Source organism: Gigantopelta aegis, unplaced genomic scaffold (genome assembly GCF_016097555.1).
Source record: "Gigantopelta aegis isolate Gae_Host unplaced genomic scaffold, Gae_host_genome ctg2167_pilon_pilon:::debris, whole genome shotgun sequence".
NCBI lineage: Eukaryota > Metazoa > Mollusca > Gastropoda > Neomphalida > Peltospiridae > Gigantopelta > Gigantopelta aegis.
Genome location: NW_024532861.1, coordinates 22852 through 167030, shown reverse-complemented (window position 1 = coordinate 167030; position 144179 = coordinate 22852). Strand labels below are relative to the sequence as shown.

The following is a 144179-nucleotide window of genomic DNA, read 5'->3' as shown; positions in this document are numbered from 1 at the left end:
AATATATCACTCTATTAAAACTGATTGATTTTGGTAAAATCAAACAATCAGTTTTATAATGATTATATATATATATATATTATTAAGAGTTATGTAGCTAATTCCGTAACAATACAAATTAAGGGTAAAACTTGTGTTATTTGCACATATTATGAATGCAGATGATTGATATGATTCATCAGGATTATAATAGCACTTTTGTCTAATAACTGGTCAATTTTCAATTTAACAAGATCTATAAATTAATTCTTAATATAAAATAATGATAACCTGTCTTTGTTGGTGTGTTTTGGATGCTAAAAATTCAAATTATATGTGACTGTCCTTGTTGCAACTTATGTGACTGATTTTCATTGTTTCTTATGAAAGGTACTCCCACTCAAAATAATAACTATCTACCAAGTGTGTTGTCTATGAAAAAAAATGTAGCAGATGACACTGCTTTAATTTGTAATTCAACTAAAACTGGAGGCAGAGGATGACCCCATATATAAATACCCTGTAATATATAGACATATTCTGATGCTTGCATTTGATGGTATTTCCTTTGTTTGTCACAACTTAGTGTGGATATTTTTAATGTATTACTTCTAAGCTTTTGTAAATTACAAAAATGCTGCTTATTTGAGAAATGATGTCATTATGACATATATTATGATGTATAAAAATATTGCAGCTATATGTGAACATCGTGTTGCAACTTAGTTAATGTAACGTGCTACATTTCCAAGCAATAGTCATCTTTTCACTCAATTTTATATTATGTGTGTTACAGTATATGTGACCTGATTTGCAATAAGGGATCACTTCTGACAAAACATTTGTGACCTGATTTTGAAAAGGCCTAGGAAACACTGTTAAAATACCTCAAAATAAAACAGTTTTGTATACATACAGTTACTATTAATGGTAAACTGTATGTATACAAAAAACTTTTTTTGAGGTATTTTAACAGTAGTACCTTTTCATAAATTATGTGACATATGTTTTAGACAGAATTGGTCCTTATTGCAAGTCAGGTCACATATTAAGAACTGATCGCATGCTGTTTATTTTAAAATGATGTCTTATGATGTCATGTAATTCTTGATGTCTTACAAGCTTTTAAACTGTAAATAGTAAGTTAATAATGTCTTTTTGTAATTATGATCTTGAAAATTAAAATGTATAATTCTTTATTAATCTTACTAAAACAATAGAGGTATACTCTTCTTCTGCTAGTTGTGGCTAGAGTAAAAATCGAGTATAATGAAAAATAGAATAACTAAAGCCTATTGTGTATCACTACACACGTAATCATCATGATTATAGCTACTTTGTATGAAGCTCAGATACTGACATTACGTTAGCAAGTTTGATAGATGAGATTTTTGAGATATTGTGGTTTAAAATCAGAGAAAATCAAATGAATAAGCAATTGCTCAGAGTTCAGGCTAGCTATCATAATTAGTTAGAAATAAATCCAAAACAAAATGTGGGATATAATAGGTAGGCAACTGACTAAAGAGCTTGTTATATGAACCTACCAAATAGTCTATAAATCAAATTATGACTATGTATATACTAAGTAAAGTATATTTCCATAATTGGATGATGTTTTATCAAATTAAGTTATTACATTAATCTTACAATTCTAAGTAGATTACCTGTAATAATTATGGAATACAAAGTACATCAAAAATAGTGTTCAATTCACGATATTGCTGCTACTTTTGTCGTAGTTCATATTCCATAGGGTTATCAACTTATCCTAGTTTTCATTAATGCAATGAGCAACCCAATATTACTTTATTTTATATAAACCCAAAAACTAATGTATACTGCAATAAATCAATAAGTGTGTATTGTTCAATAATTAAAGCATGTAAAGACATGGACAATCAAGCATTTGTAGCTAACTAGTAATCATGCATCAACATGTTAAGATTGTAAAGTACAGCATAACATAGTAATTGCATATTTGTCTACATGGGTATATACAAGGTTAATCACTGTGACAATAGTCTTGCGCGCTCAGAAGGAATCTCTCAACAAAAAAAACACTGTTGGCATAGTACCTGTTGTACATCAAGCTAGCTGTTATGTAGAAAATATAAATAAAAGTAAGAACAAACAAAAAAAATTAGCATTCATTGATAGTAGCATTCATTAGTTGGTAGTAAAGAATATTGTGTATACTATTACTAAAATACTTAATAATTATATACTAAAGTTTGAGGCAAATGAACTGTGACCTCTTCTTTGACTATATGACAAAACATGACTAATACACATAAAAAAATGTGAGCAATGTTTACAGCATTTGTCATTTACCATTATTATAGTACTAGAGTACTAGAGTAAACAACAACATAGTAGTAATTGTTATTACCATAAAAACATCACCACACTATAGACACTATGATACAACAGTGGTTAACTGCACTATTGACCCTAACAACTATAGCACTAGGAGAGGCTGTTACATTTGGTACTCTACCTCCTCGACCTACTACTGGTACAATATTATATTATATGTTTATATTATAGTATTATATAGGTGTGAGACTTTATCTAAGTTATGAGAATAGAGTAATACCTAACTACTTTATGGTGAGAGGTAGTCAGTTCTATGATGTGGATCTAAATAGTGATGGTCAAAATGATGGTATATGGTGTCAGAGTGCTCTAATGAGAGTATGATAGGTGTCTGGTACTTACCTAATGGATCACCGTACTACACAAAGTGGTGCTACTCCATTACAATCATTAATACTAATGTCCCTGGTCAAGTGGGTCTACTTAGACGTGGTGGGATAGGTTCAGTTCAAGGACTATTACTCTTGTAATATTCCCTAATGAAGAGGAGTAAAATCAGACACGATATGTAGCTCTATATGGAAATAATGCTTTTATAACAGTGGTGAGTTGATTACATTAAATAAGTACAATATATGTAGTGTTGGTTTAGTTTAGCTTTTATAATTTAGTTAGTTATAGTTAGTTTCTCTGCCAGTGGAATAATTTTAGTTAGTTATAGTTGAGAAAGTTAGTAAAATTTAATTGTTATTAGGCTAAAGATATGGCTTGTTTTCTTAAAAGTATTTTTTCTTTAAGTTTGTATTGCTAATTGTTTCTTCTATCACTTGGATGCATACCCAGCTTTGGAAGGAGAATCTTGTTCATTAGTAGATCATGAAATTCCGGGTGTGTGCACTAGAATTGTTGCAACATGTGCACTACCAATTGAAAGTAGCTAACTTCTCAGTTATTTATAAATATTTGATGTAAGAAGATTTATACAGCATCAAAGCAAGGCTTAGTTGCCTGGCGTTGTTTTGCCATTACCAAGTAGCTTTATTATCTGGTTAAAATTCTTTTCTTTCCTCTTGTAACTTTTCTTATACGTATCAGCAAGATCTTTGGTGCAGGTGACTAGTTTAAAATTAGTGGATTTTTCCTTTTCCTTTTATTATTATTCTCACATTCAACCTTTTTGACACCCCCACGGTCATCAAATCTTGCCAAAACATTATTGTTTAGTGCGTCATCCTCAGCAAAACGTAATATTCCAAAACTGGGCGTTTCTTTTGGTCTGTCCAGTTGACATTAGCAGTCAAACAGAAGTTTCAAGTTCCTCACTTGTTATGCTTATGACTTATTTTTTTGGGGGCCCCCTGCCACATGGTTACAGTGTGCTTTGACAATAGCTTATTATACAGCCAGGTGAAAGGTATACATGTGATTGTAATGAATAGGCTATTTTTAGTTAGTTCTAGTTAATTTATCACAGTAACTTATCATTTAACTAGTTGTTTATCTTGGTGCAGGTAGACAGTTATTTATTTGAGTAAAGGATCTATATTGTGTTTAGGTTCAGTACTATCTATAATGATTTAGTTATAGCTAGTTTTCTCGGTTTCAAAAAAATTTGTAGTTAGTTTTAGTTAGTTAATTGTCATGAGGGAAAAAAGATTTAGTTATAGTTAGTTAACTATAAGTAAAATAGGCTCAACTAAAAGTGGTTTATTATGTACACTGTATGTATATCGTGTTTGGGGGCCAATAACAACCGTTAAGTTAGCAAGTAAGTTAAGGTAGTACTATGCAATTAAACCATTTGCTTTTTTTTTGTTAACATTGGTTTTCTATACTACACACTCTTATGAAACATGCTATACCCTTTTACACTTAGAAATCAAAAGTGGTCAAAACTTATACTGGCTTAAACCTTTGTTTTTTTGGTTAATTATTCTTTTTAAAATTATTATTTTTGTAGTTGGTCATGTAGTGGATTATAAAAAACTGTAACGTTTATGCTGCTCACTCCAAAGAGATGCTAATCTCAAGTGTCATCTTTCTGAACTTCTGAAGTCACAAAAAACCCACCTCCTAAACAGTAACATGTTTATTAAATAACAATACATCAATATTTAATGAGCAGATTTAAATCATGTACCTGAAATAACTGCTGAGCCTATTCGAGTTGGGAAGTGACTGGAACGATAAGGAGGAGAAGAAGGTGAATATTCTTGTACTATAAGAACAATATATTCAGTATCACCGCTACATTTAATCGTACCTACTTACTACCCTGGTATAGAATATTAGTGGTAAGATATTATTTTTTTATGTTATAATGTTGTATTATCTATTGTAGTAACTACTAATACGCCTTCTAAAGTGACATAACCAAAAACTGTTCAAACTTATAATTTTCTACTTGTCGGGTCACTTCCCAACAGTAATACTTCAACAGTAATAGGTTATGAAGTGTTTTCTTTATTAAATCTATCGTATAAGAGTGTAGTTAGTATTGAGACAAACTTCTATAACTAAATATACACCTCTTTACAACTCAATGAAAGTTATAAATTATATTTTAATTTAGCCATATGAGGAGATTTAACCTAGTATCCTCGTAGTGCTATTGTTATATCCCCAAGGTAAACAAATGTCGTATTATTAGTTCTAATTTATCATTTCCATCATTGTAACTGCTACCAATTAATTACCATCACTTCTACTGGTACTGGTGTTGTATTGAGAGAGCTTAATTGTAATTGTTTCAGTAGATGTGAGTAATCTCTACATCATATTTTGATACCAATATAGTCAAACTTGGAGAACGTGTTAATTAATTCTTCAGTGGGTTCTATATAATAGCATGTGATCTATATATTAATTTATCTATTGATGACATCAAATAGTGGACAGTAATCAATTCTAATCTAGTAAACATAAGTCAGATTGATATTAGTTACAAAGCTTATAAATTATGATATATTCACTATCACACACACTAGTGATTTGTATATAATCAAAATTACATTTTTAAAATCTGTCTATTCAATTACTTAATTATTGTAAAACGTATCATATAATATATCAGACTCAATATTTTGGCTATCTATAATCTACAACCAGGTTGTATGCTGTCATCTTATATTATTATATAATTTAACTTTATAAATTTATATATCTTATTGTATCTATATTATTCATTTAAATTTTTATATATCGTTTATGTTTTTACTTTAAAATAATATCTTCTACTATATTAGATTTATAATCTTTTTATTTTTAGATATTATTTATTCTATGACTATTATTTAATTTATATTCTTTTGACTATCTTCATTATTATTCATTCATATCTAATTCTTCCATATTTAATAATTTTAGTATATACTTGATTAATTAATCTATGTATCTGTACTGTATTTGTATTTATACCATCTCCTATATTTCTATAAAACCCTTTTACTCTCAGTTTTATAACATAAATGTGGCAGGTATTATCCTTTCTGTTTATTTTAATTAATCAACTATATTAGTATTTATATATTATTAAATATAGTTTTAATAAACCTAAATACTAAATATTAATATATAAAATTTTATTAAATATAATGTTAATAAATATTATAATAATATATCTATAATATTTAAAATTAGTTTTTTAAAATTATTATTATTTATTATAAATGATTTTTCTATATTAATATTATAAAAATAGTTTTTTTATATTTTTAATATATTATAAAATAAATAATAAAAAAATACATTTATTAAAATATATTTAGCCATTATATATTAAAATTTAAAAATATAATTTTTAGAATTTATAAAAGTTATTATTATTTAATTTAATACAATATAGAGTTAAGAGTTTATAACTTGCATATTCCTCTATTTTCAAATAAATAATTTCTGCATTTTCCTCTGTTTTTAAATGTGAAAATAGAATACATAAAATATAATATATATTAGTTTTATTTTTATATATAAATTCAAAATATTTTAAACATTAAAATATATATATCATTTTTATTATATCTATAATTATGTTATTTATTATGTGTGTAATCTAATTCTAGTATATTAAATAAAACTACATATACTCTAAAAAATAAATATAATAAATAAGTTTATATTATAGTTTAATAAAAATTTAAAATAAATAATTATGTAAAATTATATTATGTTATAAATATTAAATATATATATTATTTTTTATAAATAATTATTAAATATATAATAACATAATTTTTAATAAATTTATATTATTAATTATAATTATATATTTATATAAATTTAAATAATAATTAAATAATAAATAATATTTCTTAAATACTAAATCAATCCCAGGTTAAATAATAAAATATATTATATATCAAAATTATAATATAATTCATTACTAATTTAAATATAATAATAAAAATTAATTTTATTATAGGTTTAACATCTACAAAAAAAATCTAAAAATAAAAAACTTTTATAAACTATATATCAAATAATAATGTAATTAAATTCTGAATATAAATTAAAAATAATAAAAAATATTATATAAATATAAAAAAATACTTAATACCCAACCTATAATAAAATAAGAAAAAATAATATAATAGAAAAAATACAAAAATAAAAATTATAATATTTAAAAAAATAAACTAAATTACAATAAAAAAATATTTAATAATCAATAAAAAAAAAAACAAAACTACAAAAAAATAAAAAATTATTATAAAAAAAATAATAATAATTTAATAAAATAAAATAAATATAAAATTATAAATAAAACTATATATTACATTAAAAAATATAATTAATTATAAACTTTATTAAATAATAAAATAATATAAATAAAAAATTTATGTTAATATTATTTTTAATTTTTAAATAATAATTTATTATAAAAAAGTAAATTATTTTTAAACTATGAAAAATAAAATATACTATAAAAAAAAAAATGGAATTATAAAATTATATAATAAAAAATCTAAAAATATAAATATATTTAATAAAAAAAAAACGATTATAAAATATTTATAAAAATAAAAAACAAAATAATAACTAAAAATATATAAAAAAAAATAAAATAATAAAAAATATAAAAAATAATATAACACAAAATAATAAATATAATTTAAATAAAAATAATACAAAACATAAAAAATTAAAAATTATAAAATTTATATAAAGAAATAAATAAATATATAAATAAAAATAAATAAAATAAATAATCATTATAAAAAAATAATAATATAAATATAATTAAAATAAATATAAAATTAATATAAAAATTAATAAAATATAATTTAAAATATAAACATATATAAATAAATTAAATAATTTTAAAATAAAAATAAAATTAAAATTAAAAAAATTTAATAAATAATATTATAAATATAAAATAAATATTTTTCTAAATTAAAAAATCTTAAAATATAATATCTAATAAATATATTAATATTTATAAATTTTTAATCTATAATTATTCATATTATAAATAAAATAAATATATTAAAAATATGTTAAAAATTATTAATAATTTAAAATAAAATAAAATAATTTAACTCTATATAAAAAAAAATAAGAAAATAGAATAATTAAATAAAATCTTTATAAAATATTAAAGAAAAAAATCTCTAAATAAAATTAAAAAAAAAATATATATCTATTTAAATTATATAAAATAAATTAAAATAATATAAATAATAATTCAATCATAAAATAAAAATACTAATATATAATTTATAATAATATTATAAATAATTATATTTTAAATTTATAATAATTAAATAAAATAAAACTAAAAAAATAAATTATAAATAAAAATTTAAAAATATATAAAAAACTAAATAATAAATTATAAATTATAAAAAAATATAATATATAAATAAAATTTTATTATTAAATAAATAAAAAAATTATAAAAGAAAAAATTAAAATTGAAAATAAATAAATAAAATAATTAAATTATTTTTTTCACTAAAAATAAATTATAAAATAAAGATAACAAAACTAAAATCTAAAAAAAATATAAAATAAAATAAAAAATATATTAATAATTAATGAAAAAAAAAAAAAAAAATAAAAAAAAATAGATAAAATAAAAGGCATTAAAAATAATTATAAAAATAAAAAAAAAGAAAAAAAAAAAAATAAAAAATTAAAGAATTAAATAAAAAAATTAATAAAATATAAAAAAAAAGAAAAAAAAAAATCAATAAAAGCAAAAAGAAAATATCAAGTAAATAAAAAAAAAAAAAAAAATTTAAATAAATTATTAAAAATAATACTAATTATAAATATAGTTTAATAAATATAAAATATATTTATAATTATATTATTTTATAATAATTTAATTAAATACATATATTCTTAATGTTAATTCCGATATATTTAAAATAATAAAATTATTTTTTTTATTTTAGTTAAAAAATAAAATTAAGGAAAATTAGAAATAAAATTTTAATATAATAAATTATAATTAATAAAAAATTTATAGGAATAACCTATTTAATTTTAAAATCTAAAATTAAAAAAGAAAAATAATTAATTTATTTAATTATTAAAATAAATTCTTTAAAAATAAAGCACAGGAAATAGATATAAAATAATTTAAAATTATTTTAATAATATAAATAAAAAAAGAATAAAATAAATCTAATTTTTAAAAAAATTATTTATTTAATAAATAAAAATAAATTAACATAAAAAAAAATAAACAATTAGAAAAATCAATAAAAAGGAAAAATTAAACCTATGAATTTATGTTTTAAAACAGACAAACAACAAGAAAATAATTAGAAACCCGTCTATTTTGTTAAAATAGAAATACGTTCAAATAAATGGCCGGTGTGACATTAAAAAAGAGGAAATTTATATATTTCGTGCGTAATTATACGTGATAATTGAATAAAAAAATAAAAATCGTTGATAATATTTTATTAAATATTTATAGCCATATAATATATTGAAAATATGTAACTATAATTCTAAAAATATTTTTATTTTTTTTATAATATAAATTATAAATTATTAATTATATTTATTTTATGAATATTATAATAAAAAATAAACCCCCCCCCCCGGGACGTCGTGGTTACGGTCGGTTATATTTTTATTATTATTATTATAGTTTATAGCATTATAAAAGTAATTTATAATTAATTATTAAAATAATTATATTATGTATTTTTATATAAAAAAATTGTTAATATAAAATTTAAAATAAATTATAAATATTATAATATAATTCATTAATATATAAATATATAAATATAATATAAAAAATTATTAATATATAATAAAAATAAAAATTAAAATAAAAATATAATAAAATATATTAATTAACTCCCACCCAACCTCCCTTTCGCTCTCAATCTTTGCTCTCTTCTCCTCGTCCTTACTTCCCCTCCTCCACACATCCCAAACTCTCCCTCGCGCCCTTCCGCCACTTAACGCTCCCCTTATTGTCATGTACTAATAGTATTATTGGTATTAATTATTTATAATAGATTTCCTGATTGAGGCATGTGATGTTGATCTGTTATATTCACCACAACCCATGCTGGAGACCAGTTCACAATGACTGTAATATCGAAGTATTCCTGCAGACTAGTACATATCTTGCGGAGATTGTGAATAGGAGTTACGATCTAGCTAGACTACAAAGAGTTGACGTAATAAACAGTGATACTACATAGGAAATGTTACAAAGATTGGTAAATTCTTATAATTGAGTAATCTGCTATTAAATCCAGTGAATAACATTGTGCTTGAGGTAGAAGTTTATTATGGTCAGTGATATTAATGATTTAGGAGTTAGTGAATCATATCTGAGAGATCTTAGTGTCAAAGTAAGTTATTTGTTATTAAAAATCACTTTTTTCTTTCCACAGTCTCCAACAGCATTGTTATCATTATAGTCCTACTGGTCCTATCTATGAGAGGGGTACTAACTTCAACCTGACCTGTATGGTACATTACATAGTGGGATGGACAACAACAGTGTCAGCTATGTAGTCTGGTTTGATCCTCAAGGCACTATTATCACTGGTGAATCACGACGTAATGATGGACTAATGTTAATAGGAATGGAAACAATAAGGTTGAGGGAGGACAGCTAATGGTTCTACCAAGTGATAAATGGAGATCATATAATAGTAGCTAATGACAAGGAAACATAGAACTTGTAAGATGACTATAGTTCAAGTGATACTTTAATTATTACTGAGCCTAAAACAGTTACTACTGACACCATAACTGTTCAACGTACGTAGTCTTGATTTGTTTCTAGTACTAAATTGATCATATATACTTTCACTTTGGGGTTAAATCAACTATTGTTTTTAAAATTTAGCTGATCTGTCTCTCAAGAAATTTATCAACACAACGTCCTGGAAAAAAAAAAAAAAAAAAAAAAAAAAAAAAAAAAAAAAAAAAAAAAAAAATATATAAAAAAAAAAATGACGTACCTGTGTTACATTAGCTTGGGACCCTCAGATCAATAGAAAAGATAATAGCAAATAACTTGGACTTGCATGCAAACAAAGGACCAAAGTCTCTGGACTGACAGCTACTCAAAGTTTACAGAGAAATGTTTAATATTCCCGTATTAATTCCATTTACGGAGTACACTGGTAAACCTGTATCTATTAATTGTTGGGGTGTGAAGACCAGTGACACAATATTAATTTGAAACCGCACAAGATATAAGTTCACACCACAATATCAATTTTTTAATCTCCAAATAGGGACATGATGATTATCCTCAAAACCTTGCATCCCATTCACAACTAAGACGGGATATTAGATTTTACTGGACCTTCCAGTTTTTCCTAATGGCATTATAACCAAATATAAGATGAGTTATTGTTGTACTTTTAGATAAGTGGTCGTTTAAAAAATACTAAACACTAGTTATGTTACTCTAAACCAACCAAACTGTGTCTTTAATCATTGATGGATTCTCACCATATCAAAATTACACTTGGCGCTGTTTCAAGCTACTAAGAGTTGGATATGGCCTAGTCTACTAGTGAAGGAAGAACGGATTCCTGATAGTAAGTAATGTTATTATGTACTATTCCCTTTTAATACATTTCTCTAGGTATCATCTGAACCAGTTCTATTATTATAACCAGTTATTATTAGTAATATCTTTGTTGTAACACTATACCAGTAGTTAATTGACACTGCTGTTAACCTTACTTGGTTCACCACTCACACCTAATGGAGATATTTGTAGTTATTACTATTAATATCACTGGTGAAGTTATCAGGTCATTAACAGTACGGTGATCCTCAAATACATACTTACACAAAGATTATTGGGAGGGAGTTACGTAAAGCCAATTATTTGCACTAGTAAATGTATTGTCTGCCAAGATCCAGGTGTCCCTTAATATATCCATTGGAGCAGTAAATGAGAGTAGGGAGAAGGTAACAGTACATCAAGTTACTGTCTTCCACTAAAAACTGAAAGTAGGTCCAAATAAAATTTTAAGGGTAGACTATTTACTTACAATTTGCTACAGCTCCCAATAGGAGACCTACTAACATTACAACACAAAGGTCATATGAGGGTAGTTCTATTTACATGTATGGAGAAAGGTTGTCAGTAGAAGAAAGCTCATGGTTTCTTTGAGTATATTATAGTATTTAGAGGCTGTCAAATAGAGGACGTAGACAATCAAGTGATCTAAACTGTTACCTGTTCCATTTAATAAGACATCTATCATGTAACTGGTCTAAATCCTCAATTAACAATACACACTTTACTATGAGAATGCAGTACAAAAATGAAAGTGGGACTAGTTATCGAAGGACTACAAGTATACCAATAAGGATTAGGGCACCATGTGGAGTACTATCTTCTTTATATATTTGACTTAAAACCTTTTTAGCACCAACCTAATCTATAATGGAAGTTTTAGTACTGGGTTATAATTGTCTAGCAATAACAAATCAATTATATTAATTGTTATAACTATACTTGTATTGTTGTTATTTCATGTTGTTTAAAAGGAAGTCAAAGAAGATAACTTTAAATCTGGGTATTTAAACTATTCTATAGGATTATTAACCCAATGTTATATTCATTTTATAGGGACAGAATGAGATATTTGCAAGACTATCCGTCCATACTGATAAGATAGGCAATACAGCTAAAAATATGGTAGTGCCCAGCCAGCAGTTACATAATAGTATTAATACTGTATCACTATATTACCAAACTCGAGCTGCGGGAGCATATATGAGAGGATGTCTGATGAAATGAAAGCTCCTCCAAATTATGATATACTAATGTTACAATATACTGATACGCAAGTCTATGAGCCTACCAAGTAGTTACTACTGATATATCAGGGAATTACTAATCCAGTTATGGCTACAGACAAGGTTGGGAGAGGCTCAGCAGCCCGACACTTAACATACATAATTTAAATTTTGGGCTGTAATGATTTTCCTTTAAAATATTTTTTTTAGATTTTTTTTTCGAAGATTTCATTTGCTAAGTTTGTTTTAGTATCATTGGTTATTAATCATTATAAAATAGATTGTTTATGTTTTATTTTGATATTTTTTACAGAGTTCTACTTGTCTTTTGGTACCTAGAATAAAGCATTAATATCTGTGTGTTAAGTCAAATAATTAGAATGGATCGATATGATATTTTTAAAAAGAGTCAAAGTGTGCAATTCTTTCTTTAACTATACAAGAAAGTAATTTCCAATGTACCAATATAGTTAATATAGTCTGAGCTACAATGTATTTGTTGTGCAGTAATAATGATATATAATATTCTATATAAGTGTTATATAAAAAAGGGAATATGTGATAGTAAAGTGAGCTATATAACTGTGCCATTCATTAGTAATGCGAATTGTAATGTTTACTAAAATGACCTCACATGTAGTCGTATTATATGAATCAAAATTATATAAATGAATACATCCTATAACCATCAATTCAGCTTTTCACCAATCCATTTATTCTATTCATCTATAATTTCTCCATCCATCCATCAAACAAGAGATGAGTGAACAAGGGGGTAAAGGTAGGTTATGAAACTGATTGATGAAAAAAATAAAATGGATGGATAAAATGATTATAGTAGCAAAAGAGTAATAATAACATTTGAGTTAGTACATCAGAACATGAGACTGAAAGTTTTTGTCTGCCCACTAAGATATAAGGTGTTTAATTATAAGGTGATGTCACGGAAGGAAGGTCCTAAACACTGGAATGTGATAAAACATGAATAGAGGAACGAAATCAGTGAATCTAATAAACATATATTAATTGTATAATTAGGTCACTAACATCCATATATATTATATAATTATATTAATTAAAAAATCATAATAAAAACTAGTACTATGTATTCCTAGTCAAAAGGGCATGGACTGTCAATGAATGCTACATTGTTATGGAATAAAACTCATGTTACTTTGCTGCTCAGTTGCTGAATTAGTCTGCCCCCTCATTGGTCTCGTGGACTTATCATGCTGTTAGTAAGTAATCAATGTATGAATATATAACAGATTTGTCACTAAAAAGTGCTTGTTAGTTATTGTCAATAAAGGGACTAAGATCCTTTTGATGAGCAGTTAAGGGGGCTATACCCCAGGCCCCCTCTATTCTGCTGCCTATATTGGATATATATTCAAGGTAAACATATTTAAAAGCCTTTCATGGTAGAACACTCAGTCAATTATGATGTATTCAGTAAAGAGTTCACGCTCATATCATTCATTAACAAGAGATAGAATCAATGGGTTGCCGTGAAAGAGGGATTTGTGTTTAGGTTTGCTTATGTATGAAATGCATCATTGGTCACTTTAGGTCTTTAGTATGTCTTTTATAACCACAGAACACAGAATATACCAATTCAGTGTCAGCTACCTGCCGTGGTTTGTGGTTATTGGATTAATAATATTGACATATATAAGGTATGTACAACATAAGTCAAGGAACCATATAGTTGTAGATGTGGTGTCTCCACCCACAAAAACAGAAAATGCTGAAAAAAAATTTGGTTTAAACCTACTAACATTTTATTATTATTGTGGTAATTAAAATACACATGTATTTTGTTGAAGTTGTAACTGGTCTAAATCCTCAATTAACATACACACTTGACTATGAGGATAGCAGTACAAAATTGAAAATGAGAGAAGTTTATAGAAGGACTACACAGTAGGACCCAATAAGGAATGAGGCAAAATATGAGTACTATCTTATTTATATATTTGTACTTAAACCTTTTTAGCACAAACATCAATCTACTAATGGAAGATTCTAGTACTGGTTTTATAATTGGTCTAGCAATAGCAGATCAATTACATTGAATTGTTATATTTATTACATATTGTTGTTGGTATCAGTTTTGTTAAAAGGGAAGACAAAGAAGTAAAAGTCTGGGTAATTTATTCAAATCTACACATCACAATTTTACTCCAAATTATAGTCCTTAGTGAGACTACTATTATTCATTATATAGAGACAAAAACAGAGTTATATTGCAATGGCTATCAGTCAAAGTAATCTCTATAGGCAAAGACAATCAACAACATTGTAAGTTGACAGCAAACCCATATTAATACAGTTTGTTTATCACTAACATAGAGCTGAGAAGCATTCAATGAAGGAATACCTGAGTTGAACTGACAGTTCCTCCAAATTTAATAACCACGTGTTACGATTACTGATACACGAGTTCTTCCAGATGGTGATTATACCAGTTGATTACTGATAATGAAATCACAAGTACTCCAGCTGGTACTACTGATAATACCAAAACCAGCTTATGGTTTACTACAATGTTGGTAATGCTCAGCCAACCAGACACTTCTCACACACATGTTAATGTACTGATCAGCAACAGGACACATGGCATTTTATACATATGTTATATTGTTGCTGAATATAATTTCATTTAATATTTGAGGAATTTCCTTTTCAAGATTTCATTCAATCAAGTTTAGTTTGTAGCATGTTATTATTATTTTAAAGTGATTTTTTTCAGATTTTTCCAGTAACACTCAGTTAATGAAGGGTATATAAAATGATTAACTATAATAATAGGCAAGTTAAAATTTTAACTGTAGTATAATATAGCTAATATCAACCATCAGTTACAATGTCTCAACATGAATTTTTTAAGAGTAATATTAATCAGAGGCTATACAATGTCTCCATAGTATATTAAATACCTAATATATGATATATAAGGAATCTGTGAGAGTGAGATAATCTATTAAACTATTCCATTCATAGCAATGGGTGTGTACTGCTTACTAAAATGGACATCACTGTATCGTGTATTATTAATTATCTATTATTTAGTAATACATCTATCCATATGTCATCTTTCTTACCAATCATAATCACATTATTCCTATTCATCTGTTCCTCCATTCAATCCTCCATTCAGTGATGAATGGAGGTAAAATTGAAAATGATTGAACAATGAAATAAAAATAAATGGATTAGATCAATGGATTAACGATAAATGGATTACACTGCAAAATTAATATTTCATTTTAACAAACTAATTGTAGTACATGGATGGATTACTAGGAATTTTAGAATTCGTGAGAATTGCTCACTATGCAATTGTTGGTATGTTGTATGTTCACATACAACAAATTATACAATGAGTAATTCACCATAAATTCTACATTCCATAGTAATCCACCCATGTAAACTACCAAATTAGTTGTTTAAAATGACATATTAATTTTATAGTTGTATACACATGCATAATAGTAAAATCAATTTGATATAAGTACATCATATGTAGACATCGTTATGTTTCTGTTTAGTTCTGGTTATTGATATAATATATATATATAATATAATAATATAATATCAAGATTATTTATATATTATGATCATTTATAATATATTGTAACAATGGAATATAGCTTCAATGGTCTGAAGTTGATAGAATATCAAAATAAACTTATGTAAATAAATTAAACACTTATGATAGGCACTCAGTCTCGAATGAAGTATTATATTTAGTAGAGCATCCTGCTCATAACACTTTAACCACAATAGAGGAACACAAAAAAAGTATTCCGAAACAATGTTAAATATGTAGTATGAAACAATTTAGAATGTTGTGGTAAACAATAATTAAGTTTGTTGTTATCACAAGAGAAATATGCTAATCCAGTTGGCCGAAAATATTAAATCTCTAAGCAAGTATCTTTACCATATATGGTATGGAGTTCTTTTGTTATCTTTTGTGTTTGATACTCTATTATTACTACTAGAGCTGATAGTGATTGCATGTTAAGTCGTGATATCTAAAGAATTTCTCCTAAACTGTGGGTGGCAGCCGCTTGAATAAGTGAATGAAATTAATGTTTCAGAACATAGTGAAAAAGGTTTCTGAAGATATTAATACACATGAATTATTTCATATTCAATATTATTACACAATCAATAGTAATATAATATATACTAACAATCAATAATTAAGATAATATTATTTACACAATCAATATATTCATTCAATGTTCTCACCTTCGTTGATATAATACTAGAGTATTAAACACAAACAACAAGTCTTTCACAGAGATCTTGTCAATGTTGTTGCTAGGGTAAACAAGTACTAGATAGTAGATTGTCTGAATTTTAACAGGCACAACATATGGGTCTTACTCATGGGCCACAAGGAGGGAACCCCACATTCAAAGATACCGGGAATTAGAGTAAGTTCCTTACTTAACCCAGAGTTGACTCTAGACTCATGCGGTGGATCCTACTTTGTTGGAGTTATGTCTTGCATTTATGGGACCACAGCAATGTGGTTTGGTCGAGTGTTTATTAAAAACTGGATACAGCCAGATATCATCCTTACCAGAACAGGTTTTTGGACAGTCTTGTCTATTTTTTGCAACATTTAAGCTTCTTTTCTTATAAAGGGGTCGTCTAAAGTTAAAGAAAAAATTCCGGAATATCTAGTTGGGAAACTCACTGACTTTGTCATATTCTTGAATTAATAAATGCAGTTTGACATATAAATGTATTTACATTACTTTTCTTTTAACTACTACTAACACTCAATAGATACTTGTTGTATTGGACTTAAAAGTTTTTTAAAATGCTTTTTTTTCTTAAACTAGCAAACTGACTAAAAGAAAAGTACAATTTTAAGAATTTTGAACTAAAATTAATTTTCATTTTAAGTACATGTACAGATAATTAAGGAAGGAAATTTTAGAAAATTTGCTGGGGAAACAACGTGATAAACGTTTGTACTGGTGTTTATAGAGAGGAGTTCCTCTAATTAACTATATAATAGCCAGGCGTTTCATCTATTTTTAAATCTGCATTTGAGAGCTAAACTTGCCCAGTTGCTCTCTTTAATGATACTAGGATGAAGAACAAAGAACAACAATGTTTAGTTTATGTGCTATAATTTGTAAATAGAATTATGGGCTGGTTTATACTGATATTTTTAGTACCAGGAGGTTCAAAGATCACTTCATTGTTTGAGTTGCACTCTATTGCATCACATTATTTTGTTTCCAATCTCTGTTAAAAATATTCACTGATATAGATCATTACTGGAGAGTCAATGAAATTGAGATAAAAGATAAACTTTCATAAGAACATTATCACTAAATTAATTGAGTGTATAATTATTTCAATATTTAGAATATCAACTCTCCTTGTTACAAAATACTCCAATTTTTTTTTTGGAGATCAGGTGGTCAGAACAATAACTTTATTAAGACAACCAAACCACGACTCCTTTTTAGGAAGTAGCGGTACAGATTACATTCGATGATTCTATTGTTTTATACAATTTCTTATATGTTGATAAACGATGCCACAATGTATTTCACTGAAAAGATTATTGGTACATGTGGGCAAGTCAATATTTTAAGTTAACAATAATATGTAGAACTTAGAAAGTATATGAGAGATTCAATTATTAACGGCTCAGCAAAGTAGAGGGGTTTTCTGAAGTTGCAAAGAAACCTCATGAAGAGAAATTGGAGGAGTCTGTTATGTACTCTATAACAGGAATACATTAACTTTAAAAAGAGTGAACACTTGCGGCTTGATTACAAGTAACACTTTGTCAAGTGAGAGTTTCTGGACTTCTCAAATGTGCTGTACTATTAAAATAGTTAGTATTTTATTAATATGTGTAGCTAAGAATAGTACAAAATTTATGATGTAATGGTTTTACTAGAGATTTGGAAATGTTGCCAATTAATACTATTTTAGATAACATTGTCATGGTGTTTTTAGAAACATGTTGTTTCATGTTGTTTGTAAAAATACAATGCAATTACTGGTAAAAAAGGTTTAAGACTCTTGTAAAAATGGTGAGATATCTTTACTGGTGCAGAGTACAAAAACCCGGAAAAACGTGATATAAAAGAAATCAAGTGCACTGTGGTCTTCACTGGAAAGCTCAGTTATTATTGGTCCTTGGAGACAAAGTACGCACTTTTGAGTTATTGGCCTTCAGCTATCAATTTTTGACTAGGACCATTTTTGTAGATTGGGCCATTCAATTTTTGAGCATAAATCCTAAACTATAGAGCAAGAGCCCATAGACTTGCTAAGAGAGGATATAGCTAACTATTGTGAGTTTGAGCATGTAGGCCAGAGCTTTTATCCCATCTACTTTTTTGCCTGCTTTTTTCTGCGTCACATAATAGTAGTTTTGGAATTTATATTAAGAAAACATTGCATGCTCTTAAGGGTATGGTGGTTGATATATATACGAATGTGGAGAATCATTATTAAGAGAGAAACTTAAACTATGTAGTATGATAAAATGTTCAGAACTCAAAATACTCTGTGGCAATTAATGTGCCTAATTTATTAAAGATGCAACTTGTTCTCCATCCTGTCGTAGTGTGGTCTTTCAGTAACCACTACATGTAAGGATGTTTCATATGACAAAAGGATACCTAATAGCAAATATATAATATTAAGAGTACAACAATATAATACATTTAAAAAAAATACGATATATAAATAAAGATATAACAATATAAACTAGACTACTGAACTAAATTGTTAAGAAATGAATAAACGGTATTATATGACATGTGGTTTCTTCATCCTATATTTAAAAGATTCAAGGAATTGCTGATTTGACATAGAAAGGAAATGAGTTCCAGAGAGAGAGAGAGAGAGAGAGAGAGAGCTGAGGGAATAAAATGAATTTTGTGAGATGAGAGGCAAGTGAAAGAAAGATTTAGGAACAACGCAAATATAAATCAATAATGTTAATATAAAGGAGATTTAATATTAGTAATTTTGGAGACGTTGCACGCATTTTATTTTTTATCAACAGTCAGTATGGTTATTTTTAATATATTAATATGTGTGTTAATTCAATTTAATAAAACCTTTTGTAATGGAGATAATTTTAAATGATGTCATTATACGTCATTAAATTCTTTGTCTCTTGATGGGTGGTTCTGTTCTTGTTGTAACCGTAAGTGGTAAGTTTAAAGTAGAGTTATTAGTTGCCGCTATATAAAATAGAATTATGTTTCTTTTACTAGTTGTGACTATTAATGTATGTAGTAGAGAATTAAAAAATAATCAGAAACGTGGTAGCAGTGCCTACGTAGGAATGGCCTGGATAGTGTTATTGGGCAAAAAACAGAGAATATGTTACCCAAAACTTATCTAATGTCTCAGTACTTATCAGTCTTCCTTCCTATGATAGTACCAATGTTGTTAACTGATTTATAGTCACATTAAAATCCTATTGTGTATCCATTAACAAACCTAGCGGTATAATTATAGCTTGTATTAAACCTCAGAGGTTGATAATGCTTAAGAATTGTAAAGATGGGAATATTAAGATATATATTGTATATTGATTAAGATATATTGTTATCAGAGAAGCCAAATAAAAAAAAGATAAATGTTAGTGTTCATATTACCTATAATGGATAGGAAATAGGAACATATAATTTTTCTCTTTTTTCATTACTCCATAGTAGGCTATACAACTAGCATATTAAAAAAAACACAATTTGTTTATCAAAATAAGTTATTCTTTCATTTCTAAGTAAAATGCCTGTCACAAATAGCTGTTGCAAAGTACATGAACAAACCCCATTCATTGTATTATAACATTCACCTACACAGTACTGTGATTGCTTCATTCATAGTACCAAAGTTTTGTCAATGCAATGTCAACAATATTATTAAAGTTAAATGCCAAAAATAATTATAGTAAACCTTGTTCAATAATTGAAACCACCATATAAAGAATTTCACAACAACCAGGCATTTGTAGCTAACTAATAGTCTTGTATCATTAAATTAATCTTTATAAGTATATAGTTTCATGTAGTGACCTACATATTTGTGTAGTAATAGTATTAGTCTTGTATTCAAAAAGAAATGTCTACACCATTAGACACTGTCTGGATATACAGAGAATGTCTGTTGTAACTAACTGTTACACATTTTAATCCAGGCATAACAAAAAAATCAAATATAATCACTGCTCATTGATAGAAATGCTTATATATGATATGGTATCTATAATTGCTTTTGTTGCTTCTTTTAACATTGTATTGATAATATGTAAATTGCACAACAACATTAACATCACCACACTATAATATCATACTCTATCATATTAATAAAAATATATACATATATACATTGAAAGTTTGAGGCAATTAACTATGACCGTTAATCTAATTAACTGACAAAATGTGGACCAATTCATAAACTAATGTACACATATTAACTATATTAAGAGAAATGCTGATATTCTTGTATGTTAATTCTATTAACAATAATTGATGCTAGAAATGTATGTACACAATATTGTGATTTGTTTGTCTAATAATATTTAAAATATATCAATTTCAATTTTCACAATGAGTTACATTTCTAGTAATTTAATTACTTAACTAATGATTGCTGATATTCTTGTATTTAATATTTTTTTTTTTTTTTTTTTTTTTTTTTTTATTTTTTTTTTAACAATGATATGATTGTTTTTATAATGTTTTTTTTTTATTTAGTTTTATTGTGATTGTATTAACTACTATTAATAGTGATCATTTGTTAATAACTAGTTAAAAACTACTGAAGTCATTATATATTTTAAATCATATATCTGTTATATCTAGTTTGTTACCTATATATCAGTCACAGACTAAATTGTCACACTACTGTTTGATATTGATAACAAGCGTTTCAATATTTAATTTTTAGTCTGGATCTGCAACATATATTCTTGTGGTCACTGATAATGCATTGCAATCATTAATATTATCACTGTAATATCCATCTTAATATCTAGTGTATCATTCATATCTGGTCAATTTCTGATAGAATAGATATATGGTTACTTATCTCATTTGGATGCTTAAAATAACATTCATTCTATAATATATTTAGTCTAAGAATATTGGTAATGATATATTTAATATAATAACAGTATTGGAGTTTGTATCTGATAAAACAACATGCTCTTAATTGCTCTTAAATGACATCCTCATATGTAATATATCTTTTGAAGAAAAACTTTTTAAGTCATAACAATAAAATTTACTTGTGTATAGTAGTTCTACCTACTTTCTTGTGGTTAATATTTAGATTAAAATGACAAAATCATGTGTTGTCTTTACAACCATTCATTTTAATTCTCTTAAAGCCTGGCAGCAGCTCTTGTGATAGTAATTTTCTAATGCTTTATTGTACAAAATATCAGTATATCACTCTACCAGTGTTATCAGGAACAAAAAAAAGGGAGCAAGTCTATAGCTACATAACATAAACTCTTTATTGTTAGTACATGAGCCCATTGCTGTCAAAACGTTAGTGGACATTGTTAGTTTTGCTTTCATTTGCTAATTATGGCAATTAATGTGTCAGTTGCTTCATAATAGCACTCTAGTGTACCACTGACATACCTACCATTATGATTATAGTTTCTATTGACATTGATAATTCTTAATGTGATGTTATCACTTTTTCATTATATTTCTAAGTAAAATATTTGTCACATAGCTAGTTATTATCTGTCAAAGATAATATCAATGAGAACAAACAAATTTTAATAGATAGATATTAATGTACATACCATATATATGATGTTGAGAAATGTATTGTGTAATAACACTGTATAGACAATTTATATACAACTTTAATGTCATACATTATATTATACTCTACCAAATCAATAAAATACCTAATATAATATTTGAGACAAAGAATTGTGACCTTTACTCTGACTACATGGACATAATGTGACCAATACATAAAATAATGTCAATAATGTAGTTATACCATTTTATCTGTAAGGACAATTTTTATAGTACTAGAGGAATAGAGTAAAACAATATAGCAGTAATTATTAAAATATATACTTTACCACATATAGACATAATGATACAACAACAGTTAACTGGACTATTGATATTCATGATTATAACACTAGGAGAGGCTGTTACATTTGGTACTCTACCTCCTCGACCTACTACTGGTAACAGTACATACAATATTATATATTATTGTTTATATTTAGTATTATATAGGTGTGAGACTTTATCTAAGTTATGAGAATAGAACAATAGATAACTATGTTATGGTCAGTGCTGTCAGTTCTATGATGTGGATCAAAATAATGATGGTCAATAATGATGGTATATGGTGTCAGAGTGCTCTTAATGAGAGTATGATAGGTGTCTGGTACTTACCTAATGGATCACCAGTACCTACACAAAGTGGTGCTACTCCATTACAATCATATAATACTAATGTCACTGGTCAAGTGGTCTACTTAGACGTGGTGGGATAGGTTCATTTCAAGGACTATACTCTTGTATTATTCCTAATGAAGAGGAATAAATCAGACACTGTATGTAGCTGTGTGTTATAGTTGTGCTGGGTTTGATAATAGTGGTGAGTTGTATACATTTGTAATGCATAGTCATTTGAAGCCAATCAGTAATAGCCATAAGTTAGAGAATTGTATTTATCCATATAACACTATATGTAATAGTTATACATTTATATTATATGTACAACATTATTGCAATGTATGTACACTAGTAAGTTTTGTATATAATATTTGAACTGATTTACAATAGGGTTCACTTTATCAAAAACATTTTTATAAAACACTCACTCAGTAATAAGCATTTCTATTTAAAGAATGTTTGCTAAATTTTGCATTCAAGTCATTTTATTGTTAAACTAAGATACAATTTAATAAAAATCAAATGAAAAATGTATGGTTGCATAAGAATGTATTATACCTTTATAGGTGGTCCTATAGTGGGTCATAACAAAGCTCTAATATTTACTCTACTTTCTACAAGAGATGCTAATCCTCCAGTTTTCACTCTCTACTTTAATGTCACAAACACACCTCCTACAACAGTGACATGTTCTGTTAATAGCAATACATTCAATGTTACTGAGAAAGATTTAAATCGTGTACCTGATATATCTACTGATCCTATTAGAGTAGGTGTGGTTGTAACTATAAGGAAAAGAGATGCTGGTGAATATGCTTGTACTGTAAGCACAGACTCATCGATAAAATCATTTCCTACTACTTCTACTCCTGGTATTAATATTAGTGGTGAGCTACAAACTTTAATGTTATAATGTTATCATTATGATTTCTAGTAACTAATACACCTACTAATCTGACATATACCAGAACTGGTCTAACATCTGCTCTACTTACCTGGTCACCTCCATTAATAATACTCCAGTAGTATTAGGTATGAGGTGTTCCTTGATATATCTAATGGTACAAGAGTTAGTGTTGAGACAAATACTACAGAACTAAATACAACTTCACTACAACCTGATGTCAATTACACTGCATTTGTTGTAGCCTATGGAGGAGACTTACCTAGTGATCATAGTAGTACTATTCAAGGTAAATAATCATTATTAAAATTCTATAATCATTTGCATAATTATAGTGCTATCGCTGATTTCTATCATTACTTCTACTGGTACTGCTGTTGTAGGAGAGAGCTATTTCTGTAGTGTGTTTCAGTAGATCTGGGTAATAACTTCTATAATATTGTTGTAAATATCACTATAATCAAGATTGGAGAAGGCATGGTTAATTCTTCTGTGACCTCTGGAGATAACAGTGTATCTATAATCTACACTCCATGATGACATCACATAGTGGACAGTATCAATGTGTAGTGAATATCACTCAGATTGATATCAGCTATCAAGTCTCCTATGTTAAACTTTTCACAATCAACATTACTGAGTGAGGTTATAATACATTCTTATAATCATTGTATGATATTGTACAGATCATATTATATAATGATATAATATATTGTTATAATTGTATGATATTATACAAGTGTCATTGTAATGACTTACCAGATCATCAGTGTAATCCTTAACTGTATCCACCTCTAGTTCCAAAACCAGCAGTTACTGTCTCTATTGATCATGTTGATCCCAGTTCACTAATAGAGGCAACATATCTTGATATAGTATGTACTGTTAACATCAGTGATACTGTTAATATGGAGTTAGTATTGATGTTGAGTGGTCTCATAATGGTGGTTCTCTTCTCACTAATAACAGTGACTATACTATTAGGTTCACTGACTATGTGTAGGATCACACATGTACACTAGTACATTACATATTGAAAGTTTGAGTAATACTAGAGACAATGGTGCTATGTACTCTTGTACTGTGAGTGTTCTACCATCTCCTGTATCTTCTTATATTACTGGTAATGAGAATAACAAACAATATTACTCTAAATGTGGCAGGTATAATAATTAATTGTACATATAGTAATAATAATTAATTATTGTTATAATTATTTATAGATTTCACAGCTGATCATGTGATAGGTTGATGTTCTATTTCCAACCACACCCACTGCTGGAGACCAGTTCACAATAACATGTCATATCAGTATACCTGAGAGACTAGTATATGATCTTACTAGACTTGTAGTAATATGGAGTTATGATCTAGCTAGAGAACAAAGAGTTGATGTAATTAACAGTGATACTACAGTAGGAAATGCAACTAAGATTGGTAATTTTATATTAAGTACTCTATCAATTGATCCAGTGAAGACATCTGATGGTAGAAGGTATATTGTTCAGTGATATTTTAATGATTTAGAAGTCAATGATCATGTATTGAGAGATCTAGTGTTCAAAGTAAGTTATTTGTTTCGAAATCAAATTGAATATGGTTATTACACTTTCCACAGTCCCTCCACCCAGTATGGATATCACACGTAATTTTTCTACTGGTCCTATCTATGAGAGTACTAATTTCAAACTGACCTGTACTGGTACACTACCTAGTGTAGTGGATACAACAGTGTCAGCTACTATAGTCTGGTTTGATCCTCAAAACAAGGTCATACCTGTTGAAACACGACGTATGATCACTAATGTTACTAGTAATGGAAACAATGAGTTTTGAGAGTACACTAGTATTTCTACCCAATTGACAATGGAGATCATAATAGTAACTTTAATGACACTGGAACATATACCTGTCAGATGACTATTAGTTCAAGTGATCCTTTAATTATTAGTGGAATAAACAGTACTACTGACACAATAATTGTTCAAAGTAAGTACTTGTATCTTCTTCATTGCATAATTCATTTTCAATCTTTAATGTTTCAGATATAACTGATATGCTTTAAAAATATCTACTGTGGGATCTACTGGAGTAGGTCAAAACCTTAATATTACTTGTACAGTGAGAGTAATAGAAAGATAATTGTGACACCAACAATTGAGATAATGATAATGAATGCTACAGATATATATTTACTACAAGATATAAAAACTCCCTTTACTATTACCACTGATGACACTGGGTCTGAAACTAATTGGACAATAATAATGGAACCAGTGAGGTTTGAAGACAGAGGAGTATATATATGTATAGCTGATTTTAATGTGACCGGTGTTAATGGAACTAATGATCCATCAACTGCTACTTATGATGCTCAGTTTTCTGAAGAGGACTATGAACTGATTGTTGACTGTGAGTTACACAATAACATTTACATTACTGTATAATGTATTGTTATTATTTTGTAGTTCCTCCTGTGACTCCAAACATCTCTCAAAGTCATCATGGAGTACTCTATGCTGGTACATCTTTCTTTCTCAGATGTGTGATTACATTGAATGATCTTGTGACAATACCTGTTATTATGAGAAGTCAATGGACAAGAAAATGGCACATCTGTTCCTAGTGGTCTTTCAAATTATGCTACTATCACAGATGGTCTCACACAGAAAGGGTCTCTTTCATTATGAAGCTACACTTCTCTTTAATCCATTGGATAATACTGATGATAGTGGAAAGTATTCTGTGTAATTTTAATATTATAATCTAATATCAGTGACTATGAGTATGTAAGGAACACATCAGCTAATACTAGCACTACTATTACTGTACAAGGTACATTGTATTAATTCCATTTACACTGTATATAATGTAGCTATAATGTTGACATAATATGATAGTACTTTCCTATCATCTTATAGCAATCCCATCTCCAATAATGAACATTATGACAACTGGTATAGCCAGATCTGGCGAAGAATATAATATTACTTGTATTGTTGAAGTCATTGACAGACTTATAGTGACACCAACTATTGTATGGATCAAAGATAGTGTTAATACATCATTAGTATCTGATGACCTAAACACTATCAGTGTACCATCAGTACTTAGTAATATCTCAGATACGATGTACTCTCTGTCATTGTTTCTTCTCTTCACTTAATACCTCTGATGCTGGACAATATAGATGTCAAGCTATCATCACAGTGAATAACATTAATGTCACAGTTAGTACCACTAATTCATTAGACTTGCCACTACAAAAGTAAGTTCTTAAATATTACTAAATGCTTTATATATTGGCATAGTTTCACAACCATTTGTTGATGTATCCACTTATCCTGTAAATGCTAGTTCACTAATAGAGGCAACATATCTTGATATAGTATGTACTGTTAACATCAGTGATGCTGTTAATACTGGAGTTAGTATTGATGTTAAGTGGTCTTATAATGGTGGTTCTCCTCTTACTAATAACAGTGACTATACTATTAGTTCACTGACTATGTTAGGATCACACATGTACACTAGTACATTACGTATTGAAAGTTTAAGTAAAACTAGAGACAATGGTGCTATATACTCTTGTACTTTGAGTGTTCAAACCATCTCCTGTATCTTTTTATATTACTGGTAATGAGAATAACAACAATATTACACTTAATGTGGCAGGTATAATACTTAATTGTACATATAGTAATAGTATTATTAATTAATTTATAGATTTTACTGCTGATCATGTGATAGTTGATATTCTATTTCCAACCACACCCACTGCTGGAGACCAGTTCACTATGACATGTAATATCAGTATACCTGAAGGATAGTACATGATCTTACTAGACTTACAGTAATATGGAGTTATGACCTAGCTAGAGAACAAAGAGTTGAAATTGTTAACAGTGATACTACAATAGGAAATTTGACTAAGATTTGTAATCTTATCTTAAGTATTCTAACACTTAATCCAGTGAAGACATCTGATGGTAGAAGGTATTATTGTTCAGTTATATTTAATGATTTAGGAGTTAGTGATCATGTATTGAGAGATCTTAGTGTTCAAAGTAAGTTATTTGTTTAGATATCAAATAAATATTGTTAATCCACTTTCTACAGTCCCTCCACCCAGTATGGTTATCACACATAGTCCTTCTACTGGACTAATCTATGAGAGTACTAACTTCAACCTGACCTGTACTGGTACACTACCCAGTGTGGTGGACACAACAGTGTCAGCTACTATAGTCTGGTTTGATCCTCAAGGCAATACTATACCTGTTGAATCACGACGTATGATCACTAATGTTACTAGTAATGGCAACAATGAGTTTGAGAGTACACTAATGTTTCTACCAATTGATAATGGAGATCTAATAGTAACTTTAATGACACTGGAACATATACCTGTCAGATGACTATTAGTTCAAGTGATCCTTTAATTATTAGTGGAATAAACAGTACTACTGAGACAATAATGTTCAAAGTAAGTAATATTTAGTTATTTACATATTGTTAGTTATCTTTACCAGCTTTACCTGATATGCAGTTAAATATCTCTATTATTGGTTCTACTGAAGTAGGTCAAACCTCAATATTACTTGTACAGTGAGAGTAGTAGAAAGATTAGTTGTTACACCAACAATTGAGATAATAAAAATGAACACTACAGATATATATTTACTACAAGATATAAATGTTCTCTATACTGTTACCACTGATGATACTGGGTCTGAAACCAATTGGACAATAATACTGGAACCAGTAAAGTTTGAAGACAGAGGAGTATATATATGTAAAGCTGATTTTAATGTGACTGGTGTTAATGGAACAAATGATCCAGCAACTGCTACTTATGATTTTCAGTTTGTTGAAGAGGACTATGAACTGATTGTTGGCTGTAAGTTACACAATAATGATCACACTATAATATTGCTGTACAAGGTAGATACTTTTTTACATTTTTATATCTGCTATAGTCATAGAGTCGGCCTAATCATACACTGTACACATACTATATATGTCGTTTTCTTATAGCATATCCCATAATGAACATTATGACAACTGGTATAGCCAGACCTAGTGAAGAATATAACATTACTTGTACTGTTGAAGTCATTGACAGACTTATAGTGACACCAACTATTGTATGGATCAAAGATAGTGTTAATACATCATTAGTATCTAATGACCTAAACACTATCAGTGAACCATCAGTACTTAGTAATATCTCAGATACAATGTACTCTCTGTCATTGTTCTAGTTTTTGAGAAATTGCATTACTTTTCTTTTCTAAATGCAGCCCAAAGAAGTCCACATGCAGCCATTGATATATCATCAACAGTTGGACAGACTAATTGTACTATCTACTTTACTATTCCATCTATTACTTATACACCTGAGATATATCATATCAACTATATTGGTCTAGAATTACAGAATACTTTAACTACTAGTTCTAGTCTAGTGGGTACTAACAACATTACTGCTGTTAACTTGATGTATCAGATCGCATTAACTAATCTAGAGGAAGCTAACACTTATAACTTCACTGTTGTATCTACTAACTTTATTGGTAATACTAGTAGTGAAACAATGAACTTTACTACTTTACCAGCAATGTAAGTTTATCATTCACACTTAATTTAATTTTTTTTTGCAAATTTAGTACCAATTGCTCCTCCAAGGAATTTTATCAACACAACCTTCCTTTCACGTAGTGCTACATTAGACTGGGATCCACCAGTTAAAGTAGATCAAAATGGAGAGATAATAGGATATAACTTGACTTGTATACAAACCAATGGACCTCAAGTCTCAGAACTGACAGCTACTCAGAGTTCTCCAGAGACAATGTTTACTATTCCAGTATTAATTCCATTTACTGAGTACACTTGTACACTGTCATCTATTAATGTTGTAGGTGAAGGACCAGCTACACAATATACATTTAAAACAGCTCAAGATAGTAAGTTCACATTATAATATCAATTTTGTATTCTCCAATTAGGACCTGATGATGCTCCTCAAAACTTTATTTCCATTCCAACCAAGACTGATGTGACATTTAACTGGAGACATCCATCTACTCCTAATGTGTTATTATCCAGTATACACTAGCTATTGCAATCAATGTAGGAGCTGACTTATTTAGAAGCATTACTAGACTAGTTGATGTGACCCTTAACCACAAGACAATATCTATAACTATTGATGGATTCTCACCTTATCAGAATTACACTGCTACTGTTTCAGCTATACAATAGTTGGATAGGACCTAGTGCTATTACTAAAGGAAGAACTGATCCTGATAGTAAGTGTGCATTATTTACTATCCTCTTTACATACATTTCTCTAGTATCATCTGAACCAGTTCTTATTGTTATACCTGTTATTATTAATAACATCTTTGTGCTAGCACTATACCAGTTGTTAATGATACTGCTGTTAGCCTTACTTGGTCTCCACCAATCACACCTAATGGATATATTAGTAGTTATAATATTGATATCACTGGTGGAGTTATTATGTCATTAACAGTTAATGCTGATCCTCAATGAATACTTACACACAGATTATTGGGAGGACTACGTAAGCCCAGTGCATTATCAACTAGTAAATATATTATCTCCACAGGTCCAGGTGTCCTTACTATATATCAATCGGAGCAGTCAATGAACTAGGAGTAGGTAATATTACATCAGTTACTGTCTTCACATAAATCTGAAAAGTAAAGACAATTTTATTATTTTCTATTCACTCATATATTGTTTTAGGTCCCAACATTAGCCCTAGTGGTATTGCATCACAAAGATCTTCAGATGGTAGTTCTATTTACATTGTATGGAGAAAAGTGTCACTAGAAGAAGCTCATGGTTTCTTTGAGTATTTTATAGTATTAGATGCTGTCAATAGTAGACATAGACAATCAAGTGATATAACTGTACATGTTCCATTTAATAAGACATCTATCAATGTAACTGGTCTAAATCCTCAATTAACATACACACTTACTATGAGGAATAGCAGTACAAAGTGAAAAAATGAAAGAGGAGTAAGTATAGAAGGACCTACAAGTATACCAATAAGGATTGAGGCACCATGTGAGTTCTATCATGCCAACAAGTTTTGTGTTTAAATTTTTTTTTAGCATCTACAACATCTACTAATGGGAGTTCTAGTACTGGTTTTATAATTGGTCTAGCAATCACAACAAGTAATTGCACTAATTGTTATAATTATACTTGTATTGGTTGTTATCATTTTTGTTAAAGGAAGTCAAAGAAGTATAAGTTCAAGTCTGGGTAATTTATCAACCATTCACTTCAAATACCACATATTATATCCATTATACAGAGACAAAACAGATGATATTGCAATGTCTATCAGCCCAAGTTATAATATAGTAAATACATCAACAACATTGTAAGTTGACAACATGACATATACAGTATTACTACAGTTTGTTATACTAATATAGAGCTGAGGAAGTATTATATGAGAGGCTTCCTGGTGAACTGCCAGCTCCTCAGATTATGATATAGCAGTTGCTACTAATACTGATACACAAGTCTATGATCTACCAGTAGTTACTACTGATATATCAGTGAGTACACCCCAGCTTATGCTACTACAAGATTTGGAGAGACTTAGCAAAGACAGACACTTTACACACATAATTTTAAATTTTGTGGAGTGATTATTTTCATTAAATATTTTTTTAGGAATTTTTTTTCAAAGACTTCATTAGCTAAAAAAATTTTGTTTTAGTATCATTGTTATTGATCATTTGAATAGATTGTTTATGTTTTTTTTAATATTTGTACATGTTTCTACTTGCCTTTGTTACCTTATATAGCATATATCTGTGTATTAAGTTAAAGATTAGAATTGATGAATATGACATTTTAAATAGGGTAAAATGTAGCAATTCTTTCTTTGACTATATATAGAAGCAACAATTTCCACTGTACTATATATAGCTATTATTAATCAGAGCTACAATGTATTTATAGTACAGTAATTGTATATATAATACTATACACTGATATATAAGAATATGTGATAATATGGTGATCTATAAACTGTTCCATTCATTAGTAATGGGGGTGTACTGTTACTAAAATTACTCACATGAACCAATATATATTATCTATATTATTTATTAATAATCTATACATTCATCCATCTTTCCACCAATCCATTAATCCATTTATATATTATCTATAATTCTCCATTCCATCCATCCAGAGATGAATTAATAAATGGATAGAAGGTAAATCAAAACTGATTGATAATAATAAAATGAAAATGGATGGATAGATCAGTAAATGAATAGATAAATTGATTTTACAACAATAGAAAATAATAGCAATCAATTTGAATTTAGTACATCAGAAATATGAGACTGCAAGTTTTTGAAGACATAATATATTTAATTATAGGTGTGGTCAAGAAATGAAGGTCCTGAATTGAATTTTATAACAGGCAGAGGAGTTAATACTATGTATTTATAATCAAAATGGGTGTGACTGACAATGAATATATATTGTTATTGAATAAAATATTATGTTACTGTGCTGCTTGGTTGCTGAACAACCCAACTCAGTTTGGTCCCTGACCTATGTTCTGTAGTAAGTAATCAATGTATGAATGTATAATATATTTGTTCAGTAAAAGTGCTTATTAGTCACTGTCATGTAAGGGGCTAAGATTCTTTTGATTAGCAGCTAAGGAGCTATACCTCCACCCCACCCTATATTTCTGCTACTTATGTTGATAATATTAAATGTAAAATGATAAACAAACCTTCATGATAGACACTCAGTCATATTGCTTATTCAGTCAAAGTGTCCAGCTTATATCATTTAAAATAATAAGAGAGGGAATCATTGGTTGCATGTAAAAGAAGGTTGTGTTTAAGGTTTGCTTACATATGAAAACATCCTTGGTTTACTTCTAGGTCTTTTAGTATGTATTGTATAAACTCAGAATATGACAATCATGTCAGTAGTACCTGCTGTGGCCGTGATTGTTGTGTGTCAATCCCAGTTTACTATGTCTCACTGTGAAAGGTAGTCTGGTATCTTTGCTCCATTTCTTGGACAGGAAATAATATGCTCTCTGATATCACTTTATCCAATGGAATTATTCCATTTTTAATCTTTAGCGGTTGGCTAGGGACACGACTAGTTGGGACCATTGTAAAAGTAGGTTGTGGTGCTCTGCCCAATAACAGCAGAAAAACAAAAGGAAACAATTACCGGGGTGGGCCATTCAAAAGTGTAAGAGAAAATGATACAAGAGAAAGTATCCAGTGTGTTGTATAATTGAATAGAATATTTTGACTTTTTCATATCAAAAAGTAAACAGTCATTTGATTTATTGTTAATTATAATAGTTCTGCAATAAATTTGGAGATATAAACTTCTTAAGTTTCTGTTGATATACAAGTAGTAGGTTTAGTTATAATGTCTTTATTTCATATATTGTGATAAGTTTTGACTTCATTGTAGATTTCTAGTTCACAAATAGTATATATTGTCATGTTATATAGAACAATTTATATTGTTGCTGTTATTACCAGGCACCTTATCAGGTCTATTTAATGAAATGTAAATATTTACATATATATTGTTAATCTTTTAATTACGAAAAAAATTCCAAAATATTATGACAGCCCCATCTGTTGATGAAGTAACACCCACGCAAGAGCAAACCACAAGAATGTCAGATATTTGCTGTCAAGAATGTGAGGCTAACTTCAGTTAAAAAAGTTCACAATCTATCATTGGAATTGTAAGTGTATGATTTAATGATTTTTTCTGTAGTTTTAAATTTTTATAAGTGCTACTAGTAAAGCATATTTTTTATTTGCTAATTGTTTCAGTTAATATGTTAGTAGACATAATAGCTTTATGTCTATTTACCTTCTAGTGTACCACTAACACATGTAACATTATGATTATAATTTGAAATAAAGCTCAGTGATTGATGATTCTTTAACATGATATTGTTGGAGGTGTGTCTTTCAAATTAATGTTGTTCTTTATGTCAGGAAAATCACAAATGTTCAGGATTTATACTAATCAACATAACAACTTAGAAGTGAAGTCAAAAATACTTTAGATACAGTAGATAGTTAGCTAAATGAAACAATATGTTTATCACAATGAAAGTTATCAATTACTATTGGTCTATTTATGATATGGATCATTCTAAACTAAATGATTATTTTCATCCAATTAAATTATTACTTTATCATTATATTTTTTTAAGTAAATACTTGTCATATAGCTAGTTGTTACTTGTCAAAGATAATATCAATGAGAACAAACAAAATTTAATATAATAGATATTATTGTACATAACATGTATATGATATTAATATTGTGTGCGTAAAGAACACTGCATGGACAATATATACACACACATTTAATATCATACATTATATTGTATTCTACCCAATCACTAAATATCCTCATTATAAAATTTGAGGCAATGAACTATAAATAATGTGAGTAATGTTGTTTATATGATTTTTCTCTATAAGGACAATATATATAGTACTAGAGTAATGGAGTGAAACAATTAATATAATTATTTTAATATAAACTTTACCACACTATAGTCACAATGATACAACACAGTTAACTGGACTATTGATATTCATGATTATAACACTAGGAGAGGCTATTACATTGGTACTCTACCTCCTCGGCCTACTACTGGTACAATATATACAATATTATACTATAATTATGTTTATATTATAATATTGTATAGGTGTGAGACTTTATTTAAGTTATGAGAATAGAGTGATACCTAACTACTTTATGGTGAGAGGTAGTCAGTTTCTATGATGTGGATCAAAAATAGTGATGGTCAAAATGATGGTATATGGTGTCAGAGTGCCCTTAATGAGAGTATGATAGGTGTCTGGTACTTACCTAATGGATCACCAGTACCTACACAAAGTGGTGCTACTCCCTTACAATCATATAATATTAACATCACTGGTCAAGTGGGTCTACTTAGACGTGGTGGGATAGGTTCAGTTCAAGGACTATACTCTTGTATTATTCCTAATGAAGATGGAATAAATCAGACCACTATATATAGCTCTATATGGAATAAAGCTTTTGGTAAGTGGTGAGTTGTATATATTAGTAAATACATAGATGTTTGAAGTCAATCATTAATAACCATAAGTTAGAGGATTGCTTTTTTATAGACATTTATATATAGTAGTCATAGTTGTCAAAATTACATGTGATACTTTCATACATATATTGGATAACATCTTGACAATTGGAAAAATTGATTCTGTAGCAACAAAAACAGAAAAGAATGTATTATACTTTTTAGGTGGTCCTGTGTGGGTCATAACAAAGCTCTAATATTTTTTCTCTACTTTCTACAAGAGATGCTAATCCTCCAGTATTCACTCTCTACTTTAATGTCACAAACACACCTCCTACAACAGTGACATGTTCTGTTAATGACAATACATTTAATATTACAAAGGAAGATTTAAATCGTGTACCTGTACATATCTACTGATCCTGTTAGAATAGCAGTGACTGCAACACTAAGAATAAGAGAAGCTGGTGAATATACTTGCACTGTAAGAACAGATTCATCAATAAAATCATTCTTGCTGCTATTACTCCTGGTATAAATATTAGTGGTAAGCAACAACTTTAATGTTACAATGTTATCATTATGATTTCTAGTAACTAATACAACCTATAATCTGACATATACCAGAACTGGTCTAACTTCTGCTCTACTTACCTGTTCATCTCCCATTAATATACTCCAGTAGTATTAGGTTATGAGGTTTTCCTTGATATATCTAATGTTACAAGAGATAGTATGGAGACAAATACTACAGAAACTAAATATAACTTCATTACACCTGATGTCAATTACACTGCATTTGTTGTAGCCTATGGAGGAAACCTTACCTAGTGAACATATAATATTGCAATATCTCAAGGTAACCTCACTTGTTATTCTAATTCACATCCAAAGTTTATATGTTTCGTTAAACAGTTGGATCTGCGAGGTAACAGGTCCCAATACTCCCATTGTCTATGGTTCTAGTTTACTATAAAATGTATAGCCTTTTTATCAGTTGAACTTAGTGAAGTAGAAATGCAAGTGATATGGACTGATCAACATTTACAAGTTATTAATATGACTACTGGGGACATATCAGTTGGAAAAAGGATTGGATACTAACATATTTATGGAAACTAATACATACTCACTAGACTTGAACTTTAATAATCTTCAAGCTTCTCAAGTTTGGAAGATATACATGTGGTTCAACATTTATTGAACAGAACAATAAACATTTATACTACCAAGACAATTTATTGTGTCTATACAAGTTAGTATCTAGTCTGATATCTTTGTGTGATGATTATTTTAATTCATATTATAGTTCCATATCCAATTGTGAGTACACTATTTCTCCTAATATTGAACTAATATCGTAACTTTGAGAGTGGTATGGTTTTTCTCTGGATGGTCTTGTTATCATAACATCACTGGATGAATAGACACTAATGTCAATATTACATGGTTTGGACCAAATGTAGTAGTAGTTCATGATAATACTCAATATAGTATTGATACTAGTCAGCTTAATAGTACAGTGTATGGTAGTAGTTTAATTATCAGTGATCTATCATTAACTGGAGACAATGGAACACAGTATTACTGTAGGCTCAAGTCCCGGAGCAAATGATAGTTTTGTTTTCTCTTCATTTGTGATTTCTTCAGAAGCAACATCAGAAAATATTACTGTTATAGTTGAAGGTACATGTGTCATTCTATTAAATGCTGTAACTTACATTCCATCTCTTGTAGCTATACCTTTACCTTCAGTGGAAATACTTTTTATGGGAGTACCAATTATGACTGAAACCTTCACGTTAACCTGTAATGCCACGGTACCAGACAACCTAGTAGGGTTGGGTACTGTCAATGTCAGATGGTGTGTAATGAAACCATCAGAGATAATGTGACACAGATTATAATGGAGATAACTCTGCCATTTTTTAACATTTTCTCCAGTCAGTCAATCTCAAGAAGGATTATATACCTGTACTGTGTAGCTATCCTCAGTATACCTGGTATACTCTACAAAGACTAGTACTAGCAGAAATTATACCTTCAGTACACTTGGTAAGATTTGATGCAATAATTATAATAATTATTTTTACTTATATAGGCAATCCTATTGTTAGTATTACAACATCTGGATCTAATATTGCTGGTAATATGTATAGCTTGTTATGTTCTGTTAGTGTGGTATTTGGTACACCAAACATCAGTTGGTTTGACAGTAAGGAATGATAGTAATTGATGGCTCTGGAATCACTCAGACTTTAACTATGATATCAGACACTGAGCAAACTTTTGAACTTCAGTTTAATCCATTAATGTATACCACATGGTGGTGAATACACTTGTGTAGCTAATCTTACTGTAATACGTGATGATGACCACATTTATTGGAGTTTAGCAATGCAACAACAGCTGTTTATGTCTCAAGTCAGTTTAACATTATAACAATGTTCAAAATTGTACTTGCTATGTTTTTCTTCATCAGTACCAACTCTATTGTCTCTATAACTCCTGGTAATTTACTTATGTTCACTCGTGCTACTCAAACATATATTGTCTTGTAATGTCAATCTCAGTGATCCTATTTCCTCCTACACCAAATGTTACTATTAACTTGGAGAGAATGGACAACCAATAGATCTGTCTAATTCTAGGGTTAACAAGACTTTGACAATCAATAACAATGTCTATTCTACAATACTCACATTCACTCCTATAGACAGTGATGATGCTGGTAAATATACTTGTACTGGAACTATTAGTCCTATAGGGTTGGATTTAAGTTTGAACTGGAACCTTTTATTATTGGTAGTAGTAGTTCTGTACTAAATGATTCATAGTACAAGATCAGTCTATTGGATTATTATCCTGTTAATTTAGTTCTTTTTATCATTGTAGCTATACCAGCTCAGTAATCAATGTTCACAGCTACTGGTACTGGTGCTATAGGAGAAAGTTATTCTGTAATGTGTACAGTAGATGTGGATAATAATCTCTATAACATTGTAGAAATATCATTATAATCAATTTGGAGAAGGTGTAATTAATTCTTCTATGAACTCTGGGAGATAAGAGTGTATCTATATCCTACATTCCACTGCTGACATCACATCGTGGACAGTATCAATGTGTAGTGAACATCAGTTAGATTGATATTAGTTATCAAGTCTCTTATGTTGAAAATTTCACTATTAATATAACTAGTGAGTTTGTAGGATTTGCTAATGTTATGTGATGTAGTATCAAACCATGTGAATAATTCTTAATGTTTTCACTTTTAGTTTCAACACCCAACACGTTACTGTGTCTTTCCATCCTGTTGATCCTAGTTCACTAATAGAGGGCAACATATCTTGATATAGTATGTACTGTTAACATCAGTGATGTTGTTAATAATAGAGTTAGTGTGATGTAAAGTGGTCCTCGTAATGGTGGTTCTCCACTTACTAATAACAGTGACTATACTATTAGTTCATTGACTATGTTAGGATCACACATGTACACTAGTACATTACATATTGAAATTTTGAGTAATACTAGAGACAATGGTGCTATGTATCTTGTACTGTGAGTATTCTACCATTCCTTGTATTCTTATTATATTACTGGTAATAAGAATAACAACAATCTTATACTAAATGTGACAGGTATAATATTTAATTGTACATGTAATAATAGTATTGTTATTATGAATGTATTTTATAGATTTCTCTTCTGATCATGTGATTGTTGATATCATTTCCAACCACAACCCATTGCTGGAGACCAGTTAACTATGAGTGTAATATCAGTATACCTGAGAGACTAGTACATGATCTTACTAGACTTGTAGTAATATGGAGTTATGATCTAGCTAGAGAACAAAGAAGTTGATGTAATTAATAATAATATTACAATAGGAAAAGAGATTAAGATTGGTAATCTTTATCTTGAACACTCTAACAATTAATCCAGTGAAGACTTCTGATGGTAGAAAGTATTATTGTACAGTGATATTTAATGATTTTAATAGTCTATAATCAGGTATTGATATATCTTAAAGTTCAAAGTAAGTTATTTGTTGAATAATTAAAGTGAATATGTCTAATATGGTTCCACAGTCTTTCCACCCAGTATGTTTATCACACATAGTCCTTCTACTGGTCCTATCTATGAGAATACTAACTTAACCTGACCTGTACTGGTACACTACCCAGTGTACGTGGACACATACAGTGTCCGCTACTGTAGTCTGGTTTGATCCTCAAGCAATACTATACCTGTTGAATCACGACGTATGATCACTAATGTTATTAGTAATGAAAATAATGAGTTTGCAGAGTACACTAGTGTTTCTACCAATGATAATGGAGATCATAATAGTAACTTTTAAGACACTGGAACCATATACCTGTCAGATGACTATTAGTTCAAGTGATCCTTTAATTATTCAATGGAATAAACAATACTACTGACACAATAACTGTTCAAAAGAAAGTAACATTATACTTTTACATATTGTTAGTTTTCTTTACACAGCTTTACCAGATATGCATGATAAATATCTCACTGGGGGTTCTACTAAGTAGGTCAAAGCCTCAATATCACTTGTATAGTGAGAGTAGTAGAAAGATTACTTGTTAAGCCAAACAATTGAGATAATTGAAAATGAACACTACAGTATATATTTACTACAAGAGATAAATGTTCTCTATACTGTTACCACTGATGATACTAGGTTCTGAAACCAATTGGACAATAATACTGGAACCAGTAAGTTTTGAAGACAGAGGAGTCATATATGTATGTAAAGCTGATTTTAATGTGACTGGTGTTAATGGAACTAATGACTCCAGCAACTGCTACTTATGATTTTCAGTTTGTTGAAGAGGACTATGAACTGATTGTTGACTGTAAGTTTACACAATAATGATCCACTATTGTATTTAAATTCATACTAGCACTATATTCCTGTACAAGTTAGATACTTTTTACATTTTTATAATCTTCTATAGTCCATAGAGTCGGCTTAATCATCCACTGTATACATACTATATATGTCGTTTCTTATAGCATATCCCCTAATGAATATTATGACACTGTATATAAAACCAAACCTGGTGATGATATACATTACTTGTTACTGTTGAAGTCATTGACAGACTTAATAGTGACAACACCTATTGTATGGATCAAAGATAGTGTTTATACATCATTAGTATCTGATGATCTAACACTATCAGTGTACCATCAGTACTTAGTAATATCTCATATACAATAACTCTACTACTCTGTCATTGATCTAGTTTTTGAGAAATTGCATTACTTTCTTTTCTAAATGCAGCCAAAGAAGTCCACATGAAGCCATTGATATATCATGAAACAGGTGGACAAACTAATTGTACTATCTTCTTAGTATTCCATCTATTCCTATACACCTGAGACATATCATATCAACTATATTGTTCTGGAATTACAGAATACCTTAACTACTAGTTCTAGTCTAGTGGGTATAACAACATTACTGCTGTTAACTCACATGTATCAGATCACATTAACTAATCTAGAGGAAGCTAACACTTATAACTTCACTGTTGTATCTACTAACTGTATTGTATACTAGTAGGGAAACAATGACTTTACTATTTTACCAGCAAGTAAGATTATCATTCACACTTTAGCTTAATTATAAAATTATTTTTTTCAAATTTAGTACATTGCTCCTCCAAGAAATTTTATCAACACAACCTTCCTTCCACGTAGTGTTTTACCTTGACTGGGATCCACCAGTTAGAGTAGATCAAAATGGAGATATATAGGGATATAACTTGACTTGTATAGCAAACCAATGGACCTCAAGTCTTCTGGACGGACAGCTACTCAGAAGTTGCTCCAGAGACAATTGTTTACTATTCCAGTATAATTTCCATTTACTAGTACACTTTTAGACTGTATACTATTAATGTTGTGGGTGACAGACCAGCTACACAATATACATTTTGAAACTGCTCAAGATAGTAAGTTCACATCATTGAATATCAATTTTGTATTCTCCAATTAGGACCTGATGATGCTCCTCAAGACTTATTTCCATTCCAACCAAGACTTATGTAACATTTAACTGGAGACATCCAGCTACTCCTAATGGTGTTATTTATCCAGTATAACACTAGCTATTGTAATCAATGTACGGAGCTGACTTATTTAGAAGCATTACTAGACTAGTTGATGTGACCCTTAACCACAAGACAATATCTATAATATTGATGGATTCTCACCTTATCAGAATTACACTGCTACTGTTTCAGCTACTACAGTAGTTGGATATGGACCTAGCTACTACTAAAGTGAGAACTGACTGATCCTGATAGTGAACGTATGTATCATTTACTACTCTCTTTTACATACATTTCTCTAGTATCATCTGAACCAGTTCTTATTATTATACCAGTTATTATTAGTAATATCATTGTTGCTACACTATACCAGTAGTTAATGACACTGCTGTTAACCTTACTTGGTCCTCCCACAATCACACCTAATGGATATATTAGTAGTTATAATATTGATATCACTGGTGGAGTTACTGTGTCATTAACAATTAGTGCTGATCCTCAATTGAATACTTACACACAGATTATTGGAGGACTACGTAAGCCCAGTGCATTATCAACTAGTAAATATATTGTCTCCACAGGTCCAGGTGTCCTTACTATATATCAATTGGAGCAGTCAATGAAGTAGGAGTAGGTAACATTACATCAGTTACTGTCTTCACTAAAACTGAAATAATGCCAATTTTAATATTTTTAGTTCACTCATATATTGTTTTAGCTCCCAATATTAGCCCTAGTGGTATTGCATCGCAAGGTCTTCTGAGGGTACTTCCATTTACATTGTATGGAGAAAAGTGTCACTAGAAGAAGCTCATGGTTTCTTTGAGTATATTATAGTATTAAATGCTGTCAATAGTAGACGTAGACAATCAAGTGATATAACTGTACATATTCCATTAATAAGACATCTATCAAATGTAACTGGTCTAAATCCTCAATTAACATACACACTTACTAGAGAATAGCAGTACCAAATGAAAGAGGAGTAAGTATAGAAAGGACCTACAAGTATACCAATAAGGATTGAGACACCATGTGAGTTCTATCATGCTAACAGTTTTGTTTTAATTGTTTTTAGCATCTACAACATCTACTAATGGGAGTTCTAGTACTGGTTTTATAGTTGGTCTAGCAATCACAACAGTAATTGCACTAATTGTTATAATTCTACTTGTATTGTTGGTATCATTTTTGTTAAAAGGAAGACAAAGAAGTATAAGTTCAAGTCTGGGTAATTTATTCAACTATACACATCACAATTATTACCACAAATTATATTCATTATGTGAGACAAATTACTTTACTATCTATCATTATAGAGACAAAACAGAGTATATTGCAATGGCTATCAGTCCAATTCATGCTATAACAAATACATCAACACATTGTAAGTTGACAGCATACATATATAGGTATTTAATACAGTTTGTGGTATCACTAACATAGAGGTGAGGAAGCATTTAATGAAGAGATTCCTGATGAACTGCCAGTTCCTCCAAATTTTAATATTCCAGTTGTTGCTACTACTGATACACAAGTTCTTCCAGATGTGATATACCACTTGATATGGATACAGATTCGCAAGCTAATCCAGATGGTGATATACCAGTAGTTATACTACTGATACATCAGCGAATACCAAACCAAAAGCTCAACAACCAGACACATCTCACGCATATGTTAACGTTCTTGCTGAGCAACCAGACACATTTCACGCATATGTTAATGTTCTTGCTGAGCAGCCAGTACACATCTCACTCGTATGTTAATGTTCTTGCTAAGCAGCCAGACACATCTCACTTATATGTTAATGTTCTTGCTGAGCAGCCAGACACATCTCACGCATATGTTAATGTTCTTGCTGAGCAGCCAGACACATCTCACTCGTATGTTAATGTTTCTTGCTGAGCAGCCAGACACATCTCACTCGTATGTTAATGTTCTTGATGAGCAACCAGACACATCTCACACAGTGTTTAATGTTATTGCTGAGCAGCCAGACACATCTCACTCGTATGTTAATATTCTTGCTGAGCAACCAGACACATCTCACGCAAGTGTTAATGTTATTGCTGAGCAAACCAGACACATCTCACTCATATGTTAATGTTCTTGCTGAGCAGCCAGACACATCTCACTCGATGTTTAATGTTCTTGCTAAGCAGCCAGACACAATCTCACGCATATGTTAATGTTCTTGCTGAGCAGCCAGACACATCTCACTCGTATGTTAATGTTCTTGATGAGCAACCAGACACATCTCACACAAGTGTAATGTTATTGCTGAGCACGCCAGACACAATCTCACTCGTATGTTAATATTCTTGCTGAGCAACCAGACACATCTCACGCAGTGTTAATGTTATTGCTGAGCAACCAGACACATCTCACTCATATGTTAATGTTCTTGCTGAGCAGCCAGACACATTCACCTCGTATGTTAATGTTTTTGCTGAGCAGCCAGACACATCTCCTCGTATGTTAATGTTCTTGCTGAGCAGCCAAACACATCTCACACATATGTTAATGTTATTGCTGAGCAACCAGACACCATCTCACGCATATGTTAATGTTCTTGTTGAGCAACCAGACACTTGAATATAATTTCATGTAATAATTTTTTTTAATATATTTTGGAGGAAGTTCTTTTTATTTTTGGAAATATTTTATTCATTAAGTTTAGTTTGTTATTAATTATTTTAAAGACAATGTTTTCAGTATTTCAGTATTTTTCCAGTAACACTCAGTTAATGAAGGGTCATATACTAAATACCTATATACTGATATATAAGAATCTGTTGAGAGTAAAATGATCTATAAATTGTTCCATTCATTAGTAATGGAGATATACTGTTTACTAAAATGACATCACATGTACCAGTTTATCATTAATTATCAATTTATTTATTATCCATCCCATCCATCTTTCCTCCATCCATTAATCTATTTATCCATTTTTTTATATATCCCTCTATCCCATCCATCCATTTAGAGATTAATGGATGGTAAATTGAAAATGATTGAGGGAAAATAGATGGACAGATTAATGAATTAATGGAATAAATGGATTATCAATTAATAATAGTAAATTCAATTTGAGGTTTGTAATATGGGGACTGTGTCTTTTTGTGTCAGAATAGGTTAGTATTACAGTGTGGCTAAACAGATGAAGGGAAATCATTTTCAATATATTAATAACAATGGAATATTTCAATGTTCTGAAGATCATAATATCAATGTAAACAAAATAAACTTTTATGATAGATGCTCAATCTTATTGATGTATTAAATTTAGTCAGACTGTTCAATTCACTGTAACATTTAAAATAACAAAAGAACAAATAATACTTATACTAACACTATTGTTAAACATTGTAGTATTAAACTATTTAGTAAGTTTGAAAAGTAAATATGCTGCAGACAAAATGCAATGAAGGAAATCTTTTAAAAAATTAAAAAACAAATCCTCAAATATAAACTAAAATAACTAAATTTTAATATCTAAAACACCAAATTAACATAAAAGTTTTTGTAAAATAAAGAATTATCAAAAAGTATCACTATCAACATCAATATTGACGCATGTCTGAGAAGAATCTGGTTGTTGAGCACATGGATAAACATAAGCCGGTTGATATTCACTGTTATATAAGTAATAAGTTCTGAGAGATGATAGATTTCTGTAATATCATATTCTTCAAATTCTATCGGTTCTGTATCAACTGGCATTTCGTATTCTTGAGATTCTGTCAATTCAGTATCAACTGGTGTTTCATATTCTTGACATTCTGTCAGTTCAGGAATACGCTCATACAATGGTTCCTCAACTCTATGTTAGTATATAACAGACTGTGTTAATACTCTATGTGTCATGTTGTCAACTTACAATGTTGTAGATGTATTTGCTATATTATAACTTGGGCTGATAGACATTGCAATATCATCTGTTTTGTCCCTGTATTATGATAGATATATAACAGACTGTTTTAATACTATATGTGTCATGTTGTTAACTTACAATGTTGTAGATGTATTTGCTACATTATAACTTGGGCTGATAGACATTGCAATATCATCTGTTTTTGTCCCTGTATAATGATAGATATATAACATACTATGTTAATACTCTATGTGTCATGTTGTCAACTTACACTCTTGTAGATATATTTGCTATATTATAACTTGGGCTGATAGTCATTGTAATATCATCTCTTTATCTCTGTATAATGGTAGATAGTAAACATGATTGTCATAATAACTAGTTTGATGAATTACCCCTGATTTTAAGTTTTCTTTCTTTGACTTCCTTTTAATCAAGACTACAAGAACAACTACAATAACCAGTATTGCTACAATAATAATAATTAATAAATATAATTGCTGTTGTCACTGGTAGTCCAATTTTTAAACAGTATTAGGACTTTCAATTGAGATCCCAAGCCAGATCCAGATCCTGTATGAAATAGTTCAATAAAATTTTTAATGATCTAAGTTTATGATGTTTGTTAGGATTGGAATTTCTTTAATGGTTTGATATAACATTATTTTATATCACATACTTAGAAAATATAAATTTGTATATTGAAATTTATTATTACTATACTTTGACTATAAAAAAACTAAAACATATTTGATGTAATATTTTTTAATTATAGTCAGATTAGTGTACTCACTGATAACCTTTCAATCACTTACCATTTCTATTAGATCGAAATCTAAACCCTAGCCAGGACCTGAACATAATCCTGAGCTAGATCCAGATCCCGTATAAAACAGTGCATACACATTCAATAAGGAATTATATATTATGCCAAATATTGTTCTTTACAATTTCAATGATATTTAAATTATAATAAATAGACATTATAAGACAAAGAATGCATACTAATATCATTGAATAGTGAACAACTAACAACTAATACTGTATTAAAACAAAGAAAGTGTAATTTATATAGACACTATATAAAAAATTAGCTGAAAACATTAAAAAATTATATGTAAAAAAGATTTAAATGAACGAGGAATGGGTTTAATGAATAAAATAGATTTGTTTGCATAGAAATAACTGTGAATAATGATTTGCATGAGCTTTTGATTTTGTCTTACCAAGTGTATCATTTGGAGTAGTATTGCAAAGGAAGAAGCTACAGGATGAGAACTAATATTAGCTATATCATGGATAGTGTTTATTGATAGTATACATCTGTAAACATATTTATAACTTACAATCTATACTAACCCTAACCAGGATTAGATCCTGTATAAAAAGTGAATATATTAAGTTACTACATTATACTCACAGAAAAAAATGTTGGATTTGTGACTTATATATGCTTACTATTATTATTTAGATTATAAACCACATTTGACCCACACATGATGGAGAGTTGAGGACAGTCAATGTCTGTAACTTTTGATGTTCTAGAAAATGGATGGTTTTTCAAAATAGTCAGGTCAGCACTATAACCAATTGCTGTATTGTGTCTAGTCCATCTCATAGATCACATTTATAGGTAAATATAGAATAAGAAGTTGATCCTTGAGATGCAATCACAACCTGAAATGTGTGTTGTCTATAACACAGAATAGTCATGTATGATTTATAAAGTAGGCAATAAGTACTTGAACACAATCACTGTCTTCATATGAGCAGACATTCATCCACTTTGCTACTAAAACCCAATCTAACTTTAACACAACATTTTCATTTAATTCCAAAAATGTTTCCACTACATTAATAATATTAGGTTATTTGTTGGGGTGACTATTCCATATTTAGCAATCCCTGTATAAGTTAGATAAATATCATCCCAAATGGAGCTATCACTACTGCTGATGACAGTGGAATGATGTAGAATCACGACCGTTAAATGATGTGCCAAAGCTGAGTAGACCATTTGAGCTTATCTGTATTATCAAGTAAACATTAATATTTACTGAAAGTAATAGTGACTAAGTCTCACATATGAAGTATGGAAATTTTGTTTTCCAAAATGAAAACTTGAAGGTAGACTGATATGTCTAGTTTCATCATCAACATTAATAAACTTATTCTCCTGTGTCCCAAGATCAAGAAAAACCAAATCAGATACAGAACCTAACATGAATGAAATATTAAACTAAATGAATAATAATTTAATAACTAAAAAGTTAATCTAATAATAATTATCTAATAATTATTTGATTAAATAATTTCTGACTTCCTGACAAAAAATATGTAAATAGCTAATTTTCTTATTTTTTAAACAATAGTGAGAACTCTTTCTGCAACTGTGTCGAATCCTTCATAATTATTATATAACGTCGCCATTTTATCCCATGTGGGTGTGTGACCTATTATGGACTTATTTTATTCTATACCTTTGCAATGTTTGGGATGTAAGACTTGACGTTGTTGCTGAAATTATTATGACTATGTAGCTTAATAGTTTTACTAGACAATTTTTAAGTATGAGAATTCCTTTCAAGAGGTAACTACATTATTTAATTTACCACAGTTGTAAGTTAAATGATATAGTGGCTTATTTTATTATACTATTAATAACTACACATTACATCAAAAAATTCTGTAACTGTTTGATCCATTTTAATATCTCCCAAATTATCCCACATGTACATGTACACTTTACTAGAGATCATTTCTAAGTAGGAGAATTCATTTCAAGAGGTTATTTTGCTACCACATGCTATAACGTTAAATAGTGTAGTGACACTGTACCTTCACTTAATATCATGTCTAATATTCAGTGTTGTTTTAGTTTAACTATAACTAAAATTAAACCCCTTTAATTAAGTAAAAAAGAAAAACTATAATAACACTATTTGTAATGAATAAATGTTTACATGGAAAATTGTTTGTATGAATGATGAATCATCAATACCTTAACTTGTTTCTACACTTTTTGCATTAAGATTCCTTTATTATTTTATTTAAATCAAGCATAATAAAATCAACTTACAGGGATAGTGGCTTCGTAAAAAGTATACGAAACAAGAAGAGAGATAGCAGTATCTGTAAAAGACTTGAGCCCGAGTAGCTGAACTCCATCCAATCAGGATGTACCCTTTACTTTATTTAGAAAGGAAGGCTCTGGGGACAAGCACACAAGACTCATATAGCAGGATGTGGGTAGAGCATCTTAGAGCTGAGATTGTGTTAATGGACGGAGAAAAACTCAAAACGACTGTTGTGATATGCAATGACTGTGGTAATATATTTCAAATAGAAGCACAGATTATATTTTTTTACTAATTAGTACTACCTTGTGTCACATTCTGCTTTAGAGCAGAGTTTCAAGCAGCCTCAAGACTTTATTACTCATTGTTGACTAAATTTCAATAGGTGTTAGTAAAAAGTAGGAGCTTGTAAGTTCATGAGGCGTGTCTGTAGCCTGCAAGATTTTTGCAGGTTGTACAAGTCCTATATGCCAGAGCCCTTCATCTCTAAGCGAAAGGGTGGCAACACTAGACTATTTACAGATCAGTAAAATATTCCAATAACACATTGCTTTTTTACATAAAATAATATTTTTTTTTGGAAGAATAAGCTATAATTTTAATGATATAGTAAGGAAGAAAAAAATGAAAATATACACATGTTATTTCAAATACAAATATTTATAGGAAGAAATAAGATAAACAGGCTTGGTTCAGTCAGAGAGTACCTGTCCCTCTGACATTGGAAAAATTGTCCAGCCCATATGCAGACAATGGATGGAAGATCGCATGTACATTATGGATGATCATTTGAGGTAAAAGATATACTACATCTTAGCCATCCCATTACAAATGAGTAGGGCACATATCACAAGCCAATTGTAAATATAGGTGTCATGAGTAAAGTTATTATAAAGAAGATCAAAGCTACACTATAGCTTTGATTGATTGATTTAATCAATATTATCTACATGATAGTAAATTCCATAATACATTTACTGAATTAGTAATGAAAACATTACGTGCTCTATTGCAACAAATAATTTACTATGTGCTTGTAACTTGTATATATCCATATATGGGTTAAATCAAATGTAAAACATATATATATATATATATATATATATATATATGGATGGATGGATAGATGCTGTATTGTTTTTTTACTACAGGTTTTGTTGATTGACAAAGATCTCTTAGTAATAATAGTAGAAACAGTATAGAATAAATAAGTCATATTTATAGGTTAGACACACAAGGACAATATGACTATGAATAATAATCATGCATAAATGATAAGTGGTCATACCACTACATCTCTCCTTCTAGGGAGATAGGGCAAGTCAAACTTCATGGTAGCAATATTGGACATAGTATTAAGTGAAGCTCATAGTGCCACTAACCATTTAACTTACAACATGTGGTAACTAAATAGTTACCTCTTAAAAGGAATTGCACTACTTAGAAAATGGTCTCTAATAAAACTATTAAAAGTTGCACAGTCAAATAATTCAGCAAAATGTACACATCAAGTCATATGTCACAAAGTTAGTGCACTATCCTAGTCAGGTGAGCAAGATCCACCTCTAGATATGTTTGTAAGACTGACTTAACCTGGTTAGTACATTAACTTGTGATATTTGACAAAAACTCTTACTGCTGTCCATTTTAAAATAAAATGAGTATGTTTGTTTAAACAACAAACCAATGCCATTTTATTATTAATCATTTTATTGCATAATAATTAATATCTACAGGATCACAAGCACTTGACCTGGACTTACTTACAAACAGTTGCAACAAAAGATATGAGTCCACTAAAATAAAATGATTATTGAAAACATCATTAATAATGAAGACTGATGAATACTAATAGTGGCTAGCCCTTAATCTTCCACTTTAGCTTTAATATATTGTTATAAGCCAGAACTTGAATACCAAGTACCACTCAATGCAATCCATAATGTCATATACATGGAACTGATAACAATTACATGGCTATGTTTACTGATGTAGAGATTTTTGAATGGATGATGATTCATCCAAACCTTGTTTCTACACTTTTTACATTGTCATTCCTTCATTATTTTATTTAAATCAAGTTTAATAAAATTAACTTACAGGATAGTCGTATGAAAACTACATGAAACAAAAAGAGAGATAGCACTATCTGTGAAAGACTTGATCCAGAATGCCTGAACTCCATCATCTTCATGTACCGTCACTTCTGTGAGTATTATTCCCTACAAAATGGAAAATGTTCCTGTAATAGCTGTCATGAGTAAAGTTATGATAAGAAAAAAACAAAGCTACTCTGTAGCTTGGATTGATTACTTTAATCTATATATATAGTGACAAGTTGCATGTATCATATGAAATGAGTGCCAAAGCTGAGTAGACCATTTGAGCTTATCTGTATTATCAAGTAAACATTAATATTTACTGAAAGTAATAGTTACCATTTCCTCCCACCTTCTTTTGCACGAAGTGCGGGTTGCTCCAATTCCAATCGGGACATCCATCAGCATTTGCATTTTCTTGTCCTTTTCTGTGCTCTACTGTAAATTGATAGGGCTGAAGCGTCAGGCTCCACCTCATCAGTCTAGAGTTCCCTTCTTTAAACTTCTGTAGCCACTGGAGCGCTCGGTGGTCAGTCTGTATTATAAAAGGCTTTCCAATCAAATATACTGAAAAGGCTTGTACTCCTAGTTTTATTGCTAGACATTCTTTTTTTCCACCACAGCATACTTTCGTTCTCTGTCCAGCAGTTTCTTATGAAGTAAGCAATAGGATAGTCATTTCCTAATGGGTCTCTCTGACTCAATACCACTCCAATCCCTACATCTGATGCATCTGTCTGCACAAGGAATGTTAAATTAGGGTCTGGGTTCCGCATAACAGTTGATGAAGTGAGGGTAGTTTTCAGTTTCTCAAATGCTGTTTTCTGCTGCAACACTCCCTTCTATAGTCTCTGGCAATCCTTTCTTTGTAAGGTTAGTTAGTGGCTCAGCTATTTGGGCAAAATCTCTTATGAATCTCCTGTAATAACCAGTCATTCCCAAGAATGCTCGAACTTCCTTCTTCGTTGTTGGTCTCTTTAATTGTTTTATGGCCATGACCTTGCTCTGTTCAGGTCTAACACCTCCTCGACCAATGCGATGTCCAAGATAAGTGCATTCTGCTGCTCCAAATTCACTCTCTTTAGTTTCAGAGTTAATCCAGTGTCTTGTAGTCTTTCCAATACTTGCTGTAAGTGAACTAGATGTTCTTTCCAAGTTGAGCTATGAATTACAATGTCATCTAGGTATACACCAACAAAGTCATTAAGTCCTCTTAAGGTTTGGTCCATCATTCGTTGAAAAGACGCTGGTCCCCACTTAGTCCAAAAGGCATCACAGTGAACTGAAATAACCCTAAGGGCTGCTAAATGCAGTCTTCTCGCAATCCTGTTGGTCCATTGGTATCTGCCAATACCCTTTCGCTAGATCGAGAGTAGATATATATTTTGCATTCCCTATGGCATCTAACATCTCGTCAATTCTTGGCATGGGGTAGGCATCAAATTTGTAATTGCATTCAATTTCCTGTAATCCACACAAATTCTATTACTGCCATCCTTCTTTTTAACCACAACAATTGGTGATGACCATTCACTGCTCGACTCCTCAATTAATCCATCCTTGAGCATGGTTTGCAGTTCATCACAGAGATCTTTCTTCAGGGCTGGAGGTATCCGATAAGGTCGTTGACGTATTGGGCCACTTCCATTCGTCACAATCTTATGCACTGTTCTTTTAGCACGTCCAGGCTTCGGATCAATAACTTGCTTATATTGTGTAGGAGTTTTTTCTCTAATTCTTGTTTTTTCTTTTCCTGTTAGTTGATCTCCTATTCGTGGCTCCCTTCTTGCCATTCAGGACTTATCAACTCAGTGCTATCCTCCACAATACTAGTGTAACTTGTTTCTGTCCTAGGGTACCATTGTTTTAAGCAGTTACAATGGAATACCTTGGTCATGTTACGTTCAGGCATCTCTAACTCATAGTTGACACTTCCAATTCTCTTTTTGATCCTGTATGGTCCTTGCCACTGCGCTTTAAACTTCTGTGTGCTATCTGGTAGTAATAGTAGAACTTGATCTCCAGGTATGTAGCTTTTCTCTCGAGCATGCTGATCATACCATTGTTTCTGCTTTATTTGAGCCTTCTTCCAATTCTGTTGGGCTATCTCATGGGCTTCTTCCATACGTTGACGGAGAGTGACAAAACATAGCTGGTAATGTCGTTTTCTTTTGGTTGTGTTGCAATCCACTGATCCTTCAATATATCCATAGGTCCTTTCACATCTCTTGAATATAATAGTTCAAAGGGACTGAATCCTGTGGTTTCCTGAGGAATTTCCCTGTAGGGCAAATAGTACCAGGGGTAACATCTTATCCCATTGTCGTCTAGTGGATCTTGAAGTTTTTTAACATGAGTTTCAGAGTCTGGTTCAGTCTCTCTACTAAACCATCAGTCTGTGGGTGATATGGGCTGGTGGTTATGGCTTTGATTCCCAACATCCGGTACAATTCCTTCAGCAGTTCTGAAGTAAAGTTTGTGCCTTGATCTGTCAAAATTTCATTTGGTACTCCCACTCTGGAAATAAATCCATAAGTTTATCAGCTACACTTACAGCTGTAAATCTCCTGAGAGGTATGCTTCTGGAAATCTTGTAGCATAGTCACTAATAACTAAAATGTACTGGTGTCCACTGGTTGTCTTTGGTAATGGTCCTACTATATCCATTGCTATCCGTTCGAAGGGTTTGCCAATGATAGGCATCTTCACCAATGGCACTTTCATAGGTCGCCTAGCCACTTTCTGACATTCTGGGCAGGATTGTACATAGGTCTTCACGTCCTTCGTTACTCCTGGCCACCAGAAACTTTTTCTAATTCTCTGAAGAGTTCGTTCAACTCCCATATGTCCAGCCATTGGCATGTCATGTGCCATTTTGAGAATATCGAACCGGTATTTTGTAGGCAGAACTATTTGAAGTTCCTTTTCATTAGGATTTCGTTTTGACTTCCACAGTCGACACAACACTCCATTTCTAATATCCACAGCCTGTGAATCCTCTCTTGCCTTCCAAGCTTGGATATCTGGATCCTTTTGCTGTGCCTCAATGAGCTGATCTCTTGTGGCATTACATCCATTTCGTCTTTGGCGCTCTCGCCTTTTCTCTGCTCTGGTTTTGTTTATTCGTCCCCGTCCGGGTTCCTGAAACAAAGTATCATCAAAATTAAATTCAATGTTCTCACAGATGGAGTTCTGATCGTCTGATCACAGTCCCCATCAATCTTAGTTTTCTCAGTACTTTGATTTTCCTCCAGCACTTCTGTTGACAGTGATTCCAATTCTTCTCCTTCTTCAGAAGCTCTATCACTGCCACAACTGGACTCGAATTCCTTGGTGATCCCACCCTTCCTTCACTCTCGATGACAACAACTCCTGATTTCTCCTAACTTGAGCTCTTGTCACCACAGCTCCAGCAAACTCTCGATTCATCTTTTCCCACATCGCCTTTCTCACTTGTCGTGGAAAGGTATCTAACAAAGGTATGCCAATTGGTGCATCTCTCCCCAACAGTACATCTTCGGGCACAACTTCTGACACAGCCACTTCCTGACTGAACTCTTGTTCCCCTTGTAGATGAATCGTCACTTTAGCCTTTGGGTATAAACGGGTAGATCCTCCAGAATCTGTATTGTCACAGCATCTCCAGTATAGTTCTCCTCTGTTACCATCCTTTGATGTATGATAGTGGTAGATGCTCCAGTGTCCAACACTATTCTGTCAGTAGGTATTCCATTCACAATACCTTTCCTTAACAATCTCGGTAACTCATCTTTTGTCCAAATGATTTCTTAGGGCAATTCCTGGAAATGTGGACCATCTGACCACATTTGTAGCAAGTTACTTCTCTTCTTGAGGTGGACCTGGTTTCTGTTCTCCTACTAGCTGACTGTTCCGTCCTTCCCTGATCTCAGGTCGGGAGGATGTAATAAATTTTCGTTCCATACCTTCCTCTTTTCGCTTCAGTTGGTATTCTTGAATGCACTGTTTTAGCTCCTCCACGGTATGAGGTCCTCGAGCATCTATTCGTGCTTGAAGGTCCCGGGCAGACCAGTTTGTACCTGCTCCATCACTATCTCCCTTCGTACCTGCATTTCCAGTTCCTCCAATCGCTCTTTGTCAGACAAATCTGGGGTTTGAAACCGGTATCAGCCATCTTTTAACAAGAGCATCCACTCTTGAAACATGTTCAGCAATGTCGTATCTATCTTGAATCTCATCTGTCGGAGCTTCACTCGACTTGCCTCTGGTTGATCTCATAACGTTGGAGAATTGCTTGCTTGAGAATGGCATAAGGTGCTTTCGTTTCTACATCATTGTAAGCTGCTCCTGCTCTCCCCAGTGAGCACAGGTGCTAATTGTCGGGTCCACTCATCTTCGGGCATGTCATTAAGAATCATATGCCGTTCAAAGAGAGTCAGATAATCTTCAATATCCTCGTTTTCCTCCCATGGTTCTGAACTTGGAACGTTAGTACTTCTCTGAGTTTGATTCTGTTCCATCATTTGAGCCATCCTAGCCATTACATGTGTCAATTCTTCCATCTCTGTATTTTTTCTTCGTTTTTTGTTCTTCTCTTACTAACAGTTTTTCTTGCTATCTGATACAGTAGATTGATACCTATAAGCCATTTGAAGTGTCTCTCGAAGGTTTTGATATTATTGTAGTTCGATGAACGTTGTATCCAAATTGTACTCGTTTCGTTCACGAAGGTTCAGTCTTATTGTAATTCGATGAGCGTCGTAATCCGAATTCTACTCGTTCGTCCACTGGGGCGGTTCTCTTCTGTCTTCCGTTCGAAGTGATCCCACCGCTGCCACCAAAATGTCGGACGCGCTCGATAATTGACCCGTCTGGGTTAAATAATCTTGATTTTAAAATAATAAGTTAAGTATAATATCCAGACTTCAGACTGACTTGAAATGAATGTGAATGGGTTTAAATAGTGAACTTAGTGGTCTCATGATTAAAACAATATGATTGGTTAATGTAGCGTGGGAAAATAAAATACAATGAATATGATTGGTCCTTTAATACAATGAATCTGATTGGTCCATTATTTATTGATCATAAACATCCTCCATTTGATCCTCTAGCTCACTTTTGTCACAGTCATATACATGGAACTGATAACAATTACATGGCTATGTTTACTGATGTAGAGATTTTTTGAATGGATGATGATTCATCCAAAACCTTGTTTCTACACTTTTTATACATTGTCATTCCTTCATTATTTATTTAATCAAGTTTAATAAAATTACTTACAGGATAGTCGTATGAAAACTACATGAACAAAAAGAGAGATAGCACTATCTGTGAAAGACTTGATCCAGAATGCCTAACTCCATCAATCTTCATGTACCGTCACTTCTGTGAGGTATTATCCATACAAAATGGAAAATGTTCCTGTAATAGCTGTCATGAGTAAAGTTATGATAAGAAAAAACAAAGCTACTCTGTAGCTTGGATTGATTACTTTAATCTATATATATAGTGACAAGTTGCATGTATCATATGAAAATGAGGTGCCAAAGCTGAGTAGACCATTTGAGCTTATCTGTATTATCAAGTAAACATTAATATTTACTGAAAGTAATAGTGACTAAGTCTCACATATGAAGTATTGAAATTTTGTTTTCCAAAATGAAAACTTGAAGGTAGTCTGATAAGTCTAGTTTCATCTCATCAACATTATTAAACTCATTCTCCCGTGTCCCAAGATCAAGAAAAAACCAAATCAGATACAGAACCTAACATGAATGAAATATTAAACTAAATGAATAATAATTTAATAACTAAAAGTTAATATAATATAATTTCTAATAACTTTTGATTAATACAGACCTCCTCATGACCAAAATACGCAAATATCTAATTTCCTTTTTTTTTTCTTTCCTTCATAATTTAATATATATCGTCTTTTTTTCCCATGTGGGTGTGTGGCCTATTAATGACTTCATTTGCAATGTTTGGAGGTAAGACTTGATGTGTTGCTGAAATTATTATGACTGTGTAGCTTTAATAGTTTTACTAGAGACGATTTTTTTCAACTTTCAAGAGGTAACCTACATTATTTAATTACCACATGTTGTAATTTAAATGATATAGTGGCTTATTTATTATACTATTAATAACTACATAATTTTTTTTCATCAAAAAATTCTGTAACTGTTTGATCCATTTAACTATTTTTCCCAAATTATCCCACATGTACGTGTACACTTTACTAGAGATTTGTGCTATGTATGATAATTCATGCAGAAGGTAACTACATTATTTAGCTACAACATGCTATAAGTTAAATAGTGTAGTGACACTGTAGCTTCACTTATAATATCATGTCTAATAATAGTGTTGTTTATTAGTTAATGATAACTAAAATAAAATCCTTTGGTTTAGTTAATTAAGTAAAAAGAAAACTATAATAACACTATTTGTATGAATAAATGTTTTTGCATGGATAAATTTTTGTATGAATGATGATTCATCAATACCTTAACTTGTTTCTACCTTTTTGCTTAAAAAATCAACTTACAGATAGTTAGTGGTTTTAAAAAAATATAGGAAACAAGAAGAGAGATAGCAGTATTTGTAAAAGGCTTGAGCTTAAGTAGCTGGACTCCATCCAATCAGGATGTACTGATAAACACATGGGGTGTTATTCCCTGCAATGTTACAGATTAGTCTGGCATTGCTGCCCCTTTACTTAGAAAGGAATAGTCTGGGACAAGGACACAAGACTCATATAGCAGGATGTGGGTAGAGCATTCTTAGACCTGAGATTGTGTTAATAGAGTGAAAATGCCAAAATGCCTGTTGTGATATGCACTGGTTGTGGTGATCATCTTTCAAATAGAAGCAAATATCATCTTTTACTAATTAGTATTACCTCGTGTCACATTCTGTTTTAGAGCAGAGTTTCAAGCACTTTCAAGGACTTTATTACCCATTGTGACTCAAGTTGAATAGAAATAAAGAGGAGGAACTTGTAAGTTCATGAGGGCGTGTCTCTAGCCTGCAAGATTTTTGCAAGTTGTATATACTCTTGACCAGAGACCCTTCTCCTCTAAGCGAAAAGGTGGCAACACTAGACTATTTACAGATCAGTAAAATATTCCAATAACACATTGCTTTTTTACATAGAAATACTGTTTTTTTTGAAGAATAAGCTATAATTTTAATACATAGTAAGGAAGATAACATGAAAATATACACATGTTATTTCAAATACAATATTTATAGGAAGAGATAAGATAAACAGGCTCGATTCAGTCAGAGAGCACCCGTCCTCTGACATATGCAAGAATTGTCCAGCCCATATGCAGGATGATGGATATATGGATTGCATGTACATTATGGATGAGCATTTAAGCTAAAAGATATACTATATCTAAACTTTTCACAACAAACCGCTTGTAAATATAGCTGTTATGAGCTAAAGTTATTATAAGAGACGTCAAAAGCTACACTATAGCTTTGATTGATTGATTTAATGAATATTATCTACATGAATAGTAAATTCCATAATACATTTACTACATTAATAATGAAAACTTTACTGTGATGTTTATTCTATTGCAATAAGTAATTTACTATGTGCTTGTAACTTGTATATATCCATATAAGGTTAAATCAAATTTAACAGTTAGGTATATATATATATATAATATATATATGGATGGATGGATGCTGTATTGTTTTTACTATAGGTTTAGTTGATTGACAAACATCTCTTTAGTATAATAGTAGAACACAATAGAATAAATAAGTCATATATCTAAGTAGACACACAAGGACAATATGACTATGATAATAATAATACATAAATGATAAGTAGTCATACACTACATTCTCCCCTTCTAGGAGATAGGGCAAGTCAAAACTTCATGGTAGCAATATTGGACATAGTATTAAGTGAAGCTCATAGTGCCACTAAACCATTTAACTTACAACATGTGGTACTAAATAGTTTACCTCTTAAAAGGAATTCCACTACTTAGCAATGGTCTCTAATAAAACTATGAACAGTTGCACAGTCAAAATAACTACAGTAACACATCATGTCAAATGTCACAAAGTTAGTGCACTAGCCTAGTAAATTAGTCTGGTGAGGAAAATCCAACCTCTAGATATGTTTGTAAGACTGACTTAACCGGGTTAGTACATTAACTTGTGATATTTGACAAGTCAGAATTCTTTGACAAAAAAAACCTTGCTGTTGCCCTTTTTAAAAATATAATAGGGAGGTCTGTTTAAACAACAAACAATGCCATTTTTATTATTAATCATTTTATTGTACAATAATTAATATCTACAGATCACAAGCATTTGACCTGGACTTACTTACAGTTGCAACAAAAGATGTGAGTCCACTAAAATAAAGGATTATTGAAAACATCATTAATAATGAAGACTGATGAATACTAATAGTGGCTAGCCCTTAATCTTCCACTTTAACTTTAATATACTGTTTTAAGCCAGAACTTGAATACCAAGTACCACTCAATGCAATCCAGAATGTCATATACATGGAGCTGATAACAATTACATGGCTACGTTTACTGATGTAGAGATTTTTTAATGGATGATGATTCATCCAAACCTTGTTTCTACACTTTTTTACATTGTCATTTCCTTCATTATTTATTTAAATCAAGTTTAATAAAATTAACTTACAGATAGTGGTAAAAAATAATGAAATAAAAGAGAGATAGCACTATCTGTGAAAGACTTGATACAGAATGGCTGGACTCCATTGATCTCATGTACCATCACATGTGTGAGATATTATTCCCTGCAAAATAGAAATGTTCTTGTAATAGCTGTCATGAGTTAAAGTTATGATAAGGAACAACAAATCTACTCTGTAGCTTGGATTGATTTACTTTAATCTATATAATTATACAGTGACAAGTTCCATGTACCATATGATTGACTGTTAGGATGTTACTAATATACAATGGTTAGGAAACCATTATTTTTTATTTGTATATTACATGAATGCATCATTACTAAAATTAATTGGTTATTTTAAATCAATTTATGTACATTTTGGTTGCATACATCCCTACAAAAATACATTTAAATGGACAAACAATATATATTCAGTAATCACTGTAGAAGCCAGTTCAAAATCATTATCTCAAATAAAATGAAGCTGTCACAACTAATGATGACAGTGGAAATTCATATGATGTAGAAATATGGTATGAAAATGAGGTGCAAAAACTTAGAATATTTGAGCTTATCTGTATCATCAAGTAAACATTATACTACCCCAAAGTTTGTTAGAAACAATACCATAACCATACTGGATATGAATTTCATATTTAATGTTTAGTTTGCATGAAATTATCAGTAAGTTTTCACTTAACAAAACTATTTTCAACCAAAAAGTGATGAATTTAGACAAAATATTAATTAATGCACTTTAAAGGAAACTGGTTATTCCTATCCTAAATTTATAGGAAACAATGCCAAAAACCTACTGGATATTGAATTCATCTTTAACTTTACTTTGCAGCATAATCTGTAACTTTTTGGACATGTAATATCTACAAATCCATGAAACCATATAATCCATACAAAAAGAATCAGCATGTGTGACTTACCATAGCAACATGTGTGTTATCAAAGCAACTATTACATGAAAAAGTCACCATAATAACATAATAGCAAGTGCATATATATCACCATAGCAACTGTATACATATCAATAGTGACATTATTAATATCTTATGAGCATTAATCCCATTTATTGTTTTTAAGACTAAAACTAATTACTTTGCAAACATTATTTTTTGAATTTTTGTTAGAAAACATTGTCAAAACCTACCAGATATTTAATAATGATCATTATTTAATTTCTATCCATTATTGGCAGTTTTACTAAAAACATTTTCTACCAAAAAGTGAATCATTTAGGCATAATACCAATTATATCATGTCTTCTTTCATTGTCGTTAAAAGTGCTTGAGTTGTTTTAGCCAATAACTTTGATTTGGGGGGGACGGATTGCACACCCAAAGTTCATGTTAAGCTATTCAACCTTAATGACATCATGATTGATTGAATACTTGTATAAAATCCAGAGAAAACAAATACAGACTATATTAGATGATAATTTTTTCCTTTAATCTAATACATACTGAATACAGATTTGGTCTTGGTCAAATTTAATGATAGGAAAGCTAACTAATGTTTTGTTGTACATTTTTAATTATTCCAGTAATAAGGACTCAAAAAGTACCTAAACTTTGTCTGTTTTGTTAAAAAGTCAGTATCGAACTCTCGTTCTCTTAAGTTTTAAATAAGAGACTTATTCTTTGATGAAGTAGAGATGAAAGGAAGCTCGTGAACAGGATTACCCTTCATTAGTGAAAACTCAGAAAAAATCTCAGTAATTGCGCCAACTTCTCACACATAATTTTAATATTTGTACTGTAATTATTATTTCATTAAATCAGTTTTGAGGATTTGCTGTTTTATTTTTTCAAAAGACTTCATTCGCTAACTTTCATTAGTATCATTGTTATTAATCATTTTACAAATAGATGCTTTATGTTTGTTGTCCATATTTTGTATATATATTTTCTACTTGCCTTTTGTTACCTTATATAACATATATACCTGTGTATTCAAATCAAAGCTATTATAATTGATAAATACATAAAGAGCAACGTAGCAATTCTTTAACAATAGTAAGCAACATATTTCCACTGTACTATAACGATAATAGCTATTATTACAATCACTGGTACAATGTCTTTATACTACAGTAATTGTATATATGCTATAACTATATCTGATATAATAAGAATAATGTATAGTATGGTGATCTATAAACTGGTTCCATTTCATTAGTATTGGGAGTGTACTGTTTACTAAAATGACCTCACATGTATCCATTTATCACTCAATCATCTATTTATTTATTAAATCCTTCCATCTTTTCCTACCACCATACCATTAAGTATTATTAAATTTCCTTAATCCGTTTTATATAATATCCCTCTATCCCCCATCTCTCCATTTAGAGATTAATGGATGGTAAATTGAAATGATTGATGAATGAAGAGAAAATGGATAGACAATTAATGCAATTAATTATAAATGGATTATACAGTTAACAATCTTCAAATTCATTTGAGGTTGTAATATATGGGACTGTGTCCTTTTTGTGTCAATCTGTTATATTACGTGTGGCTAACAGATGAAGGGAAATCATTTTCAATATATTATAACAATGGAATATATTTCATGTTCTTGAAAATATCAATGCAAACAAAATAAACTTTTTATGATAGATGCTCAATCTTATTGATGTATTAAATTTAGTCAGACTGTCCAATTCACTTTAACATTTAAAATAACAAAAGAACAAAGAATAATTATACTAACACTAATTGTTAAACATTGTATATAGTATTAAACTATTTAGTAAGTTTGAAAAGTAAATATGCTGCAGACAAAATGAAGAGAAGAAATCTGTTTTTAAAAATTAAAAACAAATTCCTCAAATATAAACTAAAAATAACTAAATTTTAATATCTAAACAACAACATTACCATAAAAAAGTTTTTGAAAAATAAAGAATTATCAAAAAGTATCACTATCATCATCAATATTGACGCATGTCTGAGCAAGAATCTGGTTGTTGAGCACTGGAGTAACATAAGCAGGGTTGATATTCACTGTTATAAGTACTAAGTTCTGATAGATCATAGATTTCTGTATATCATATCTTCAAATTCTATTGGTTCAGTATCAACTGGCATTTCGTATACTTGACATTCTATCAGTTTCAGTATCAACTGGTGTTTCATATTCTTGAGATTCTGTCAATTTAGTATCAACTGGGTTTTCATATTCTTGAGATTCTGTCAGGTTCAGGAATACTCTCATACAATGGCCTCCTCCTCAACTCTATGTTAGTATATAACAGACTGGTTAATACTTTATGTGTCATGTTGTCAACTTACAATGTTTAGATGTATTTGCTATATTATAACTTGGGCGATAGACATTGCACTATATCATCTGTTTTGTCACTGTATAATGATAGATATATAACAGACTGTGTTAATACTCTATGTGTCATGTTGTCAACTTACACTCTTGTAGATATATTTCCTATATTATAACTTGGGCTGATAGACATTTGCAATATCATTTGTTTTGTCACCTGTATAATGATAGATATATAACAGACTGTGTTAATACTCTATGTGTCATATATGTCAACTTACACTCTTGTAGATATATTTCCTATATATAATCTTGGGCTATAGTCATTGTAATATCATCTCTTTTGTCTCTGTATAATGGTGATAGTAAAGATGATTTCATAATGACTAGTTTGATGAAATTACCCTGATTTTAAATTTTCTTTCTTTGACTTCCTTTTAATCAAAACTACAGAAGAACCACTACAATAACCAGTACTGCTACCATAATAATAAATATAATTGCTGTTGTCACTGGTAGTCCAATTTTTAAACCAGTAATTAGGACTTTCAAATCGAGATCCCAGCCAGATCCAGATCCTGTATGAAATAGTTTCAATAAAATTTTTAATAATCTAAGTTTGAGGTGATGTTTGTTAGGATTAGAATTTCTCTTAATGGTTTGATATAACATATTTTATATCACATTCTTATGAAATATAAATTTGGTAATTAAAAATTTATTATTACTTACTTTGACTATAAAAAAACCATTTCTATTAGATTGAGATCTAAACTCTGAGCCAGGACCTGAAACATAAATCCTGAGCTAGATCCAGATCCCGTATAAAACAGTGCATACACATTCAATAAGGAATTATATATTATGCAAATAGTGTTCTTTACAATTTCAATGATATTTAAATTATAATAAGTAACATTATAAGACAAAGATGCATACTAATAATCATGGGTGAATAGTGAACAACTAACAACTAATACTGTAATTTAAAACAAAGAAAGTGTAATTTATATAGACACTATGTAAAAATATTAGAAAAACTTCATAAATTATGTAAATAGATTTAAAATGAACGAGGAAGGGGTTATGCAATAAAATAGATTTGTTAGCATAGAAATAACTGTGATAATGATTTGCATGAGCTTTGATTTTGTCTTACCAAATGTATCATTTGGAGTAGGTATTGCAAAGGAAGAAGCTACAGGATGAGAACTAATATTAGCTATATCATTTGATTTGCATAATTTTGCATGAGCTTTTCATTTTGTCTTACCAAGTGTATTAGTTGTAGTAGGTATTGCAAAGAAAGGAGTTACAGGACTAATATCAATTTATTATCATAAGATATAGTTTATTAATAATATATCTTTAATAACTTACCACCTATACTAGATCTTAAACCAGGATCAGATCCTATATAAAAGTGAATATATTAAGTTACTACATCATACACACAGATAAAACAGTTTAGACTTGTGACTTATATATGTTTACCATTATTTAGATTATAAACCACATTTGACCACACCAGATGATGGAGTTGAGACAGTCAATGTCTGTAACTTTTGATGTTCTAGAAAATGGATGGTTTTCAAAATAGTCAGATCCAGCACTATAACCAATTGCTGTATTGTGTCTAGTCCATTGCAATAGATCACATTTATAGGTAAATATAGAATAAGAAGTTTGATCCTTGAGAGCAATCACAACCTGAAATGTGTTTGTCTATAAACAAAGAATAATCATGTATGATTTATATAGTAAGCAATAAGTACTTGAACACAATTGATGTTTTCATATGGACAGACATTCATCCACTTTGCTACTAAACCCAATCTAACTTTAACAACAACATTTCATTTAATTCCAAAAATTTTTCCACTTCACTCAATAATATCAGGGTTATTTTTTGGGGTAACTATTCCATATTTAGCAATCCCTGTATAAGTTAGACGAATATCATCCCAAAATGGAGCTATCACTACTGCTGATGACAGTGGAAATGATGTAATATCATGGACCGCTAAATGGTGTGCCAAAGCTGAGTAGACCATTTGAGCTTATCTGTATTATAAAGTAAACATTAATATTTACTGAAAGTAATAGTGACTAAGTCTCACATATGAAGTATCGAATTTTTTTTTTCCAAAATGAAAACTTGAAGGTAGTCTGATCTCTCTAGTTTCATCATCAACATTATTAAACTCATTCTCCTGTGTCTCAAGATCAAGAAAAACCAAATCAGATACAGAACCTAACATGAATGAAATATTAAACTAATGAATAAATAATTTAATAACTAAAAAGTTAATATATAATAACTATTGATTAAATACAGACCTCCTGACAAAAATATGTAAATAGTTAATTTCTTTTTTTAACAATAGTGAGAACTCTTCTGCAACTGTTGAATCCTTCATAATTATTATAACGTCGCCATTTCATCCCATGTGGGTGTGTGGCCTATTATGACTTCATTTATTCTTCATTTGCAACGTTTGGAGGTAAGACTTGATGTGTTGCTGAAATTATTATAACTATGTAGCTTTAATAAATTTACTAGAGACGATTTTTAAGTATGAGAATTCCTTTCAAGAGGTAACTACATTACTTAATTAACCACATGTTGTAAGATAAATGATATAGTGGCTTATTTTATTATACTATTAACACTACACAATTGTTTTTTCATCAAAAATTCTGTAACTGTTTGATCCCTTTTAACATTTCCCAAATTATCCACATGTACTATACACTTTACTAGAGATCATTGCTAAGTAGGAGAATTCATTGCAAGAGGTAACTACATTATTTAGCTACAACATGCTATAAGTAAATAGTGTAGTGCCACTGTAGCTTTCACTTAATATCATGTCTATATATTTAGTGTTGTTTTAGTTTAATTATAACTAAAATTAAACCTCCTTTAGTTTAGCTAATTAAGTATTAAAACTAATAATAACATTATTTTGTATGAATAAATGTTTGTATGGAAAAATTTTTGTATGGATGATAATTCATCAATACCTTACCTTGTTTCTACACTTTTGCATTAACATTACTTCCATTATTTTATTTAAATTAAGCTTAATAAAATCTATACAGGATAGTGGTTTTAAAAAGTATGAGAAGAAGAAAGACTGCAGTATCTGTAAAAGACTTGACCCCGAGTAGCTGGACTCCATCAATCAGGATATATGATTAATCAATAAAATAGATTTGTTTGCATAGAAATAACTGTGAATAATGATTTTGCAAGAGCTTTCTGATTTTGTCTTACCAAGTGTATCAGTTGGAATAGGTGTAGCAAAGAAAGGAGTTACAGGACTAATAACAGCTATATCATAGATATAGTTAATTAATAATATATCTGTAAACATCTTTAATAACTTACCATTTATACTAAACCCTAAACCAGGATCAGATCCTATATAAAAAGTGAATATAATAAGTTACTGTATAAAATAGTTCAATAATAATTAATGGTTGATATAACATTATTTTATATCACATTCTTAGAAATATAAATTTGGTATAGCATTGAATTTATTATACTTTACTTTGACTATAAAAAAAAAACATATTTGAATGTAATATTTTTAATTATAGTCAGATTAGTGTATTCACTGATAAACATTAAATTAATTACCATTTCTATTAGATTGAGATCTAAACTCTGAGCCAGGACCTGAACATAATCCTGAGCTAGATCCAGATCCCGTATAAAACAGTGCATACACATTCAATAAGGAATTATATATTATGCCAAATATGTGTCTTAAAATTTACCAATTTCAATGATATTTAAATTATAATAAGTAGACATTATAAGACAAAGAATGCATACTAATATCATTGAATAGTGAACAACTAACAACTAATACTGTATTTAAAACAAAGAAAGTATAATTTATATAGACACTATATAAAATATTAGAAAAACATTAAAAATTATATGTAAAAAAAAGATTTTTAAATGAAGGAGGAAAGGGTTAATGAATAAAATAGATTTGTTAGCATAGAAATAACTGTGAATAATGATTTGCATGAGCTTTTGATTTTGTCTTACCAAGTGTATTAGTTGGAGTAGGCGTTGCAAAGAAAGAAGCTACAGGATGAGAACTAATATCAGCTATATCATAAATATAGTTTATTAATAATATATCTGTAAACATCTTTAATAATTACCATCTATACTAAACCCTAAACCAGGATAGATCCTATATAAAAGTGGATATATTAAGTTACTATATTATACACACAGAAAAACATTTAGATTTGTGACTTATATATGCTTACCATTATTATCTAGATTATAAACCACATTTGACCACACAGATGATGGATAGTTGAGACAGTCAATGTCCGTAACTTTTGATGTTCTAGAATATGGATGGTTTTCAAAATAGTCAGGTCCATCGCTATAACCAATTGTTGTTTTGTGACTAGCCCATTGCAATAGATTACATTTATAGGTAAATATAGAATAGGAAGTTGATCCTTGAGATGCAATCACAACCTGAAATGTGTTTGTCTATAAACAAAGAATAATCATGTATAACTTATATAGTAAGCAATAAGTACTTGAACACAATCGATGTTTCCAAATGGACAGACATTCATCCACTTTGCTACTAACACCCAATCTAACTTTACACAACATTTTCATTTAATTCCAAAAATTTTTCCACTACATCAATAATATTAGGGTTGTCTATTGGAGTGACTATTCCATATTTAGCAATCCCTGTATAAGATAGATGAATATCATCCCAAAATGGAGCTATCACTACTGCTGATGACAGTGGAAATGATCTAGGTTCATGACTGCTAAATGATGTGCCAAGCTGAGTAGACCATTTGAGCTTATCTGTATTATCAAGTAAACATTAATATTTACTGAAAGTAATAGTGACTAAGTCTCACATATGAAGTATTGAAATTTTGCTTTCCAAAATGAAAACTTGAAGGTAGTCTGATAAGTCTAGTTTCATCATCAGCATTATTAAACTCATTCTCCTGTGTCCCAAGATCAAAAAAACCAAATCAGATACAGAACCTAACATGAATAAAAAATTAAACTAAATGAATAATAATTTAATAACTAAAAAGTTAATATAATAATAACTATTGATTAAATACAGACCTCCTGACAAATATTTGTAAATAGCTAATTTCTTATTTTTAAAAGATAGCGAGAACTCTTTCTGCAACTGTGTTAAATCCTTCATAATTATTATAACGTCATCATTTCATCCCATGTGAGTATGTGGCCTATTAATGACTTATTCTATTCTTCATTTACAATGTTTGGAGGTAAGACTTGATGTGTTGCTGAAAATAGTATGACTATGTAGCTTTAATAGTTTTACTAGACACATTTTTAAGTATGATATATTCCTTTCAAGAGGTATTTAATTACCACATGTTGTAAGTTAAAATGATATAGTGGCTTATTTTATTATACTATTAACAACTACATAATTGTTTTTTTTTCAACAAAAATTCTGTAACTGTTTGATCCATTTTAATATTTCCCATATTATCCCACATGTATCTGTACACTTTACTAGAGATTTGTGCTATGTATGATAATTCATTTCAATAGGTAACTAACTTCATTATTTAGCTACACATGCTATAAGTTAAATAGTGTAGTGACACTGTAGCTTCACTTAATATCATGTCTAATGATATTAGACATGATATGTGTTGTTTTAGTTAATTATAAGTAAAATTAAAACCCCTTTAGTTTAGCTTATTAAGTATAAAAAAAATATAATAACACTATTTGTATAAATGTTTGCATGGAAAATTTTTTGTATGAATGATGATTCATCAAAACCTTAACTTGTTTCTACATTTTTTGTATTAACATTCCTTCATTATTTTATTTAAATCAAGCTTAATAAAATCAAACTTACAGGATAGTGGCTTTAAAAAATTTTTGAAACAAGAAGAGAGATAGCACTATCTGTAAATGACTTGAAACCGAGAAGCTGGAATCTATCCAATCATTATAATAATAATGATAAACGCGTGGGGTGTTATTTCCTGCAATGTTACAGATTAGTTTGGCATTGCTGCCACTTTACTTAGAAAGGAAAGGTCTGGGGACAAGCACATAAGACTCATATAGCAGAATGTGGGTAGAGCATTCTTAGAGCTGAGATTTGTGTTAATGGAGTGAAAAACTCAAAACGCCTGTTGATATCACTGATTGTGGTAATCTATTTCAAATAGAAGCACAGATCATCTTTTACTAATTAGTAATACCTCGTAAAAAGGAGGAGCTTGTAAGTTCATGAGGGCGTTGTCTATAGCCTGCAAGATTTTTTTGCAGGTTGTACAAGTCTTATATTCTCTTGAACAGAGACCCTTCCTCTCTAAGCGAAAGGGTGGCAACACTAGACTATTTACAGATCAGTAAAATGTTTCCTATAATACATTGCTTTCTTGCATAGAAATACTGCCTTTTTTGGGGAAGAATAAGCTATAGTTTAATAACACAGTAAGGAAGAAAACATGAAAATATGCAACATGTTTATTTCAAATACAAAAAGTTATAGGATGAGATAAGATAAACAGGCTTGATTCAGTCAGAGGGCACCCGTCCCTCTGACATTCCAAGAATCGTCCAGCCATATACAGGATGATGGATGGAGGATCACAAACCATGAATGTACATTCATTTGAACTAAAAGATATTCTACATCTTAGCCATCTCATTACAATTCAGTAGAGCATTTTTGTTTCTGGAAACATATCAACAAGCAAATTGTAAATATAGGTGTCATGAGTAAAGTTATTATAAAGAAGATCAAAGCTATATTATAGCTTTGATTGATTGATTTAATCAATATTATCTACACGAATAGTAAATTCCATAATACAATTACTGCATTAGTCATGAAAACTGTATGTGATATTTACTCTATTGCATCAAATAATTTACTATGTGCTTGTAACTTGTATATATCCATATATGGTTAAATAAAATGTAATAGTTTATATATATATATATATATATGGTATATATATATGATGGATGGATGGATACTGTATTGTTTCTTATTATAGGTTTAGTTGATTGACAAAACTCTCTTAATAAAAGTCATATATATAAGTTAGACACACAAGGACAATATGACTATGAATAATAATAATACATAAATAATAAGTAGTCATACCACTACATCTCTCCTTCTAGGAGATAGGGCAAGTCAAACTTCATGGTAGCAATATTGGACATGGTATTAAGTGAAGCTCATAGTGCCACTAAACACTTTAACTTACAACATGTGGTAACTAAATAGTTACCTCTTAAAAGGAATTCCACTACTTAGCAATGGTCTCTAATAAAAAACTATGAACAGTTGCACAGTCCAAAAATAACTACAGTAACACATCATGTCAAATGTCACAAAGTTAGTGCACTATCCTAGTAAATTAGTCTGGTGAGGAAAATCCAACCTCAAGATATATTTGTAAGACTAATTTAACCTAGTTAGTACATTAACTTGTGATATTTGACAAGTCAGAATTCTTTGACAAAAAAATTATTACTGCTGCCCTTTTTAAAAATAAAATAGGTAGGTCTGTTTAAACAACAAACCAATGCCATTTTATTATTAATCATTTTTATTGTATAATAATTAATATCTAAGGATCATAAGCACTTGACCTGGAATTACTTACAATAGTTGCAAACAAGATATGAGTCCACTAAAATAAAAGGATTATTGAAAAATCATTAATAATAATAAAGACTTATGAATACTGATAGTGGCTAGCCCTTAATCTTCCACTTTAGCTTAATATGTTGTTATAAGCCAGAACTTAAATACAAAGTACCACTCAGTACAATCCATGAATTGCATATACATGGATATGTTTACTGATGTAAAGATTTTTGAATGGATAATGATTCATCCAAACCTTGTTTCTACATTTTTACATTGTCATTCCTTCATTATTTATTTAAATCCAAGTTTAATAAAATTACTTACTAGATAGTGGTATAAAAAATACATGAAATAAAAAGAGAGATAGCACTATCTGTGAGAAAGATGTGATCCATAATGGCTGAACTCCATCGATCTTCATGTACCGTCACATCTGTGAGGTATATTCCCTGTAATATAGAAAATGTTCCTGTAATAGCTGTCATGAGTAAAGTTATGACAAGGAACAACAAAGCTACTCTATAGCTTGGATTGATTACTTTAATCTATATATACATGACAAGTTGCATGTACCATATTATTGACTGTTAGGATGTTACTAATATACAATGTTAGAAATCATGATTTTTTTATTTGTATATTACATATATGCATCATTACTAAAATTAATTGGTTATTTTAATCAATTTATGTACATTTTAGTTAGCATACATCCCTACAAAATACATTTAAATGTGACAACAATTCATATTCAGTAATTTCTGTAGAAACCAGTTCAGTATCACCATTTCAAATAAAATGAAGCTGTCACAACAAAATGATGACAGTGGGAAATTCATATGATGTAGAAATATGGTATGAAAATGAGGTGCAAAAAAACTTAGAATATTTGAGCTTTATCTGTATCATCAGTGCCAAAAACATTAATTACTACCCCAAAGCTGTTAGAAACAATACCATAACTACTCGATATTGAATTCATATTTAATGTTTAGTTTGCATGAAATTAACAGTAAGTTTCACTTTAAAACTATTTTCTAACAAAAAGTGATGAATTTAGACAAAATATTAATTTTATGCACTTTAAAGGAAACTGGTTATTCCTATCCTAAATTTGTAGAAAACAATGCCAAAACCTACTGGATATTGAATTCATCTTTAACATTTACTTTGCATGCATAATCTGTAACTTTTTGGACATGCAAAATCTCCAAATCCATTGAAACCATATAACCATACAAAAAGAATCAGCATGTGTGTTACCATAGCAACATGTGTGTTATCAAGCAACTATTACCATGAAAAACAGTCACCATAATAACATAATAGCAAGTGCATATATATCACCATAGCAACTGTATACATATCAATAGTGACATTACTTATCATCTTATGAGCATTAATCCCATTTATTGTTTTAAGACTAAAACTAATTACTTTGCAACATTATGTTTTGAATTTTTGTTAGAAACATTGTCAAAACCTACCAGATATTTAATTAATGATCATTATTTAATTCCTATCCATTATTGGCAAGTTTTACTAAAAACATTTTCTACCAAAAAAGTGAATAATTTAGGCATAATACCAATTATATAAATAGTTTTCATTTCATTGTCTAAAGGTGCTTGAGTTGTTTTAGCCAATAAATTTGATATGGACGGATTTGCAACCCAAAGTTCATGTTAAGCTATTCAATTAATGACATCAGTGATTGAATACTGTATAAAATCAGAGAAAACAAATACAGAATATTAGATGATAATTTTGTCCTTTAATCTAATAATACTGAATACAGATTTGGTCAAATTTAATGATAGGAAAGCTAACTAATGTTTGTTTACCATTTTAATTATTCCAGTAATAAGGACCCAAAAGTACCTAAACTTTGTCTGGTTTGTTAAAAAGTCAGTATAACTCTCTTCTCTTAGTTTTAAATAAAGACTATTCTTTGGATGAAGTAAGATGAGGAAAGCTCTTCATGAAGTGAAAAACTCAGAAACTCTCAATAATTGCGCCAATCTGTTATATTACTAATACACAGCTGAGGAAGCAAAAATTACTAATACTGATACACAAGTCCATGATCTACCAATAGTTACTACTGATATATCACTGAATATCAACCGAGCTTATGCTACAGCATGGTTCAGAGAGGCTCAGTATCAAGACACTTCTCACACATAATTTTAAATTTTGTAGCTGTAATTATTTTCATTAAATATTTTGAGGAATTTGCTGTTTTATTTTTTCAAAAGACTTCATTCGCTAACTTTCATTAGTATCATTGTTATTAATCATTTTAAATAGATTGCTTTATGTTTGTTGTCAATATTTGTATAACATATTTCTACTTGCCTTTTGTTACCTTATATAACATATATACCTGTGTATTAAGTCAAAGATTATAATTGATAAATACATAAAGAGCAACGTAGCAATTCTTTAACAATGTAAGCAACAATTTCCACTGTACTATATATAGCTATTATTAATCAGAGGTACAATGTCTTTATACTACAGTAATTGTATAATATCTATATACTGATATATAAGAATATGTGATAGTATGGTGATCTATAAACTGTTCCATTCATTAGTATTGGGAGTGTACTGTTTACTAAAATGACCTCACATGTACCAGTTTTATCATCAATCATCTATTAATTTATTAATCCTTCCATCTTTCCTCCATCCATTAATCTATCTGTTTTTATATATCCCTCTATCCCATCCATCCATTAGAGATTAATGGATGGTAAATTGAAATGATTGATGAATGAAGAGAAAATGGATAGACAGATTAATGAATTATTAATAAATGGATTATACAAGTAACAATAGTAAATTCAATTTGAGGTTTGTAAATATGGGACTGTGTCTTTTTGTGTCAGAATAGGTTATATTACATTGTGGCTAACAGATGAAGCGAAATCATTTTCAATATATTATAACAATGGAATATATTTCAATGTTCTTGAAAATATCAATGCAAACAAAATAAACTTTTATGATAGATGCTCAATCTTATTGATGTATTAAATTTAGTCAGACTGTCCAATTCACTTTAACATTTAAAATAACAAAAGAACCAAGAATAATTATACTAACACTATTGTTAAACATTGTATATAGTATTAAACTATTTAGTAAGTTTGAAAAGTAAATATGCTGCAGACAAAATGAAAAACGAATGAAAATTAAAAACAAATTCTCAAATATAAACTAAAAATAACTAAATTTTAATATCTAAAACAACAACATTACCATAAAAGTTTTTGAAAAATAAAGAATTATCAAAAGTATCACTATCATCATCAATATTGACACATGTCTGAGAAGAATCTGGGTTGTTGAGCACATGGAGTAACATAAGCAGGGTTGATATTCACTGTTTATATAAGTAATAAGTTCTGATAGATCATAGATTTCTGTAATATCATATTCTTCAAATTCTATTGGTTCAGTATCAACTGGCATTTCGTATTCTTGACATTCTATCAGTTCAGTATCAACTGGTGTTTCATATTCTTGAGATTCTGTCAGTTCAGTATCAACTGGTGTTTCATATTCTTGAGATTCTGTCAACTCAGTATCAACTGGTGTTTCATATTCTTGAGATTCTGTCAGTTCAGGAATACTCTCATACAATGGCTCCTCAACTCTATGTTAGTATATAACAGACTGTGTTAATACTCTATGTGTCATGTTGTCAACTTACAATGTTTGTAGATGTATTTGCTATATTATAACTTGGGCTGATAGACATTGTAATATCATCTGTTTTGTCCCTGTATAATGTATAGATATATAACAGACTGTGCTAATACTCTATGTGTCATGTTGTTAACTTACAATGTTGTAGATGTATTTGCTATATTATAACTTGGTTGATAGACATTGCAATATCATCTGTTTTTCTCCCTGTATAATGATAGATATATAACAGACTGTGTTTAATACTCTATGTGTCATGTTGTCAACTTACACTCTTGTAGATATATTTCTTATATTATACTTGGGATATAGTCATTGTAATATCATCTCTTTTGTCTCTGTATAACCGTCGAGTGTAAATATGATGTCATAATGACTAGTTTTGATGAATTACCCTGATTTTAAATTTTCTTTCTTTGACTTCCTTTTAATCATAACTACAAGAACAACTACAATAACAGTACTCCTACAATATAAATATATATAATTGCTGTTGTCACTGGTAGTCCAATTTTTAAACCAGTATTAGGACTTTCAAATCGAGATCCCAAGCCAGATCCAGATCCTGTATAAAATAGTTTAATAAAATTTTTAATGATCTAAGTTTATGATGTTTGTTAAGATTAGAATTTCTTTAATGGTTTGATATAACATTATTTTATATCACATTCTTAGAAATATAAAATTTGGTATATTGAAATTTTATTATTACTATACTAAAAAAACTAAAACATATTTGAATGTAATATTTTTAATTATAGTCAGATTAGTGTACTCACAGATAACCTTTCATTCACTTACCATTTCTATTAGATTGAGATCTAAACTCTGAGCCAGGACCTGAACATAATCCTGAGCTAGATCCAGATCCCGTATAAAACAGTGCATACACATTCAATAAGGAATTTTATATTATACCAAATTGTGTTCTTTATACAATTTCAATGATATTTAAATTATAATAAGTAACATTGTAAGACAAGGATGCATACTAATATCATTGAATAGTGAACAACTAACAACTAATACTTTATTTAAAACAAAAGAAAGTGTAATTTATATAGACACTATGTAAATATTAGAAAAACTTTATAAATTATGTAAAATAGATTTAAATGAGCAAGGAATGGGTTATAAAATAGATTTGTTAGCATAGAAAAAAATGTGAATAATAATTTGCATGAGCTTTTGATTTTATCTTACCAAGTGTATCATTTGGAGTAGGTATTGCAAAGGAAGAAGCTACAGGATGAGAACTAATACACTGTAAATCTGATTGGTTGATTTAACCATTATTTGGTTATACAGGTTGTAATTACAAACTTATTTTTTGTTAGAAAAGTAAACATAATACTGTTTTCATTACTAATGTACTACTGTTTATGTAGCTACATAACCAATAATTTCAATAGTACATTAGTAATCAAAGTAGTATTAAAGTTACTTTTTACACATGCAACCCACATAACCATGTATTGGTTAAATTAACTAATCAATTTTTACAGTGTATCAGCTATATTATAGATATAGTTTATTAATATATATATATATCTTAATACATCTTTCATAACTTACCACCTATACTAGACCGTAAACTAGGATCAGATCCTGTATAAAAAGTGAATATAATGAGATACTACATTATACTCACAGGAAAAACATTTAGATTTGTGATTTATATATGCTTACCATCATTTAGATTATAAACCACATTATTATTGCAAAGGAAGAAGCTATAGAATGAGAACTAATATTAACTATATCGTGGATAGTGTTTATTGATAGTATACATCTGTAAACATCTTTAATAACATAGCATTTATACTAAACCATAAGCCAGGATCAAATCTTGCATAACAAGTGAAAATAATAAGATACTACATTAAACTCATAGGAAAAATGTTTGAATTTGTGATTTCTATATGCTTACCATTATTTAGATTATAAACCACATTTGACCATACAGATGATGGATAGTTGAGACAGTCAATGTCCGATAAGTTTGATGTTCTAGAAAATGGATGGTTTTTAAAATAGTCAGGTCCAGCACTATAGCCAATTGCTGCATTATGATTAGTCCATTGCATAAACCACATTTATAAGTAAATATAGAAATAAGAAGTTGATCCTTGAGATGCAATCACAACCTGAAATGAGTTTGTCTATAAAAAAAAAATAGTCATGTATGTTTTATAAAGTAACTAATAAGTACTTGAACACAATCGATGTTTTCATATGGACAGACATTCATCCACTTTGCTACTAAAACCCAATCTAACTTTAACACAACATTTTCATTTAATTCCAAAAAAAATGTTTCCACTGCATCAATAATATTAGGGTTATTTGTTGGAGTGACTATTCCATATTTAGCAATCCCTGTATAAGATAGATGAATATCATCCCAAATGGAGCTATCAATACTGCTGATGACAGTGGAAATGATGTAGGTTCACGACCGTTAAATGATGTGTCAAAGCTGAGTAGACCATTTGAGCTTATCTGTATTATAAAGTAAACATTAATATTTACTGAAAGTAATAGTGACTAAGTCTCACATATAAAGTATTGAAATTTTATTTTCCAAAATGAAAATTTGAAGGTAGACTGATATGTCTAGTTTCATCATCAACATTAATAAACTCATTCTCCTGTGTCCCAAGATTAAGAAAACCAAATCAGATACAGAACCTAACATGAATGAAATATTAAACTAAATGAATAATAATTTAATAACTAAATAGTTAATATAATAATAATTTTCTAATAATTATTTGATTAAATAATTTCTGACTTCCTGACAAAAATGTAAATAACTAATTTCTTATTTTTTTAAACGAGAGTGAGAACTCTTTCTGCAACTGTGTTGAATCCTTCATAATTATTATAACGTCGCCATTTTATCCCATGTGGGTGTGTGGCCTATTAATATTTAATAACTTATTTTATTCTTCATTTGCAATGTTTGGAGGTAAGACTTGAAGTGTTGCTGAAATTATTTAGACTATGTAGCTTTAATAGTCTTACTAGAGACAATTTTTAAGTGTAAGAATTCCTTCAAAAAGTGACTACATTATTTAATTACCACATGTTGTAAGTTAAATGATATAGAAGGCTTATTTTTTATACTATTACAACTACACAATTGTTTTTTCATCAAAAAATTCTGTAACTGTTTGATCCATTTTTTAATACTTCCCAAATTATCCCACATGTATGTATATACTTTACTAGAGATCATTTCTAAGTAGGAGAATTCATATCAACAACCATTTGTAAATATAGCTGTTATGAGTAAAGTTATTATAAAGAAGATCAAAGCTACACTATAGCTTTGATTGATTGATTTAATCAATATTATCTACATGAATATTATGGATGATCATTTGAGTACATCTTAGCCATCCCATTACAATTGAGTAGGGCACATATCCACAACCATTTGTAAATATAGGTGTCATGAGTAAAGTTATTATAAAGAAGATCAAAGCTACACTATAGCTTTGATTGATTGATTTAATCAATATTATCTACATGAATATTATGGATGATCATTTGAGTACATCTTAGCCATCCCATTACAATTGAGTAGGGCACATATCAACAACCAATTGTAAATATAGGTGTCATGAGTAAAGTTATTATAAAGAAGATCAAAGCTACACTATAGCTTTGATTGATTGATTTAATCAATATTATCTACATGAATATTATGGATGATCATTTGAGTACATCTTAGCCATCCCATTACAATTGAGTAGGGCACATCAACAACCATTTGTAAATATAGCTGTTATGAGTAAAGTTATTATAAAGAAGATCAAAGCTACACTATAGCTTTGATTGATTGATTTAATCAATATTATCTACATGAATAGTAAATTCCATAATACATTTACTGAATTAGTAATGAAAACATTACGTGCTCTATTGCAACAATAATTTACTATGTGCTTGTAACTTGTATATATCCATATATAGTTAAATCAATGTAACAGTTTATATATATATATATGGATGAATGGATGGATAGATACTGTATTGCTTTTTACTATAGGTTTAGTTGATTGACAAACATCTCTTAGTAATAATAGTAGAAACACAATAGAATAAATAAGTCATATTTATAAGTTAGACACACAAGGACAATATGACTATGAATAATAATCATGCATAAATGATAAGTGTCATACCACTACATCTCTCCTTCTAGGAGATAGTGCAAGTCAACTTCATGGTAGCAATATTGGACATAGTATTAAGTGAAGCTCATAGTGCCACTAAACCATTTAACTTACAACATATGGTAACTAAATAGTTACCTCTTAAAAGGAATTCCACTACTTAGAAAATGGTCTCTAATAAAACTATTAAAAGTTGCACAGTCAAAATAATTTCAGCAAAATGTACACATCAAGTCAAATGTCACAAAGTTAGTGCACTAGCCTAGTCAGGTGAGCAAGATCCAACCTCTAGATATGTTTGTAAGACTGACTTAACCAGAGTTAATACATTAACTTGTGATATTTCACAAGGCAACTTCTTTAACAAAATTCTTACTGCTGTCCATTTTAAAAATAAAATAGGTATGTTTGTTTAAACAACAAACCAATGCCATTTTATTATTAATCATTTTATTGTATAATAATTAATATCCACAGGATCACAAGCACTTGACCTGGACTTACTTACAAACAGTTGCAACAAAAGATGTGAGTCCACTAAAAAATAAAAAGATTATTGAAAACATCATTAATAATGTAGACTGATGAATACTAACAGTGGCTAGTCCTTAATCTTCCACTTTAGCTTTAATATATTGTTATAAGCCAGAACTTGAATACCAAGTACCACTCAGTACAATCCATGAATGTCATATACATGGAACTGATAACAATTACATGGATATGTTTACTGATGTAGAGATTTTTGAATGGATGATGATTCATCCAAACCTTGTTTTCTACACTTTTTACATTGTCATTTCTTTGATTATTTATTTAAATTAAGTTTAATAAATTAACTTACAGGATAGTGGTATAAAAAATACATGAAACAAAAAGAGAGATAGCACTATCTGTGAAAGACTTGATCCAGAATGCCTGAACTCCATCAATCTTCATGTACCACCACATCTGTGAGGTATTATTCCCTACAAATAGAAAATGTTCCTGTAATAGCTGTCATGAGTAAAGTTATGATAAGAAAAACAAAGCTACTTTGTAGCTTGGATTGATTACTTTAATCTATATATATAGTGACAAGTTGCATGTATCATATGAAATGAGGTGCCAAAGCTGAGTAGAGACCATTTGAGCTTATCTGTATTATAAAGTAAACATTAATATTTACTGAAAGTAATAGTGACTAAGTCTCACATATGAAGTATTAAAATTTTGTTTTCCAAAATGAAAACTTAAAGGAAGTCTGATAAGTCTAGTTTCATCATCAACATTATTAAACTCATTCTCCTGTGTCCCAAGATCAAGAAAAACCAAATCAGATACAGAACCTAACATGAATGAAATATTAAACTAAATGAATAATAATTAATAACTAAAAAGTTAATATAATAATAACTTTCTAATAACTATTAATTAAATACAGACCTCCTCATGACCAAAATACGCAAATATCTAATTTCCTTTTTTTTCTTTCCTTCATAATTATATAATATCGTCTTTTTATCCCATGTGGGTGTGTGGCCTATTAATGACTTCATTTATTCTTCATTTTCAATGTTTGGAGGTAAGACTTGATGTGTTGCTGAAATTATTATGACTATGTACCTTTAATAGTTTTACTAGAGACGATTTTTTTCAACTTTCAAGAGGTAACTACATTATTTAATTACCACATGTTGTAAGTTAAAATGATATAGTGGCTTATTTTATTATACTATTAACAACTACACAATTGTTTTTTCATCAAAAAATTCTGTAACTGTTTGATCCATTTTAATATCTCCCAAATTATCACACATGTATGTGTATACTTCACTAGAGATCATTTCTAAGTAGGAGAATTCATTTCAAGAGGTTATTTAGCTACCACATGCTATAAGTTAAATAGTGTAGTGACATTGTACCTTCACTTAATATCATGTCTAATATTCAGTGTTGTTTTAGTTAACTATAACTAAAAAAATTAAACCTCCTTTAATTAAGTAAAAAAAAAAACTATAATAACACTTTTGTATGAATAAATGTTTTCATGGAAAATTGTTTGTATGAATGATGAATCATCAATATACTTAACTTGTTTCTACAATTTTTGCATTAACATTCCTTCATTATTTATTTAAATCAAGCTTAATAAAATCAACTTACAGGATAGTGGCTTAAAAGTATATGAAACAAGAAGAGAGATAGCGTCGCCATTTTATCCCATGTGGGTGTGTGCCTGTGTGGCCTATTAATGGCTTCATTTATTCTTCGTTTTGCAATATTTAGAGGTAAGACTTGATGTGTTGCTGACATTATTATGATTGTGTAGCTTTAATAGTTTTTACTAGAGACGATTTACAAGTAATGAGAATTCCTTTCAAGAGGAAACTACATTACTTAATTTTACCACATGTTGTAAGTTAAATGATATAGTGGCTTATTTTATTATACTATTAATAACTAACACAATTGCTTTTTCATCAAAAAATTCTGTAACTGTTTGATCCATTTTAATATTTCCCAAATTTATCCCACATGTATGAGTACACTTTACTAGAGATCATTGCGATATATTTATAATTCCATTTAAAGGGTAACTACATTATTTAGCTAAACATGCTATAAGTTAAAAGTGTAGTGACACTGTAGCTTCACATATATCATGCCTAGTATTTAGTGTTATTTTAGTTAATTATAACTAAAATCAAAACTCCTTTAGTTTAGCTAATTAAGTAAAAAGAAAAAACTATAATAACACTATTTGTATGAACAAATGTTTACATGGATAAATTTTGTATGAATGGAAGATTCATTAATACCTTAACTTGTTTCTACCTTTTTGCATAAAAAATAAACTTACAGAATAGTTAGTGGTTTTAAAAAAAATATATGAAACAAAGAGAGAGATAGCAGTATCTGTAAAAGGCTTGAGCCCAAGTAGCTGGACTCCACAATCAGTATCCACTGTTTAACATGTGGTGGGTGATATTCTCTACAATGTTACAGATTAGTGTGACATTGCCCCCCCCTTTACTTAGAAAGGAATGGTCTGGTGACAAGTGTACAAGACTCGTATGCAGGATGTGGGTAGAGCATTCTTAGACCTGAGATTGTGTTAAATATAGTGAAATTGCAAAATGGCTGTTGTTGATATGCACTGGTTGTGTGTGATCGTCTTTCAAATAGAAGCACATATCATATTTTACTAATTAGCCTGCCTTGTGTCACATCTGCTTTAGAGCAGAGTTCGAGTAGCTTCAAGGACCTTATTACCCATTGTTGGGACTCAAGTGAATAGGTGTTAATAAAAGTTTTATATATATATATATATATAGAGAGAGAGAGAGAGAGAGAACAGAATTAAAGGACAAAAGACAGAGCTCTTGCTGTGTTGCTGTTACTCCGAGATTCACGCGTTATGCCCGTCGTCAGAGCTCTGTTCATTTTGTCCTTTAATTCTGTTCTAACCCGCTCTGTCTAAACGACATCGAGCACTCTTCAACATACTTAGATACTTCAGTATATATATAATATATATATATAGATATATATATTATAATTTATGTATATTTTATAAGGATGGATTGATGGATGTTGTATTGTTTCTTATTTAGTTAGTTGATGACAACCATCTCTAGTAATCAAAAGTAGAAAACACTTTCGATAAAAAAAATAAAATACGTCCGTTTAGACACATAGGACAAGAGCTGACTATGAATATAATCGTGCATGAAGAATGAGTAAGTTATAATACTACTACGTCTCCCCTTCTGTTGTTTCTCTGTATAATGATAGTAGTAGAACATGATGTCATCATGGGGGGGGGGGGGATAAGTTTTTTTGATGGAATTACCTGATTTTATAAACTTTCTTATCTTGACTTCTTTTTAACCAAAATACAATAACCAGTACTACTACAATATATCATAATAAAAATCTAATTGCTATTGTTCCACTGGGACTTCCCAATTTTTAAACCAATACTAGAATCTTTCAACTCGAGGTCCCACGTTAGAGTCAGAATCCCTGTAGAAAATAGTTTCGATAAATTTTTTATGATCTAAGTTTTTGTTAGGATTAGAATTTCTTTTATGGTTTGATATAACATATGTTTTATCTCACATACTTAGAAACACTAAATCTGGTCATATGGAAATTTCATTCTTACCTATACTTTGACTATAAAAACTAAAACATATTTGAATGTCATATTTTTAATATATAGTCGGATTCGTGTATTCACAGATAACCTTTCAATCGCTTACCATTAATTCTATTAGATTGAGATTTAAACTCTGAGCTTAGGACCTGAACATAATCCTGAGCTAGATCCAGACCCGTATATAAAAACAGTGCAGACACATTCAATAAGGAATTATATGTATTGCCAAATATGTTCTTTTACCAATGTCAAGGATATTTAAATTATAATAAGTAGATATTATAAGACAAGGAATGCAAAATCATTCATTGAATATTGAACAAACTAATACTGTATTTATAACAAAGAAAGTGTAATTTATATAGACACTATCAATATTCAGAAAAAATTGTAATTAAGTAAAAAGATCAAAATGAGCGAGGAATAAATTAATGAATAAAATAGATTTGTTTACATAGAACTAACTTTAAATAACTAATTATTTGCATGAGCTTTTGATTTTGTCCTTACCAAGTGTAATACAGTCTTGGGTAGGTGTTGCAAAGAAAGAGTTACATGACTAATATCAGCTATATCATTTGATTTGCATGATTTGCATGAGCTTTGATTTTTCTCTTACCAAGTGCATTAGTGTGGAATAGTATTGTCAAATGGAAGATATTTACAGGATGAGAACTAATATAAGCATATATCATAGCTATAGGTTATTAAATATTCTATCGATTCTGTAAACATTTAATAACTCCTTACCACTATAACTAGACCTTAAGCCAGGCATCAAATTCTTTTTATAATAAGTTACTACAGTCTTACCCAAGATGTAAACGTTCGATTTGTAACTTTATATATGCTTACCCATTATTACTTTAGATTATAAGACCACATTTGACCACCACAGATGATGGAGAAGTTGAGCCAGTCAATGTCCTGTAATGTTGATGTTGTTATAGAAAATGATGTTTTTCAACATAGGCAGGTCCGGCACTATAACCATTGCTGTATTGTGGTCTAGCCCCTTGCAACAGCTCAATTTAGAGGGTATATAGACATAAGAAGTTGATCCTTGAGATGCAACCACAACCTGAAAATGTGTTTTGTCCTATCAACACAGAATTCGTCAGTGTTTAATTTAAGTTAAGTAAGCTATAAGTGTTTTTGAAACAATTGATGTTTCCATATGGGACAGACATTCATCCACTTTGCTACTAAAGCCCAATCTAACTCCAGCTTCAACATTTTGATTAATTCCAAAAAAAATGTTTCCACTACATCAATAATATTAGGGTTATTTTGCTGGAGTAACATTCCTATTTTAGCACAATCCTGTATAAGATAGATGAATATCATCCGCAAAATGGGAGCTATCACTACTGCGATGACAGTGGAAATGATGTAATATCATGACTGCTAATTATGGGCCAAAAAAACTGAGCTAGACCATTAGCTTATCTGTATTATCAAGTAGACATTAATAAATTTACTGAAAGTATAGTGACTAAGTCTCAATATGAAGTATTGAATTTTTGTTTTCCAAAATACAAAACTGAAGTAGTCTGATAAGTCTAGTTTCATCATCAGCATTATTTTAACTCATTCTCCTGTGTCCCAAATCAAGAAAAAACCAAATCAGATACAGAACCTAACATGAATGAAAATATTAACTAAATGAATAAATAATTTAATAACGAAAAAGTAATATAATACAACTATTAATTAAATACAGACCTCCTGACAAAAATAGTAAATAATAATTTCTATTTTTTTAAAACAATAGTGAGAACACTTTCTGCAACTTATCATTTTATTGCATAATAATTAATATCTACAGGATCACAAAGCATGCACTTGAGTCACTAAAATAAAATGATTATTGAGAACATCATTAAATAATGAAGACTGAATGAATACTAGTTAGTGGCTAGCCCTTAATCTTCCACTTTAGCTTTAATATATTGTTATAAGCCAGAACTTAAATCAAAAGTACCACTCAGTACAATCCATGAATTGCATATACATGGAACTGATAACAATAACATGCTATATTGCAAAGGAAGGAGTTATAAGGATGAGAACATAATATCAGCTATATCATTTGATTAGATTATTTGCATGAGCTTTTGATTCTGTCTTACCAAGTGTATCAGGTGGAGTAGGTGTAGCAAAGAAAGGAGATTCAGGATCAGAACTGATATCAGCTATATCATTTGATTTGCACTAATTTCATGAGCTTTTGATTTTGTCTTACCAAGTGTATCAGTTGGAGTAGGTATTCAAAGGAAGAAGCTACAGGATCAGAACTAATTCAGCTATATCATAGATATTAGTTATATATATATCTATATATATATATATATATATATATATATATATCTATCTGTAAACATCTTTAATAACTTACCACCTATACTAGAATCTTAAACCAAGATCAGATCCTGTATAAAAGTGAATAATAAGTACTACACTATACACACAGATAAAACAAGGTTAGCTTGTGACTTATATATTTTACAATTATTTAGTTTATAAACCACATTTACACACACAGATGATGGAGAGTTGAGACAGTCAATGTCCGTAACTTTTGATGTTCTAGAAAAATGGATGGTTTTCAAAATATCAGATCCAGCACCTATAACCAATTGCTGTATTGTGTCTAGCCCATTGCAATAGATTGACATTTATAGGTAAATATAGAATATGAAGTTGATCCTTGAGATGCAATCACAACCTGAAATTTGTGTTTGTCTATAAACAAAAAATAGTTCATGTATGATTTATATAGTAAGCCAATAGTACTTGAACACATTGATGTTTCCATATGAACAGACATTCATCCACTTTGTACTAAAGCCCATCTAACTTTAACACACATTTTGATTAATTTCAAAATTTTTACATATTCATCGATAATATTGGGGGGGGTTAGTCTTTTGAGTGACTATTCCATATTTAGCAATCCCTGTATAAGATAGATGAATATCATCCCAAAATGGAGCTATCACTACTGCTATGACAGTGGAAATGATGTAGCATCAGGAGCTGCTCTAATGATGTGCCAAAGCTGAGTAGACCATTTGAGCTTATCTGTATTATCAAGTAAACATTAATATTTCTTTACTGAAAGTACTAGGACTAAGTCTCACATATGAGTATTGAAATTTTGTTTCCAATATAAAAACTTGAAGGTAGTCGGATAAGTCTAGTTTTCATCATCAACATTATTAACTCATTCTCCTGTGTCCCCAAGATCAAGAAAAACCAAATCAGATAAGAACCTAACATGAATGAAATATTAAACTAAATGAATAATAATTTAATAACTAAAAAGTTTATATATAATAACTATTAATAAATACAGACCTCCTGACAAAATCATGTAAATAGATAATTTCTTTTTAAAAACATAGTGAGAAACTCTTCCTGCAACTGTTGAATACTTCATTTAATTGTTATAACGTCCCATTTGCATCCCATGTGGTGTTCTTCTATAAAAACTTAATGAGCATTTGGAGGTAAGACTTGATGTGGGTATTATGGCACTATTGCTTTAATGATTTATAGAGAAATTTTATTCTTCATTTGCATTCATTTGGAGGTAAGATAGTCGATGTGTTGCTGAAATTATTATAACTGTGTACTCAAAAAATAGTTTTCCCTAATATTCCTAAAGTATTCCACATGTAATGTATTTACTAGAGACGATTTGTAGGAAGTTCATTTCAAGAGGTAACTACATTCTTTAATTACCACATGTTGTAAGTTAAATGATACTTAAGTGGCTGTTATTTTATTATACTATTAACAATCTACACAATTGGTTTTTTACCATCACACAGCTAAAAATGCTGGTTAACTGTTGATCCATTAGTTAATATTTCCCAAATTTATTCCACCTGTACTGTCACACTTTGCTGAGATCATATGCTAATAGAAGCAGACATCGTTTCATTGCAAGAGGTAACTGTCATTATTTAGCTCAACATGCTATAAGTTAAATGAGTGTAGGACACTGGTAGCTTCAATTTGGATCAAGTTGAATAAGTGTTAGTAAAACCGGGAAGGAGCTTGTAAGTTCATGAGGTGTGTCTGTAGCTTTCAAGATTTTTGCAGGCTGTACAAGTCCTATATGCTCTTGACAGAGACAATTCTCTCGAAATGAAAAAGAGTGGCAACGCTAGACTATTTACGGATCAGTATAAAATATTCCCATAAATACATTGCTTTTTAGCATAGAAATACTGCTTTTTTGGGAAGGAATAAAACTATAATTTTAAATAACAATTAAGTAAGGAAGAAAACATGAAAATATACACATGTTATTTCAAATACAAATATTTATATGATGAGATAAGAATAAAAAAGGTAGATTTTAGTCAGAGAGCACACGTCCCTCTGACATTGCAGAATCGTCCAGCCCATTTTTTTATGCAGGATGATTGGATGGAGGATCACTACCATGAATGTATATTACTGATGATCATTTGAGCTAAAAGATATTCTAAATCTAGCCATCCCATTACAATTGAGTAGGGCATTTTTGTTTCTGGGAAAATCATGTCAACAACCATTTGTAAATATAGCTGTCATAGTAAAGTTATTATAAAGAAGATCAAAGCTACATTATAGCTTTGATTGATTGATTTAATCAATATTATCTACACGAATAGTAAATTCCATAATACATTTACTACATAGTAATGAAAACTTTACGTGATATTAGTCTATTGCATCAAATAATTTACTATGGCTTGTAACTTATAATATCCATATATGGTTAAATCAAATTTAATAATAGTAGAAACACAATAGAATAAATAAGTCATATATATAAGTTATATTGTGTGTTCTTATATAAATAATATAAGACACACAAGGACAATATGACTATGAATAATATAATACATAAATGATAAGTGGTCATACCGCTACATCTCTCCTTCTAGGGATAGGGCAAGTCTAACTTTATGTAACAATATTGGACATAGTATTAAGTGAAGCTCATAATGCCACTAAGCCATTTAACTTACAACATGTGGCAACTAAATAGTTACCTCTTAAAAGGAATTCCACTGCTTAGCAATGGTCACTAATAAACTATTAAAAGTTGCAGTCAAAAATAATTTCAGCAACATGTACACATCAAGTCAAATGTCACAAAGTTAGTGCACTAGCCTGGTAAATTAGTCAGGTGAGCAAGATCCAACCTCTAGATATGTTTTGTAAAAGTGACTTATCCTGGTTAGTACATTAATTTGTGATATTTGACAAGTCAGAATTCTTTGACAAAAATTCTTACTGCTGCCCCTTTTAAAATAAAATGGGGTAAGTCTGTTTTAAACAACAGACCAGTGCCATTTTATTATTAAATCAATTTTATTGCATAATAATTTATATCTACAGGATCACAAGCACTTGACTGGACTTACTTACAAACAATTGCAACAAAAGATACGAGTCCACTAAAATAAAATGATTATTGAAAACATTCATTAATAATGAAGACTGATGAATACTAATAGTGGCTAGCCCTTAATCTTCCACTTTAGCTTTAATATATTGTTATAAGCCAGAACCTAAATAAAAAGTACCACTCAGTGCATATGAATTGCATATAGATGGAACTGATAACATTACATACATGGCTATGTTTACTGATGTAGAGATTTTAGAATGGATGATGATTCATCCAACCTTGTTTCTACAGTTTTTTACATTGTCATTCCTTCATTATTTTATTTAAATAAAGTTTAATAAAATTAACTTACAGGATAGTGGTATAAAAAATACATGAAATAAAAAGAGAGATAGCACTATCTGCGAAAGACTTGATCCAGAATGGCTGAACTCCATCGATCTTCATGTACTGTCACATGTTGTGGGGTATTCTTTCCTGCAGCATAGGAATGTCCCTGTAATAGCTGTCATGAGTAAAGTTATGATAAGGAACAACAAAGCTACTCTGTTGCTTTGGTTTATTACTTTAATCGATATATATAGTGGACAAGTTGCATGTACCATATATTGACAGTTAGGATGTTACTAATAACAATGGTTAGAGAAATCATGATTTTTTATTTGTATAGTACATGAATGCATCATTACTAAAAATTAATTGGTTATTTTAATCAATTTATGTACATTTTGGTTGCATACATCCCTACAAAATACATTTAAATGTGACAACAATATATATTCAGCAATCCCTGTAGAAGCCAGGTTCAAAATCATTCCAAATAAAATGGAGCTGTCACTACTAATGATGATAATGGAAATTCACATGTAGGAATAGAGTATGAAAATGAGTAGACCATATGAGTTTATCGTGTATCCATCAAATAATATTAATATTATCCCAAACTTGTTAGAAACAATACATAAACCTACTGGATATTGAAATGTTTAGTTGCATGTATAGTATAATCAAGTTTACCAAAAAATGATTTTTACCTAAATGACAATTTAGACATAGTACCAATTTTTGTGCACTTTTAAAAGGAAATTGTTTATTCCTATATATATACCCTAAATTTATTTGCAAACAATACCAAAAACTACCGGATATTCAATTCATATGATGTTTACTTTGCATGCATTATCAGTAAGTTTTGGACATGTCAAAATTCATGAAGCCGTATAATCTATACAAAAACAAATCAGCATGTGGTTGTTACCATAGCAACAGTTACTTTAAAAGCAGCATGTGTGCTATCACAACAACAATTACTTCAGCAGCAACATGTGCATTATCATAGCAACTATTACCATGAAAACAGCCATCATAACAACATCCCATGGCAGTGCACATATATCACTATAGCAACTGTATACATATCCATAGTAACACTTACTTATGATCTTATGAGGATTAGTCCCATATTTTTTTTAGACTAAAACTAATTAATTTGCAGCATTATGTTTTTGAATTTTGATGAAACAATGTCAAACCTACTAGATATTTAATTAATGACTACTATTTTACTATTATGATAATTCCTTTTAAAAAGGTAACTACATTATTTAGCTACAACATGCTATAAGTTAAATAGTGTAGTGGACACTGTAGCTTCACTTAATATCATGTCTAATATTTAGTGTTGTTTTAGCTAACTATAACTAAAATTAGTTTAGTTTTAGCATAATTAAGTAAAAAGAAAACTATAATAACACTATTTTGGTATGAATAAAATGTTTTTGCATGAAAAAAATTTTGTAGAATGATGATTCACTGTTCCATACCTTAACCTGTTTCTACCTTTTTGCTTAAAAATCACTTACAGACATAGTTAGTGGTTTTAAAAAATCTAGAAGACAAGAAGAGAGATAGCAGTATTTGTAAAAGGCTGTGAGCCTAAGTAGCTGGACTCCATCCAATCAGGATGTACTGATGAAACATGGGTTTGTATATCCCTGCACATGACAGATTAGTCTGGCATGCTGTCCCTTTACTTAGAAAGGAAAGGGTCTGGGGACAAGCACACAAGGACTCATTTAGCAGGATGTGGGTAGAGCATTCTTAGAGCTGAGATTGTGTTAATAGAAGTGAAAATGCAAAATGCTGTTGTGATATGCACTGGTTGTCGTGATCATCTTGTCAAATAAGAAGCACATATCATCTTTTACTAATTAGTTGCTGCCTCATGTTGTGTCACATTTGCTTTATGAGCGTTGAGTTGTTTTGAGCAGCTATCAAGGTTTCTGCCTTATTACCCATTGTTGACTCAAGTTGAGTAGGTGTAATCACTAGTTATATATTATACAGATGGATGGATGGATGCGTATTGTTTCTTACTATAGGTTTAGTTGATTGACACAACTCTCTTAGTAATAAAAGTAGAAACACTATAGAAAAAATAAGTCATATATATACTTATAGACACATTTTCTAGGACAAGATGACTACGAGAATATTATCATGTGTGAATGATAAGTTCGTCATACTGCTACATCTCCCCTTCTGTTTTGGTCTCTGTATAATGATAGATGTCAACATGATGTCATTATGACTAGTTTGATGAATTACCCTGATTTTAAATTTTCATTCTTTGATTTCTTTTACCAAAACTACAATACCAGTATTGTTACAATAATAAATAATAAATATAATAATTGCTATTGTCACTGGTAATCCAAATTTTAAACCAATACTAGAACTTTCAAATTGAGATCCCAAGCTAGAGTCAGATCCTGTATAAAATAGTTCAAAAATTTTTTAATAATCTAAGTTTCGTTAGTTATTAGGAATTCTTTAATGGTTTGATATAACAGTGATTTTTATATCACATACTTAGAAACATAAATCTGGTATATGAAAATTTATTATTACTATACTTGACTATAAAAAACTCGGCGGAAAAACATCTTTTGAATGTAATATTTTTTAAGTATAGTTCAGATAGTGTATTCACAGATAACCTTTCAATCACACTTACCATTTCTATTAGATCGAGATCTAAACTCTGCGCCAGGTGACCTGAACATAATCCTGAGCTAGAGCCCAAATCCCGTATAAAACAGTGCAATACACATTCATACGGAATTATATATTATGCCAAATAGTGTTCATTTTTACAATTTCAATGATATTTAATTATAATAAGTAGACATTATAAGACAAGGAATGCATACTATATCATTGAATAGTGAACAACTAACAACTAATACTGTATTTATAACAAAAGTATAATTTATATAGACCTATGTAAAATATTAAAAAAACTTTATAAATTATGTAAATAGATTTAAATGAGCGAGGAATGGATTAATAAATAAAAGGAAATATTGGTTAGCATAGAAATAGCACTGTGAATAGTGATTTGCATGAGCTTTTGATTGTGTCTTACCAGTGTATCATTTGGAGGTAGGATTGCAAAGGAAAGAAGCTACAGGATGAGAACTATCATATTAGCTATATCATAGATCTTACCAATAGAGTATGGAATGTATTAAATGGAATGGCGTTCTGTAAACATCTTAAGAGAACTTTATAGACTATTATACCCTAAACCAGTATCAGATCCGTATAAAAGTGAATATAAATAAGATACACATTATACTCACAGAAAAAACCATTTGGATTTTGTGACTTTATAATCCTTACTATTATTATTTAGATTATAAACCACATTTGACCACACAGATGATGGATAGTTTGAGACAGTCAATGTCCGTACTTTTGATGTTCTAGAAAATGGATGGTTTTCAAATAGTCAGGTCCAGCACTATAACCAATTGTTTGTGTTATGTCCCATTGCAATAGATCACATTTATAGGTAATATAGAAATAAGAAAGTTGATCCTTGAGATGCAATCACATACCCCGAATGTGTGTCTCATAAACAAAAAATAGTCATGTATGATGCTTTATATAGTAAGCAATAAGTACTACTTGAGGCACAATTTATGTTTCCATATGGACAGACATTCATCCACTTGTGCTGCTACAAAAGACCCAATCTAACTCCAGCTCAACATTTTGGCTCACATTCCAAAAATGTTTCCACAACCATCAATAATATTAGGGTATCTGTTGGAGTGATAACTCCCATATTCAACAATCCCTGTATTTGTCAAGATGGATATCATCCCAAAATGGAGCTATCACTACTACTGATGTAAGTGGAAATGATCTCGGCAAAAGTGTGAAAAATGAGATGCCTAAAATGATTAGGACCATTTGAGGGTATCTGTATATCAAGTAAACAATAAGATTTTTAAAGTAAAAGTAATAATAGTGACTAAAGTCTCACAATGAAGTGCGGAAAATTTGTCTTCCAAAATAAAAACATGAAGGCAGTCTTACAAATGTAGTGCCCATCGGTCACATTACTAACACACATTCTGTTTTGGCCAAGATCAAGAAAATCTCAATCATGGGAGACCCATATACAGAACCTAATATGAATGGAAATATTACATTATATATATTTTAAACTAAATGAAAACATCAATTAATAATTAAATAGTTGTAAAGAAATAATAATTTATTTAATATTATTGTCAGACCTCCTGACAAATTTAGTAAATAGCTACTTTCTTTTTTTTTAAACAAAAGGAAGAAATTTATCTGCAACTGTGTTGAAACCTTTAATAATTGTCCCACCATTTTATCTAATGTGGGGTGTGTGGCCTATCAATGAACCCATTTATTCTTCATTTGCAATGGTTGGAGGTAACGGCTTGACGTGTTGCTGAAATTACTATGACTGTGTATCTTTACTATATACAAATTTTTAAGTATGAAAATTCGTTCAAGAGGTAACTACTATTATTTATCTACCCCATGTTGCATGTAAGTTAACTAATATAGTCGGCATTATGAACTTATTTTAATACTATTAACAACTACACAAATGCTTTTTCATTAAATATCATTCTTAATTGTTGATCCACTTTAATATCTGCCAAAATTATAGTGTTTTTTTAGTAAACTAAACTAAAAATAGAATGTATTTTAGTAGACCCAAAATCGGTTCTTTTAGTGACTACACTACTAAAACTAAACTTTATTCATGACCAACAAAATTAAACTAAAACTAAAATGTTTGACCTGCCAAAACTAAAGAATACTAAAATTAAAATACCAATATTATGTTATTTTACTATTAGCAGTTAATGCATGGCATTTGTTCAGCTGCAAGTGCAAACTAGAATGACTGATTACTGATATTTCAATTAACTTGTAATTGCATCATCTCTCTTATTTATCCATGGCATGTGGCTACTGCTGAACTGGAAGACCCAAGGAAAGTTGTATTGGGAACTACTTTAAGGAAGAGAACAAAAGTTTTGCCCTGAGAGGAATGTAGTAGGTATACTTATGGAAAATTTCCAACAATCTATGAAAGGGACTTGAAGAAAGAACACCCATTGAAATAGATATAAGCTAGAAGAAAGTGAAAAGGTTCGGAAGCAGAAAAAAACAGAAAAGAAGTCTAAGCAGAAAGTGGACAGTAACGCAAAACAGCTACAGATAGCAGAGCTTTTCAAAGGAGTTAGTAAGTACGATCAATGTATGTGTGGATAAATTGCCAGTGGCAACATTATCCCACATGTTGAGGTACATTTTATAAGATAATCAGTGCTAAGTATGAGAATCCTTTTAAGAGGTAGACTTCAGTATTTAGCTACCACATGCTATAAGTTTTAAATGTTTGTAGTGACATTGTACCTTCACTTTTAATATCATGTCTAATATTTAGTGTGGGTTTTAGTTAACTATAAACTAAATTAAAAAAACCCCTTTAGTTGAGCTAATTAATTAAATAGGAAAACACTATAATAACCATTATTTTTGTATGAATACAAATGTTTGCATGGAAAATTTTTTGTATGAATGATGATTCATCCAAACGTTTAACTTGTTTCTACAATTTTTTGTATTAACATTCCTTCATTATTTTTATTTAAATCAAGCTAATAAAATCAACTTACAGATATGTTTTTTAAAACTATATGAAACAAAAAGAGAGATAGCACCACTATCCTAAAAGACTTGATCCTGAGCTAGCTGGAATCTATCTAATCTAGAGGGTACTTTTAAATGCATGGGGTGTTATTCCCTGCAATCTAACAGATTAGTCTGGCATTGCCGCCCCTTTACTTGGAGGGGAAGGGATCGGGGGGGGGGGGGGGGGGGGGGGGACAAGTAACAGTCCCGACTCGTAAGCATGGGGTGGGGGATAGAGCATTCTTAGACCACAATGCACTTAAAATAATGGGGGGGGGGGGGTTGGGTCATTCAACGTGGGGGGGGGGGGGGGGGTTGGGGGGGGGGGGGGGGGGGGGGGGGGGGGGGGGGGGGGGGGGGGGGGTCCTTTGTTAATGGGGGGGGGGGGGGGAAGGGTTTCCATGGGGGAATACGTGTAAGCCAATATTGACTTGGTGGGGGGGGGGGGGGGGGGGGGGGGGGGGGGGGGCCAAAACTGACTTGGGGGGGGGGGGGGGGGGGGGGGGGGGGGGGGGGGGGGGGGGGGGTACTCAGTACGTATAAAGCCACTAGAATCAAAAGTAGTTCGATGTAGCTATATGGGTTGGGGGGGGGGGGGGGGGGGGGGGGGGGGGGGGGGGGGGGGTGGGGGGGGGGGGGGGGGGGGGGGGGGGGGGGGGGGGGGGGGGGGGGGGGGTTGGGGGGGGGGGGGGGGGGTAATTGAAACCATGAGGGAGAGGCAGGTACTATTTCGGGGGGGGGTGAAATATTGGGGTTAGATTCAGTGGGGGGGGGGGGGGGGGGGGGGGGGGGGGGGGGGGGGGGGGGGGGGGGGGGGGGGGGGGGGGGGGGGGGGGTGGAAAATAGTACTGCTTATGGGGGGGGGGGGGGGGGGGGGGGGGGGGGGGGGGGGGGGGGGGGGGGGGGGGGGGGGGGGGGGGGGGGGGGGGGGGGGGGGGGGGGGGGGGGGGGGGGGGGGGGGGGGGGGGGGGGGCGGGGGGGGGGGGGGGGGGGGGTGGGGGTGGGGGGGGGGGGGGGGGGGGGGGGGGGGGGGGGGGGGGGGGGGGGGGGGGGGGGGGGGGGGGGGGGGGGGGGCCAACTTGAAGCGGGTAATTCCATTGGGGGGGGGGGGGGGGGGGGGGGGGGGGGGGGGGGGGGGGGGGGGGTAGAGCGGGGGGGGGGGGGGGGGGGGGGGGGGGGGGGGGGGGGGGGGGGGGGGGGGGGGGGGGGGGAAGTGAGTGGGGGGGGGGGGGGGGGGGGGGGGGGGGGGGGGGGGGGGGGGGGGGGGGGGGGGGGGGGGGGGGGGGGGGGGGGGGGGGGGGGGGGGGGGGGGGGGGGGGGGGGGGGGGGGGGGGGGGGGGGGGGGGGGGGGGGGGGGGGGGGGGGGGGGGTATACAAGCAATGTGGGGTGGATTCAACGATTTGGCTTTTATGCATACTGAGTTTAACTAGTCATTGGGGGTTGTAGCACTTAGATTGGGTATTGATCATTTGATGACAAGTCAAGGACCGTATAGCAGTATTGGGATAGAGCCTCCGACAACAATGACTAAAATATATTTGTATCAACTGTGTGGGTATTCAGAATTTCATCAATACGATGTAAACAATATTGGACTTAAACGCCAAAATGGATTAACTCAGTAAAGCAAACTAAAGTCAAAAAGTAGTTTCATGTAATGTCATGAAACTTGAGGGAGAGGAGGTACTATTTCAACTTCATTATGTGGTTAGAGTCAGGAAATAAGTATCTGCTAAGCTCAATTGAAGCCCTAATTCTATAGAGCAAAGTGAATGTATACAAGATGTGGGTGTAGATTAACTATTTGCTTTATGATACTGAGTTACACTTGGTATTTGCAAAGAATCATGACCACAACCATGCAATATCACAACACCCGTTTTGACAAAATGCACTTTTTCAAGTGTGGGGTTGAAGTCTTGAAGCTGCCCAAAAACTTGTCATTTGAATAGTATTAATAAAAAGGATAGCTGTACTTAATAAAAGAGGATCTGCACTTTATTGCACCAGATCATCACTCACCGAGGCGCCTGCAACAGCCGTATGAGTCCTATATGCTCTTGTTCCATAGACCCTCATTTTCTAAGTGAAAGGCAGCACTACTAGACTATTTATAGATCAGGCGTAAAATCCTTTTCTTGTAATACATTGCCTAAGTTACATAGAATTTACTACTTTTTGGGTAAGAATAAGCTATTGTAATTTTCGTAATAAGAAAACATAGTAACGGGGAACTATTGTTTATCAAAACATAGTAAGGAAGCGCAAAACATGAATAATATACACATTGTTGTTTATTCATAATACAAAAAGTTATAGATGAGATAAGACAAACAGGGTCAATCAGTGAGAGGCACCTGCCCTCTACATTGCAAGAATGTGTCCACCTATATGCGGGACAATGGAGGGAGGATCACGTTACAGATGATCAAAGAGGTATTCTACATCTTAGCCATTCCCGTTACAACATGAGCTAGTACTGTTTTTTTGTTTCTGGGGATACATGTCAAACAGCCACTTGTAAAATATAGCTGTCATGAATAAGTTAGTTATAAGTAGCATCAAAGCTTACATTTGTAGCTTGGATTGATTGCTTTAATCAATATTATCTACATGAATAGTTTTAATTCCATAGTTACATTTACCTGAATTAGTAATGAAAATTGTATGTGATGTTTACTCTATTGCAAAAAATAATTTTACTATGTGCTTGTAACTTGTATATATCCATATATGGTTAAATCAATTTTAACAAGTATATATATATATATATATATATATATATATGGATGGATAGATGGATGCTGTATTGTTTTGTAACGGTTTAGTTTGATTGACAAACATCTCTTAGTAATAATAGTAGAAAACACAATTAGTAATTAGTAAATAACCCTAATATTGATGTTGTAGTGGAAACATTTTTGGAATTAAATCACAATGTTAATTAGGCAGAGAGAACATATAGAATAAATAAGTCAGATATATAAGTTTAGACAACAATATGACTATGAATAATAAATCATGCATGAATGATAAGTCGTCCATACCACTACATCTTCTCCTTCTAGGAGATAGGAAGTAAAATCAAACTTCATGTAGCAATATTGGACATGGTATTAAGTGAAAGCTAAAGTGCCACTAAACCGATTTAACTTACAACATGTGGTAACTAAATAGTTACCTCTTAAAGGAATTCCACTACTTAGCAATGGTCTCTAATAAACTATTAAAGTTGCACAGTCAAAATAATTTCAGTAACACATCAAGTCAAATGTCACAAAGTTAATGCACTAGTACCATCCATGAATTGCTTATGCATGGAACTGATAACAATTACATTGCTATATTTACTGATGTAGAGATTTTGCATGGATGATGATTCATCCAAACCTTGTTTCTACAGATTTTTGCATTGTCATTCCTTCATTATTTATTTAAATCAAGTTTAATAAAATTAACTTACGGATAGTGGTATAAAAACTACATGAAACAAAAAGAGAGATAGCACTATCTGTGAAAGACTTGATCCAGAATGGCTGAACTCCATTGATCTTGATGTACCGTCACATGTGTTGGGTATTATTCCCTGTAATATAGAAAATGTTCCATTAATAGCTGTCATGATAGTAAAGTTATGATAAGGAACAACAAAGCTACTCTGTAGCTTGGATTGATTGCTTTAAATCTATGTATACAGTGACAAAATTCCATGTACCATATGAATGTTACTAATATAGAAATCATGATTTTTTATTTGTATATTATATAATGCATCATACTACAATAGTTGTCCGGTTCGGTGGACCAAATAATATGAGCTAGGGCAGATGAGAGAGGACTATTAGAGTAAGAGCCACTCCAGGTAAGTTTAAGGCAAACCACGTTTTTTTTTTAATCAAAATCCCAATTATACATATACCAGAAAAATTAAAATATAAATTGGGCCTGATAAATGGTCAACAGTTAGGATGTTACCAATATACAATGGTTAGAAATCATGATTTTTTATTTGTATATGATTACATGAATATGAATACATCATTACTAAAATTAATTGGTTATTTTAACCAATTTATGTACTTTTTTGGTTGCATTACATCCCTACAAATAACATTTAATGTGACAACAATTCCATATTTAGCAATCCCTGTAGAAGCCAGTTCAATATCATTTCTAATAAAATGGAGTTGTCACTACTAATGATGACAGTAGAAATTCATATGATGTAGAAATACTATATGAAAATGAGGTGTGTAAAAACTGAGTAGAGCATTTTGAGCTGATCCCAAACTTGTTAGAACAATACCAAAACCTACTGGATATTGAATTCATATCTAAATGTTTAATTTGCATGCATTATAATCAAGTTTCATTAAATGATTTATTGTGTTTTTTTTACCAAAAGTGTAGAAAGTTAGACATAATACCAATTTTGTGCACTTTTAAAGGAAACTGTTTATTCCTATAACTAACCCAGGACAAATTTGTCGGAAACAATGCCAAAACCTACTGATATTGAATTCGTCTTTAACGTTTACTTTGCATGCATTATCTGTAAGTTTTTTGACATGTAAAATCTCCAAATCCATGAAATCATATAATCCATACAAAAAAGAGTCAGCAGGTGTGTTACCATAGCAACTACTACCGTGGAAACTGACTTAAACCGTAACCTTAATAATATTACCATTGCAAGTGCATATATATCACCATAGTTTACTACTGATATATCAGTGAATACAAACTAAGCTTATGCCAAAACAAGTTTTGGAGAGGATCAGCAACCAGACACTTTGCACACATAATTTGAAATTTTGTAGCTGGAAGTAATTTTCATTAAATATTTGATTTTTTTATTTTCAAAAGACTTTATTCACTAACTTTCATTAGTATCATTGTTATTAGTCATTTTAAATAGATTGCTTTATGTTTTTTTAATATTTGTACATATTTCTACTAGCCTATTGTTACCTTATATAGCATATATATCTGTGTCTTAAGTTAAAATTTAGAAATTGATGAATACAACATGCTAAAAAGAGTAATGTAGCAATTCTGTCTTTGACTATACAAGGAATAATTTCAACTGTACTATATATAGCTATTATTAATCAGAGCTACAATGTATTTATAGTACAGTAATTATATATAATAATCTATATACTGATATAATAAGAATATGTGATAGTTATGGTAATCTATAATCTGTTTCCATTCATTTAGTAATGGGAGTGTACTCTTTACTAAAATTACCTCACATGTACCAGTTTATCATCAATCATCTATTTATTTATTAATCCTATTCCATCTTTCCTCTTTCCATCCATCATTATCTATTTATCCATTTTTATATATCCCTCTATCCCATCCATCCATTTAGAGATTAATGGATGGTAAATTGAAATGATTGATAATGAAAAGAAAAATGGATAGACAGATTAATGAATTAATTGATAAATGGATTATACAGTAACAATATTAAATTCAATTTGAGGTTTGTAATATAGGACTGTGTCTTTTTGTGTCAGAATAGGTTAGTATACAGTGTGGCTAACAAATGAAGGAAAATTCATTTTCAAATATATTATAACAATGGAATATATTTCAATGTTCTTGAAAATATCAATGCAAACAAAATAAACTTTTATGATAGATGCTCAATCTTATTGATGTATTAAATTTAGTCAGACTGTCCAATTCACTTTAACATTAAAATAACAAAAGAACAAAGAATAATTATACTATAAACACTATTGTTAAACATTGTATATAGTATTAAACTATTTAGTAAGTTTGAGAAGTAAATATGCTGCAGACAAAATGCAACAAAGGAAATCTTTTAAAAAATTAAAAAACAAATTCCTCAAATATAAACTAAAAATAACTAAATTTTAATATCTAAAACAACAACATTACCATAAAAGTTTGGTTTTTGAAAATAAAGAATTATCAAAAAATCATCACTATCATCATCACTATTGACACTGTCTGAGAAGAATCTGGTTGTTGAGCACATGGAGTAACATAAGCAGGGTTGATATTCACTGCTATATAAGTAATAAGTTCTGATAGATCATAGATTTCTGTAATATCATATTCTTCAAATTCTATCGGTTTCAGTATCAACTGGCATTTCGTGACATTCTATGAGATTCAGTATCAACTGGTGTTTTCCATATCAGGAGATACTGTCATTCACTATGGTGTCGCCTCATATTCTGAGATTCTGTAGTATATACAATGGTCCTCAACTGTGTTATATACAGACTGTTATGTGTCATGCCAGTTGTCAACTTACAATGTTGTAGATGTATTTGCTATATTATAACTTGGGCTGATAGACATTGCAATATCATCTGTTTTGTCCCCTGTATATGATAGATATATAACAGACTGTGGTAATACTCTATGTGTCATGTTGCCAACTTACACTCTTGTAGATATATTTCTATATTATAACTTGGCTAATAGTCATTGTAATATCATCTCTTTTGTCTCTGTATAATGGTAGATAGTAAACATGATGTCATAATGACTAGTTTGATGGATTACCCTGATTTTAAAATTTTCTTTTTCGTTTCTTTGACTTCCTTTTAATCAAAACTACAAGAACAACTATAATAACCAGTACTGCTACAATAATAATAATAATAAATATAATTGCTGTTTGTCACTGAACTTTTCAAATCGAGATCCCAAGCCCAGATCCAGATCCTGTATGAAATAGTTCAATAATTTTTTTATGATCTAAGTTTATGATGTTTGTTAGGATTAGAATTTCTTTAATGGTTTGATATAACATTATTTTATATCACATCCTTAGAATCATAAATTTGGTATATTGATATTTATTATTACTATACTTTGACTATAAAAAAACTAAAACATATTTGAATGTAATATTTTTAATTATAGTCAGTTTAGTGTACTCACAAAGAACCTTTCAATCACTTACCATTTCTATTCGATCGAGATCTAAACTCTGACCAGGACCTGAACATAATCCTGAGCTAGATCCAGATCCCGTATAAAACAGTGCATACACATTCAATAAGGAATTATATATTATGCCAAATAGTGTTCTTTATACAATTTCAAAAATGATATTTAAATTATAATAAGTAGACATTATAAGACAAGGAATGCATACTAATTATCATTGAATAGTGAACAACTAATACTGTATTTAAAACAAAGAAAGTATAATTTATATAGACACTATATAAAATGTATTAGAAAAACATTAAAAATTATATGTAAAAAAGATTTAAATGAAGGAGGAATGGGTTAATGAATAAAAAATTAATAGATTTTGTTTGCATAGAAATAACTGTGAATAATGATTGCATGAGCTTTTTGATTTTGTCTTACCAAGTGTATTAGTTGGAGTAGGTATTGCAAAGGAAGGAGCTACAGGATGAGAACTAATATAGAGCTATATCATAGATATAGTTTTATTAATAATATATCTGTAAACATCTTTAATAACTTACCATCTATACTAAACTAAACCAGATCCTATATAAAAAAGTGATATATAATTTAGTTTACGATATTATACACACAGAAAAAAAACATTTAGATTTGTGCTTATATATGTTTACCATTATTATCTAGATTATAACCACATTTGACCACACAGATGATGGATAGTTGAGACAGTCAATGTCCGTAACTTTTGATGTTCTAGAATATGGATGGTTTTCAAAATAGTCAGGTCCATCCTATAACCAATTGTTGTATTGTGACTAGCCCATTGCAATAGATCACATTTATAGGTAAATATAGAATAGGAAGTTGATCCTGAGATGCAATCACAACCTGAAATGTTTTGTCTGTAAACAAAAAAATAGTCATGTATAATTTATATAGAGTAAGCAATAAGTACTTGAACACAATCGATGTTTCCAAATGGACAGATAAAAACATTTCACTTTGCTACTAAAAACCAATCTAACTTTAACACAACATTTTTGATTTAGTTTCCAAAAATTTTTCCACTTCATCGATAATATTAGGGTTATTTGTTGGATTGACTATTCCATATTTAGCAATCCCTGTATGAAGATAGATGAATATCATCCCAAAATGGAGCTATCAATACTGCTGATGACATGGAAATGATCTAGCTTCATGTACTGCTAAATGGTGTGCCAAAGCTGAGTAGACCATTTGAGCTTATCTGTATTATCAAGTAAACATTAATATTTACTGAAAAGTAATAGTGACTAAGTCTCACATATGAAGTATTGAAATTTTGTTTTCCAAAATGAAAACTTGAAGGTAGTCCTGATAAGTCTATTTCATCATCATCAACATTATTAAACTCATTCTCCCTGTGTCCCAAGATCAAGAAAAACCAAATCAGATAAAGAACCTAACATTGATGAAATATTAACTAAATGAATAATAATATTTAATAACCTAAAAGTTAATATAATAATAACTATGATTAAATACAGACCTCCTGACAAAAATTGTAAAAATAGCTAATTCTTATTTTTAAACGATATAGCGAGAACTCTTTCTGCAACTGTGGATAAATCCTTCATAATTTATTATAAACGTCGTCATTTCATCCATGGATGTGAGTGTGTGGGCCTATTAATGACTTATTCTATTCTTCATTTACAATGTTTGGAGGTAAGACTTGATGTGTTGCTGAAGTTCGCATGACTATGTAGCTTTAATATTTTACTAGAGACATTTTTAAGTATGAGAATTCCTTTCAAGAGGTATTTAATTACCACATGTTGTAAGTTAAATGATATAAGTGGCTTATTTTATTATACTATTACAACAACATAATTGTTTTTTTCAACAAAAATTCAGTAACTGTTTGATCCCTTTTAATATTTTCCCAAATTATCCCACATGTATCTGTACACTTTACTATAGATTTGTGCTATGTATGGATAATTCATTTAGTACACTTTCTATAGGTTTGTGCTATGTAGTAAAAATGAATCATTTCAATAGGTAACTACATTATTTAGCTACCACATGCTATAAGTTAAATAAGTGTAGTGACATTGTAGCTTCACTTAATATCATGTCTAATATTTAGTGTTGTTTTAGTTAATTATAACTAAAATTAAAACCCCTTTAGTTTTAGCTAATTAAGTATTAAAAACTATAATAACATTATTTGTTAAATAAATGTTTGCATGGAAAATTTTTTGTATGAATGATGATTCATCAATACCTTAACTTGTTTCTACATTTTTTTGTATTAACATTCCTTCATTATTTTATTTAAATCAAGCTTAATAAAATCAACTTACAGGATAGTGGCTTAAAAAATATATGAAACAAGAAGAGAGATAGCACTTATCAAATGAAAAATTGACAGAATACTTGGTGAGAAAAGCCGAGAAGTCTAAGCTGGAATCCATCCAATCATTTATATACTGATAAACGCGCTGTGGGGTGTTATTTCCTGCCATGTTACAGATTAGTTTTGGCATTGCTGTCCCTTTACTTAGAAAGGAAGGTCTGAGGACAAGCACACAAGACTCATATAGCAGAAGTGGGTAGAGCACTCTTAGAGCTGAGATTGTGTTAATGGAGTGAAAAACTCAAAACGCCTGTGTGATATGCACTGATTGTGGTAATATATTTCAAATAGAAGCACAGATCATCATTTTACTAATTAGTACTACCTCGTAAAAAGGAGGACGTGTAAGTTTCATGAGGCGTGTCTATAGCCTGCAAGATTTTTGCAGGTTGTAACAAGTCCTATATTCTCTTGAACAGAGACCCTTCCTCTCTAAAGCGAAAGGGTGGCAACACTAGACTATTTACAGATCAGCAAAATGTTCCCTATAATACATTGAGGCTTTTCTGTCCCCAGATAAAAAAAAAAAAAAAAAATAGAAATACTGCCTTTTTTTGGGAAGAATAAGCTATAGTTTAATAACACAGTAAGGAAGAAAACATGAAAAAATATGGCACATGATTATTTCAATACAAAAAGTTTTGCAGACACTATATGGAACAGATAATGACAATCATTTTAAAACGCTACATTACTATACTTACCAGTTTATAACTACTTTTTATACCTTTTATAATACTTTTTGCATTATCATTCTTCATATATTTATTTAAATCAAGCTTTAATAAAATCAACTTATAGGATAGCCATTTAAAATAAAAATATATGAAACAAGAAGAGAGATAGCACTATTCCCTAGAAGATTTGATCCCGAGTGGCTGGAATCCATCAATGTACTCTGTTAAAAGCATGGGAGGGTGTTGTTATTCCCTGCACTCTAAAAAAAAAAACAGATAGTCTGGCATTGCCGCCTCTTTACTTAGGGTCTGGGACAAGTGCACAAGACTGTATAAGCAGGACGTGGACAATGCATTCTTCGAGGACCTGAGATTGTGTTTAATAGAGTGTATGAATTCATCCTTTTACTAAGTAGCTCTCTGCCTCGTGTCATGTTCTGCTTTAGAGCAGAGTTTCGAGCAGCTTCAAGGAGTTGATTATCCTTTCTTGAATCAAGTTGAATAGGTGTTAATAAAAAAAGAGCTAGTAAGTTCATGAGCATGTCTATGACCTGCAAAATTTTTGCAGGTTTACGAGTCTATATGCTCTGGTCCAGAGATCCTTCCTTCGTGAGTATAAAGAACATCAAAGCTACATTGTAGCTTTTAATCAATATTATCTAATAGTAAATTTCCTAGTACAATTTACTACATCAGTAATGAAAACTGTATGTGATGTTTACTCTATTGCAACAAATAATTTACTATGTGCTTGTAACTTGTATATATCCATATATGGTTTAAATCAAGTTTAACAGTTAGATATGTATATAATATATATATATATATATATATATATATATATATATATATATATGGATGGATGAATGGATAGATACTGTATTGCTTTTTTACTATAGGTTTAATTGATTGACAAACATTCTCTTTAATAATAATAGTAGAAACACAATAGAATAAATAAGTCATATATATAAGTTAGACACCACTAGGACAATATGACTATGAATAATAATAATACATAAATGATAAGAGTTCATACACTACACTCTCTCCTTCTAGGAGATAGGGCAAGTCAAACTTTCATGGTAGCAAATTGGAATAGTATTAAGTGAAGCTCATAGTGCCACTAAACCATTTAACTTACAACATGTGGGTAACTAAATAGTTTACCTCTTAAAAGGAATTCCACTATTAGCAATGGTCTCTCTAATTAAAACTATTAAAAGTTGCACTGTCAAAATAATTTTCAGCAACACGTACACATCAAATCAAATGTCACAAAGTTAGCGCACTAACCTGGTATACTAGTCTAGTGAGGAAAATCCAACCTCTAGATATGTTTGTAAGACTGACTTAACCTGGTTAATTAGTACATTAAACTTGTGATATTTGACAAGTCGGAATTCTTTTGACAAAAATTCTCACTGCAGCCCTTTTAAAATTAAAATGAGTAGGTCTATTTAAACAATAGACCAGTGCCATTTTATTATTATTAATTATTTCATTGTATTATAATTAATATCTATATATCACAGGCACTTGACCTGGAGTTACAAACAAAGTTGCAATAAAAGACATGAGTCCACTAAAATAAAATGATTATTGAAAACATCATTAATAATAAAGGACTGATGAATGCTAAGAATTAACAGGATATTATTATATTAAAATATATAAGTAGCTAGCCCTTAATCTTCCATCTTAGCTGAATATACCGTATATGCCAGAACTTGAATACCAAATACCACTCAAGACAATCCATGAATGACATATACATGTAATGGATAACAATGACATAGCTATGTTTAATGATATATAAAATTTTTGAATGGATGATGATTCATCCAAACCTTTGTTTCTACATTTTTTACATTGTCATTCCTTCATTATTTATTTAAATTAAGTTTAATAAATTAACTTACTAGATAGTGGTATAAAAAATACATGAAATAAAAAGAGAGATAGCACTATCTGTGAAAGACTTGATCCAAAATGTCTGAACTCCATCAATCTTTCATGTACCGTCACATATGTGGGGTATTATTCCCTGCATATAGTGAAATGTTCCTGTAATAGCTGTCATGAGTAAAGTTATGATAAGGAACAACAAAGTTACTCTGTAGCTTTGGTTGATTGCTTTAATCTATATATATCCAGTGACAAGTTGAATTTACCATATGATTGTCGACTGTTAGGATGTTACTAATATACAATGTTAGAAATCAATTATTTTTTGAATTGTGCTAATAATCCATCCATGACACCAGCATAATGAACTAATAACAAATGTATGGATACTCTATGTATGATTCATTTGTTCATTTCTATCTGTTTCTACACTTTTATAGCTGATTGTCATCACTATATTTCCTCATTTTCATTTTTGTTTTATATTTTTTTTATTTATATAAATATAATATATAATAAACAAAGTTTAAATCAAACTTAAGATAATCAACTTACAGGATAGTGGTTCAAAAGATGTGATATAGAAAGAGAGATAGCGCTATTCGTACAGAAATCTCAATCCAAACAGTTGGACTCCATCAGTCAAGATGCACAGCAATGTGTGGGGTGTTACTCCTTGCAATGTTAATTGCGTGTCATCAATTTTTTCCTCAATAGCATATTACTCTCAAGGTATGATTACGTAGTTCAGAATTAGGAGTAAAGTAACTATATATACAGCTGCACATAAAACTTTATTACTATTATACAGCCATATGACATTACAGTACTGATCTACTACTACAAGATCTCTTTACAGTGAATAATGTCTTTGTATTTCATCCTATATTTCAGCTATACTTACTTTCACCATATTATTAGTATAGTTACTACTTGGGTATCTATTGTAACAGAGATCTGTTCCTTCCAGTTTAAATATTGTTCCTGACATATAGTCAGTTTTATAAACTATTAAAAAAAATAGATATATATAATACTATTAACTAATTATAAGTCAGAATAAAGTACTGTATATTAGTTCTGTCTGTATATTGTTGGAATTTTTGTCTTTTTTTCTTTGATCTGGAATAACAGTGAATATTTATATGATGTACATGTTAAAAGATGGATCTTATTATAATTATTAAGGTGTACTTGTTATTATAAATAAATATTATTATATTATACATTTTTTGTGTTGAAATTTAACAGTTCCATCTTCATTTTGAGATCCCCTCTGTAGTATTGATTAGTGCCTTGATCTAATGTCTGCCAGTTTTATAACCAAGAAAAAAAGAAAAACAATACTGAGATACATATGTTTATAAAGAAATTACTTCAAATTAGCATCACAATTTATATGAGGAAAAACATGCATGGTAACTAAAGGTAACTAAGCATGTAAGGGTAAAAGTACATAATATCTAATTAATAACAAAAGCACATTTCAGTTAATTATCATGTTCTTATCATTATTAAAATATGAATGTATAGGTTCAAAATGTTGAGATTTATGGTTGTTTTGGTTAAATATATTCTGCGCCTGTATTCAAAGATATATTATCATCGACTATCATTGTATTGTTCCTCCATATTATCAGGCTGTTTTTCATATGGTGGCTCATTTAGCAAGTTCATTGGTTCCACTTGCTGAGTTTCATTAAGTGTTGTGTTAACATTTGAATCTGTAGCCACTGGTACATTGACTACTGGTACTGTGTCTCATACTCCATACAATCAGGTAGATAGTCATATACTGGCTCTAAAGTACTACACAAAAAGAGAATATTATGTCGACATTGATCAATATAATAGTAACCTTAAACGTATGGCTGTAACCTGGACTGACAGTCATGGCAATATCCTCCTTTTTTTGCCTATGTGTGTAGCAAGTAATTGACACCATTTTTAGTTTCTTACTCTGATATTAGATTTGATATTTTTTTCTTTGAAATAATAACAAGGCTACAGCAAGTATTAATACCACTATAACTATCAATGTTATAGCACTCATCACTGCTAACTAATTATTATCAATACTAGAACTCTCGTCGTCAGTAAATGCAGGTAACAATGATGTTGTTACTGAATGTTATAAAACATTAGTTACATACGATTTATGGATAGCAGCACTTACCATGTGACAAAATCTTATTGGTATGCTTGTAGGTCCTTTTATACTTACTCCTCATTTTCATTTTGTTTACGGCTATTCTCATATTAAGTGTGTATGTTAATTGAGGATTTAGACCAGTACATTGATAGTATGTCTTATTAAATGGAACATGTACAGTTATATCACTTGATTGTCTACGTCTACTATTGACAGCATCTAATACTATAATATACTCAAAGAAACCATGAGCTTCTTCTAGTGACACTTTTCTCCATACAATGTAAAGAGAAGTACCATCAGATGACCTCTGTGATGCAATATCATATGGTGAAATCAAAGGAGCTATATATATGCCCAATAATAGTAATAGAAAATAGACAATGATTTTTACTTTCAGTTTTAGTGAAGACAGTAACTGATGTGATATTACCTTCTCCTAGTTCATTGACTGCTCCAATTGAATATATAGTAAGGGACACCTGGACCTGTGGGAACAATACATTTACTAATTAGTAATGCATTAGGCTTACGTAGTCCTCCAATAATTTGTGTGTAAGTATTCAATTGAGGATCAGTTATACTGTTTAATGACATTTATAACTCCACAAGTGATTTCTATAATTATAAAACTACTAATATATCCATTAGGTGTGATTGGTGGAGACCAAGTAAGGTTAACAGCAGTGTCATTAACTACTGGTATAGTGTTTAGCAACAAAGATTATTACTCATAATAACTGGTATAACAATAAGAACTGGTTCAGATGATACTAGAGAAATGTATGTAAAAGGGAATAGTAAATGATACATACTTACTACATCAGGATCAGTTCTTCCTTTAATAGTAGCACTAGGTCCATATCCAAACTACTGTAGTAGCTTGAAACAGTAGCAGTGTAATTTTGATAGGGTGAGAATCCATCAACAGTGATAGATACCATGTTGTAATTTGGGTCACATCAACTAGTCTAGTATGGTTTCTAATACAGTCAGCTCCTACATTAACTACAATAACTAATCTATGTTTGGTAATACTGCCATTAGGAGGTAGATGGATGTCTCCAGGTAAATGTTACATCAGTCTTGGTTGGAGTAGAAATGAAGTTTTGTTTGGAGCATCATCAGGTCCTATTTGGAAATAAAAATGATATTGTGGTCATGAACCTACTATCTTGAGCTGTTTCGAATGTATATTGTGTAGTGGTCCTTCACCCACACACATTAATAGATGACACTCTCTACAAGTGTACTCAGTAAATGGTATACTAATAACTGGAATAGTAAATGTTGTCTCTAGAGAACTCTGAGTAGCTGTCAGTCCAGAGACTCGAGGTCCTTTGGTTGTATACAAGTCAAGTTGTATCCTACTGTCTTTGCTACTTGATCTGGGGGGGTCCCAATTTAATGTACACTACGTGCAAGGAAGGTTGTGTTCATGAAAATTTCTTGGAGGAGCAGCTATAAGCTATCAAAATTTTAAAAAAAATGTATTGATTTTAAAAAACATATAAAGGTATATCTGATCAATTAAGTACTATGAAACAACTAAATGTTACTTACTTTGTACAGAAATCGTGTCAGTAGCATTGTTTATTCACTAATGATTAAAGGATCATTTGAACTGATTGTCATCTGACAGGTATATGTTTCAGTGTCATTAAAGTTACTGTTATGATCTCCATTATCAATTGGTAGAAACATTAGTGTACTCTCAAACTCATTATTTCCATTACTTCTAACATTAGTGATCATACCGTCGTGATTCAACAGGTATAGTATTGCCATGAGGATCAAACCAGGACTACAGTAGCTGACACTGTTGCGTCCACTACATGGGTAGTGTACCAATACAGGTCAGGTTAAAGTTAGTACTTGCAATAAACTGTACTATTTGAAGGACTATGTATGATAACCATACTGGGTGTGGAGGGACTGTAGATTCATAAAAATAATGTTTGAATGATATAACAAATAAACTTTACTTTGGACACTGATGTTAGTAAACGTTCTGAAAAGTTACATTTAAATCATTAAATATTACTGAACAGTAATATCTCTACCATCAGAGTGTTTCACTGATTGATTGTCAGAGTACTCAAGAAAACATTACTAATTCTAGTTACATTTCTTAAAGCAGCATTACTGTTAATTACTTCAATTCTTTCTTCTCTATTCAGATCATAACTCCATATTACTGCACTAGGTTTGTACCTCAGTCCTTGAGGTACACTGAGATTACATATGACAGTGAACTGGTAACCAGCAATGGTATAGTTGGGAAGTATAATATTAGCTGTGAAATCTAAAGAGAATTAGTAGAAATTCAAATGAATAGACATATCTTAAAAATACTAATGCATTGCAGTGACTATGATAATCCATAAGTTATTTAATTCACCAAAAATGACAGGATTTCAGCACACTACATTTATAACTACAATAACTCATACCGTCAACATGTACTTCAGTAATTCCAAAAAGAGCTCTATTGGATGACATTAAAGTCAAGTCCATTAGCCTCAGTACGACGGCATAGACAATGAAACGATACTGTGAGTGTGGAGTTAAATCAGTAACTGTCAAGGATTTAGTATCCCAAGACACATCGATGGGTGGTGGTGGTATACATATTGTCCAATATAATGAAATGTGTTAAAGGTACAGATTATATACAACCTACAAAAGAATTATAAAAAATATTATGATGTGAACTTACTGTAGATATCCTATTTCGGAGGCCATTGTCACATATTGGTTGACTCCATGTTATGTTTATGTTGTAGAATTTATTCTGGTAATGAATCCAGGTTTGGGGCACAGTAGGAACTAGAATGACATATCTATATATATATAATAGACCTCCATATTAACTAAGACAGAACAACTCCTTCCCTGAGGAAGTAGAAAAAGAAAACGATGGATGTGATGTTGGTCCTAAACCTGCACTAGTCTTTCCAGTGACATTGAAACTGTACTGAGCAAATGGAACTATGGGAACAAAAATGATTTTGAAGGAAGGTTAAAATATATGGGATTGAATCACAACAAAACTGGCAGTAAATAAAATCACTAGTTCAGGGACAGTTACACTGGTCGTAATACGAACAGATATATATAACTAGCCTACACCAGCTGCATTAGACATTGCTGAGTTGGTGAGATCCCTTTTTAAATATTCTGCCTTATAAAGATAATTATCATCGAATCATTGTATTGTTCTCCATATTATCAGGCTGTTTATATGGTGGCTCATTTGCAAGTTCCTGGTTCACTGCTGAGTTTCATGTAACATTGACTACTGGTGTTCTCATACTCTAAATCAGGTAGATAGTCATATTAATGGCTCTAAAGTACTACAAAAAAGAGGACTAGTATGTCAACATGGATCAATATAATAGTAACCCTTTAAATGAGGCTGTACCGGGACTGGCAGTATTGGCAATTAATCCTCTTTCTTTGAACTATGGTGTGTAGCGATTAATTGACACAATTTTTAGTTTCTTACTCTGATATTAGCTGTGATAATTTTTTTTCTGTGAAATAGATAACCAAAGGCTAAAAAAGCAAGTATTAATACCACGATAACTATCAAGGTGTCGACACTAATCATGCTAGACTAATTATTAATCCAAATATTAGAAACTCTCGTCAGTTAAGGAAGGTAACCAATGGACGTGTGTTACGGAATGTTAATTAAAACATTAGTACTCCGATTGTATGGGATAGCAAGCACCTTAACATGTGACAAAAATATGTAGTGGTATGCTGTAGCGTCCTTGTATACCTTACTCCTCTCTTCATTTTGTAATGATATTATCATAGTAAGTGTGTATGGTAACTTGAGGGATTTAGACCAGTCGTTATCATTGCTAGAGGTCTTATTAAATGGGACATGTTACAGTTTAGTCACTTGATTGTCTAAGTCTACTATTGAAGCATATAAATACTAGTAATATACTCAAAGAAACCATGAGCTTCTTCTAGTGAAACCTTGTCTCCTTACACTGTAAAGAGAAGTTTACCATCAGATGGACCTCCGTGATTGCAATATCATATGGTGAAATCAAAGGACGCTATATATGTGCCAATAATAGGATAAGAAAATAGACAAGGATTTTTACTTTCAGTTTTAGTGAAGACAGTAAATGATGTAATGTGAATTCTCCTAGTTTAATGACTGCTCTAATTGATTCTATAGTAAGGGACACATGGACCTTGGAGGACAATAGATTTACTAATTAGTAATGCATAGGGATTACGTAAGTCCTCCAATAATTTGTGTGTAAGTATTCCATTGAGGATCAGTTATAACTGTTAATGACATTATAACTACACCAGTGATATCGTTACTTAGAAACTACTAATATATCCATTAGGTTGTGATTGGTGGAGACCAAGTAAGGTTAACAGCAGTGTCATTAACTACTGGTATAGGGTTAGCAAACAAAGATTTTACTAATGAATAACTGGTATAACAATAAGAACTGGTTCAGATGATACTAGAGAAATGTATGTAAAAGGGAATAGTACAAAATGATACATACTTACTATCAGGATCAGTTCTTCCTTTAATAGTAGCACTAGGTCCATATCCAACACTGTAGTAGCTGAAACAGTAGCAGTGTAATTTTGATAGGGTGAAGATCCATCAACAGGATAGATCCAACTTGTTTGATTTGGGGTCACATCAACTAGTCTAGTAATGCTTCTAATAAGTCAGCTCCTACATTAACTACAATAACTAATCTATGTTTGGAATAATTCCATTAGGAGTAGATGGATGTCTCCAGGTAAATGTTATCATCAGTCTTGGTTGGAGGAGAAATGAAGTTTTGAGGAGCATCCTCAGGTCCTATTGGAAAATAAAAATTGATATTGTTGTCATGACACCTACTATCGTGAGCTGTTTCGAATGTATATTGTTGAGCTGGTCCTTCACCACAACATTAATAGATGACACTCTACAAGTGTTACTGAGTAAATGGTAACTTAATACTGGAATAGTAAATGTGTGTCTCTAGAGAACTCTGAGTAGCTGTCATCCAGAGACTCTAGGTCCTTTGGTTTGTTAAAAGTCAAGTGTATCCTACTGGTCTTTGCTACTGATCTGGGGGTCCCAATTTAATGTAACACTAGGTGCAAGGAAGGTTGTGTTCATGAAATTTCTTGGAGGAGCAGATAAGCTAAATTTTAAAAAATGGATTGATTTTAAACAATATAAAGGGTATATCTGATCAAATTAGTACTATGAAAAACTAAATGTTACTTACTTTGTACAGAAATCGTGTCAAGTAGCATTGTTTATTCCACTAATGATAAAGGATCATTTGAAACTGATTGTCATCTGACAGGTATAATGTTCCAGTGTCATTAAAGTTACTATTATGATCTCCAGTATCAATTGGTTGAACACTATTAGTGTACTCTCACACTCCTTATTTCCATTACTTCTAACATCAGTGATCATACGTCGTGATTCAACAAGTTATAGTATTGCCATGAGGATCAAACCAGACTACAGTAGCTGACACTGTTGTGTCCACTACAACTGGGTAGATACCAATACAGGTCAGGTAAAGTTAGTACTTGCTAAAAATGTACTATTTGAAGGACTATGTATGATAACCATACTGGGTGAGGGACTGTAGATTCATAAAAATAATGTTTGAATGTATAACAAATAAACCTTACTTTTGAAAAAACACACTGATGGTAGTAAAAGTCTGAAAAGTTACATTTAAATCATTAAATATTACTGAACAGTAATATCTTCTACCATCAGATGTTTTCACTGGATTGCTTGTCAGAGTACTCAAGAAAACATTACCAACTTCTTAGTTACATTTCCATTCAAGCAGCATTACGGTTAATTACTTCAATTCTTTCTTCTCTATTCGATCAGAAATCCAATACTTACTGCACTAGATTTGTACCTCAGTCCTTGAGGTACACTGATATTACATATGACCCCAGTGAACTGGTAACCAGCAGTGGGTATAGTTGGGAAGTATAATATTATGCTGATGAAATCTAAAGAGAATTAGTAGAAATCAAATGAATACACATATCTTAAAAATACTAATGCATTGGCAGTGACTTATGATAAACATAATTATTTAATTCACAAAATGAAAGGATTTCAGCACACTACATTTGATAACTACAATTAAACTCATACCATCAACATGTACTTCAGTAATTCCCAAAAAGAGCTCTATTGGATGACCTAAAGTCAAGTCCATTAGCCTCAGTACGGAGCATAGACAATGAAACGATACTGTGAGTGTGGAGTTAAATCAGTAACTGTCAAGGATTTAGTATCCCAAGACACATCGATGGGTGTGTGGTATACCATATTGTCCAATATAATTAAATGTGTAAAAGGTACAGATTCATATACAACCTACAAAAGAATTATAAAAATATTATGATGTGAACTTACTGTATATCCTATTCGGAGGCCATTGTCACATATTGGTGGACTCCATGTTATGTTTAATGTTGTAGAAACTTATTCTGGTAATGATTCCAGTTTGGGGCACAGTAGGAACTAGAATGAACATATATATATATATATAATAGACTCCATATTAACTAAGACAGACAAACTCACTTCCCTGAGGAGTAAAAAAGAAAACGATGATGATGTTGGTCCTAAACCTGCACTAGTCTTTCCAGTGACATTGAAACTGTACTGAGCAAATGGAACTATGGAACCAAAAAAATATTTTGAAGGAAGGTTAAATATAATTGGATTGATCACAACAAAACTGGCAGTAATAAAAAAACTCTAACTTAGTTCAGTGACAGTTTACACTTGTCGTATTACCAGGAACAGATATATTATAAACTAGGCTCTACACCAGCTGCACTTAGACATGCCTTGAGTGTGTTAGTATCCCTTTTTCTATGACCTCCACCTGTGTCCATCAATGTTATGATAATATATTGACTATGTAGATCAGATATCTCCATTTTGTCATCCAATGGAATAGGTTCCCATGACAATGTAACTGATGTGGGTTTCAATGATGCAATTGCGAGATTACCAGGAGCGACTGTAGGGGCTGTAAAAGAGCTTAATTACACACAGTCTTAATGTCTTATACATTATACTTAATCTAAAAATAGATATTTTATCTACAGGACATGTAGGCAAAAAGAAGACTATTATATTTAGTGCATACATCTACTAACAATGTCACTTCTTACATTAGCTCACAGATAGTTGAATGTGAACAAAAATAATATTCATGTCTTAAAAACCAGATATACAATGCAACAAAATATTAATTTCTCTCTCTTACGTGCGATGAATGTAGTATTAGTGGACAATATCTGTAAAAGGACCTGGGCCAACTGTATAATGCTCTCACTTGAAAACCATATGTCCGCGCTTCTTGAAGGTTAAAAATAGTCATAGTTAATGTTGTGTTATCTGTGGTATTGACAAGTGTTATAGGTGTACTCCATCCTTTAGTTGTTTACTGGCAGCATTATATTCCCCATATCGGATCTCATAAATGTCTATAATACCGTATCTCTTATCAAGGGGTGGAGCAATCCAAGTGATATAGATACTGGTTGTTGTATTTGTGAAAGCTTTGAGCATTTGAGGTGGAAGCTCCAGGAACTATTATATGAAAATAGAAATTTAATTTTTCCCCCCAATGACTATTTCTACTAGTTGTATCCATCTATCTATCCATCCAATACTAATATTCTCTATTCAACCTGTTCACTGTACTATATACCATTTTCATCTGTTCTTTGAATCAAGTAATAGTAGGTCCTTCTCCAATTGGTCACAGCTGTAATTGATATCTCAATTTAGTGTAATTCTCTAAGTTCATAATGTCTCAGTAGTAATGGAACCACCTACATGAGATTACATTAACAGCTGATGTCTAGGGATCTATACCACACACCCAACTGTTCAATTATCTTATAGCGAATGATGTACATGTCAATATGCCATTAATGTCCTGAATAGGGGGTGGAGACCATGAGAGAGATATGGAATTGGGTGTATTACCAATGACAGTGAAGTTTTGAGGAAAATCTGGTTGGTACTGCAGAGATAAAATATGATATGATAGAAAGTGGGTAGTAAAGCAGTTTGCTATATATAGTGCTAACAGTATAGGATTTATGTCTACTAAAATGTATTGGACAAGATAGTTTAGTACTGTTATAGACACACATTTTAATTTAGTCTTACCTGCTTCTTCTGTTCTTTTTGATACAGTTAGACTAGCAGGTCCCTTTCCCACAGCAGTAGAGCCAGTATAGAGAAGCTATGATTAACAAACTCTTGAAGTCTATAAACTGATGTTGTAATGTTGTGGCTTCTTTGATATCAACACTGAATGCTGTCACAAATGAGACATCTGTATTAACAAATATTGTATAGTTTACAATAATGCCATTTGTTTCATTTGGCAAGGACCGGTGACCAGGTCACAAGAATAGATGTAGCATTAAGTGTTATAGCTTGTAAGTTATGTGGATATCCAGATGGAACTAAGAGAAAGAGAGAGAGAGAGAGAGAGTTGGAAGAGAGTGTTATATTAAAGCCTTACCACTTATCATGTATTGTCATCGGAGGATGTGTATGCAGTAATGATTAAGTTAGTTTAGTTAAGATGTATTATTATTATTGCTATAAACAATAGAATTATGATTTCCTAGTAAATAAAAATACTTTTGCTTGTAATTGAAGAATGTCAACTAGATAAGTGGATTGGATGATGAAAAGAAATTGAGAGAGAGAGGGAGAGAGAGGAGAGAAAGAGAGTCACTAACCAGCTTCATCAGTTCTGTTAGTACCCAATGGACTAGCAGGTCCCTTTCCCACAGCAGTAGAAGCCAGTATAGAGAAGCTGTGGATTAACAAACTCTTGAAGTCCATAAAACTGATATTGTAATGTTGTGGCTTTCCTTGATATCAACACTGAATGCTGTCACAAATGAGAACATCTGTATTAACAAATATTGTATAGTTTACTATAATGCCATTTGTTTCATTTGGTAAGACAGGTGGACCAGGTCACAAGAATAGATGTAGGCATTGGTGTTGTAGCTTGTAAGTTATATGGATATCCAGATGGAACTGAGAGAGAGAGAGAGAGAGAAGAGAGAGGAGAGAGAAGTGTCCTAGTAGTATATATGTACTGAACTACTATTACATACCTTCTTCTAGTGTTCTAACAGACAGTGGTTGACTAGGAACTACCATTACCTTCTTCATTATTAGCAAATACAGTAAAGCTATAAGTTACTCCTGGATGTAAGTTGTCAATAAATAACTCTTCTGGTGGATCTGGTCCATTTACTGATAATGTTACTTGAACTCCTCCCAAGAAATTAGGATCAGTGTAAACAACAAAGTAGTTAAGTATAGGGGCATTGTTATCATGAGGTTCTACCCACGACAGGCTGAGGTTATGAGAGGTGAGATCATTTGAAGTGAGGTTGATAGGAATCTCAGGAACAGCTGAGTGGGAGAGAGAGAGAGAGAGAGTAATTAATCTTAATTATTATACATTTTTGGCAATAAGCTATTATAATAACAGATCAATGCAGCATCATTATCAGTAATACATCTTTCTACAAATGACATTTTTTCAGATTGAAATTAATTATATCTGATTAATCAAGATTTTATAATCATAAGAATTATCATTAGTTTTGGATCAAATATGATCATGTCAGTGTAAAGTATGATAATACATATGTACATGTTCACATTAACCTTACCTTGAACAAGTACTAGTGCAGTTGTACTCATCATAGACTGATAGAAAGTAACATAACTAGTAGCATTACAAAAATAGTCCACCAGGTTATTAGCAAGAGCTGAGAACACTGTTAATTCACTCCTTATTGTACCCAATGATGTGCTAGTGGTTACAGAAACATCTTTCTCAAAGACACCTGATCTTCCATCTAAATTGAGGACTGTCCCATTGTGTGTCCAGGTAATTTATTGGGATAGGTACTCCAATAGCCTCACAAGTTAATACAATGTTATGTATATCAATACTAACATTGATACTTTGTAGGATTAGTAATGATGATTGGTCCAACTATAGGATATAAATAATTGAGTTAGAAAAGCTGCCCCTGATGTATATAGATTCTATTATTACTAAGAGTTCCTTACATTAATGACTAATATCATACTATCAATGGTTTAACAATTATTATAGGACTTAATAGTGAATATCATTTTAATAATATAATTAGTTTAACAGATATAAAAATAAATATATATATATAATATATTATAAAGAACTGGCTTTCTTAGTGGTATGTGGAGTGATATAGTGAACAAATTTTATTTTTTCCCTAACAAACTATAGTAGGTATTAACTCTATATCTATGGACTCTATATTATTAATCTTAGTATGTCATTCTGTGATACTACTGCTGTATAACTCACTATTAACAATAGCAGTGGCTGTGTCATTAACAGCATCATTGTATACAAAGCATTCATATTGTCCTCCAGTATATACATTACTTGTGAGTTCATAACAAAACTGACTCAATGGATACCACCTCTCCAGTTCTTAAGTATGTCCAGCGAAAATAATTGAGGGGTCCACCACGAGAGTTACAAGTCAAATTGAATGTAGATCCATTTAAAAGAGTTCTCAATTTGTGGAGATATAAAAACACTTCCCAGCAGGAGAAACTAGAAAAAAATCAAAAAAAAAGACAATTGATGAACCAATTGTAGTACTAAATTTTGATGTGGCTATCAGGGAACATTTAATGATACATACCATTAATAACAGCAGTATCAGAAGTAATAATTCCTTCAGCATTTGCTACACATCTATAAACACCATAGTCTTCATAATTTACTGAGGAAATGACAAAGTAGATTCATTAGCATTCATAACAAATTCAAATTGGTCATTCATCATATTTAATTTTTGCCAATGATACTGGGGACGAGGATAAGAGTCAGCTAAACAAGTGAGAGAGACAGAAACATTAGCTTCTGTAAAGACAGTTTTTGGTTGTTGTATAATATCAGGTCGTACATATAAAGTAGTAGTGTTAGCATCTATACCAGCTTCATTAATAACAACACAACTATATTGTCCTCCATTTTGTGTAGCATTGATTGAAGATATAGGAGAAAGACATTCCAGTAGTGAGAGTTATATTAGATAACTCATTCAATATATCACTAACTGATAGTGGAATGTCAGACTAATGTAAGTATTTTGAACCAGGTTGAAGTAATTGATCTAAATCCATGGATCGTACCCAAACATAAGTGTTATTTGGACCTCCTCTAGCAAAACAAGTGAATGTGATACTACTACCATTATCTACTATAATAAAGTCAGGATCAATTATAACACTGCCATTTACAGACACTAAAAGAGATAATGAAATTAAATTATAAACTTTACATTATTACACTTACCAGTTATAACTGCTGTATTAGAGGTAGCTGTTTCATCAATGATTGCAGTAGTAGCAACACAGCGATAATCACCAAAAACTTCATACTCAATATCAGTTATTGTCAAGTTAGTATTAGTCTCTCCTGAAATTTCCTCAAATTTGTCTTCATTTTTTATTTCTTCTCTCCCATTGATAAGTAGGTGGAGGGAAGGAGTCAGCTTCACAATAGAGAGTCACAGTATCTCCAGTTGAACATATTGGTTTTCAGGCTGCCTAGTAAACATAAGGAAAATATAAAGAGTAACTGTGTCATTATCAAATCCAGCTTCATTAATAGCTATACAAAGTATACTCTCCTCCATCATCTCCTACAATAGACTCTAGTACTAATCTTGACTCTTTACCAACAATAGTTAGTGTACTAAGAACTGATGTGACATTTAATGGAGGAGCCATTGAAGATAATGGATTTCTCCCTTTGATCCATTGCATTATAGTGTCGGGACCTCCTTTAGCCATACAGTCAAAGCAACAGTTGAAAAGTGCATTAAGCTTTGTGTCATAGGTCTAGCAGTAACACTTCCAACAGGTGATACTGAGAGAGAAAGAGAGAGAGAGAGAAAGGTATTAACAAAGTGATTCAGGAAAGGTAAAAGGCTTTTACAAGATTTTCTACAGCATATAACATTAGATATTTATAATTATAAGTAATATATCATGTGACTTAAAGCAATGCCCATTCATTATTTAGTAAAGTGTTAAATATCATAATAATAGTATGTTTATTAATGTATAACTTTGATAATGTCTAGTGATATTACTTTGTCCGATAGAAGCACTTATTTATTAGTTTTTAAAATCTACTCTCTACTATGTTAATGTCTGTGTAATATGACAATATGACAATAATATGTGTGTCTAATAAGTTATTTACTTGTAATGAGAGCTGGTTCTGAAGTAGCATTCTCAGCAATACTGTTAGCAGCAGCAACACAACGATAGTTGCCATAATCATTGTAGCTGATTGATGATATAGTAAATGTAGAATCTGTTGCATTCTTAATGGGTTCAAACATTCTTGTTGTTCTGTTCATCATTTCCCATTGGTACTCTGGAGAAGGGAAGGAGTTAGCTTTACAAGAGAGGGTTACTGCCTGCCCATCATCTACATACTGGTCATCAGGTTGTTCTGTTATAACAGGTCGAACATAGAGAGTAGATGTGTTTCGTTCTGCTCCAGCCTCATTAATAACAAGACAATCATAGTCCTCATCCATCTTGTGTAGCATTTATTGAAGAGATTGTTAAATTGTTACCATATGTAATTACTTCATCAGCAATGATGTTTAACAGTTTAGTAAACATTCAATGGAAAAGAATTAAAACTCTCTGAGATATTAAATTTATGGTACTATTCTGTCGTGTCCATATAAAAGTATTATTAGGACCTCCCTGAGCTGAACATGTAAATGTAATAACACTACATTATCAACTATAATAAAATGAGGATCAATTGAAGTACTTCCTTCAGGGGAAACTACAGGAGGGAGACAAGAGAGAGTGTGAAACAAAATTAATATATACTTACCTGTGACTAATACTTCATTTGAAATGGCATTAACTTCAATCATTGGAGCTGAAGCAATACAACGAAAAGTACCATATACCTGATAAGGAATCTCGGTAATTGTCAAGTTACTGGTGTTCCCTCCAAACTCAGCCAGTAATGGGACAAACTCTCCAGTGATTCTGTTCATTTGTTCCCATTGATACATTGGTGGAGGGAACGAATCAGCTACACAAGTTAGACTTAGATTATTACCAGCATTTAAATATACATCTTGAGGTTGTGTTATATTTCTGGTTGTACAAGAAGAATAACTGTGTCATTACCAAATCCAGCTTCATTAATAGCTATACAAGTATACTCTCCTCCATCATCTCCTACAATAGACTCCAGTATTAATCTTGACTCATTACTAACAATAGTTAGTGTACTAAGAACTGATGTGACATCTAATGGAGTATCCATGAAGACAATGGGTTTCTGCCTTTGATCCATTGATAGATAGTATTGGGACCACCTTCAGCAGTACAGTTAAAATAAGAAGTTGAGTTTATAGCTAGGATCTGATATGAAGGTGTCACAAAGATACTGTTTCTTGGAGATACTATAGCATATAGAGAAAAGCAATCTATGTAAATGAATTAGATTGAAATTACTAACCAGTTACTAATGCTGGAAGTGATGTGGCATTTTCAATAATACCAATAGCAGTAGCTATGCAACGATAGTTACCAAAGTCATTGTAAACAATTGGAGAAAACATCAATGTAGAATCATTTGCATTTAGAACTTCTTGAAACATTCCTGTTGTTTTGCTCATCATTTCCCACTGGTACTTAGGAGCAGGGAAGGAGTCGGCTCTACAGAAGAGCATAACTGTCTCTCCTTCATCCACAAACAGGTCATTCGGATGTTCTGTTATGACAGGTCGAACATGAAGAGTTGTAGAGTTATTCTCATATCCAGCTTCATTGAAGACATAACAATCATAAGATCCTCCATTTTCAGTAGCATTTACAGTGCATTTACTGATGTAATTGTAAAGACCATCCCTGTAGCAAGTGTTATATTAGACAATTCCATTGTTAGCTGGTTGATTGGTAATTGAGATTGTGTTAGTAGATTTGAACTAGCTAATGCTTCATTAATATCTGCTGTATGGAACCAAAGGAAAGTGTTATTTGGACCTCCTCTAGCGGAACAAGTGAATGTGATACTACTACCATTATCTACTATGATAAAGTCTGGATTAATTATGACACTGCCATTTGCAGACACTGCATAAAAGAGATAACAATGTTACATTTAAAACTTTACATTACTACACTTACCAGTTATAACAGCTGTATTAGAGGTAACTGTTTTATCAATGATTGGAGTAGTAGCAACACAACGATAATCACCAAACTGTTCATATTGGATACTGATTATAGTCAAGTTAGTATTAGTCTCTCCTGAAATAGACACAAACTTTCCAGTTTCATTTCTTCTCTTCCATTGATAAGTAGGTAAAGGGAAAGGAGTCAGCTTCACAATAGAGAGTCACAGTATCTCCAGATTGAACATATTGGTTTACAGGTTGTCTAGTGATATTAGGAAAGATATAGAGAGTAACTGTGTCATTATCAAATCCAGCTTCATTAATAGCTATGCAAGTATACTCTCCTCCATCGTCTCCTACAATAGACTCCAGTACTAATGTTGACCCATTACTAACAATATTGAGATTACTGATAACTGATGTAACCTAGTGGAAGATACATTGAAGACAAGGGGTTTCTTCCTTTGATCCAAGTATAGATAATATTGGGACCACCTCTAGCAATACAGTCAAAAGTGACATTTGAAAATCGTGAAAACGTTTGTGACATAGGTATAGCATTAACACTGTTAACAGGTGATACTGAGAGAGAGAGAGAGAGAGGGAATATTAAAGGTTTCTGCAAGATAGTCTACTGCATGCAAAGTAGATATTTATACTTGCATCATACAACTTATAGCAATGTCCACTCATTTCTAATTAATGCCTAGCTTTGATATTGTCTACATAGTGGTATTTAAAATGAAGCTATATTCAGACTGAAACAATTTAGTTTAGTTTTGGATGAAAACTCTAGTCTTAGCTACATTTCTGATTGTCTAATACAACATTCATTAGTGTGTCTATGGTATGCATCAATTTATTTACCTGTAATGATAGCTGGTTCTGAAATAGCATTCTCAATAATACCATTAGCAGTAGCAACACAGTGATAGTTGCCATAATCATTATAAATGATTGATGAGATAATATAGGTGGAATCTGTTGCATTCTTAATGGGTTCAAACATTCTTGTTGTTCTGTTCATCACTTCCCATTGGTACTCTGGAGAAGGGAAGGAGTTAGCTTTACAAGAGAGGGTAACTGTCTGCCCATCATCTACATACTGGTCATCAGGTTGTTCTGTTATAACAGGTCGAACATAGAGAGTAGATGTGTTTCGTTCTGCTCCAGCCTCATTAATAACAAGACAATCATAGCCTCCTCCATTTTGTGTGGCATTTATTGAAGAGATTGTTAAATTGTTACCATATGTAATTACTTCATCAGCAATGATGTTTAACAGTTTAGTAACATTCAATGGAAAAGAATTAAAACTCTCTGAGATATTAAATTTATTGGTACTATTCTGTCGTGTCCATATAAAAGTATTATTAGGACCTCCCTGAGCTGAACATGTAAATGTAATAACACTACCATTATCAACTATAATAAAATGAGGATCAATTGAAGTACTTCCTTCAGGGGAAACTACAGGAGGGAGACAAGAGAGAGTGTGAAACAAAATTAATATATACTTACCTGTGACTAATACTTCATTTGAAATGGCATTAACTTCAATCATTGGAGCTGAAACAATACAACGAAAAAGTACCATATACCTGATAAGGAATCTCGGTAATTGTCAAGTTACTGGTGTTTCCTCCAAACTCAGCCAGTAATGGGACAAAGACTTCAGAGATTCTGTTCATTTGTTCCCATTGATACATTGGTGGAGGGAACGAATCAGCTACACAAGTTAGACTTAGATTATTACCAGCATTTAAATATACATCTTGAGGTTGTGTTATAATTTCTGGTTGTACAAGAAGAATAACTGTGTCATTACCAAATCCAGCTTCATTAATAGCTATACAAGTATACTCTCCTCCATCATCTCCTACAATAGATTCCAATGTTAACGTTGACTCATTACTAACAATAATTAGAGCACTAAGAACTGATGTGACATCTAATGGAGGAGTCATTGAGGACAATGGGTTGCTTCCTTTAATCCATTGTATTATTGTGTCAGGAACTCCTTTAGCCATACAGTCAAAGGTTGTATTTTCATAGTGTGAGACAGTCTTATTTGAAGGATATGCAAAGATAAAGTCTTGAGGGGAAACTATATGAAACAAGATATAATTATCTCATCAAGATGGTTATCTTACGTGCACTAATATGAAGAGATAATATTTTCATAATCAAATAATTAATTAAACAATTAAATAAATAATTAATAATAATTATCCACCTGACAAAAATGTGAAATCAGCACATCTTAGAGTTTTAATTTTTTAAGTATGAAAATTCCTTTCAAGAGGTAAGTACATTATTTAGTTACCACATGTTGTAAGTTAAATGATATAGTGGCACTATGAACTTATCTTAATTCTATTAACAATTACACAATTGCTTTTTTCATCAAAAAATTCTGTAATTGTTTGATCCATTTTAATATCAAAACAAAGAAAGTATAACTTACATAGACACAATGTCAAATATTAGAAAATTTTAAAAATTATAAAAAAGAATCCTAATGTTTGATCAATGGGTTAATGCATAAAATAGATTTGGTTGCATAGAAATAACTGTGAATAATATACTAATGTATTGTATGACCTTCTGATTTTGTCTTACCAAGTATATCAGTTGGAGTAGGTGTAGCAAAGGAACTAATATCAGCTATATATATCATAGATTTAGTTTATTAATAGTATACATATGTAAATATCTTTAATAACTTACTATTTATATCAGACACTGAGAGAGAATCAGATCCTGTATAAAACAGTGTATACACATTGAATAAAGAAGTATATTATGACAAATTGTGTTCTGTGTTCTTTAAATGATGTTAGGTTATGATAAGCATCCAATATAAGACAAGGTATGCATATTAAGATTATTGAATAGTGAGCAATTAATACTGTATTTAAAACAAAGAAAGTGTAATTTGCATAGACACTATGTCAAATATTAGAACATTTTATAAATTATAAAAAAGGATCTAAATGTTTGATCAATGGTTAATGCATAAAATAGATTTGGTTTCATAGAAATAACTGTGAATAATATACTAATGTATTGTATGACCTTCTGATTTTGTCTTACCAAGTGTTATAGTTGGAGTAGGTGTAGCAAAGGAACTAGTATCAGCTATATATATAATAGATTTAGTTTATTAATAGTATACATATGTAAATGTCTTTAATAACTTACTATTTATATTAGACACTGAGAGAGAATCAGATCCTGTATAAAACAGTGTATACACATTGAATAAAGAATAAAAAAGTATATTATGACAAATTGTGTTCTGTGTTCTTTAAATGATATTAGGATATGATAAGCATCCAATATAAGACAAGGTATGCATATTAATATCATTGAATAGTGAGCAATTAATACTGTATTTAAAACAAAGAAAGTGTAATTTGCATAGACACTATGTCAAATATTAGAAAATTTTATAAATTATAAAAAAGGAAAAGGATCAAGGGTTAATGCATAAAATAGATTTGGTTTCATAGAAATAACTGTGAATAATATACTAATGTATTGTATGACCTTCTGATTTTGTCTTACCAAGTGTTATAGTTGGAGTAGGTGTATCAAAGGAACTAATATCAGCTATATATATAATAGATTTAGTTTATTAATAGTATACATATGTAAATGTCTTTAATAACTTACTATTTATATCAGACACTGAGAGAATATCAGATCCTGTATAAAACAGTGTATACACATTGAATAAAAAAAGTATATTATGACAAATTGTGTTCTGTGTTCTTTAAATGATGTTAGGTTTATGATAAGCATCCAATATAAGACAAGATATGCATATTAATATCATTGAATAGTGAGCAATTAATACTGTATTTAAAACAAAGAAAGTGTAATTTGCATAGACACTATGTCAAATATTAGAACATTTTATAAATTATAAAAAAGGATCTAAATGTTTGATCAATGGTTAATGCATAAAATAGATTTGGTTTCATAGAAATAACTGTGAATAATATACTAATGTATTGTATGACCTTCTGATTTTGTCTTACCAATTTGTGTCAAATAGTTGGAGTAGGTGTAGCAAAGGTTACATAAAAATATAGAAGCTATATATATAATAGATTTAGATTTGTCTTATTATTGTTATAGTATACATATGTAAATGTCTTTAATAACTTACTATTTATATAAATGTCTTTAACACTTAGAGAGAATCAGATCCTGTATAAAACAGTCCCAAGTTTTAATCCTGAGCCAGATCAAGATTATACACATTGAATAAAAAAGTATATTATGACAAATTGTGTTCTGTGTTCTTTAAATGATGTTAGGTTATGATAAGCATCCAATATAAGACAAGGTATGCATATTAATATCATTGAATAGTGAGCAATTAATACTGTATTTAAAACAAAGAAAGTGTAATTTGCATAGACACTATGTCAAATATTAGAAAATTTTATAAATTATAAAAAAAGGATCAAGGGTTAATGCATAAAATAGATTTGGTTTCATAGAAATAACTGTGAATAATATACTAATGTATTGTATGACCTTCTGATTTTGTCTTACCAAGTGTTATAGTTGGAGTAGGTGTATCAAAGGAACTAATATCAGCTATATATATAATAGATTTAGTTTATTAATAGTATACATATGTAAATGTCTTTAATAACTTACTATTTATATCAGACACTGAGAGAGAATCAGATCCTGTATAAAACAGTGTATACACATTGAATAAAAAAGTATATTATGACAAATTGTGTTCTGTGTTCTTTAAATGATGTTAGGTTATGATAAGCATCCAATATAAGACAAGATATGCATATTAATATCATTGAATAGTGAGCAATTAATACTGTATTTAAAACAAAGAAAGTGTAATTTGCATAGACACTATGTCAAATATTAGAACATTTTATAAATTATAAAAAAGGATCTAAATGTTTGATCAATGGTTAATGCATAAAATAGATTTGGTTTCATAGAAATAACTGTGAATAATATACTAATGTATTGTATGACCTGATTTTGTCTTACCAAGTGTTATAGTTGGAGTAGGTGTAGCAAAGGTACTAATATCAGCTATATATATAATAGATTTAGTTTATTAATAGTATACATATGTAAATGTCTTTAATAACTTACTATTTATATTAGACACTGAGAGAGAATCAGATCCTGTATAAAACAGTGTATACACATTGAATAAAAAAGTATATTATGACAAATTGTGTTCTGTGTTCTTTAAATGATGTTAGGTTATGATAAGCATCCAATATAAGACAAGGTATGCATATTAATATCATTGAATAGTGAGCAATTAATACTGTATTTAAAACAAAGAAAGTGTAATTTGCATAGACACTATGTCAAATATTAGAACATTTTATAAATTATAAAAAAGGATCTAAATGTTTGATCAATGGTTAATGCATAAAATAGATTTGGTTTCATAGAAATAACTGTGAATAATATACTAATGTATTGTATGACCTTCTGATTTTGTCTTACCAAGTGTTATAGTTGGAGTAGGTGTATCAAAGGAACTAATATCAGCTATATATATAATAGATTTAGTTTATTAATAGTATACATATGTAAATGTCTTTAATAACTTACTATTTATATCAGACACTGAGAGAGAATCAGATCCTGTATAAAACAGTGTATACACATTGAATAAAAAAGTATATTATGACAAATTGTGTTCTGTGTTCTTTAAATGATGTTAGGTTATGATAAGCATCCAATATAAGACAAGGTATGCATATTAATATCATTGAATAGTGAGCAATTAATACTGTATTTAAAACAAAGAAAGTGTAATTTGCATAGACACTATGTCAAATATTAGAAAATTTTATAAATTATAAAAAAGGATCTAAATGTTTGATCAATGGTTAATGCATAAAATAGATTTGGTTTCATAGAAATAACTGTGAATAATATACTAATGTATTGTATGACCTTCTGATTTTGTCTTACCAAGTGTTATAGTTGGAGTAGGTGTAGCAAAGGAACTAGTATCAGCTATATATATAATAGATTTAGTTTATTAATAGTATACATATGTAAATGTCTTTAATAACTTACTATTTATATAGACACTGAGAGAGAATCAGATCCTGTATAAAACAGTGTATACACATTGAATAAAAAGTATATTATGACAAATTGTGTTCTGTGTTCTTTAAATGATGCTAGGTTATGATAAGCATCCAATATAAGACAAGGTATGCATATTAATATCATTGAATAGTGAGCAATTAATACTGTATTTAAAACAAAGAAAGTGTAATTTGCATAGACACTATGTCAAATATTAGAACATTTTATAAATTATAAAAAAGGATCTAAATGTTCAATCAATGGGTTAATGCATAAAATAGATTTGGTTTCATAGAAATAACTGTGAATAATATACTAATGTATTGTATGACCTTCTGATTTTGTAATATAATATTGACTTGATTGGTAATTAATTATAATATTGACTTGATCTAAGTTTATGATGTTTGTTAGGATTAGAATTTCTTTAATGGTTTGATATAAATTTATTTTATATCACATAGAAAAATAAATTGGGTACATTGATATACATTATTACTATACTTTGACTATAAATAAAACTAAAATATTTTTGAATGTCAGGTTAGTGTACTCAATTATAATCACTAATGACTTTCAATCACTTACCACTTCCTTTAGATCCAGATCCAAAACCTAAACCAGGTCCCAAGTTTAATCCTGAGCCAGATCCAGATCCTATATGAACAGTGCATACAAATTGAATAATGAAGTATAATGATTAAATTATTGTTTTGTAATTTAAATAATATAAAGTTATGATAAACAGCCAATATAAGACAAGGAATCCATATTAATGTCATTAAACACATAGACACTATGCAAAATACTAGAGAAACTTCATAAATTATGTAAAAAAGATCTAACTATATAATGAATGGGTTAATGAATTAAATAGATTTTGGTCACACAGAAATAATGCGACTAATACATTGTATGACCTTCTGATTTCCGATTTTGTCTTACCAAGAGTATCATTAGTTGTGGCAGGATGACAACCAATAGCAGCTATATTGTATATATAGTTTGGTAAAAGTAATCTATAAATGTCTTTAATTACTTACCATCTATACCAGATCCAGATCCTGTACAAAAGAAGAATGTGATAAGTGCACCATATAATACAAAACAAAAAAGAAAACAGCTGTAATTGTGACCTATATGTGTTTACCGTTGTTTAGTTTATAAACCACATTTGACCACACAGATGATGGATAGTTGAGACAGTCAATGTCCGTAACTTTTGATGTTCTAGAAAATGGATGGTTTTCAAAATAGTCAGATCCAGCACTAAAGCCAATTGCTGCATTATGTTTAGTCCATCTCAATAGATCACATTTATAGGTAAATATAGAATAAGAAGTTGATCCTTGAGATGCAATCACAACTTGAAATGTGTTTGTCTATAAACAAAAAATAGTCATGTATAATTTATAAAGTAAGCAATAAGTACTTGAGCACAATTGATGTTTCCATATGGACAGACATTCATCCACTTTGCTACTAAAACCCAATCTAACTCCAGCTCAACATTTTGGCTCAATTCCAAAAATGTTTCCACTACATCAATAATATTAGGGTTATCTGTTGGAGTGATAATTCCATATTCAATAATCCCTGTATTTGTCAAGATGATATCATCCCAAAATGGAGCTATCACTACTACTGATGTAAGTGGAAATGATCTGGGCAAAAGGGTGAAAAATGAGATGCCAAAAATGAGTAGACCATTTGAGTGTATCTGTATTATCAAGTAAACAATAAGATTTTAGTAAAAGTAATAATAGTGACTAAAGTCTCACATATGAAGTGCGGAAAATTTGTCTTCCAAAATAAAAACATGAAGGCAGTCTTACAAATCTAGTCCCATCGTCAACATTACTAAACACATTTCTGTTTGGACCAAGATCAAGAAAATCTAAATTAGTGGGAGACCCAGATACAGAACCTAATATGAATGAAATATTACATTATACATATTTAAACTAAATGAAAAAATGATTTAATAATTAAATAGTTAATGAAATAATAATTATTTAATAATTATTGTCAGACCTCCTGACAAATTTAGTAAATAGCTACTTTCTTTTTTTTAAATCAAAAGGAAGAAATTTATCTGCAACTGTGTTGAACCCTTTATAATGTCCACCATTTTATCTAATGTGGGTGTGTGGCGTATCAATGACCCATTTATTCTTCATTTGCAATGTTTGGAGGTAAGGCTTGACGCGTTGCTGAAATTACTATGACTGTGTATCTTTACTATATACAATTTTTAATTATGAAAATTCATTTCAAGAGGTAATAACATTATTTATCTACCCCATGTGTATGTAAGTTAAATAATATAGTGGCATTATGAACTTATTTTAATACTATTAACAACTACACAATTGCTTTTTTCATTGAAATATCATTCTGTAATTGTTTGATCCACTTTAATATCTGCCAAATTATAGTGTTGTTTTAGTAAACTAAAACTAAAAATAGAATGTATTTTAGTAGACCCAAAATCTTTTAGTGAACTAAACTAAAACTAAACTTTATTCATGACCAACTAAAATTAAACAAAACTAAAATGTTTACCTGCCAAAAACTAAAAGAATACTAAAATTAAATACCGATATTATGTTATTTTACTATTAGCAGTAATGCATGCATTTTTCAGCTGCAAGTGCAAACTAGAATGACTGATTACTGATAAGTTCAATTAACTTGTAATTGCATCATCTCTCCATTTATCCATGGCATGTGGCTACTGCTGGAACTGGAAGACCCAAGGAAAGCTGTATTTTGAACTACTTAGAGGAGAGAACAAAAGCGTTTGCCTGAGAGGAATGTAGTAGGATACTTAATGGAAAATTTCTAAACAATCTGAAAGGGCACTTGAAGAAAGAACACTCATTGAAATATGTAGAGGTGGAAGAAATTGAAAGGTTCGGAAGCAGAAAAAAACAGAAAAGAAGTCCAAGCAGAAAGTGGACAGTAACGCAAAACAGCTACAGATAGCAGAGGCTTTTCAAGGAGTTAGTACACTGTAAAAATTGATTAGTTAATTTAACCAATACATGGTTATGTGGGTTGCATATGTAAAAAGTAACCTTAATACTACTTTGATTACTAATGTACTATGAAATTATTGGTTATGTAGCTACATAAACAGTAGGACATTAGTAATGAAAACAGTATTATGCTTACTTTTCTAGCAAAAATAAGTTTGTAATTGCAACCTGTATAACCAAATAATGGTTAAATCAACCAATCTTTTTACAGTGTAAATACAATCATGTATGTGGGATAATTTGCCAGTGGCAAATTATCCCACATGTCGATGTACATTTTATAAGAGATCATTGCTAAGTATGAGAATTCCTTTTAAGAGGAGACTTCATTATTTAGCTACCACATGCTATAAGTTAAATAGTGTAGTGACACTGTACCTTCACTTAATATCATGTCTAATATTTAGTGTTGTTTTAGTTAACTATAACTAAAATTAAAACCCCTTTAATTAAGTAAAAAAGAAAAACTATAATAACACTATTTGTATGAATAAATGTTTACATGGAAAATTGTTTGTATGAATGATGAATCATCAATACCTTAACTTGTTTCTACACTTTTTGCATTAACACTCCTTCATTATTTTATTTAAATCAAGCTTAATAAAATCAACTTACAGGATAGTGGTTTAAAAATATATGAATAAAGAAGAGAGATAGCATTATCCATAAAAGACTTGATCCTGAGTAGCTGGAATCCATCTAATCTAGAGGTACTTTTAAATGCATGGGGGTGTTATTCCCTGCAATCTAACAGATTAGTCTGGCATTGCCGCCCCTTTACTTGGAGGGGAAGGATCTGGGGACAAGCAGTCAAGACTCATATAGCAGTATTTGGATAGAGCATTCTTAGAACAACAATGCACTTAAAATAATATTTTGTCATTTCAACCGTTGTTTTTGTTATCAGAATTTCATCAATACGATGTAAGCCCAATATTGACTTACCACAAAGCCAAAACTGACCTAACTCAGTACATATAAAGCCAACTAGAAGCCAAAAAGTAGTTCATGTAGCTTATGTCTAGTAATTGAAACTATGAGGGAGAGGCAGGTACTATTTTAATTGAAATAACTGGGTTAGATTAAGTTGAAATAGTATCTGCTTATAGCTCAATTGAAGCCATAATTGAATTACTAGAGCAAAGTGAGTGTATACAAGCAATGTGGGTGTAGATGCAACTATTTGGCTTTATGCATACTGAATTACACTAGTATTGGTGTTGTAGCAACTTAGAATTGGGTTTACATCATATTGATGAAACTGTGGTAACAAAAACATCAGTTAAAATGACAAAATGCTTTTTTCAATGTGGGTAATGAAGTCCTTGAAGCTGCTCAAACTCTGTTTGAAAGCAAAACGTGACCTTTCCTCCTGCTTATGAAGAGATCATCAACTTTAGGTAACGGGTAGGTATCGAGCTTAGATGCTTTATTGATAGTGGTTTTGTAATCTCCACAGATACGAATTGAGTTGTCTGGTTTCATAACCGGGACTATGGGTGAGGCCCACTCTGAGAACTGTACTCTCTCTATTATTCCCTCACATTGTAGTCTGTCTAACTCTACCACAAGTTTGGGTCTGATCGTATATGGAACCGGACAGGCTTTACAAAAAATAGGTTTAGTCTGGGGAAAGGCCAGCAACACTAGACTATTTATAGATCAGTAAAATGTTCTTGTAATACATTGCCTTTTTACATAGAATTACTACTTTTTGGGTAAGAATATGCTATTATTTTAAAAACATAGTAAGGAAGAAAACATGAAAATATACACATTGTTTATTCAAATACAAAAGTTATAGGATGAGATAAGACAAACAGGGTCAATTCAGTTAGAGGGCACCTGCCCTCTGACATTGCAAGAATTCTCCACCTATATGCTGGACAATGGAGGGAGGATCATATTACAGATGATCAAAAGAGGTATTCTACATCTTAGCCATCCCGTTACAATTGAGTAGGACTTTTTTGTTTCTGGGATACATGTCAACAAGCAAACTTGTAAAATATAGCTGTCATGAATAAAGTTATTATAAAGAGCATCAAAGCTACATTGTAGCTTTGATTGATTGCTTTAATCAATATTATCTAGATGAATAGTTAATTCCATAGTACATTTACTGAATTAGTAATGAAAATTGTATGTGATGTTTACTCTATTGCAAAAAATAATTTACTATGTGCTTGTAACTTGTATATATCCATATATGGTTAAATCAATTTTAACAGTTATATATATATATATATATATATATATATATATATGTGGATAGATGGATGCTGTATTGTTTTTTACAGGTTTAGTTGATTGACAAACATCTCTTAGTAATAATAGTAGAAACACAATTACTAATTAGTAAAAAACCCTAATATTATTGTTATAGTGGAAACATTTTTGGAATTAAATCACAATGTTAATTAGCAGTAGAAACATAATAGAATAAATAAGTCAGATATATAAGTTAGACACACAAGGACAATATGACTATGAATAATAATAATACATAAATGATAAGTGTCATACCACTACATCTCTGCTTTTAGGAGATAGGGTAAGTCAAACTTCATGGTAGCAATATTGGACATAGTATTAAGTGAAGCTCATAGTGCCACTAAACCATTTAACTTACAACATGTGGTAACTAAAATAGTTACCTCTTAAAAGGAATTCCACTACTTAGCAATGGTCTCTAATAAATCTATTAAAGTTGCACAGTCAAAATAATTTCAGTAACACATCAAGTCAAATGTCACAAATTTAGTGCACTAGTACAATCCATGAATTGCTTATGCATGGAACTGATAACAATTACATGGCTATATTTACTGATGTAGAAATTTTTGCATGGATGATGATTCATCCAAACCTTGTTTCTACACTTTTTACATTGTCATTCCTTCATTATTTATTTAAATCAAGTTTAATAAAATTAACTTACAGGATAGTGGTATAAAAAATATATGAAATAAAAAGAGAGATAGCACTATCTGTGAAAGACGTGATCCAGAATGTCTGAACTCCATCGATCTTCATGTACCGTCACATATGGGGGGTATTATTCCCTGTAATATAGAAAATATTCCTGTAATAGCTGTCATGAGTAGGTTATGATAAGAAACAACAAAGCTACTCTGTAGCTTGGATTGATTACTTTAATCTATACATACAGTGACAAGTTCCATGTACCATATGATTGACTGTTAGCGAATATGAGCTAGGGCAGATGAAAGATTATTAGAGTAAGAGCCACTCCAGGTAACTTAAGGCAACGACGTTTTTTTAATCAAAATCCAATTATACATATACCAGAAAAATTAAAATAAAATTGAAGCCTGATAAACGTCAACATACCGCCGGCCTAAGACCAACGGTCTTATAGAGAAAGAAACAATAGAAAAAATAAACAATGAACAATAATAATGATGTTAATAGTAATAATTAATAATAATAGGGTCTAAATGACAAATGAAAAAACAAACGACCTGCAACAAGTGATACTAGAGATCAGAATCGAATGAGAGCAATAGAGCAATTTTACTCACGGGATGTTTGTACATACCCTTGGCAGTCTTGACCGTAGCAACACAAACTAATCCATCCTTACTGGGTGTACTTCAGTGATCCTGGCAATTGGCCATTGAGTGGGAACAATATTATCTTCCTTTAACATCACTATGTCACCAACTTCCAGATTCTTTGATTGGCGACGCCACTGATTGTATCTGTTCAATGATGTTAGATACTTCTCTGACCATCGTTTCCAGAAATGCCAGACTAAATTCTGACATAAACCCCAGTGCTTGAGCAATGAGACTGAATGATATGAAAAGGCTGGATCAGGGAGAGAACACATTGATTGTCCGATCAAAAAAATGACCAGGTGTGAGTATCTCAATACTATCCTCATCAGGTGAGTCAGTATAGACCAAAGGTCGACTGTTGAGACATGCCTCCACTTGTGTTTAAAACCGTAGTAAACTCCTCAAATGACAGTTTGACATCTCCTATGATACGTCTGAGATGCGTTTTGGTACTTTTGACAGCAGCTTCCCAAAATCCACCAAAGTTAGGACCATGTTCAGGAATGAAACACCATTCAATGTTGTGAGAAGAGCAGAAATCAGATATGATTCCTTTGCTTCGCTGCTGCTTGAGAAACTCATGGAACTCCTTGATCTCACGATTAGCTCCGACAAAATTCGTGCCATTATCACTTCAAAGAAGAGTGGGATAACCCCGATGGGCAATAAAACAGCTTAAAGTAGCAATGAATGCTTCACTCGTGAGATCTGACACAGCTTCTAAGTGGACAGCTTTGACTGAGAGAGAGACAAAACACACAAATGTATGCCTTAACAATTGTGGGCTTACGAATCATACCATACTTAATCTTGATGGGTCCAGCATAATCCACTCCTACTTTCTGGAAGACAGAACCAGGTGTTACACATTCCAAAGGTAATTGACCCAATAATTGATACTGGGGTTTACATGTGTAATGACGACAAGTAATGCATTGACGAACAATAGAGCGTACAGTTTTCCTCATGTAGATAATATGAAAACGACTTGAAAGACTAGAGGACAAGAGTGTTGATCCAGCATGTAACATGCGGACATGTTCTGAGTGTATAATAAGCTTGGTAATGAAGTGTTTACCATGAATGATAAATGGATGCATCCTTTGATAGAATAGACCAGAGTTACTCTCTTGACCTCCTACACATAGTAAACCATCAGAGTCAATAAAAGGGCGAAGAGAGAGTAGGGAGCTATTATTGCTGAGACTGCAGTTCACTTTCAATTCAGCAATGTCAGAGGATAAATAATCCTCCAGTATCACATGTATCCAATATTTCTCAGCAGTTATCAATTCTTCAAACAGTGAGAGTGGGTGAGATAATATTGGATCGATGAAAATTATTCACAAAAACGTAGAATCCAAGCAGTGATATGCTGGAGATGAGTGAATGAAGAGTAGTGATTTAGGGAATGACTGGAGCCTGTACTTGTACTGGGATCACAAGACTTATCTCCTTCTCCTCTTCCTCTATTGTTTCAACTGTAATGTTCTGGTGAGGCCAATTATCAGAGTCCATGATGAGCCAAGGAGGCCCCTCCCACCAGAGCTTATGCTCCAATAGTTCCAATGGGAAAATCCCTCGAGAGGCACAATCAGCTGGATTCTCAGTTCCGACAACATGATTCCATCGATCAGAAGGAATTTGATCTACGATGGAGGAGACACGATTTCCTACATAGGTTTTGAATCTTCTAGGATTTCAAGAGAGCCAATTTAGCACGATTATACTATCAGTCCATGCAAAGACTTGGGACGTGGGTAATTGTAATACATCCTTTACATGAATGAGGAGACGAGCGAGGATTTGAGCACCACAGAGCTCAAGACGAGGGATTGAGAGTCTCTTGATTGGTAATACCTTTGTCTTAGACATTACCAGAGACATGTATACATGATTGAGTGAATCAATTGCTCTCAAATAGACTATGCCAGAGTAGGCATTCTCAGAAGCGGAGGATGTATAGTGGGTCCAACAAGAAGAGTATCATTTAGGGACACTCCTGTAGAGGACTTGGCTGAGGCATCGAATACAGCTCTCACCTTAGTGGTGGTACTGGATTCTTTGTAGACAGCATGCATTGGGAGATAGAATACTTCTGCAGGGGGTTTGTCCATGTCTTTACTGGGCACAGGTTCTGCATGTCCCAGTTCAAAATACTCCTGCATGACAGTTTGGAATTCGTGAAATTTATTCCTTTGATCTAGAGAACGCTCTAAGGAGAGGAAACGTCTGATGGCTTTAGACTTGAATTCGCCAAGTGATTTATAGCCAGACTTTTTAGGAAGGGGAACCACAAAAGATCCATCATCAGCACGATAATGATGAGTATCAAAATGTTTCACCACAGTACGCTCCTCGAGTGTGAGAGCAGGTTTAGCTAAGGGTGATTCCTCAATTTCCCAAAAACTTCTTCAGGATATCATCACATGATGACGTGAAGGAGTGAAACGTAGTCACATAGAGTTGACTTGTTCTGCCTCTGTGATTGGTTCAGTATTGCCACTGAGAACCCAACCAAATTCAGTTTCCAGAGCAACAGGTGCTCCAGGGGTCCCATCCGCCGGCCCTGATGTAATACACTGACAAAAACATCGACCCCAAGGAGGAGATCAATACGACCAGGTAATCCAAATGCTGGATCTGCAAGAGGCAAATCTGAGATTTGAATTCAGAAAGAATCAAAGGGACAGGAGAAACAGGGAGATCACATGTGACCTTAGGCAGAATTATAGGGATGAGATCAATCTGCTTACTGCTATCACAATAAAAAGAGATGTGATTCGAAGACTGGCAACGGACTGAATTGGTGATCTAGGGGATGACCCTGCAATATCAAAAATGTGAATAGTCTGAGGAGAGCGAGGGAGCTGAAGATTTTGAGCTAGGCGCTCAGACATAAAGGACGCTGAAGACGCGTTGTCAAGTAAAGTTCTTCCTTCGACAAATGACTCATCCCTGGCTTTGATTAAAACACGACATGTCATCAGAAGTGAACTTGATCGTATTTAAATGGCTGAGTTAGCTGACACCTGAAGCGAGGTGGAAGGAGCCGGAGCAGAAGTACTCGAGTGATTTGAGCCAATGTGTAGGGAGAGCATGATGTGGGCATTGACATCTCTTACATCTATGTGAGGACTTACAATCCTTCACAGCGTGTCGACCATTGAGGCAGTTAATACAGAAATTGGATTTCGGTAGAGTTGACATCTTATCACTATGAGACATGACTTTGAATTTAGGACAGATGTATAGAGGATGCCGTTCAGCGTTGCAGATAATGCAATTGTCCATAGACTCGGAGTTAGTAGTGAAAGTGGTGACAGGAGTGAATGGTTTCTTGGTTGGTGGCTTCTTGCTAGAAGAAGACAATGATGTCTCGGATGCTTGAGCTCTGAGGTCAAGAACTCAAGAATCTCTGAGTATGATGATACCTCTGTTTTATCCTGATTGTGCCGCTGCCACTCAAACATGGTGTCAACATCAAGCTTGACCTCGATGACTGACTCATCAGGCTCAGAACCCATAGCCTTTAATGCTCTTAGATGTTGCTGTAATGTATCATGTAGTCGCCTCAACTCCTTGCCACTGCCGTCCTTCAGGGAGGGAGCTTCGACAATCTTACGCACGTGAGCACTATGTAAAAGACGAGGACGATTGAAACGCGCCTCTAGACAGTCAATGGCTTCATTGTAATTCTCACCTGAGCGTGAGAGTCCCTCGATAACAGGTTTAGCAGAGCCATTCTTAACTGCTTGCTGTAAATAGACGAGTTTTTCGGAATCTGACAGATGAGGCCGGTCATGTACCGATATCTTGAACTGTTCCCAAAACTGGGACCAGTGTAGTACATCACCATCAAAGGTGGGCACATCAAGCTTAGGCAGCCTGACTCCCTTACCATCTGCAACAGGTGCATTGGTTTTAGATATGGTGCTCATTAATTTCTTTACTTTATGGGAGCATTCAAACTGCAATCTCTCAAGATCAACATGTTGAGTGACCAGCTCATGATCATTCTCAAGATCTAATGATATAAGGTCTTCTTGTATGGTGGACAACTCACGCTTATGATCAGCAAGTTGTTCCATGAATTGCTCTAATAGGGAGGAGTCATCATGATCTTCAGATAGGTCACTGAGGCCACTCTCTGTATTCCTAAGACCAAGCTCCAATCTTGATAATCGACGGGCTGTCATCTTGTGAGGATCAGGTGTAGATAATTCAATAGGTGGTGTGAGTGCATGTGCTGTGGGGTGTGTGCATCATTATTTTTTGAATACGTAATATAAGTGCAGCAACAGTATCTTCATGTTGATCTAATATGTCTTGTTCCTTCTTAAGGGCTTCATCATCACTCTCATCAATGAGATCCAGTACCTGATAGTGTAATGACTTGAAATCTGAATCAGCTTCGTCAAGCTTCACTAATAGCTGCTTTGCACGATCAGAGACGCCCGCCGCCTCAGGATCGGATTCGAGTTTCTCTCAATCGATTGCCTAGACGAGTGACGGAGCTCCTAGGAACTCCTCGTTTCTTGTGTAGATTGGAGAGGGCTCTAGCTTTGTCCATGGGCCAATAGATGACAGTCGTGGGCGTTAATTAGAAAATGTGGTGAGGACCATATGAAAAGAGCGACAAGAACCGTACACTCTTAAATCTGCCAACTAACCTGTTTTCTACTGGATACTAAAGAGTTATCCGGTTCGGTGGACCAAAATGAATATGAGCTAGGGCAGATGAGAGATTATTAGAGTAAGAGCCACTCCAGGTAAGTTAAGGCAACCACGTTTTTTTTAATCAAAATCAATTATACATATACCAGAAAAATAAAATAAAATTGAGGCCTGATCAATGTCAACAGTTAGGATGTTACAATATACAATGGTTAGAAATCATGATTTTTTATTTGTATATTACATAAATGCATCATTACTAAAATTAATTGTTATTTTAATCAATTTATGTACATTTTGTTTGCATACATCCTTACGAAATACATTTAAATGTGACAACAATTCCATATTTAGCAATAACTGTATAACCCATTTCAATATCATTTTTAATAAAATGGAGTTGTCACTACTAATGATAACAGTGGAAAATCATATGATGTAGAAATACTGTATGAAAATGAGGTGTAAAAAACTGAGTAGACCATTTGAGCTTATCCCAAACTTGTCAGAAACAATACCAAAACCTACAGGATATTAATCTAATGTATAGTTTTGCATGCATTATAATCAGTTTCATTAAAAATGATTTTCTACCAAAAAGTGTAGAATTTAGACTTAATACCAATTTTGTGCACTTTTAAAACAAAACTGTTTATTTCTATAACTACCCCAAATTTGTTGGAAACAATGCCAAAACCTACTGGATATTGAATTAATCTTTAACGTTTACTTTGCATGCATTATCTGTAAGTTTTTTTGACATGTAAAAATCTCCAAATCCATGAAACCATATAATCCATACAAAAAGAGTCAGCAGGTGTGTTACCATAGCAACTACTACCGTGGAAACTGACTGACTTAAACAGTAACCTTAATAACATTACCCATTGCAAGTGCATATATATCACCATAGTTACTACTGATATATCAGTGAATACAAACTAAGCTTATGCCAAAACAAGTTTTGGAGAGGATCAGCAACCAGACACTTTGCACACATAATTTAAAATTTTGTAGCTGAAAGTAATTTCATTAAATATTTGATGTTTTATTTTTCAAAAGACTTCATTCATTAACTTTCATTAGTATCATTGTTATTAGTCATTTTAAATAGATTACTTTATGTTTTTTTTAATATTTGTACATATTTCTACTTGCCTGTTGTATAGCATATATGTCTGTATTAAGTTAAAATTTAGAATTGATGAATACAACATGTTAAAAAGAGTAATGTAGCAATTTCTTTCTTTGACTATACAAGAAATAATTTCCACTGTACTATATATAGCTATTATTAATCAGAGGTACAATGTATTTATAGTACACTAATTGTATATAATATCTATATACTGATATATAAGAATATGTGATAGTATGGTGATCTATAAACTGTTCCATTCATTAGTAATGGGAGTGTACTGTTTACTAAAATTACCTCACATGTACCAGTTTATCATCAATCATCTATTTATTTATTAATCCATCCACCTCCATCCATAATCTATTTATCCATTTTTATATATTCCTCTATCCCATCCATCCATTCAGAGATTAATGGATGGCTAAATTGAAAATGATTGATGAATGAAGGGAAAATGGATGGACAGATCAAATGGATTATACAAGTAATAATCTTAAATTCAATTTGAGGTTTGTAAATATAGGACTGTCTTTTTGTGTCAGAATAGGTTAGTATTACAGTGTGGCTAACAGATGAAGCAAAATCATTTTCAATATATTATAACAATGGAATATATTTCAATGTTCTGCAGATGGGTATATCAATGCAAACAAAATAAACTTTTTATGATAGATGCTCAATCTTATTGATGCATTAAATTTAGTCAGACTGTCCAATTCACTTTAACATTTAAAATAACAAAAGAACAAAGAGAATACTTATACTAACACTATTGTTAAACATTTGTAGTATGAAACTATTTAGTAAGTTTGAGGAGTAAATAATGCTGCAGACAAAATGCAATGAAGGAAATCTTTTAAAAAATTAAAAACAGATTCCTCAAATATTAACTCAAAGTAACTAAATTTTAATATCTAAAACAACAACATTACATAAATTTTTTTGAAAAATAAAGAATTACCAAAAAATATCACTATCATCATCACTATTGACGCATGTCTGAGAAGAATCCGGTTGTTGAGCACATGAGTAACATAAGCGGGTTGATATTCAATGCTATATAAGTAATAAGTTCTGATAGATCGTAGATTTCTGTAACATCATATTCTGGAAATTCTATCAGTTCAGTAACAACTATTGTTTCATATTCTTGAGATTCTGTCAGTTCAATAACAACTGGTGTTTCATATTCTTGACATTCTGTCAGTTCAGAATCAACTGTGTGTTTCACATTCTTGACATTCTGTCAGTTCAGGAATACTTCTCATACAATGGTTTCTCAGCTCTATGTTAGTAATATAAAAGACTGTGTTAATACTTTATATGTCATGTTGTTAACTTACAATGTTGTAGATGTATTTGCTATATTATAACTTGGGCTGATAGTCATTGTAATATCATCTGTTTTGTCTCTGTATAATGGTAGATATATAACAGATTGTGTTAATACTTTGTATGTCATGTTTTTAACTTACAATGTTGTAGATGTATTTGATATATTATAACTTGGGCTGATAGTCATTGTAATATCCATCTGTTTTTGTCTCTGTATAATCGTAGAGTGTAAATATGATGTCATTATCACTAGTTAATGAATTACCTTATTTAAAATTTTCCTTCTTTGACTTCCTTTTAATCAAAACTACAATAACCAGTACTGCTATAATAATAATGATAATAAATATAACTGCTGTTGTCACTGCTATACTAATTTTTAAACAGTACTAGAACTTTCAAATCCAGATCCCAAGCCAGAGCCAGATCCTGCATAAAATAGTTCAATAATAATTAATGGTTTGATATAACATTATTTATATCACATTCTTAGAATATAATTTGGTACATAAAAATTTATTATTACTATACCTTGACTATAAAAAAATAAAACATATTTGAATGCAATATTTTTAATTATAGTCAGATTAGTGTATTCACTGATAACTTTTCAATCACTTACCATTTCTATTAGATCGAAAAATCTAAACTCTGAGCCAGGACCTGAACATAATCCTGAGCTAGATCCAGATCCCGTATAAAACAGTGCATACACGTTCAATAAGGAATTATATATTATGCCAAAATTGTGTTCTTTATACAATTTCAATGATATTTAAATTATAATAAGTAGACATTATAAGACAAGGAATGCATACTAATAATATCATTGAATAGTGAACAACTAACACACTAATACTGTATTTATAACAAAGAAAGTGTACTTTATATAGAAACTATATAAAATATTAGAAAAACTTTATAAATTATGTAAAAAAGATCAAAATGAGCGAGGAATGGATTAATGAATAAAATAGATTTGTTAGCATAGAAATAACTGTGAATATGATTTGCATGAGCTTTTGATTTTGTCTTACCAAGTGTATCATTTGGAGTAGGTATGCAAAGGAAAGCTACAGGATAGAACTAATATTAGCTATATCATAGATAGTGTTTATTGATTGTATGCATCTTGTAACATCTTTAAGAACATTTATACTAAACCCTAAACCAGGATCAGATCCTGTATAAAAAAGTGAATATAATAAGTTACTGCATTATACTCACAGAAAAAAATGTTTGGATTTGTGACTTATATATGTTTACCATTATTTAGTTATAAAACCACATTTGACCACACAGATAATGGAGGTTGAGACAGTCAATGTCCGTAACTTTTGATGTTCTAGAAAAAATGATGGTTTTCAAAATAGTCAGGTCCAGCACTATAACCAATTGCTGTATTGTGTCTAGTCCATTGCAATAGTCACATTATAAGTAAATATAGAATAAGAAGTTGATTCCTTGAGATGCAAATCACAACCTGAAATGTGTTTGTCTATAAACAAAAAATAATCATGTATGATTTATATAGTAAGCAAATAAGTACTTGAACACATTGATGTTTTCATATGGACAGACATTCATCCACTTTGCTACTAAAACCCAATCTAACTTATAACACAATATTTTGATTTAATTCCAAAAATTTTTCCACTTCATTGATAATATTAGGGGTATTTGTGTGGAGTGACTATTCCATATTAGCAATCCCCTGTATAAGTTAGATAAATATCATCCCCAAAATGGAGCTATCACTACTGCTGATGACAGTGGAAATGATGTAGGATCACGACCGTTTAAATGATGTGCCAAAGCATAAGTAGGACCATTTGAGCTTATCTGTATTATCAAGTAAATATTAATATTTACTGAAAGTAATAGTGGGACTAAGTCTCACATATGAAGTATGGAAATTTTGTTTTCCAAAATGAAAACTTGAAGGTAGTCTGATAAGTCTAGTGTCATCATCAGCATTATTAAACTCATTCTCCTGTGTCCCAAGATCAAGAAAAACCAAATCAGATAAAGAACCTAATTAATATGAATGAAATATTAAACTAAATGAATAATAATTTAATAACTAAATAGTTAATAATATCTAATAATTATTTGATTAAATATTTCTGACTTCCTGACAAAAAATATGTAAATAGCTAAATTTCTTATTTTTTAAACAATCTGAGAACTCTTTCTGCACTGTGTTAAATCCTTCATAATTATTATAACGTCGCCACATTTTTACCCATGTGGGTGTGTGACCTATTATTCACTTATTTTATTCTTCATTTACAATGTTGGATGTAAGACTTGATAACGTGTTGCTGAAATGACTACGTAGCTTTAATAGTTTTACTAGAGACAATTTTTAAGTATGAGAATTCCTTTCAGAGGTAACTACATTATTTATTAACACATTTGTAATTTAAATTATATAGTGGCTTATTTTATTATACTATTAATAACTACACAATTGTTTTTTCATCAAAAAATTCTGTAACTGTTTGAATCCATTTTAATATCTCCCAAATTATCCCAGTGTATGAGTACACTTTACTAAG

General features: G+C 31.1%; 1 protein-coding gene across 1 annotated transcript; it reads right to left on the bottom strand.

Annotated features, from left to right (window-relative positions):
* Positions 1–54890: 54890 nt before the first annotated feature.
* On the bottom strand, positions 54891–120115 carry LOC121391349 (opioid-binding protein/cell adhesion molecule-like). Its single transcript, XM_041523010.1, has 2 exons — positions 119773–120115; positions 54891–55039 (listed from the first exon to the last, which is right to left on the bottom strand). Exons 1-2 carry the CDS (start codon positions 120113–120115, stop codon positions 54891–54893), a joined length of 492 nt encoding a protein of 163 aa, XP_041378944.1.
* Between the last annotated feature and the right edge of the window lie 24064 nt (positions 120116–144179).

Excerpts from the sequence above, each read along its gene's own strand:
- LOC121391349 (XM_041523010.1), bottom strand. The coding sequence starts at position 120,115 with ATGGATGAGGACTATGATTGTCTTGTTATTAATGAGGCTGGAGCAGAA. Across the intron at positions 55,040-119,772 it reads AGAACCAGCTCTCATTACAA|ACGGGTCAATTATCGAGCGC; the intron begins GTAAATAACTTA and ends TATTTAACCCAG.